At 43.0% G+C, this 144,179-nt stretch overlaps 4 protein-coding genes across 10 annotated transcripts in view; 1 reads left to right on the top strand and 3 right to left on the bottom strand.

The window, feature by feature from the left end:
* Positions 1-43,955: 43,955 nt before the first annotated feature.
* Positions 43,956-86,854, bottom strand: btbd8 (BTB domain containing 8). 4 transcript variants are annotated; one of them, XM_023998002.1, is made up of 19 exons: positions 86,784-86,854; positions 85,816-85,994; positions 83,939-84,133; positions 79,487-79,602; positions 78,619-78,739; positions 74,605-74,694; positions 73,334-73,414; positions 64,654-64,750; positions 63,530-63,618; positions 59,960-60,062; positions 57,970-58,152; positions 57,094-57,264; positions 56,092-56,221; positions 54,602-54,663; positions 52,829-53,459; positions 51,445-51,532; positions 50,933-51,069; positions 48,811-50,832; positions 43,956-45,278 (listed from the first exon to the last, which is right to left on the bottom strand). In XM_023998002.1, exons 2-19 carry the CDS (start codon positions 85,917-85,919, stop codon positions 44,737-44,739), a joined length of 4,962 nt encoding a protein of 1,653 aa, XP_023853770.1. In that variant the 5' UTR covers positions 85,920-85,994; positions 86,784-86,854; the 3' UTR covers positions 43,956-44,736. The 4 variants fall into 4 exon arrangements, with proteins under 4 accessions (XP_023853770.1, XP_070302301.1, XP_070302300.1 ...); XM_070446200.1 differs by having other exon boundaries at positions 52,829-53,456; XM_070446199.1 differs by having other exon boundaries at positions 86,333-86,837.
* A 1,767-nt stretch (positions 86,855-88,621) lies between these two features.
* LOC111971457 (epoxide hydrolase 4-like) lies at positions 88,622-104,529 on the bottom strand. The gene is made up of 7 exons (XM_023998241.3): positions 104,201-104,529; positions 98,735-98,820; positions 95,274-95,431; positions 94,285-94,413; positions 91,278-91,381; positions 90,483-90,631; positions 88,622-88,942 (listed from the first exon to the last, which is right to left on the bottom strand). The coding sequence occupies exons 1-7, from the start codon at positions 104,441-104,443 to the stop codon at positions 88,702-88,704; spliced, it is 1,110 nt and encodes a 369-aa protein (XP_023854009.1). The 5' UTR covers positions 104,444-104,529; the 3' UTR covers positions 88,622-88,701.
* A 2,960-nt stretch (positions 104,530-107,489) lies between these two features.
* LOC111972361 (bromodomain testis-specific protein-like) lies at positions 107,490-124,408 on the bottom strand. Of its 4 annotated transcripts, none has more exons than XM_023999388.2 (21): positions 123,705-124,408; positions 120,429-120,725; positions 120,062-120,199; positions 119,793-119,934; positions 119,432-119,562; positions 118,653-119,009; positions 118,363-118,491; positions 117,567-117,794; positions 117,291-117,460; positions 116,815-117,104; positions 116,568-116,687; positions 116,234-116,377; positions 114,892-114,950; positions 114,608-114,755; positions 113,806-114,177; positions 113,505-113,578; positions 113,080-113,203; positions 112,867-112,967; positions 112,556-112,740; positions 112,111-112,393; positions 107,490-111,993 (listed from the first exon to the last, which is right to left on the bottom strand). In XM_023999388.2, exons 2-21 carry the CDS (start codon positions 120,627-120,629, stop codon positions 111,925-111,927), a joined length of 3,465 nt encoding a protein of 1,154 aa, XP_023855156.1. In that variant the 5' UTR covers positions 120,630-120,725; positions 123,705-124,408; the 3' UTR covers positions 107,490-111,924. The 4 variants fall into 4 exon arrangements, with proteins under 4 accessions (XP_023855156.1, XP_023855157.1, XP_023855158.1 ...); XM_023999389.2 differs by having other exon boundaries at positions 113,080-113,200; XM_023999390.2 differs by lacking the exon at positions 113,806-114,177 and having other exon boundaries at positions 123,705-124,407.
* Positions 124,409-135,709: 11,301 nt separating this feature from the next.
* The window catches only part of LOC111972360 (transforming growth factor beta receptor type 3), a 145,441-nt gene continuing 136,971 nt past the window's right edge, over positions 135,710-144,179 (top strand). The window contains exons 1-2 of the mRNA XM_023999387.2: positions 135,710-135,958; positions 141,884-142,108. Of these exons, the coding sequence (XP_023855155.1) occupies positions 142,048-142,108 (61 nt within the window). The 5' untranslated portion in view covers positions 135,710-135,958; positions 141,884-142,047. The remainder of the gene's footprint in view (positions 135,959-141,883; positions 142,109-144,179) is intronic.

The raw sequence follows: 144,179 nt of genomic DNA, 5'->3' as shown, positions 1-144,179 counted from the left end.
AAATTGACTGACAGAAACAGCATTATGGAAAGCCAGAATTGTAATTTAAGGTGTGAATAAAACCAATGGCAAAATGGCAGCACGAGTATTATTTGAATGCATTTATTCAAATAAATAAAATTAATTCAGCTATAATTCATGTTGATTAATAATGCTAAATAGTTACCTAATATTGTACAATACGTTTTGGTATAGAAAAATCTATTTAAACAATTATGCAAGTTGAAATGCCACCGCAATTCAAGAACGACCCCCTTCTGTAAGAGTCAGTGCACTAGCTTGTTCATATTTCATAGCATAGGTAATACTGGTGCTCACACACCACTTACAATATGTCATCTACAAGGGGAAATGTCCGGGGTTGCATTTCTGACCTTAACTCACAGAATCTGATAGCACACACACATTTGTCAGAAAAGCACAAAATTGTATTTCACAATGATCCACTCACATGCCTCTTTCTCTCCATATCTGTAAAAATCTTGTCAATGCAAACAGCATGTGATTTTCAGAGAGAGAGAGAGAGAGAGAGAGAGAGAGAAAGAAAGAGAGACAGAGAGAGACAGAGAGAGAGAAAGAAAGAGAGAGCAGCAGATGTTGCTTTGTGATACAGTGTCCCACTTAACCAGGCCTGATTGCAGCTATGAAATCCGCTTCTGAAAAAATTATAAGATCCATTTCCCAGGCGTGTGTGTGTATCAAATAAGGAGGAGAGAAGAGAGAGAGGAGAGAGGAGAGAGAGAGAGAGAAGAGAGGAGAGAGAGAGAGAGAGACAGAGAGAGAGAGGAAGAGAGAGAGAGAGAGAGAGAGAAGAGAGAGAGAGAAGAGAGAGAGGAGAGAGAGAGAGAAGAGAGAGACGAGAGAGAGAGAAGAGAGAGAGAGAGAGAAGAAGGAGAGAGAGAGATGGGGAGAAGAGGAAGAGAGAAGAGAGAGAGAGAGAGAGAGAGAGAGAGAAAGACAGTGTGGGGATCTTTAAGAGAAGAGAAACAAACTGGAGGAGAAAAGAAAACAAAATGACAAAAGATTTATTCTCAGCTATTTATAAAATATTAATGCAGAGGCATTCAAGTTAAAGTTACTTTTTGTGTTCTGATTTAATGAATGATTTGAGCGTTACGGTGCATGCGGTGCGGGGAGACACAGATGCTGGATAGTCTGAAGCCTGGTCTAATGGTCGTTCAGGGGCTGTGTGGTCATGTGTCAGACTGAGGCAGGATCAAAGCAGCGTAATGCCAGGGCCCAGGCAATGTGGGGACCAGAGTGGAGCGGAGGGGATACACACGGCGTAAGTACTTCCACAGCCCTAGAGGCCTTCTCCTTCTGCGTTGCTTGTGCAAAGCAGGAGAGAGAAGAGAGCCCCAATGAGAACCAGCTGCCATGTTGGGTATAAGTCACCCACGTGCACGGATGGATACGCACTGATAAACACACACACGCAAGCATGCACGGACACGGGCAAAAATCACAAAATACAATGACCAAAATACAATGACAAAATACCATAAAGATCAATGTATCAAAAATAACTGCAAAATACTTGTATTTTGATATTTACTTATTTCAAATATTTTTTTATGTACATACACTACTGTTCAAAGTTTGGGCCAGTTAGAAATGTCCTTGTTTTGAAAATAAAAGCACATTTTTTGTCCATTAAAATAACATCAAATTGATCAAATTGGCAGCTTCATTAAATAGTACCCCCAAAACACCAGTCTCAACGTCAACAGTGAAGAGGTGAATCCGGGATGCTGGCCTTCTAGCAGAGTTGCAAAGAAAAATACACATCTCAGACTGGCCAATAAAATAAAAGATTAAGATGGGCAAAAGAACACCAGACACGGATAGAGGAACTCTGCCTAGAAGGCCAGCATCCCGGAGTCACCTCTTCACTGTTGACGTTGAGACTGGTGTTTTGCGGGTACTATTTAATGAAGCTGCCAATTGAGGACTTGTGAGGCATCTGTTTCTCAATCTAGACACTCTAATGTACTTGTCCTCTTGCTCAGTTGTGCACCGGGGCCTCCCACTACTCTTTCTATTCTGGTTAGAGCCAGTTTGCACTGTTCTGTGAAGGGAGTAGTACACAGCTTTGTACAAGATCTTCAGTTTCTTGGCAATTTCTCACATGGAATAGCCTTAATTTCTCAGAACAAGAATAGACTGACGAGTTTCAGAAGAAAGGTCTTTGTTTCTGGCCATTTTGTGCCTGTAATCGAACCCACAAATGACGATGCTCCAGATACTCAACTAGTCAAAAGAAGGCCAGTTTTATTGCTTCTTTAATCCGCACAAGTTTTCAGCTGTGCTAACATAATTGTAAAAGGGTTTTCTAATGATCAATTAGCTTTTTAAAATGACAAACTTGGATTAGCTAACACAACGTGCCATTGGAACACAGGAGTGATGGTTGCTGATAATGGGACTCTGTACGCCTATGTAGTTATTCCATAAAAAATCTGCCGTTTCCAGCTACAGTAGTCATTTACAACATTAACATTGTCTACACTGTATTTCTGATCAATTTTATGTTATTTCAATGGACAAAAAATGAGCTTTTCTTTAAAAAACAATGACATTTCTAAGTGACACCAAACTTTTGAACGGTAGTGTAAATGCATTAGCAAGGCCGAGCAGCAAAAACATTCTAAGTAATGTTTACAGAAACTTTTTACTTGCTATAACTGTGATAGACCCTCTAGTGAAAGTCTACACACCCCTTGTGAAGTCTTCACATTGTGCCGCCTCAAKATTTTATCTAAAAGGCATTACATTAGATATTATTCTTACTGTTCTTCACATCCTACTCCACATTTCCAAAGTAAAAAAAATGTGGAAAAAGTATCCAAAATAAAATATATTTTTTCAACCGAAAATGCCTTGATATGCGTCTGTTTTCAGACCCAAGAGTTAATACTTGGTGGAAGCACCTTTGGCAGCCATTACAGCTGTGAATCATTTTGAATAAGATTCTACCAAAGTCGAACAATTCTTAGAGCAACATATCCATTGTTTTTGTCAAAATCGCTCAAGCTCAGTAAATTTAGTTGGGGATCATTGTTGGACAGCAATATTCCAACCTTGTCTTTGATTTTCAAGCCGATTTAAGTCAGGACTGAGACTGTACCATTCAGGAACAGTCAACACCTGTTGGAAAGCTATTATTGTGTGTCTTTGGCATAAAAATGTGTGTAATTGTCCTGCTGAAAAATACAACTTTATCCCAGTGTTAGGTTTTCTTAAAAATGTTGCTAGGACTTTGCTCCTTTCCACCATAATACTGAATAACATATTTATTTTGATCCTGACATACTCCCCAGTCCCTGCCGGTGACAAGCATACCCATAACATGATGCTGCCACCACATCGCTTGAAAATACAGAGGATCAACAACGTTGCACTCACTCCATATTATTGGCCTGTATGAAAAAGTGAAATGAAGGAAGGCTGTGTTAAAAAAATCCACTCCAAAACATGCATTCTGTTTGCAATAAGGCCATTAACGTCTTATGGCTGCAAGGGCAGTATTGAGTAGCGTGGATGAAAGGTGCCCAGAGTAAACTGCTCCTCAGTCCCAGTTACTAATATATGCATATTATTATTAGTATTGGATAGAAAACACTCTAAAGTTCCTAAAACTGTTTGAATTATGTCTGTGAGATTAACAGAACTCATATGGCAGGCAAAAACCTGAGAAGTTCCACTTCCTGTTTGGAATTTTTCTGGGGGTGCCATATTTTCAACAAAGCTCTCATTGAAAATACAGAGAGATATTGATGGGTTTTCACTTCCTACGGATGTAGGATGTTAACAGTCAAGAGAACTTAGTCTGATGACTCTAATGTGAAGGGGGGTCGAAGGAGACAGAATTTAGTAATCGCTGCCATGAGGTGACCATGCATTCAACACGCGCGTTCACGTGAGAGGCAGCTCCGTTCCATCTCTCAATTGAAGTCGATTTAATTCGCCGGATGGAACGTTATTCAAGATGTATGTTAACAACATTCTAAAGATTGATTCAGTACATCGTTTGACATGTTTCTACTGACTGTTACGGAACGTTTGGACATTTCGTCACGTTATAGTGGTCGCGCTTTGAGACTTTGGTTAGGGTGTTTGGTAAGCAATTCGAAAGTAGCTAATTTGACATAAATAWCGGACATTAACGAACAAATCAAGCATTTATTGTGGACCTGGGATTCCTAGGACTGCATTCTGATGAATTCATTAAAGGTAAGGAAACATTTATCATGTATTTTCTGGTTTCTGTTGAGTCCAACATGGCGGCTAATTTGGCTATTCATCTGAGCTCAGATTATTGCATGGTTTATTTTTCCGTAAAGTTTTTTTGAAATCTGACACAGCGGTTGCATTAAGGAGAGGTATATCTATAATTCCATGTGTATAACTTGTATTATCATCTATATTTATGATGAGTATTTCTGTTGAAACGATGTGGCTATGCAAAGTCACTTGATGTTTTTGCAACTAGTGAATCTAACGCCTCAATGTAAACTCAGATCTTTTGATATAAATATGAACTTAATCAAACGAAACATGCATGTAATGTGTAACATGAAGTCCTATGAGTGTCATCTGATGAAAATAATCGAAGGTTAGTGATTAATTTTATCTCTATTCTGTTTTTTGTGAAAGCTATCTTTAGCTGGAAAAAATGGCTGTGGTTTTGTGGTGACCTAACATAATCGTTTGTAGTGCTTTCGCTGAAAAGCCTATTTGAAATCGGACACTTTGGTGGGATTAACAACAAGATTACCTTTCAAATGATATAAGACACATGAATGTCTGAGGAATTTTAATTATGAGATTTCTGTTTTTTGAATTTGGCGCCCTGCACTTCGACTGGCTGTTGTCATATCGATCCCGTTAACGGGACTGCAGCCATAAGAAGTTTTTAAGCAATACTGCAAAACAACACAGCAACAAAGGATTTAACTTTTTTACCAAAATAAAAAATGACAGGTTCGGGTCAAATCTAATACAACACAACCCCTCTATATTTTCAAGTATTGTGGTGGTCACATAAGTGCACTCAGGCTACCCGGAAGGCCAAAGTTAGTTACTTTAAGGAGTAGTTCTCTCTGTTTGGGTCTAACCCCAAGAAGTTCTGGAAAACGGTTAAAGACCTGGAGAATAAACCCTCCTCCTCACAGCTGCCCATGTCCCTTAATCAATCAATCAATCAATCAAATGTATTTATAAAGCCCTTTTTACATCAGCCGATGTCACAAAGTGCTGTACAGAAACCCAGCATAAAACCCCAAACAGCAAGCAATGCAGATGTAGAAGCACGGTGGCTAGGAAAAACTCCCTAGAAAGGCCAGAACCTAGGACGAAACCTAGAGAGGAACCAGGCTCTGAGGGGTAGCCAGTCCTCTTCTGGCTGTGGAGATTATAACAGAATATGGCCAAGATGATCAAACGTTCATAGATGGCCAGCAGGGTCAGATAATAATAGTCACAGTGGTTGTAGAGGGTGCAACAGGAGTAAACCTCAGGAGTAAATGTCAGTTGGCTTTTCATAGCCGATCATTCAGAGTTAGAGACAGCAGGTGCGGTAGAGAGAGAGTCCAAAACAGCAGGTCCGGGACAAGGTAGCATGTCCAATGAATCAAATCAAATTTATTTATATAGCCCTTCGTACATCAGCTGATATCTCGAAGTGCTGTACAGAAACCCAGCCTAAAACCCCAAACAGCAAGCAATGCAGATGTAGAAGCACGGTGGCTAGGAAAAACTCCCTAGAAAGGCCAAAACCTAGGAAGAAACCTAGAGAGGAACCAGGCTATGAGGGGTGGCCAGTCCTCTTCTGGCTGTGCCGGGTTGGAGATATTAACAGAACATGGCCAGAAGGATGTTCAAAGATGTTCATGAATGATAATGCATCCAGACTATATGTGTCAAAAGGTACCTAATATATTCAGTAGTTGGTCGTGAGGCGTCCAAGATGCATTACACCAGTTCAGCACCACTCAGGTAGTAATAGATGTCAGGGTTGGCTTTTTCAAGTATACTAAACCGATCATTAGGTTTTTATATCGTTTATCCCATCTCTTCGCCTCTCGGAGAGTGAAAACAGCAGGTTGGCGACATAAAGTGTATGGCATGCTCCGATGAACAGAAAGTCAGGTTCGCATTAGACTGCAGTGCAGACACTTAGTTGAAACTGGGATTGCCGATAGGTCTCTTTATGCAGAACAGCTAAATACGGCACAGGTGGAACTGAGGACAGCAAGGAGTCATCATGTCAGGTCGTCTGAGGCGATGGCTGCTCTAGGGCTCAGGTCCTCCTACGAGAGAGAGAATAGAAAGAAAAGAGAAAGAGAGAATTAGAGAGAGCATACTTAAATTCACACAGGACATCACGGATAAATACAGGAGAAGTACTCCAGATATAACAAAACTGACCCTGCCCCCGACACAAACTCTAAGTGCAGTCATAAAATACTAGTAGGCTGAGACAGGGGGTCAGGAGACACTGTGGCCCCCAGTCCGATGATACCCCCGGACAGGGCCAAACAGGAACGATATAACCCCACCCACTTTGAGCCTAAGCACAGCCTCCACATCGCACTAGTATTCATGGAGTATCTTCGATCCAACCTACGATAATACGTATACCATCTCATATTAGAATCGCTAAGGACACGAAGTAGGATACAGCACAAAAGTGAGATCTCCGCCACGGCCAACCCAAGGGCGTGGGTTGTGGTATGGTTAGGTGTCCAGGCAACCCAGAAGTTCAGTCTAGGGCTCGCAATCCATAGCCACAGGCAGAGATCGCTTGAAGAACTGTGAGCTAGCCTAGCATTGTCTCCAGGTAAGTGGCAAGACTTAGGGACACCTTAATGTTGATGATGTGGTTGTTACTGACAAGGAGCACATGGCTGAGCTCTTTAATCACCACTTCATTAAGTCATGATTCCTATTTGATTCAGCCATGCCTCATTGCCTGTCCAACATTTTCTCATCTCCCACCCCTTCAAATGCGACTAGCCGCAATGTTCCTCCCTCTTTTTCCCCTGCCCCGCTACAAAGTTTGAGGTGCAAAAGGAGCTCCTTAAACTTGACCCCCAATAAAACATCTGGGTCAGATGGTTTAGATCCTTTATTCTTTAAGGTTGCAGACCCTATCATCACCAAGCCTCTCTCTGACCTTTTTAACCTGTCTCTCCTCTCTGGGGAGGTTCCCACTGCTTGGAAGGCAGCCACAGTGCGTCCTTTATTTAAAGCGGGAGATCAAGCTGATCATAACTGTTACAGGCCAATTAATTTTTTGCCCTGCTTATCAAAAGTGTTGGAAAAACTTGTCAATAATCAACTGACTGTCTTTCTTGATGTCTATAGTATTCTCTCTGGCATGCAATCTGGTTTCCGCTCAGGTTATGGATGTGTCTCTGCAACCTTAACGGTCCTAGATGATGTCACCATTGCCCTTGATTCTAAGCAATGTTGTGCTGCTATTTTATTTGACTTGGCCAACACTTTTAATACGGTAGACCATTCCATTCTTGTGTCTCTGAGGGGTCTTTGGCCTGGTTTGCTAACTACCTCTCAGAACAACTGCTGTCTCAGCCACTGCCTGTCACCAAGGGAGTACCGCAAGGCTCGATCCTAGGCCCCACGCTCTTCTCAATTTACATCAACAACATAGCTCAGGCAGTAGGAAGCTCTCACATCCATTTACATGCAGATGATACAGTCTTATACTCAGCTTGCCCCTCCCCGGATATTGTGTTAAATGCTCTACAACAAAGCTTTCTTAGTGACTAACAAGCTTTCTCTGCCCTTAATCTTGTTCTGAACACCTCCAAAACAAAGTTCATGTAGTTTGGTAAGAAGAATGCCCCTCTCTCCACCGGTGTGATTACTACCTCTGAGGGTTTAGAGCTTGAGGTAGTCACCTCATACAAGTACTTGGGAGTATGGCTAGACGGTACATTGTCTTTCTCTCAGCACAAATCAAAGCTGCAGTCTAAGGTTAAATCTAGACTTGGTTTCCTCTATCGTAATCACTCCTCTTTCACCCAAGCTGCCAAACTAACCCTAATTCAGATGACCATCCAACCCATGCTAGATTACGTAGACGTAATTTATAGATCGACAGGTAAGGGTGCTCTTGAACGGCTAGATGTTCTTTACCATTTGAGCATCAGATTTGCCTTCAATGCTCCTTATAGGACACATCACTGCACTCCATACTCCTCTGTAAACTGGTCATCTCTGTATGCCTGTCGCAAGACCCACTGGTTGATGCTTATTTATAAAACCCTCTTAGGCCTCACTCCCCCCTATTTGAGATACCTATTGCAGCCCTCATCCTCCATATAAAACACCCGTTCTGCCAGTCACATTCTGTTAAAGGTCCCCAAAGCACACACATCCCTGGGTCGCTCCTCTTTCCGTTCGCTGCAGCTAGCAACTGGAACGAGCTGCAAAAAACACTCAAACTGGACAGTTTTATATCCATCTTCAATCAAAGACTCAGTCATGGACACTCTTACTGACAGTTGTGGCTGCTTCGCGTGATGTATTGTTGTCTCTACCTATCTGGCCTTTGTGCTGTTGTCTGTGCCAAATAATGTTTGTACCATGTTTTGTGCTCCTATCATGTTGTGCCACTGCCATGTTGTGTTGCTACCATGTTGTTGTTGATGGTTCCCAACCAAACACACACACACACACACACACACACACACACAACACACCACACACACACACACACACACACACAACCCACACACACACACACACACACACACACACACACAACACAACACACACACACACACACACACAACACACAACACATACACACAGTGTACAAAATATAAGAACACCTGCTCTTGAGACTGACCAGGTGAATCCAGGTCAAAGCTATGAACCCATTTGATGTCACTTGTCAAATCCACTTCAATCAGTGTAGATGAAGGGGAGGAAACAGGTTAAAAAGGATTTTCACCGATCTTGGAAACAATTGAAACATGGATTGTGTATGTATGCCATTCAGAGGGTGAATGGGCAAGACAAAAGATTTAAGCGCCTTTGTACGGGTAGGGCAGTAGGTGCCAGGCACAACAGTTTGTGCAACGCTGCTGGGGTTTTCACGCTCAGCAGTTTCCCGTGTGTATCAAGAACGGTTCACCACCCAAAGGACGTCCAGCCAAGTTGACACAACTGTGGGAAGCATTAGAGTCAAAATGGGCCAGCATCCCTGTAGAGTCCATGCACCGACAAATTGAGGCTGTTCTGAGGGCAAAAGTGGGGGGTGCAACATTAGGTGTTCCTAATGTTTGGTACACTCAGTTTATACTGGAACAACAAGCAATGTTGCGTAGTCATAGCAGTAACGTGTTACCCCTTACCTAACCTTGTCATTGTGACTAGGCTGAAGGTAGCTGAAGGCATGTGGGGAGCAACAGCAGTGTTGCAGGAGAGGAGGCATATCTCAGGTCACTGCTATCACATAGCCATGTATATTTAATAGGCAGAACAACAAGCAGATAATTATTGTGTAACCTGACCAGCTAATAGATTCATCATGGCTCTGCAGGGTTACACTCCAGGATMATGTTTTTGTTTATCTCTCATGAAAACAACCATACAYAAAAATARATATATATTATGARATATTAATGAATGACATTCATTAATGATATTTATATAGACAAGTACTACAGGGTTGAAATAATGTGTTTATGACAGCATTTAATTTGGATGGTCAAGTATATACAGCAGGGGTATCAAACTCATTCCATGGAGGACCTAGAGTCTGCGGGTTTGAGTTTTTTCCCTTTCAATTAAGACCTAGACAACAGGTGAGGGGAGTTTACAGAGACTGGGGAATTTGTCAGGCTTGACTAACTAGTGACCATAATTCATCAATCAAGTATAAGGGACGAGTGAAAACTCTCAGACACTCGGCCATCCGTGGCATGAGTTTGACACGTGATATACAGTATACATACAGACTGTAAATACATACATAGATACAGTACATACATAAAGTGCCTTCAGAATGTATTCACACCCCTTTTTCTGTCACACCATGATCTGTTTCACCTGCCTTGTGCTTGTCTCCACCCCCSAACAGGTGTCTCCCATTTGTTCCATTATCCCCTGTGCATTTATGCCGGTGGTTTCTGTTTGTCTGTTGCCAGTTTGTCTTGTCTCGTCAAGCCTACCAGTGTGTTTTTCTATACGCATGTTTGTCTAGTCCCTGTTTTCTAGACCTCCTGGTTCTGACCTTTTCTGCCTGCCCTGAGGCCGCCTGCCATACCATTCTGCCTACCCTGACCTTGAGCCTGCTTGCCTGCCGTCTTGTACCCATCTGACTCTGACCTGGTTTACGAACTTCTGCCTGTCCTCGACCCTGCCTCTTCCCTGCCCCTTTGTATATTTAATAAATTAGAGGCTCCCTCCTTGTGTCTGCATTTGGGTCTCGTCCTGTGTCGTTAAAGACGAACTGGCCATGACTAATCCACAGATTCGGACCAGCTTCTGCAACGCTGTCTCCCTACAATGGACCCACCATTGGAAGACATGTGGAGCTACTCCATGAACCTTATGGAAGGACTCCATAACTTGGCTGACACGCCATGACCAGGGTTTCAAATCCTTACTGAAGCAATTCATGGCTACTTCAGGCAGCATGCACAACGGAGACTTCCCGGACGCTCAGTATCTCCCTACCAGTGGTGATTTTGTACAGCCTACTCGCTTCCCGAGAAACCTGCTTTACTTCCTCGGAGCGCTATGCTGGGGATCCTGGAAACTGCCGGGCGTTTCTTTCGCCAGTGCTCCTCAATCTTTGAGCTGCAGCCGTTCTTCATTTCCTTCGGATCGTTAGAAGATAGCGTATGTCATACGCTGAATGTCTGGAACGGGTGCCACGTGGGCTACGGCGGTTTGGGCAGCAACAATCCGTCCATTTGCTTTGTCTGGAGGATTTCCGATGGCAGAGGTGATAAAGCTCTGACGAAGGCCTGTGAGGGGCCGATACGTTAACTTATTAAGAGCAAGTGATACTATCAAAGAGCAGTGTGTCAGGTTCTTATTTTTTCCAATGGCAGAGGTGAAGAAGGTGTGTTCGATTCTCCGGTGTCTGGGAGAGAGATGACCCGAAAGCTACCTCTACTGCGTCAAGACTCCCGTAATGTGGCAGACTATGCTGTAGACTTTTGCACATTGGCCGCTGAGAGTGCCTGGAACCCGGAGTCCCTGTTCGATACCTTACTTCATGGATTATTGGAGGAGATTAAAGATGAGCTCGCAGCTCGGGAGTTACCCTTGGACCTCGAATTCCTCATAGCCTTAACTATAAGGATCGAAGGGCGATGGAGAGGAGGACTGTTCTTGGCCACATTCGCATGTCCACGGCTGCTTTCACGCCTCCTAAGAACCCCGGAAATCCCRGATGCCTGCATTCCTGAGAGGATCCGAAGTCACCCGAGCCCCCTCGGGAATCATCGGGGATGGGGAACTCGTTTACTCCAGAGCCTATGCAACTGGGCAGGGCTAGATTGTCACCTAAGGAACGACTATGCAGGCTGAGCTCCAACAGTTGCCTGTATTGTGGTGCTACAGGGCATTACATATCCACCTGTCCAGTAAAATACCAGGCTCATCAGTAGGTACGAGTACACTGGTGGGCCATACTGGGAGTCGTCTAACTCCTATTACTTGTACCTCTTTCCATGTTATCCTGCTGTGGAYTGATCGGTCTAAATCTCTCCAGGTGCTCATTGACTCTGGGACTGACGAGAGCTTCGTGGACGCTACTCTAGTATCTGACCTGGGTATCTTCACACAACTCCTCTCCGTTCCCATGGATGCAAGAGCACTGGACGAACGCTCCATTGACAAGTTCACTCACAGTATGGTTCCCATTAACCTGCGAGTGTCAGGCAATCACAGTGAGTCCATACAGCTTATACTTATTGAATCRCCCCTTGTTCCTGTTGTTTTGTGATTTTCATGGCTCCAGAGGCACAACACCCTGATTGACTGGACTACTGGTTCTATCCTGGGTTGGAGCCCATTCTGCCACTCACGTTGCCTTAAAGTGGCGCAGCCTGCCCCGGGARGTCCTCCTGCGGGCTCTGGAAAAGCCTCGGATTTCTCTGCCATTCCTGCGGAGAACCAGGACCTCCTGGAGGTTTTCAGCAAGGCTCGTGCCATCTCCCTTCCTCTGCATCGTCCCCATGATTGCGCCATTGACCTCCTCCCAGGCACCACAATGCCTCGTGGGGTGCTATATTCTCTGTCTGGCCCTGAGACCAATGCCTTGGAGGAGTACACTGAGGACTCTCTGGCTGCTGGGAGCATTCATCCTTCTGCCTCCCCTGCCGGTGCAGGTTTCTTCTTTGTGGAAAAGAAGGACAAGACCCTGCGCCCATGTATCGACTACCGGGGCCTCAAGAATCGTTACCCTCAAGAATCATTACCCTCTACCACTCCTCTCCTCGGCTTTCAAACCTTTCCATGGGGCAACCATATTTTCTAAGTTGGACCTTCGGAACACCTATCACCTAGTTTGGACACGGGAAGGAGACGAGTGGAAGACAGCCTTCAACATGGCTAACAGACACTACAAATACCTGGTCATGCCGTTTGGACTCACCAACGCCCTCACAGTGTTCCAGGCCCTGGTCAACAATGTGCTTCATGACATGCTGTATCAGTTTGTGTTTGGCTACCACAACAACATCCTTGTTTTCTCCCATTCTGCTCAAGAGCATGTCTTTCATGTCCGACAAGTCCTCCAGTGCCTCCCGGAGATCCAGTTGTTTGTGAAAGCTTAGAAGTGTAAATTACATCGCTCCACTATCTCTTTTCTGGGAACGTTCAGATGGATCCTGACAAGGTGACAGCGGTGGTGGACTGGCTCCAACCCACCTCTAGAGTGCAGCTGCAACGTTTTCTGGGATTTGCTCATTTCTAACGCCTCTTCATTCGTGGCTACAGCCCCCATCTTCTCCCCTCTCTGCACTCACTTCTCCTAAGGTGCCATTCACATGGTCCCAACGTTCGGCCCAGGACCAAAAATTGCCCCTAGNNGGGGTACTGTCACACCCTGATCTGTTTCACCTGTCTTGTGCTTGTCTCCAACCTCCACCAGGTGTCTCCCATTTGTTCCCATTATCCCCTGTGTATTTATACCGGTGGTTTCTGMTTGTCTGTTGCCAGTTCGTCTAGTCACGTCAAGACTACCGGCGTGTTTTCCCYTACTCCTGTTTTTCTAGTCCTCCTGGTTCCGACCTTTTCTGCCTGWCCTGACCCTGAGCCCGCCTGCCGTCCTGTACCCATCTAACTCTGACCTGGTTTACAAACTTCTGCCTGTCCTCGACCTGCCTCTTGCATGCCGCTTGTCTATTAATAACGTCAACGATTTACACAAAATACTCTAATGTCAAAGTGGAAGATATTATTTTTATATTTGTAAAAACATTATGAAAAAGAAATATATCACTAATATATCTTGATTTAGATAAGTATTCAACCCCCTCYGTCAATACGTTAGAATCCCCTTTGTCAGCAATTACAGCTATGAGTCTTTCTGGGTAAGTCTCTATGAACTTCACACAACTGGATTGTGAAACATTTGCCCATTATTATTTTCAAAATTCTTCAAGCTTAGTCAAATTGGTTGTTGATTATTGTTAGACAACCATTTCAGGTKTTTTCGTAGATTTTCAAGCAGATTTCAAGCAGAAGTCAAAACTGTAACTCGACCACTCAGGAACTTTCACTGTCTCCTTTGTAAGCAACTCCAGTGTAGATTTGGCCTAGTATTTTAGGTTATTGTCCTGCTGAAAGTGAATTAATCTCCCAGTGTCTGGTGGATTTTGCCTGTGCTTAGCTCCATTCCGTTTCTTTTTTATCCTGAAAAACTCCCCAGTCAACTACAATGTTGTTGATCCATCCTCAGTTTTCTCCTATCACAGCCATTCAACTCTGTAAATGTTTTAAAGTCACCATTGGCCTGATGGTGAAACCCCTGAGCAGTTTCCTTCCTCTACGGCAACAGAGTTAGGAAGGACGCCTGTATCTTTGTAGTGACTGGGTGTATTGATACACCATGCAAAGTGTAATTAATAACTTCACCATGCCCAAAGGGATATTGCATGTCAGCTTTTTTTATTGTTACCCATCTACCAATACGGGCCCTTTGCGATGCTTTGGAAAACCTGCCTGGTCTTTGTGATTGAATCTGTGTTTGACATTCACTAAGTCGAGCAGTGAATGTCAAACACAGATTCAATCACAAAGACTGAGGGATCTTACATTTGTCTGTATGTGTGAGTTAGTCCACCTCCTAAGGATCCACCCCTTTTTTCAATTTTCGCCTAAAGGACATACYTAAATCTAACTGTCTGTAGCTCAGGACCTGAATCAAGGATATGCATATTCTTGATACCATTTGAAAGGAAACACTTTGAAGTTTGTGGAAGTGTGAAATMAATGTAGGAGAATATAACACAGTAGATCTGGTAAAAGATAATTGTATTTTTTTTGTACCATCATCTTTGAAATGCAAGAGAAAGGCCATAATGTATTATTCCAGCCCAGGTGCAATTTAGATGTTGGCCACTGGATGGCAGCGGTGTATGTCCAAGTTTTAGACTGATCCAATGAATCATTGCCTTTATGTTCAAAATGTTGTATCAAGAGTGCCCAAATGTGTATAATTGGTTTATTAATAACTTTTCAAGTTCATAACTGTGCACTCTCCTCAAACAATAGCATGGTATTWTTTCACTGTAATAGCTACTGTAAATTGGACAGTGCAGTTAGATTAAAAATAATTTAAGCTTTCTGCCAATATCAGATATCTATGCGAATCGCATTAGCCTATGTTAGCTCAACCGTACCACGTGGGACCCACCGATCCTGTAGAGGTTTTAAAAACAGGGGAGTTAGTCTTTAAAAAATCTTGTTAAACACTATTATTGCACACAGAGTGAGTCCATGCAACTTATTATGTGACTTCTTAATTAAGTACATTGCTACTCCTGAACTTATTTTGGCTTGCAATAACAAAGGGGTTGAATACCTATTGACTCAAGACATTTCACCTTTTCATTTTTTATTAATTTGAAAAACATAATTTCATTATGGGTTATTGTGTGGAGGTCAGCAACAACAAACATCTAAATTTAATCCATTTTAAATTCAAGCTGTAATACATCAAAATGTGGAAAAAGTAAAGTTGTGTGAATACTTTCTGAAGGCACTGTACATACAGTACCAGTTAAAAGTTTGGAGACACGCACTCATTACATTGTTTTTCTTTATTTGTACTATTTTCTACATTGGAGAATAATAGTGAAGACTTCAAAACTATGAATAACACATATGGAGTCATGTAGTAAGCAAAAAAGTGTTAAACAAATCAAAATAGATTTTATTTTTGAGATTCCTCAAAGTATCCTCCCTTTGCCTTGATGACAGCTTTGCACACTCTTGGCATTCTCTCAACCAGCTTCACCCGGAATGCTTTTCCAACAGTCTTGGAGGAGATACCACATATGCTGAGCACTTGTTGGCTGCTTTTCCTTCACTCTGCGGTCCAACTCATCCCAAACCATCTCAATTGGGTTGAGGTCGTGTGATTGTGGAGGCCAAGTCATCTGATGCAGCACTCCATCACTCTCCTTCTTGGTCAAATAGCCCTTACACAGCCTGGAGGTGTGTTTTCGGTCATTGTCCTGTTGAAAAACAACTGATAGTCCTACTAAGCGGAAACCAGATGGGATGGTGTATTGCTGCAGAATGCTGTGGTAGCTATGCTGGTTAAGTGTGCCTTGAATTCTAAATAAATCACCGACAAAGTCACCAGCAACCCCCCCACCCACACACACCATCACACTTCCTCCTCCTTCACAGTGGGAACCACACATGCGGAGATCATCCGTTCACTTACTCAGTGTCTCACAAAGACACGGCAGTTAGAACCAAAAATCTCACATTTGGACTCATCAGACCACTTTTCTAATGTCCATTGCTCGTGTTTCTTGGCCCAAGCAAGTCTCTTATTATTATTGGTGTCCTTTAGTAGTTGTTTCTTTGCAGCAATTTCGACCATGAAGGCTTGATTCACACAGTCTCCTCTGAACAGTTGATGTTGAYATGTGTCTGRTACTTGAACWCTGTGAASCATTTATTTGGGCTTGAATCTGAGGGGCAGTTAACTCTAATGAACTTATCCTCTGCAGCAGAGGTAACTCTGGGTCTTCCTTTCCTGTGGCGGTTCTCATGAGAGCCAGTTTCATCATAGCGCTTGATGGTTATTGCGACTGCACTTGAACAAACTTTKAAAGTTCTTGAAATGTTCTGTATTGACTGACTTTCATGTCTAAGTGTAATGATGGACTGTCGTTTCTCTTTACTTATTTGAGCTGTTCTTGTCATAATATGGACTTGGTATTTTACCAAATAGGGCTATCTTTTATATACCTCCCTTGCCTTGTCACAACACAACTGCTTGTCTCAAATGCATTGAGAAGGAAAGAAATTCCACAAATTAACTTTTAACAAGGCACATCTGTTAATTGTTATGCATGCCAAGTGACTATCATAAAGCTGGTTGAGAGAATGCTAAGAGTGTGCAAAGCTGTCATCAAGGCAAAGGGTGGCTACTTTAAAGAATCTCAAATATAAAATATATTTAGATTTTTTAAATACTTTTTTGGTTACTACATGATGTGTTATTTTATAGTTTTTGATGTCTTCACTATTATTCTACAAAAAATAAAGACAAACCCTTGAATGAGTAGATGTGTGCAAACTTTTGACTGGTACTGTACATATACTTCCATGAAACAACCCAAAATCCCCTCTCTCCCCCTTTTCCTTATTTTCTCCTTAGTGACCTCTTAGAGAACATACACACAGAGTGAGTGGACCATTTACCAGCCAGCCATCTATCTCAGCCCTCAGCCCAACTCAGTGTGAAGAAACAGGCCCCCAGGGGCCCCTAACAGACTGACTCTCCCTTCTGCTGCTTGTCAAGAAAAACTGGCATGTTTAGGTCCTCTCCCTCGGGTCCCCAGACCCACTTCAGCTGCTGTTTACTGTGGTTGGTCTGGACTGAATGCTGCATCTGATTTCAAACACAGATATTCTTCTGATATGCTAGCCTTGATTTGCTTCTTTCAATGGATGGTGGTTTCCATTTTATCTCAGAGTACTGTAACTTAAAGAAGAGAAGTAGTAATTGACCACAGAGTAAATGAGCAGTAATCTCACAGTTTTCTCTCTGATTTGTAGTTCCTTTTTTAAACCAAAGGTTAGCTAGTATGTGTAGAAATTGCCCACATAAGAAACATGACATTTGCTGAAATATCACAGTCTGTCACGCCCTGACCTTAGTTATCTTTGTTTWCTTTATTATTTTAGTTAGGTCAGGGTGTGACATGGGGGATGTATGTGTTTTGTATTGTCTAGGGGTTTTGTATGTTTATGGGGCAGTGTCTAGTCTAGGTGTATGTATGTCTATGGTTGCCTAGATTGGTTCTCAATTAGAGACAGCTGTCTATCGTTGTCTTTGATTGGGAACCATATTTAGGCAGCCATATTCATTGGGTAGTTCGTGGGTTATTGTCTATGTCTATGTCAGTTGCCTGTGTCTGCACTGTTTAGCTTTAGCGTCACGTTTGTTGTTTTGTTTAGTTTGTCAAGTGTTCTTCGTTTCGTGTCATTAAACGTAGTATGTATTCACTTCACGCTGCGCCTTGGTCCTCCTCTCTTCCACCATACGACGATCGTGACACAGTCTCTACCTTTTGCAAAATGTTACTGCAAAGTTGCATCACAAAAATGTGTCAAGTTCCCTAGAGTCAAGTATGAAACCATAGACCACATTTTCTTAAGAATCACCAGCTTCATATGAAGTGCTTTCTTGTACTTCCCAAATTGTGCTAAGAAGTCTACACACTCCTTGCACAGTCTTCACATTTTGCTGCAAATTACTTTTTTTCTACAGATCTACAAAGCCTAGTCCACATTTTCAAAGTGAAAGAAAATTATAAAACATTTTCCGAATTAATAAAAAAGAAAATTAACAAATACAGTTGAAGTCGGAAGTTTACATACACTTGGAGTTGGAATCTTTAAAACTCGTTTTTCAACCACCACAAATTTGTTAACAAACTATAGTTTTGGCAAGTCGATTAGGACATCTACTTTGTGCAGGACACAAGTCATTTTTCAACAATTGTTTAAAGACAGATGATCACTTATAATTCAGTGTTCATCATCACAATTCCAGTGGGTCAGAAGTTAACATACACTAAGTTGACTGTGCAATTTAAACAGCTTGGAAAATTCCAGAAAATGTCATGGATTTAGAAGCTTCTGATAGACTAATTGACATACCCGTGGATGTATTTCAAGGCCTACCTTCAAACTCAATGCCTGTTTGCATCATGGGAAAATCAAAAGAAATCAGACAAGACCTCAGAAAAAAGTTGTAGACCTCCACAAGTCTGGTTCATCCTTGGGAGCAATTTCCAAATGCCTGAAGGTACCACATTCATCTGTACAAACAATAGTACGCAAGTATTCACACCATGGGACCATGCAGCCGTCATACCACTCAGGAAGAAGACGCGTTCTGTCTCCTAGAGATGAACATACTTTGGTGCGAAAAGTGCAAATCAATCCCAGAACAACAGCAAAGGACCTTGTGAAGATGCTGGAGGAAACAGGTACAAAAGTATCGAGTCCTATATTGACATAACCTGAAAGGCCGCTCAGCAAGGAAGAAGCCACTGCTCCAAAACCGCCATAAAAAAAGCCAGACTACAGTTTGCAACTGCACATGGGGACAAAAGTTTTACTTTTTGGAGAAATGTCCTCTGGTCTGATGAAACAAAAATAGAACTGTTTGGRKATAATGACCATTGTTATGTTTGGAGGAAAAAGGGGAGGCTTGCAAGCCGAAGAACACCATCCCAACCGTGAAGCACGGGGGTGGCAGCATCATGTTGTGGGGGTGCATTCATGACAGCATCATGTTGMGGATGCTACCATGATTACTGATACTCCTGAATGAATCGTGAATAATGATGAGTGAGACAGTTACAGACGCACAAATATCATACCCACCCAAAAAATGCTAACTTCCTCTGTTATTGTAATGGTGAGAAGTTAGCATGTCTTCGGGGGATGATATTTGTGCGTCTGTAACTTTCTCACTCATCATTATTCACAATTCATTCAGGATTATCCGTAATCATGGTAGCATCCACATTAATGTAGAAGTGTTTAGAAACATATTCTATTCTTATTTACAATAAAAGTGACTCCAAAATTATGTTAAATTTTCATTCATTTCAATTGGGAACAAAATAATCTGAAACACAACCAAATCAACCAGCAAATGCATCCAACAAGTTTGTAGAGTCACAAGGTTGATATTATCATTGCATGCTAGGAATATGGGACCAAATATTAAACTTTGGACTACTTTAATACACATAAGACAATCTGTCCCAATACTTTTGGTCTCCTAAAATGGGGGGACTATATACAAAAGTGCTGTAATTTCAAAACAGCTCACCCAATATGGATGAACATTTCCTCAAGMTATAGCTGACAGTCTGCACTTTAACCTTATAGTCATTGTATCATTTCAAATCCAGTGCTGGAGATAAGAGCCAAAACAACCAAACATTTGTCACTGTCCCAATACTTTTGGAGCTCACTGTGTATCAATTGTTTTTGTCCCAATAGCTCTAGCTTGGTTGCAAATTATTGATGCGCGACTTTGCTCCTTTCATATGTATTTTGATCCTGACAAACTCCCCAGTTCCTGCCAGTGACAAGAATACCCATAACATGATGTTCTCACCGCAATACTTGAAAATATAGAGGGTTTCACTCTGTGTTGTGTTGGATTTGACCTGAACCTGTAGTTTCTAATTTAAGCCAAAAAGTTTATGTATTTGCTGTGTTTTCTTGTTGCAAACAGAATGGCCTTGTTGCAAACAGAATTGATGATTTGGAGTGGATTTCTTAACACAGGCTTCCTTTTTACTTTGTCATACTGGCCAGTAATGTGGAGTGAATGCAATGTTGTTGAGCCCCTGTATTTTCAAGTATTGTGGTGGCAGCAATAGCATCATGTTATGGATATGCTTGTCACCGGCAGGAACTGGGGAGTTTGTCAGGATCAAAATAAATATGAAAGGAGCAAGGAAGGAGGCCAGGAAAAAAGTTAGAGGAAACCTCGCGGTGGTCTTCTGAAAACCTCACCCATTGATATAGTTTTCTTTTCCAGCGGGGTAATTACAAACATTTGAATGCCAAAGACACACTAGAATTGCTTTCCAAGAGGTGATGAGTGTTCGTGAATGGTCCAGTCTCGGTCCTGACTTAAATCTGTAAATTTGTAATGTGGGTGAACTATACCTTTAACTTTGGGGRGTAAAGACATACACAATCAACACATCTTTTTCTTTTAAATTAATTTTGAAAATGTTCCATCATTTTTCTTTCACTTTGAAAATGTGAAGTAGGTTGTGTAGATCGGTAGGAAGAAATCCAATGTAGTTGCTCATTTAAAAATMTTAAAACTGTGCAAGGGGTGTGAGACTTTTACTAGCAACTATATAGGAAGAATTGTGTGTCACTGTCAGGGAAGATTTTAGGAATAGGTTTTGAAGAGCAAGACTAGTTTTGACAAGGATAATAATAACAATAATAATACTTGTATAGCGCTTTTCAATACATGTAACAAAGTGCTTCACATCATAAAATAATAAAATAAAATGACTAACAAAGACAGTAGGAAGGAGAATGAAAGAAGATAGCCAATTAAATCTTACATTGAAATCATCTTTATTACAGTGTGTCTTCAGCAGGGATTTTAAAAGAGATAAAGAGAGATGCCCTAGTGGACTGAGATAATGGAGCTCCAGACATCACAAGGGAACATCCAGTCCATACCAAAACAATTAAAGGGAGGGGCTGTGCCCCTGTGTGGGAGCAGAGGACAGCTCTAAGTGTGTCAATGCGTTTGTGGGCATTTCTGTGTACTTTGGTGAAGGCTACCGTGCCGCATGTTGTCTGGCCCTTTTTTATCTACATCTTTCAACAGGCCTTAATGCTGCTTTATCCAGCAGAGTAGAGGGAGGTGACAGCTTCCAAGGCACAGGGACAAAGGCCCAGACGATGAAGCAGGTTTCACTGTTTCCTGGACACTAGCATTTGCCTGTTGGCCTGTTGTCTGGGGCCGCTGGGGCTAACACACACCAACAGATCCATACTGACTGTCGCTGTCACTGTACCATGCTTCCTCGACCAGCCTCTGCTCTGCTTGACTGTTTGTAAATCGGCATTCTGATGACAATTACCAGTGTTGAGTTGTTCCCCAATCAATACAGACAGAGAGGGGACCTTTAATAGACAGGGAGGGAGACACTGCTGGCTGTCTGCTGTGTCTCTGAGAATGACACCCTGTCTGGCTGTGATCAATAATCTACTGTGTGTCTCGACTCACAGACATGGGCCACGGTCGTGGCCTCTCTCTCTGCTATGGTGTGCATGGCAACTCAGGCATGGTTACCCCCGGCGACGGAGCCCCGTCTCCCGAGCAACTCTCCAAGGTGGTAGCGTCGGCGATGTTACATATGAACCGGCTGTCAAAGCAATTTTGTCACCCCCCCCCCTCTCTCCCTCTTCCAGTGTATAGAGATGCTGGCACACTGAGTTTGGGGTTATACTGTCTTGTTGGAAGTGATAGAGGCTTTTAGCCTTTTAGAAAAAAATCTCTCTTCATCCGTTTAAGTGCTCGCTCAAGTGTTAGATTTTTGTATTTCACCTGTCACAGACATCTCCCAGCCACCTCCTGTCTACTCTGTTTTCCGTTTCTGGTCCACTAGTCCTCCCTTATTCCACTCTCAATAGTGCGGCAGAGTTACATTCTCTGAAATATCTTTAATTTAGCTATTGTTGAGTAATATTCAAATCTGCATTTTGAGCATGTGTGCCAATATATTGCAAAAAATAAGAATATACAGTATAACATTATAATACAGTAGAAAATGTTATTTTTCAAAACATTTCAATGACTTTGCTCATTGMCTCTCCTGCTATTTTTATGTAAATACATCAGTTGTCATTCCTAGTTTGCTAAATAAAAGTCTATCATCAACACAAAGTGCTGTATTTTCAGTACTGCTCATCCTGGCCCACAGGCTTCCTATCCACTGGCCTCCTTTTTCAAGCAGTGATGTGAAAAGAGAAGGCTGTAGCTTMGTGGGGCGGTGTTTGATGGGAGAGCTGTAAGTGGCATTGGCCAGGCAGATCACATTCTCCTGGTGATCATTAATGTTTCAGGCTGTGCCAGAGGGTGAATGGTAGAGTCACTGCACAGCCAGAGACAGAGAGACACCCTGCCTGCCTGGATCGCTTTCCTCTAACTGGCGCATTGTCATCTGGGAAGAATCCAAACTATACACAGTATATAGCTATAGCAACCAAACCTATCCACCTTTTGACTGTTTCAGGATAATCCGTTTGTCTCTTTTCAATTGACCATATTATATGATTTGACAGCCACAACAATAAAGTTTCCAATAACACAATATGAATGATATTTACAGTTTATTACACAGAACTACAAATACAATTAAACTTTTCTGCAGCTTATCTTAATTATATCTTATATCTTGTATTTGTATTTATTATGGATCCCCATTAGCTGCTGCCYAGGCAGATACAWTTTAAACACATTACAATACATTCATAACAGATTTCACAACATATTAAGTGTGTGCTCTCAGGCCTCTACTCTACTACCACATATCTATAACAAAAATCCATGTGCACATAGGTCGTATGRCATTGTGTGTTTGTATGCTTGTGTCTATGTTTGTGTTACTTCACAGTCCCTGTTGTTCCATAAGGTGCACTTTTATCTGTTTTTTAAATCTAATTTTACTGCTGGCATGAGTTACTTGATGTGTAGTAGAGTTCCATGTAGTCATGGCTCTATGTTGTACTGTGCGCCTCTCATAAGTCTGTTCTGGACTTGGGGACTGTGAAGAGACCTCTTGTGGCATGTCTTGTGGGGTATGCATGGGTGTCTGAGCTGTGTGCCAGTAGTTCAAACAGACAGCTAGGTGCATTCAACATGTCAATACCTCTCACAAATACAAGTAGTGATGAAGTCAATCTCTCCTCCACTTTGAGCCAGGAGAGATTGACATGCATATTATTAATGTTAGCTCTCTGTGTACATCCAAGGGCCAGCCATGCTGCCCTGTTCTGAGCCAATTTTCCTAAGTCCCTCTTTGTGGCACCTGTAGGACATGCCTTGTTGATAGTGCTGTTAAGAATGCAGAGCAGCGCTTTATTATAGACAGACTTCTCCCCATCCTAGCTACCGTTGTATCAAAATATTTTGACCATGACAGTTGCTCAACTTGCTCAACTTGCTCAATTTCCACATTATTCATTACAAGATTTAGTTGAGGTTTAGGGTTTAGTGAATGATTTGTGCCAAATAAAATTATTTTCGTTTAAAAAATATTTAGGACTAGTTTATTCCTTGCCACCCATTCTGAAATAACTGCATCTCTTTGTTAAGTGTTGCTGTCATTTCAGTCYCTGTGGTAGTTAACGTGTATAGTGTTGAGCCATCCGCATAAATAGAAACACTGGCTTTACTCAAGTCATGCCGTTAGTAAAGATTGATAAAAGTAAAGGGCCTAGACATCTGCCCTGGGGAATTTCTGATTCTGCTTGGATTTTGTTGGAGAGGCTTCCATTAAATAACACCCTCTGTGTTCTGTTAGACAGGTAACTCTTTATTGACAATATAGCAGGGGGTGTAAAGCCATAACACATATGCTTTTCCAGCAACAGACTATGATTGATAATGTCAAAAGCCGTATTGAAGTCTAACAAAACAGCCCCCACAATCTTATCAATTTCTCATAGCCTATCATCAGTCATTTCTGTAAGTGCTGTGCTTGTTGAATGTCCTTCCCTATAAGCGTTCTGAAAATCTGTTGTCAATTTGTTTACTGTAAAATAGCATTGTATCTGGTCAAACAGATACTAAGGGTTGGTAACAGGCTGATTGGTCGGCTATTTGAGCCAGTTCAGGGGGCTTTACTATTCTTAGGTAGTGGAATAACTTTTGAACAATGAACAATCATCGGTCACATAGCCAGAAGACTCTCATTTCCATGTGTTTTAACATATTTCATCAGGCCACTGTGCAAACTGATTTCTATTCTCAAGTCACAAACGAAATGTATCTTATACATTGTTCACCTTATTGTTCTAGGCTCGGCTCCACTTGAAACCCCACAGCTCACTTTGAGAAAACAGTGCTCTCTAGAGGTAGAGTTTGGTCATAGGTTACTACCGAGCTAAAAAGGGTTTGGCTTTTTACCGAGGCACAATTTAGTAGACCCTCGTATCCAGAGTGATTTACAGAAGTAATTAGGGTTAAGTGCCTTGCTCAAGGGTACATTGACTGATTTTCCACCTACTCTCTCTCCAGCTGCAGGACAGACTCCTCTGTGTAGCTCAGGTATTCAAACCACCAACCTTACAGTTACTGGCCCAACGCTCTTAACCACTGAGCTGCCTGCCTGCCTATGAAATATTTAAATATTGATGTGAAGTTAAGCTGATTTTCCCCTTTGGAAAAGAGAACAACTCTTCTATGTCAATCTGTACTGTGTCCAGGAGTGTGAAGACACCAAGTGATAGGCATTGCATTTCAATGCACATCAAGTGATAGGCATTGCATTTCAAAGCACATCATTTATCATTTGGCTTCACGTTATAGTATTTGGCTGTCTCAGACGGCATTATCCAAAATGCCTAGTGAAAACAAATGCCCCAACGTATCATTGTGGTTGTTTTTGATATTGAGTGAGTACAGTGCTTGAAAAATAAGTACCACTTTTTTACAAGGCGATCATCCTCTACGACTGATTATTCTCCCATTTCCCTCTTTCCCCTCTCCTTTCCAGATATTTCTTAGACCTACAGAGATCCTCTGTAGCTCAGTTAGTAGAGCATGCCATGCTTGCTACGCCAGGATAGTGGGTTTAATTCCTGGGATCACTCATACTTCAAATGTATGCATGCATGACTTTCAGTCACTTTGGTTAAAAGCATCTGCTAAACGGTATGTATTGTATATTTCTTTCATGTATTGTAGTAAGAAGCTTTGAGGTCACAACAATCATCAGCCTCCAATTAAAGATGACTAAATCAGAGTCAACACAAGGTCCCATTTCCTGTCTCTGTGTATTTGCTTTGTGGCTTTTGTTCAGAGCTTTGCTTTCATCACGACGCAATACAGAGAGCAAACCTATCCTAACCAGCAGCTGCCGGCTAAATCCTATCGTTCAAACATGCTCCTGGCTAACGCTATCTATTTATTACAAATAAGGACCAAGGAGAGCAGCCCCTCAACTAGCTACAGCCATGTGTGTGTGTGTTCCTGTCTTTCTATCTGGCTGTCTGGGGCAGCAAGCTGATATTATATTACTTGGCTAGAGCCTTCCAGACAGTTCTGTTGTCTGCCGTGACCATGTATCTCAGGCACATAGGGCTTGATAAAGGTTTAGAGGGCTCTGGACAGTCCACCTCTACCAGAAGTCATTTTTAAACTGCAACAGAAACTATCTGGTGTCCTTTTTAGGCAGTCATTTAAATATTATTAGTATTTCTTCTGTATTCTGAATAGTCAAACTCTTATTTTTTGGACCCCACACTAATTGTTAGTCAGGACAAACGCTGAGGATGGCTGATCAGCTGCAAGATGTCACCCAGAGATAGGTAAGCTAACATGCTAACAGTGGCTCATATCAATGATAACAACTCGCTACGCTTATAAAAATATAATTAATATGAACTGTTCTACAATAATATGATGTATCAGATGCATAACACTGTCAAGACTATTACTTTGAACTAGCTGTCTCTGTGAGTGGTGGCGTCAGTCGACATCTTGTATCTGTACAGCGAGAAGCCATAGTGGGAGACGGCTTGAGGCCAGAGGACCGTGAGCTGTTCCAGAACACTGGGTTGACATGTATTAATCAGGGTGACACGGCAACACTGGTGGACTTCATTCAAGATGAGAAGAACCAGGTAAATGCATCGATCACCATCACATGTCCTCCTATGAAAGGCCCTCTCAGTTTCTGCCAAATGAGTAATTCAATTCAAAGATATCCTCACACCTTACTTTTATGGAGTGAACAGATTTTTTTTTAAACATAGCTTGTGTGTTTTTACACATTGACAGTACAGTTTCGATTTATTGTTAAATCCCAGAGGTCGATAATAGTGAAGGCAGACGCAGTCACACTCCAGTCTCCTCTGTGACAACAACAGCAAGTCTACTAGTACAGGCCACTTCGCTACCTTGCCACCATGGACATATAGAGTCCATTCCAAATGGCACCCTATTCCCTACATAGTGCACTACCTTTGACCAGGGCACTATGTACAGTATAGGGTGCCCTTTGGGGATGCATACATATAATAATGATCGGGACTCTGCCACTACCCAGACAGAGCTTGTTGTTGCCTGTTGACCTGAAGGTGTGAGGACTGAACCAGCCGATATCCAGTCGGATTTCTCGCTCCACTGATGGTAACCCTGTTTGCAAAGGCTCTTCTTTAAGTGCCCTTGGTTGTCCCACCTCCCCACGCCTCCCTCTCCTCTACGGCCTACACTTACATGAGCATTTGTCAGGATGGCTTTTCTATGTCTTTCAGGAGCTAAAAGAGCCTCAGAGGGTTTCTGGCTTGAAGAAATTGAATTGACTCACAAATGAGACATTTGTGGCCTTAAACTTCGATGTCAAGGATTCTCTAACCGTAGTGAAGGGATATTCGCTTTGAAAAGAGAACATGTAATAAAAAAATTTAGTTAATTTTGATGAGTCATGAAAGGGTCTATATTCTGCAAGGACGTCAACTAAGCGTTATTGATCGATGTGAAGGGCTACGGTGCTCATTTGCAAGCCCACATGCAACCAACATTTTGTATACCCCCCATACACTTGTGCAAATGTTCTTTATCACCAGCTGGGGCTTTCTTTCCAAATTTACATAGTAGATACATCAGGTAGCCTAACGGTTAAGAGCATTGGGCCAGTAACAAAAAGGTTGCTGGTTTAAATCCCCGAGCTGACTAAGTGAAAAATCTGTCGATGTGCCCTTTAGCAAGGCATTTAACCCCAATTGCGCCGGATAATAGTGTCTGCTAAAATGTAAATGACTTCGGTTCTTTTATCTGACTCATGGCATAGTGAAGTCTATGAGCTGTAGCCTCCTGGCTTCCATGGTGGCCGAGATACTGAAGAAGAAGAAGAGCTCCTCTACCTGTCAGGCCGCTATGGCACACCTGGCCAAGGTAAGCTAAGCACTATGAATTACCTTTGACAGAAGTGGCTAGTAGGAGGCTAAACAGTGGGTAGATAAACATGGCATGGCATCAGAGTTAACAGTAATGTATACATCTGCTCTCTCAGGCATGCAGCCCGATGGAACTCATGCTGGTTTTGCTAGGCCAAGTAGATGACCTTCATCCGGACCTCATCGCAGATACCATCATACTTATGCCCCGCATCTTCAGACAGGTAATACTGAGCAGTGGTTTAGCTGCTACAGGTAACACTATGCATTGTGAAGTCAATCTGCTGACAATGGTGTCTGCTGCCCTCTACTGGACACCACAGTAATTTTCTCTTGATTACCTTTTTCTTTCCAAATATGTATTGGTAAATTCCCCCAAAACAAGTCAGAATGCAGTCAAACAACCTATGCATAACGCATTGCTTAAATAGCTTTTTGAAAAACGTATCATCACCTCCCCTAGTGCTACTCATCTTGGTGACTTTTGAACATCTTCTTTTCTCTCGTAGTGCTGCTGTGGCTTATTTTATTAGTCACATACGCCGAATACAACAGGTGCAGCCCTTACAGTGAAATGCTTACTTACGAGCCCCTAACCAACAATGCAGTTAAAAAAAAATAATCAGGATGAGAATAAGAAATAAAAGCAACAAGTAATTAAAGAGCAGCAGTAAAATAGCAATAGCGAGACTATATACAGGCGGGTACCGGTACAGAGTCAATGTTCGGGGACACCGGTTAATTGAGGTAATATGTACATGTAGATAGAGCTATTAAAGTGACGATGCATAGATGATAACAACAGAGAGTAGCAGTGGTGTAAAAGGGGAGGCAATGCAAATAGTCTGGGTAGCCATTTGATTAGGTGTTCAGGAGTCTTATGGGTTGGGGGTAGAAGCTGTTTAGAAGCCTCTTGGACCTAGACTTGACGTTCTGGTACCGCTTGCCGTGCGGTAGCAGAGAGAACAGTCTATGACTAGGGTGGCTGGAGTCGTTGACAATTTTTGGGGCCTTCCTCTGACACCGCCAGGTATAGAGGTCCTGGATGGCAGGAAACGTGGCCCCAGTGATGTACTGGGCATCGCACTACCCTCTGTAGTGCCTTGCGGTCGGAGGCCTTGCAGCTGCCACACCAGGCAGTGACGCAACCAGTCAGGATGCTCTCGATGGTGCAGCTGCAGAACCTTTTGAGGATCTGAGGACCCATGCCAAATCTCTTCAGTCTCCTGAGGGGGAATAGGTTTTGTCGTGCTCTCTTCATGACTGTCTTGGTGTGCTTGGACCTGTTAGTTTGTTGGTGATGTGGACACCAAGGAACTTGAAGCTCTCAACCTGCTCCACTGCAGCCCCGTCAATGAGAATGGGGGCGTACTCGGTCCTCTTTTTCCTGTAGTCCACAATCATCTCCTTTGTCTTGATCACGTTGAGGGAGAGGTTGTTGTCCTGGCACCACACGGCCAGGTCTCTGACCTCCTCCCTATAGGCTGTCTCATCGTTGTCGGTGATCAGGCATACCACTGTTGTGTCATCTGCTTACTTAATGATGGTGTTGGAGTCATGCCTGGCTGTGCAGTTATGAGTAAACAGGGAGTACAGGAGGGGACTGAGCATGCACCCCTGAGGGGCCCCTGTGTTGAGGATCACCTGAGGGCGGCCTGTCAGGAAGTCCAGGATCCAGTTGCAGAGGGAGGTGTTTAGTCCCAGGGTCCTTAGCTTATTGATGAGCTTTGAGGACACTATGGTGTTGAACGCTGAGCTGTAGTCAATGAATAGCATTCTCACATAGGTGTTCTTTTTGTCCAGGTGGGAAAGGGCAGTGTGGAATACAATAGAGATTGCATCATCTGTGGATCTGTAGGGGCAGTATGCAAATTAGGTGGGTCTAGGGTCTTCCAGAACAGCTGGTGCTCTCATGCATGTTTCAGTGTTATTTGTCTCGAAGCGAGCATAGAAGTAGTTTAGCTCGTCTGGTAGGCCCGTGTCACTGGGCAGCTCTCGTCTGTGCTTCCCTTTGTAGTCTGTAATGGTTTGCAAGCCCTGCCACATCCGACGAGCGTCAGAGCCGGTGTAGTACGATTCGATCTTAGTCCTGTATAGACACCTTGCCTGTTTGATGGTTCGTTGGAGGGAATAGCGGGATTTCTTATAAGCTTCCTGGTTAGAGTCCCGCTCCATGAAAGCGGCAGCTCTAGCCTTTAGCTCAGCATGTTGCCTGTAATCCATGGCTTCTGGTTGTGGTATCACTGTGGGTACGCCATCATCAATGCACTTATTGATGAAGCCAATGACTGATGTGGTGTACTCCTCAATGCCATCGGAGGAATCCCAGAACATATTCCAGTCTGTGCTAGCAAAACAGTCCTGTAGCTTAGCATCTGCTTCATCCGACCACTTTTTTATTGATCTAGTCACTGGTGCTTCCTGCTTTAATTTTTGCTTGTAAGCAGGGATCAGGAGGATATCATTTTGGTTAGATTTGCCAAATGGAGGGCGAGGGAGAGCTTTGTATGCGTCTCTGTGTGTGGAGTAAAGGTGGTCCAGAGTGTTTTTCCCTCTAGTTACACATTTAACATTCTGTTAGGAATTTGGTCAAACGGATTTAAGTTTCCCTGCATTAAAGTCCCCGGCTACTAGGAGCGCCGCCTCTGGGTGAGCGTTTTCTTGTTTGCTTATGGCGGAATACAGCTCATTCAATGCTGTCTTAGTCCCAGCCTCTGACTGTGATGGTATGTAAACAGCTACGAAAAATACAGATGAAAACTCTCTAGGTAGGTAGTGTGGTCTACAGTTTATCATGAGGTACTCAACCTCAGGTAAGCAATAGCTCGTGACTTCTTCATATATCTTGCACCAGCTGTTATTTACAAAAATACATAGTCCGCCGCCCCTTGTCTTACRAGACGCCGCTGTTCTATCCTGCCAGTGCAGCGTATAACCAGCCAGCTGTATGTTGATAGTGTCGTCGTTCAGCCACGTCTTCATGAAGCATAAGATATTACAGATTTGAATGTCCCATTGGTAGTTTACTCTTCCGTGTAGGTAATCTATTTTATTGTCCAAAGATTACACGTTTGCTAGCAGAATGGAAAGAAGTGGGGGTTTATTCGATCGCCTACGAATTCTCAGAAGGTAGCTCGTCCTCCGGATCCTTTTTCTCTGCCTCCTCTTCACTCAAATCATGGGGATCTGGGCCTGTTCCCGAGAAAGCAGTATGTTGTCTGCCATACGCGTCGGCCTCGTCAGACTCGTTAAAGGAAAAAAAGGATTCTGCCAGTCCGTGGTGAGTAATCGCAGTCCTGATGCCCAGGAGTTATTTTTGGTCATAAGAGATGGTAGCGGCAACATTATATACAAAATAAGTAAAAAATAAGTTACAAACAACGCAAATAAATGAACAAAAAAACACAATCGGTTGGGGTCACATAAAACGTCTGCCTTCTATTTCGGCTCCATCTTCACTTCCCTGGGTAGGCTCTGGCTGCTCTACAGAAGGTGGAGGATGCATACGGTCTGAGTCATTGCTGCTCAGTCCTGGCCAGGTTCATGGAGCCATTCCTGGAGCAGGTGAAGAGGAGGGACAACCGCAAGGATGGTGGCACTACTTCAGACAATCAGCTGAAGACTGAGCTGTCTAATTGTCTGTGTGTGTGCTTGGTTGGATATGAAGGTTGCTTAAAGGAACAGTGGTTTGTTCATCTGTAAGACATTATTATTTATCTCTTTTAGGGCCATGCACACTTTTGGGGGGCATACCAAAAAAAGGGCACCCCCCCAAAAAAAATCACTCAACCACGGCCACAGATTCATTGAGCGATTATTACAAGAAGATGGGAAAGCAGCACAATCTGATGAGTTAGTATTTTGCAATACTATTTTGAATTGGAATAAATGCTGCATTTACTAACAATGACCAACACAATTCCCCTTACAAAAAAAAGATTGCAGTTTTTGAAACTGCAGTAAAAGTGCAGTAACTGCAGTCAACTGTGGTATTTTGGATGCAGTAATTGCAGAATAACTGCAGTGGTCTAAGGTACCGCATCTCAGTGCTAGAGGCATCACTACAGACCCTGGTCCCAGGCTGTATCACAACCGGACGTTATTTAGGAGTCCCATTGTAAGGATCGACGCTGGTAGAGATGAGAAGCAGGTACAGGGAGCGAACATTTAATTATCAACGGACATGAAACAGGACAGGACAGCGTCTGGACAAGAACACATAACGATATTAACGCAGACACAGGGAACAAACGGGGAAGCAGACAGTTATAGAATAGGCAATCAACAAAGGGAAGGAGTCCAAGTGAGTCCAATGTGCGCTGCTGCACGTAATGATGGTGACAGGTGTGCGTAATGAAGGGCAGCCTCGAGCGCCAGAAGGGGAGGGCAGGAGCAGGTGTGATAGTACCCCCCCCTCTAGAGGCGCCACCCGGCATCCCACCTGGGGGAGCCTGACGAGGCATGGGCACAGGACAAGCCAGCTGGGGCGTAGAAGCCCGACGAACCGGCACAGGCGTGGGAGCTTGGCGAACCGGCTCAGGCGTGGGAGCCCGACGATCACGCTGAGGCGTGGGAACCCGATGAACCGGCTGAGGCGTGGGAGCCTGATGGGCCGGCTGAAGCATGACGTGGGGTAGGCGCCTGCCGAGCCCACCGAGGCAAGACGACCTCTTGAGCCAGCTTGGAAGCCCGACGAGCTAGCTGAGGCACCCCCGGTTCCCTCGGCGATAGCACCCGGGCCCGACGTCACCAACCAAAACTCCCTGATGCTTCTTTTAGTGGTGTGCATTCTATAAGTGTCGACGCTGGTAGAGACGAGAAGCAGGTACAGGGAGTGAACATTTAATTATAAACAGACATGGAATGGAACAGGACAGGACAGCGTCTGGACAAGAACACATAACGACATTAATGCAGACACAGGGAACAAACGGGGAAGCAGACCAGAAGCAAACGGGGAAGCAGACCCAAAGCAGACCGGGCAATCAACAAAGGGAAGGAGTCCAATGAGCGCTGCTGCCCATAATGATGGTGACAGTTGTGTGTAATGAAGGGCAGCCTGGAACCCTCAAGTGCCAGAGACGGAGAGCGGGAGCAGGGGTGACACCCATAGGGCGGCGCACAATTGGCCCAGCGTTGTCCGGGTTAGAGTTTGGCCGGGGTAGGCCGTCATTGTAAATAAACATTTGTTCTTAACTGACTTGCCTAGTAAAATAAAGAATAAATGTAAAAAATGCAGTTATACTGCACTCTAACTGCAGTTACGCGGCAAAATTACTGCAGTAAAATGTTTGGTTATTTTGGACGCAGTAATTGCAGCATACTGCATTTATACTGCAGTCTGCCTGCAATCTTTTTTCGTAAGGGTCCAATCAAAATAGAAAATTGTGAGAAATACTGTAGCCTACCATTACTATATCCAACCCAAATRCGTTTGTTACCACAATTATTTATCCCAGTGGTTTGCAAACTTTTTGACTCTCGACCCCCAAAAAGGAGTGGTAGACCTACGAAACTTGCTTCAGAACCAAAGAGTTGTGTGTTAATTCTCATAACCTGCAGCCTAAATTCTTCTAAATCTGCAACGAAAAGTCAATTTTGACAAAATCTGTATCACTTCTAGACAAAACCAGTTCTGCCTGGCAAAAACATAGTAGGCCTAGGCCTAGGTTTTTCATCCATACAAACTCAGCAAAAAAAGAAACGTCCCTTTTTCAGGACCCTGTCTTTCAAAGATAATTCGTAAAAATCCAAATAACTTCACAGATCTTTATTGTAAAGGGTTTAAACACTGTTTCCCATGCTTGTTCAATGATTCATAAACAATTAATGAACATGCACCTGTGGAACGGTCGTTAAGACACTAACAGCTTACAGACAGTAGGCAATTAAAGACACAGTTATGAAAACTTAGGACACTAAAGAGGCATTTTTACTGACTCTGAAAAACACCAAAAGAAAAATGCCCAGGGTCCCTGCTCATCTGCGTGAACGTGCCTTAGGCATGCTGCAAGGAGGCATGAGGACTGCAGATGTGGCCAGGGCAATAAATTGCAATGTCCGCACTGTGACGCCTAAGACAACACTACAGGGAGACAGGACGGACAGCTGATCGTCCTCGCAGTGGCAGACCACATGTAACAACACCTGCACAGGATCGGTACATCCGAACATCACACCTGCAGGACAGGTACAGGATGGCAACAACTGCCCGAGTTACACCAGGAACTCACAATCCCTCCATCAGTGCTCAGACTGTCCGCAATAGACTGAGAGAGGCTGGACTGAGGGCTTGTAGGCCTGTTGTAAGGCAGATCCTCACCAGACATCACTGGCAACAACATCGCCAATGGGCACAAACCCACCGTCACTGGACCAGACAGGACTGGCAAAAAGCGCTCTTCACTGACAATCCTCGGTTTTGTCTCACCAGGGGTGATGGTCGGATTCGCGCTTATCATCGATGGAATGAGAGTTACACCGAGGCCTGTACTCTGGAGCGGGATCGATTTGGAGGTGAAAGGTCCGTCATTTTCTGGGGCGGTGTGTCACAGCATCATCGGACGGAGCTTGTTGTCATTGCAGGCAATCTCAACGCTGTGTGTTACAGGGAAGACATCCTCCTCCCTCATGTTGTACCCATCCTGCAGGCTCATCCTGACATGACCCTCCAGCATGACAATGCCACCAGCCATTCTGCTCGTTCTGTGCCTGATTTCCTGCAAGACAGGAATGTCAGTGTTCTGCCATGGCCAGCGAAGAGCCCGGATCTCAATCCCATTGAGTACGTCTGGGACCTGTTGGATCGGAGGGTGAGGGCTAGGGCCATTCCCCCCCAGAAATGTCTGGAAACTTGCAGGTGCCTTGGTGGAAGAGTGGGGTAACATCTCACAGCAAGAACTGGCAAATCTGGTGCCGTCCATGAGGAGGAGATGCACTGCAGTACTTAATGCAGCTGGTGGCCACACCAGATACTTACTGTTACTTTTGACTCCCCCCCTTTGTTCAGGGACACATTATTCCATTTCTGTTAGTTACATGTCTGTGGAACCTGTTCAGTTTATGTCTCAGTTGTTGAATCTTGTTATGTTCATACAAATATTTACACATGTTAAGTTTGCTGAAAATAAATGCAGTTGACAGTGAGAGGACGTTTCTTTTTTTGCTGAGTTTATAATACAGTTTAGCAATCTACTACTGACTGATCTTTGCCAGAACAATAGGCTACCTGGCAATTTGATTAATAATTGTAGTACTTCAGATAGGCCTAGTTTGGGTTGCTGCTACTGACTATATGTCTAAAGATAAGCAGTTGTAACATCGCACTGCCTTCAATATTATGGGATGAAGATGTAACATATTATGGCGAATTTACTACGATATTTGTAAGGAAGAACAGGGCTACCTCCAGTGCTTGACTTGAACAGGAGCTGACCTGAGCCGAGTACAGGCACCTCAAACTTTCTACTTCTTGAGCTCCTGTTCCTCTTATAGAATATTAGCTACAAATTATTGTGGAGCTCCTACCCCTAAATATAAACAGTACCAGCCCCCACAATGAGTACCGGCATCTATTTCAGTCCAAGTCAAGCACTGGCTACACCGCTGGCAACGAGCACTCTGCAGGCAGGCTGCCCTTCAAAGTGATGTAGCGGTGCAGACAGAACAGGCTTTTCCATCCGATCCTGCAACTTTCGCTACAAGTAGGCCATGTGATTTTGCTTTCTCTGGACTCCAGAGACGTTTCCCACGGGGCCCAGAAACAGATCTGCTGAACTAAAGTCCTGGACTAAAAAAGCATTGTCAGAGGTCATTGTGCATACTTCTTCTAGGACTAGGCTTAATCAGTGTCTGGGAAACTGGCCCAAAGGGTCTGTCTAAGCAATCCAGCTACCTCTCTCCAGTCTAAAATACACGCCATGGACTGGTGAGCCTGCCCTGCCCCTCTACAAGCTATGAATGTAAGCTTACCCCGATCTGGTCATCATAAATACTGCAGTAGACAGCTGCATATTCTAGCCACATACAGTATATCTGCTGCCCAGCATAAGGCAGATGGAACATGGGTTACGGCACAGATCTAGACTTTCGAATGAAGATCAGGTTTCATTCCTTGAATCCCTTTCTTTCGAGCAATGGGGATGGTATTCATAGCCAACAATATATTATTGATTAATCAATTCTACATCCAGTTTAAAACATAGACAGTAGCAAATACACTGAGTGTACCAAACTTTAAGAACCTACTCTTTCCAAGACTGACCAGGTGAACCCGGGAATCCTTATTGATGTCACTTATTAAATCCACTTTAATCAGTGTATATGAAGGGGAGGAGACAGGGTTAAAGAAGGATTTTGTAAGCCTTGAGACAATTGAGACATGGATTGTGCATGTGTGCCTTTCAGAGGGTGAATGGGTAAGACAAAAGATTTAAGTGCCTTTGAACGGGGTATGGTAGTATGTGCCAGGTGCACCGGTTTGTGTCAGGAACTCCAACGCTGCTGGGTTTTTCACGCTCAACAGTTTCCTGTGTGTATCAAGAATGGCCCACCACCCAAAGGACATCCAGCCAACTTGACACAACTGTGGAAAGCATTGGAGTCAACATGGGCCAGCATCCCTGTGGAACGCTTTCGACACCTTGTAGAGTCCATGAACCAAAAAATGTAGGCTGTTCTGAGGGCAAAAGTGGGGGGTGCAACTCAATATTAGGAAGGTGTCCTTAATGTTTTGTATACTCAGTGTAGGTCAACATAAGCTGACTGTCAGTTTGTAGTGCTTGATTGAAAATATATACTTTACAAAAATATAAACGAAACATGCAACAATTTCAACGATTTAGTTCATATGAGGAAACATTCAATTAAAAATGAATTCATTAGACCGTAATCTATAGATTTCACATAACTGGGAATACAGATGTGCATTTGTTGATCACAGACACCTTAAAAATATGGTCCTCACAATGAGCCTCAGGATCTCGCCAGGGTATTTTTGTGCATTCAAATTGTGTTAGTTGTCCGTAGCTAATGCCTGCCCATACCATAACACCACCACCAACATGGGGCACTCAGTTCACAAAGTTGACATCAGTAAACCGCTCACCCAAATGAAGCCATACAAGTGATCTGCGGTTGTGAGACTGGTTGGACGTAACACCAAATTCTCTAAAATTATGTTGGAGGTGGCTTATGGTAGAGAATTTAATTTTGTCCCCAGCACAGGGTACAGTGGCTTGTGAAAGTATTCACACCCCTTGGAATTTTTCCTATTTTATTGCCTTTACAACCTGGAATTAAAATAGATTTTTGGGGGGTTTGTATCATTTGATTTACACAACATGCAGACCACTTTAAAGATGCAAAATATTTTTTATTGTGAAACAATCAAGAAATAAGACAAAAAAACTGAAAACTTGAGCATGCATAACTATTCACCCCCCCAAAGTCAATACTTTGTACAGCCACCTTTTGCAGCAATTGCAGCTGCAAGTCTCTTGGGGTATGTCTCTTGTTAGTTCCATTTTTCTGTGCTTCGTTTTTTTACTTAACAAATAAGGAAAACTCAAAATGTGTACTTATAAATCATAACAATTTTTATCGAAATACAGCTGTAGACAGAAGTCAAAGATCAAACATCACACATACAACTGATGTCTCTCCTGAGTTCTGCAAAATAGGAAAGGGTCCAAGTTATTTTATTAAGCCCGAAGTCAGCCCTAGTGATGTCACTGCATACGTCATTACCTTCTACTCATGGGACCAAGCACATGCATACACAGCTATACAAACAATAGTTTCAGTGTTATCTAAAGGCTCAGCAGTAAATGTCCACTCCCCAAGTTGATTTATAGTGGTATGTCTGACCCTATCATGACCCCAAGTTGACCTCATCACTCTATCAGCTTGGCACATCTAGCCACTGGGATTTTTGCCCATTCTTCAAGGCAAACTTCTTCCGCTTCTTCAAGTTGGATGGGTTCCGCTGGTATACAGCAATCTTTAAGTCATACCACAGATTCTCAATTGGATTGAGGTCTTGGCTTTGACTAGGCCATTCCAAGACATTTAAATGTTTCCCCTTAAACCACTCGAGTGTTGCTTCAGCAGTATGCTTAGGGTCATTGTCCTGCTGGAAGGTAAACCTCCGTCCCAGTCTCAAATCTCTGGAAGACTGAAACAGGTTTCCCTCAAGAATTTCCCTGTATTTAGTGCCATCCATCATTCCTTCAATTCTGACCAGTTTCCCAGTCCATGCCGATGAAAAACATCCCCACAGCATGATGCTGCCACCACCATGCTTAACTGTGGGATGGTGTTCTCGGGGTGATGAGAGGTGTTGGGTTTGCACCAGACATAGTGTTTTCCTTGATGGCCAAAAAGCTCAATTTTAGTCTCATCTGACCAGAGTACCTTCTTCCATATGTTTGGGGAGTCTCCCACATGCCTTTTGGCGAACACCAAACGTGTTTTCTTATTCTTTTCTTTAAGCAATGGCTTTTTTTCTGGACACTCTTCTATAAAGCCTAGCTCTGTGGAGTGTACGGCTTAAAGTGGTCCTATGGACAGATACTCCAATCTCGGCTGTGAAGCTTTGCAGTTCCTTCAGGGTTGTCTTTGGTCTCTTTGTTGCCTCTCTGATTAATGCCCTCCTTGCCTGGTTTGTGAGTTTTGGTGGGCGGCCCTCTCTTGGCAGGTTTGTTGTGGTGCCATATTCTTTAAATCTTTTAATAATGGATTTAATGGTGTTCCGTGGGATGTTCAAAGTTTCGGATATTTTTTTATAACCCAACCCTGATCTGTACTTCTCCACAACTTTGTCCCTGACCTGTTTGGAGAGCTCCTTGGTCTTCATGGTGCCGCTTGCTTGGTGGTGCCCCTTTCTTAGTGGTGTTGCAGACTCTGGGGCCTTTCAGAACAGGTGTATATATATTGAGATCATGTGACAGATCATGTGACACTTAGACTGCACACAGGTGGACTTTATTTAACTAATTATGTGACTCTTGAAGGTAATTGGTTGCACCAGATCTTATTTAGGGGCTTCATAGCAAAGGGCGATGAATACATATMKACACACCACTTATCCGTTTTTAATTTAAAAAATGTTTTTGAAACAAGTTATTTTTATATTTCACTTCACCAATTTGGACTACTTTGTGTATGCCCATTACATGAAATCCAAATAAAAATCAATTTAAATTACAGGTTGTAATGCAACAAAATAGGAAAAACGCCAAGGGGGATGAATACTTTGCAAGGCACTGTACACCTGTGTAATGATCATGCTGTTTAATCAGCTTCTTGATATGCCACACCTGTCAGGTGGATGAATTATCTTGGCACAAATTTGTGCACAAAATTTGAGAAATAAGCTTTTTGTGCATATGGAGCTTTTCTAGGATATTTTATTTCAGCTAATGAAACATGGGACCAACACTTTACATATTGCATTTATATTTTTGTTCAGTGTAATATAGTAGATATTCTTTGTCCATCTCTACCTTAGGGTAATGGAGTGTCTCAATCTGTTTTACGATACCTGCTTATGCGAGACAAGGACTGGTCTTTTTTACAGATTCACATAATTCAAAAGATTAAACTTTGCTACAACAGCCAGTTAAAAAAATATATATATATATAATATGTTTATTATTTTCCAATAAAAAATCATTTAAAAAAGACAGCGATACAAACATTGATATTCATTGTACTGTTGAATGGGATGGCAAATTTAGAGGACAAAACAAAACTTAACTCACACAAACACAAAAATAAAACAAAATCCTATTAGGTGGTACATGTGTAAGAAGACAGCATATAGTCATTACAAGCAGTGTAATTTAGCCAAAAATAAACATTGAGTGGAGTTCAGCACAGAGTAGCAGCAGATCATCAACCCAGTTATGAAGTGGGACTAGACCATTTATCCAGTATCGGCTGCCATATTTTGTAAAACATTGGATTTCTATTGGAGGTATTGTATCAAATCTTGTCCACATTCCCTAAATCCCGTAACCACATTTGAAAGGTAGGTACAGTCTCCAATTTCCAAAATTGCAATATGAGCCTTTTGGCTAATAGAGTACAAAGAGAGACAGCCTTCCCCTCCTGGTTATTCCCATCAACTGTACCAAACAGAGCGATCAATGGGTCTGGGGCTAGAACTCTATCGAAGGCTTGAGATAAGTAATCAGAAATGAGAGCCCAGTAAGCATGTAACTTAGGACATGTCCAAAATAAGTGGGTCAACGTCCCCTCGTCCTGCTTGCACCTCTCACACAGTGGTGAGGTGTCTGGGAATATTTTATGCAGTTTCACTTTTGAGTAATGTAACCTGTGTATCACCTTAAACTGTACAAGGTTGTGTTTGGCATTCACTGAACTGTGGTTTATATTCCTGAGAGCTTCTACCCAGTCCTCATCTGAGATTTCTGAACCAAGTTCTTGTTCCCAATGTCTGTGGATAACTCTATGTGGGCCTGTAGCACATCATAGAGACCGACCCTTTTGAATGGGGTTTGACAAGGATCAGGCTATCTAATGTAGGATTATTTGGCTTAATGCAATACTGTGGGATATGTGTCCTTAAGAAATTCAAAATTTGGAGGTATCTGAAAAAATGTGTTGTTGGCATGTTAAACTTACCCTGTAATTGTTGAAATGAAGCTAACTGACCATTAATGTATAAGTTACCAATTGTTGTGAGCCCCTTCTCCCTCCACTGTGAAAACACCATGACAAAAAGATAGAAGCATAGGGTGAGAAAGCAGATCTCTCTACACTACAGTACTTTATTTTTTAAAAATGTATTACATGTATAGTATATTCTGTATTATTCTGTGAACTGTATAAAATGTGTTATCCTGTGTACACAAATCAATATACTATTGTGACTTATCCACTCACATAAGCCAGAGAAGCTGTTCATTGACTATAGCTCAGCCTTGAACACTATAGTACCCTCCAAGCTCGGTGCCCTGGGTCTGAACCCCGCCCTGTGCAACTGGGTCCTGGACTTCCTGACGGGCCGCCCCAAGGTGGTGAAGCAAAACAACACATCCACTTTGATGATCCTCAACACAGGGGCCCCACAAGGGTGCGTGGTCAGCCCCATCCTGTACTCCCTTTTCACCCATGACTGAGTGGCCACGCACACCTTCAACTCAATCATCAAGACAACACAACAGTAGTAGGCCTGGTTCCCAACAATGACGAGACTTCAAAGGTCAGGGAAGATGTGAGGGCCGAGGGAGCACGCCCCTATCCACATTGACTGAATTGCTGCGGAGAAGGTGGAAAGCTTCAAGTTCCTCGGCGTACACAATCTGAAATGGTCCACCCACACAGACAGTGTGATGAAGAAGGCGCACCAGCGCCTCTTCAACCTCAGGAGGCTGAAGAAATTTGGCTTGGCCCCTAAGACCCTCACAAACTTTTACAGATGCACAATTGAGAGAATCCTGTCGGGCTGTATCACCGTCTGGTACGGCAACTGCACCACTCGCAACCYCAGGGCTCTCCAGTGGGTGGTGCGGTCTGCCCAACGCATCACCGGGGGCACACTGTCTGCTCTCCAGGACACCTACAGCATCCGATGTCACAGGAAGGCCAAAAATATATTCAAGGACATCAACCACCCGAGCCACGGCCTATTCACCCTGTTATCATCCAGAAGGCGAGGTCAGTACAGTTGCATCAAAGCTGGAACCGAGAGACTGAAAAACAGCTTCTATCTCAAGGCCATCATACTGTTAAATAGGCATCACTAGCCGGCTACCACCCGGCTACTCAACCCTGCACCTAGAGGCTGCTGCCCTATATACTGTACATAGACATGGAATTACTGGCCACATGAAAAAAGGAACACTAGTCACTTTAATAATGTTTACATACTGTTTTACTCATCTCATATGTATATGCTGTATTCTATTCTACTGTATTTTAGTCAATGCCACTCCGACATTGCGTGTCCTAATATTTATATATTTCTTAATTCCATTCTTTTACTTTTAGATGTGTGTATTGTTGGGAATTGTTAGATACTACTGCCCTGTTGGAGCTAGGAAAACAAGCATTTCGCTACACCCGCGATAACATTTGCTAAAATATGTGTATGTGACCAATACAATTTGATTTGATGCTAGAGGCACATTAGTCCAGACTATGACCGTGAAAAATGAGAAGGTATCAGACATGACCCCAGAGATGCAGTATCATTATTTGAATTGGCACTGATAGTAATAATTATTCATTTCGACTTAACAGGTACTGCAGTGTGCTCTGGTGACCTGATGGAGTCTTGCGGTCAGCATTGAAGAGATATCAGAGGAAAAAGTGAAAACTGGGACTGCTGTCTAACAGAAATGGCCCAGTCATTCATTTATTGTTGCTTTATTTTAATTTGAATGTTTTTTATTCTTATTCYGGCTATTTAATAAATACACAATCTACACAAAATGCTCCCTTGTCAAAAAAATCCTACAGGATTAGCAATTATTCCAATAGAATCGTATAGGATTTTCGCAGTCCTATAGGATTTTGTGTCACCTGTGTCAGAATCATATCGGACTACTTTTTTCCTATTGGGAATCAAAAGTAATCCTATTGGACCCTATATGATTCTCGCAATCCCATAGGATTGTGTATCACCATTATCAGAATCCTATTGAATTACTTTTTTCCCCTTTTTGAAATCAAAAGTAATCAGATTGGATCCTATACGTTTTTGATAAGTATTGTAGGATTGTTTCACCCCAATCAGAATCCTATTATTCCTTTTTTCTTAATTGAACCCATTAAATGATAGTTTGTTGAAATGAGTTCCAGTACAATACAACAACATTGCTTGGAGACAACACTTTTATATTCATTTCTGTTTTATTCACCTGCAATAAAAACTATAGCCCTTTTAAGAGTGACTGACGGCGTCACAGCTAGCTCAGAGGGGCGCTGTTTCGCTCGGTCGGATGCTTTATCTGAGATTGATGCTTCTTTCTGTCCGTGAGCGTTTTGGTCAAATAAATGATCACTATTTCAATATTTCATTTGGAGGTAAAGCAGGGCAGCCTGAACTTGAAGCAGCAAGAATGGTGACAGCGGACACTTTCTCTTGAGCTACGTTTTACATATAGGATATAGGGTACCTTTTAGGAAGACGTTTTGGAGGCAGAGACAAATAGATGGGTAGGCTAAACAATATTTATTGAAAATGAAAGGCGCAACGCTTACTCACAATGGTAGCCTAAGCGCGCTTTGCGCCCTTTTCCTTTTCAATGATTATGAACTTTTTTTTGGATTGCACCTCGACTCACGTTCGTTGAGCGCCCTCCACTTCTTCCCATTATCAATATTTATTTACATATGTAATATTTGTGTTGTGGAGAAATGACCAGGCAGGAGACGGGAGTACAGTTAGTTTTCGTTTAGTCAAAACCTCTCGTGCTCTACAGTTCCCGGGCACACTAGTGCGCATGTGCATTTCCTATTAGGTGTAGTAACGTAACACTGTCGTAATACATCACCGCTTAGTAACAGTATAGTAACTAATATAAACAGATGTAGATCCCAGATACTACAACAGACACTAGTAAACTATGGTGTAACTGCAAATGCCACACGATTCTCCGCCCATGCATAGCAATTTACTCTATTTCATTTGAGACCACACGTGTAGCCAGGCGCACTAGATTTCAAACGCGGACTGCGCCACAATGCTCTCTGTCGGAACCACAGAATGCAGCCCTCTAACTGGATCCAAAAGGCAGTGGTTGAAAAATTACCCAATTGTCATACTTGATTAAAAGTAAAGATTCCTTAATAGAAAATGACTTAAAGTAAAAGTGAAAGTCACCCAGTAAAATAGGCTTGAGTAAAAATCTAAAAGTATTAACTTTTAAATATACTTAAGTATCTAAAGTTAATGTTATTGCCAATATACTTAAGTATCAAAAGTAAAAGTATAAATAATTTCCAATTCCTTATATTAAGCAAACCAGAAGGCACAATGTATTTTTTAAAATTTCGAGATAGCCTGGGGCACACTCCAACAGTCAATCATACTTTACAAATGAAGCATTTGTGTTTAGTAAGTCTGCCAGATCAAGGGCAGTAGTTATGACCAGGGATCTTCTCTTGATAAGAGTGTGAATTGGACAATATTTCTGTTTTACTAAGCATTCAAAACATAACAAGTACTTTTGGGTATCAGGGAAAATGTATTGAGTAAAAAGTACATAATTTTCTAAAGTAAAAGTTGTCAAAAACATAAATAGTAAAGTACAGATACCCAAAAAAACTACTTAAGTTAAACATATTTAAAGTACTTTACACCACTGCCAAAGGGGGATTAGATTTAGTGCATTACAGTAAKAAATGCTCAAATATTCCTTTTGAAGTGTATCCCTCATTTTAACCTGACATGTGCAATAAAAATCGATATCATTTCACAAATGATCTCTTCATTTTCTAAAATAATCGAGTATTGTACTTGAATCAACTGTCACTAAAACTAAAAACAATCAATGAAACCATTGTATTTAGAAGCACACATTTTTATTTTCATATACAACAATTAATGTAAAGCCAACATGTTCTCTAGTTTCTGTGAAACTCCACTGTCTAACCATCATAAAGACTAAAGAGCATGAGAAAGAAAGCTTTTTTATTTTCTTCTAAATGTTGCAAACACCAAGTAAACATACAAAAAAATGTCTGCATGCACAACAGCTCATGAGTCTAAATTCTCAGTCCATTAAGTATTAAGGATATAACGGAAGGTGATGGACTGAATGCAAACAAGCGCAGCTTGAGAGTCTAAAATAAACTCAAGAGTTCCATGAAAAGCAGCATAAAAAGCAGTAAATAAATAGAGGAATCAAAACATAATCGAGGTATAAAACGGAAGAATTGTTGTACTGTAGTTGTCGAGAGAGACAGAAGACATGTTGTAAAAGTCCAGACAAAGTGTAACAGCTCCCTGATAGACAGTACTGTAGCAGTGTCATTCTCCTAAATGCAGTCAGAAGTGTTGTATAGTTCAGCGGTATTCAACCGGGGTACTGCAGCGGTCAGCCCAAAAAAATCTAACGTATGATGGGGGGGGTCGCCGGTTTTCCTGGGAGGGGGTCCCTGGGCAAGAAAAGGTTGGTATAGTATAGTTGATAAATGTACCAGACACCTGGTACAGTATAGTTGATTAAACCGAGTTAGAGGTTAAGAGGCTAGTGTCTCTTTTGTCCTTAAAGCCATCAGTCAGTGATGTGTTTCTAACGCCATGATGATCCATTCACTTTTAATTCTGTATAGTCTTTGTCAGTGATGTGTTTCTAGCTCCACAATGGTCCACTCCCCCTGCGGCGAGGCAGCGTCTTCGGGAGAGAAGCTGGTCACAGTTATGCTAGTTGTGGAGTCCTCCAGGGGTGATATGAGCTCCGCCCAGCGTTTAAACGTCTCCTTCTCGTGGGGCAGGAAGATCTGCTGGGCGTCAAGGCAGTCCCGGGAGAGGGACAGGGTCTGCTTGATCAGATACTGGGCTAGGTTCAGGTCCTCAGGGACTGGATTTATGACGCCCAAACTGGACTCCTGGTCTGAGAGGAGTTGCTTCAGCATGCTCCAGTCACGCTCCGCAAACTTACTGCTTTCCTCATTGTAACCTTCATCATTCCCCTCCTCCTCCTGCCCCACTGTGCTCCTCCTGCTCCTGTCCTTGATGTTGTCCGAGGAGCTGAGGTGCTCAAAGGCTTCTCCCAGGTCCAGTTCGTAGATGGGAGAGAGGGCTTTGGACGGGCGGCGGTCTTGTGTACAGGTCGGGGTTGTTGTTTGATCCAATCTGTCACAATGTCCCTCATTGTCCCCTAAAAACAATTGACAATACTGCACAGTGACTTAACGATTCAGCTTTCCATAAGTCCATAGTCATTACACAGGCATTCTTCTGGTCACTTCTTCCCATTATCATCCCAACATTAACATGACTAAAGTTTCCCCCTTAATGCAACTGTGTCCTCTTAACCATTTAATAATCAATGACTGGATCAGGCAATGGCCTGTATTCTACTAGGAGATGGGGGGAGCCCTCGTTTCACCATTGCATTGGTACTCACGTTACAGACCAATGGATTATGATATGATATTGTTGATATACTGTACATTTATATCAGATGTATAAATCACGAGTAATCACTGACCTTGACTGTGGGTGACAGGGAGGATGCACAGCTGCCTTAAAGGTGAAGCACAGAGGGATGTAGTTGTCTGGATGTGTCTCTTTTATCCAGCAGTAATTAACACAGTAAGCCATGCATTGCATTGCCAGCACTGGTTAGTTAGCCTAACTCTGCATAACTCCGTTTGCTCAGGCACCAGTGATATGTTTGAAGAAGTAAACCGTGCAGGTCTCTAACTATTGAGCAAACCTTTTGTATTGTAAAGATATGATTATTATACTGTAACAACAATCTAAATGCAGGCAGAAATGATTTCATTTGTAGCACAAAAGGAAGTACGCACATCACTTGTTTTCTCTGACATTTCCCATTTGTTTTTATATACAGTTTCTTTCTATCATAAATACTGCTTCAATATCACTAAATAAGAGGTCTATACAGTCGTGGCCAAAAGTTTTGAGAATGACACAAATATTAATTTTCACATAGTCTGCTGCCTCATGATGGCAATTTGCATATACTCCAGAATGTTATGAAGAGTGATCAGATGAATTGCAAAGTCCCTCTTTGCCATGCAAATGAACTGAATCCCCCAAAAACATTTCCACTGCATTTCAGCCCTGCCACAAAAGGACCAGTTTACATCATGTCAGTGATTCTCTTGTTAACACAGGTGTGAGTGTTGATGAGGACAAGGCTGGAGATCACTGTCATGCTGATTGAGTTCGAATAACAGATTGGAAGCTTCAAAAGGAGGGTGGTGCTTGGAATCATTGTTCTTCCTCTGTCAACCATGGTTACGTGCAAGGAAACACGTGCCGTCATCATTGCTTTGCACAAAAAGGGCTTCACAGGCAAGGATATTGCTGCCAATAAGATTGCACCTAAATCAACCATTTATCGGATCATAAAAAACTTAAAGGAGAGCGGTTCAATTGTTCTAAAGAAGGCTTCAGGGCGCCCAAGAAAGTCCAGCAAGCGCCAGGACCGTCTCCTAAAGTTGATTCAGCTGCGGGATCGGGGCACCACCAGTACAGAGCTTGCTCAGGAATGGCAGCAGGCAGGTGTGAGTGCATCTGCACGCACAGTGAGGCGAAGACTTTTGGAGGATGGCTTGGTGTCAAGAAGGGCAGCAAAGAAGCCACTTCTCTCCAGGAAAAACATCAGGGACAGATTGATATTCTGCAAAAGGTACAGGGATTGGACTGCTGAGGACTGGGGTAAAGTCATTTTCTCTGATGAATCCCCTTTCTGACAAACTCCAAGCATTGATTATGCAAGAATGGGCTGCCATCAGTCAGGATGTGGCCCAGAAGTTAATTGACAGCATGCCAGGGCGGATTGCAGAGGTCTTGAAAAAGTAGGGTCAACACTGCAAATATTGACTCTTTGCATCAACTTCATGTAATTGTCAATAAAAGCCTTATAAAAGAAACGTATGAAATGCTTGTAATAATACGTTAGATATTTTTGTCAGATGTTACTATGAAATACTGAAGACACTGAAGCAGCAGACTTTGTGAAAATTAATATTTGTGTCATTCTCAATAACATTTGGCCACGACTGTACTGGCAAAATATCACAAAAATGTCCACTTATCGCTGTTGACAGCAGAAACAAGATTGACATGTTTTGTAKTAGGATACCCCCTACCTAGTATGCGTCCCAAATGCCACCATATCCCCTATATAGTTCACAAAGTAGTGCACTATATAGGGAATAGGGTTCCATTTCAGATGTAAACCCCTAACTAAGTAATAGTGTAAGGATTTGCTGTATAACATGAGAGTGAAAAAAGAGAGACATATCAGAACCATGGAAGATAAAGATTGTTCTAGACACACCACACACAGAAGGCTACCAGGCAGCACCACACAAAGGCTATTGAACCAAACCAGTACTACAGAATAAAACTAGTAAAAAAAATACAAATACAAAAATATTGGGTGGAATAAATAAAAAGACAGACAACAAATGGCTTGTATTACTGGCATGCAGATGTCTTTACTAGATAAGCAGACTGAGGAACAGATACAAGCTAGGAGGATCTGACAAATTACAACAAAAACAAGCCGATCCTGGGTAGGTAAGGGTCCCTGTAGGTAGGTAACACGTAGATTGACAGACTAAACCTTTCTCAAAAGCAATCTGGTCATCATGACAGCTTAGTACTGTGGTCCATAGTACAATACAGATATTTTGGGATTTTCCATCTAAATCAAATGGCCATATTATTATGTAATTTGATAGTAAAAACCATAGCTTGGTTGCATGTCTTTTGCATAAAACACAAATTATAAAGACATCAATCCCAATAAATAATATCATAAGCTATTATCTTATTGGCTTGACAGAGACCAGAAGCTGCTGGAGTTCATGGCATTCAATAAAAGAAACAACGAAAAATCATTGAATAGGCCTATTTGCATTTTTATGTACATCAAAGTGCATCGGTACAACTAGGCCTACGTCAACCCGCCACACCTTGTCACAAGGCAGGTGGTTTATAACCAACACATGGCATAGTACTTGACACTAAATTATTAAGTTTTAGTCCCCAAATGGCACCCTATTCCCTACATAGTGCACTACTTTTGACCAGAGCCCCATGGGCCCTGGTCAAAAGTAGTGCACTATAAAGGGAATAGGGTGCCATTTGGGGACTAAAATGTAATAATCTAGTGTCAGTTTTCTCATTGAAATTAACATAGCTTTCCCCCCCCCCTTTTTCATATGTAATCTGAGTAGTCAGGGTCAGAATGACTCTGAAAAAGTTGAAACATTAGGTTATATGTTGATTATAGCTAAACTACTCCTGCACGTTTTTTTGATTGACCAATCTCCATGTTTTAAATTGGTGTTGCAAATTCAAATCAATGGACTGGTACACAAACAGATGTTTTGTGTAATGATAGCAAGGTTTTAGCTATATGGGCATATACAAAAATGATCCCCTCATTGAATTTGAACTAGTTAAGTAATCTGCATAATATCCTTTTTGAGAGGAATGGGATAGCTAAGTAAACGTTTCATGATGCAAATGAGTAGTCCGAGCATTACATCATATGAGACAGAGGAGATTGTATCTTGCAAAGGGAGAACTAACTAACTATGCCTTGACTGATGGAGTTTGGCTGGGTGGGGAAGGAAAATGGGTGAGGGGTTTGGTTTTAGGGTTTAAATTAGGAGGGGTCCTAAATGTAGATTAGTATACATTACCTGCTGGGGACTGTGGGATAGCTGCATGTGCAGGAGACTCCCCTGTCTGCTGAGGGTAATTTAAGTCTAGATGTAAGTCTGCTCTCTTGCTCTCTGCAGGTACAGGTGCTTGGTTAGGCTTGGTTGAGGGGTTCCTGCGTGGTGTCCCTCCGTTGCTGTACTGTTCAGCAGGCCGGAGGTCCAGGTGGCAGGGTCTCTCCCACTCCTGGGGAGGCAGGTCACTGAGGTCAGGGTCCAYGGGAGGGCAACCAGGGCTGGGCTCTACTCCCTCCACCTTGGTGGGGTTATGGTCATCTACCAGAGGATCCTGGATCTCAGTGAGGAAAACAATGGGTTTGGTGTTGGACTCCTGCTCGGTACCTAGTTCCTGCTGAGGTGTGCTTTTGGGAAGGTCAGACGCCAGGTGCTCCCCAGAGTGAGACACAGAGTTGGGGGCCGACTGAGGTGCTGGAGGAGGGTCACTCTCGAAGACTTCGCAGGGTGTGACGGGGTCGTCAGGCTGTTGCTGGGGTGGAGTCTGCGCCCCGCACTCCTCTGATCCCAGCTCCTCACACTCGTCCACAGAGATCAGAACAGAGCGGCGGAAGTTAGAGGCTGACTGGTAGTCCTGCTGCTCGTTGTCCTGGTCAGGGTCAGCTCCATCCTCAAAGGCCAAGTTGATAATGCCCTGGAACTGAGGGGATGGGTCAACGGGAGGCAGAGGGGCATGATGACAAGGAAGAACCTCCACCTCTGACTTCTCGTCCTCTTCCTCATCCTCCTCTTCCTCAGACTCCTCCGACTCCTCGGAGGAGAAGAGCTGGCTGTCGGGGACCTGCTTCACTGTAACATTGGCCTCCACTTTCTCTACCTCCTCCTCAACAGGGACCTCCTCTCTGTCCCTGCTCAGCCAGGAGCGTGGCCGTCGCCTCACCCCTTCCTCCTCACTGGTGGTCTCTACCTCACGCCCCTTCAGCCTCACCTCGACCCGCAGCCCACCGTCCAGCATCTTCAGCTCCTCGGGGGTACTCGTGTCACTACTACTGCGGCCCAGAAAGTCATGGCAACGCATGGTTCCGCCTCCCTTGGTTCCGCCGCGGTCGTTGGAGCAGCAGTCGTCCACGTCGTCCTGCGAGCCCCCGGCATCGTAGTCCTCAGAGCGGGGCTTGATGTCATCTGAGGAGGTGGTGGCGCTGCCGGACTCTGACTCAGGGCTGACCTGGTGGTGCAGGCCGCTCCACGAGTCCTCCAGAGGGTTATCTGTGCTGCTCAGGCTGCCTGGGTTCGGGGTGTCCAGGGGAAGATCTGTGGTTGAGCCAGGAGTGTGTTTACATGTGTGTGTGCCCTCTGTGTGCTTAGCAGGCTCTCCGTTTACAAGAGCATACCCTTGAGAGACGTGGTTGGTTGCTGGTGGCTGACTAGACAGAGCCCTGATTCCTCCTGTGCTGTTAGGTTTACCTGGTTGTTTGGCAGACTTCTGGGGACTCTGCTTAGGGCTGGTGTTCAGGGGTAAGGAGAGGGAGTCCCCTCCTCCACCGAGGCCCTGGGGGCCTGATGGTAGTATACTGTTATGTGTCGGGCTCTGCTCTGTTGATCCTGCTGCTGGCTCGGAGGCCGCCTCCCTGGGATTTGAATGGGAGGAGACCCTCTCTGCTTCAGCACCAGTGTCATTAGCCTGTTGAGTCTCCGTGGAGGTTTTACCATTATATCCTTCTTTCTCTTTAGCTGCAGGCGTTTTAGAAGAAACGACAGAGGAGGAAGAGTTTTTAACTGGCCCCGCTGACTTTGGGGAGGCTTTCTCTGTAGGAGATTCAGAGGTACTTTTCTGCTTAGGTCCAGATTTGGCCATTGCTTGCGGAGGCTGTTTGGAAGGAGCAGAGCTAGATTTTGTTGGTTTAGAAGCAGATTTGGCTGCGGTAGCTGGGGTTGGTTTTGTGGTCTTCCTGGCTGCTTTGTCTGCTGAGGCTTTAGAACCATCCTTATCCTCCTCTTTCCTGGGAGACGCATGCTTTCTGGCACTCAGGGAGGACCCAGGTCTAGAGACTTCATTAGAGGAGAAACAAGAAAAAGGGAAGACTATTTCAATAATTTGGCCCACAGTGAGATGATGTTAGGATTTGTATTGGCACAAACACGCACGCACCATGGTTCTCAGCGGAGCCTGTTGGTGTGCACCTTCCCTTCGTGTCTGCTCTGGCTCCTGTTCCTCTAGTTGTTGCTCTTCCTATAGAGGGAAGCTTGGCTTTATTGGCCTCTCTAGCGCTGGGCTTATTGGTTGGGCTGATAAGGGAGATTAAAAAGACAATCAAATCAAAAGCATACACAGCCCCAGAGAGTAGAAAATTAAGCCTGACACTCACAAAAATGAAAGCAATTTTTAATTGTAAAAATATATATATTGTAATTTCGGAAAATAACAACAATCAATACATTATGGACACAATATCACAGGGTTCGATAACATTAAGGGACAAAAGCTCATAAACCTCATAAGACCTTAGCATAAACAAGCACTGTGTTGTTTCATCCATCTCTGTATGGACTAGCAACTACCAATATATAACAATGGGGGGCAGCAGAGGTTTTTCTACCATTTCTCAGGGATGGTCTTCTATCTAAGTAGAAGGTTCTGATTGTGGGTGCAATGCTGCTTACCTGTTGGTCTTTGCAGTGTCTGTTTTCTGGGGGGGTTTCGTCAGTGGAGATTTGGTCAGAACTTTAGCCTGCGTTTTTGACTTAAGACCTAAAACACAGGATTGTTATAGTGTGCTTTAACCTTGAACCAAAACACTGATATTTATTGTTGGAAAATGAAAACTGCTCACTTAGAATGAGGGGTTAAGAGGAGGAATAGGATTCGTTTAGCTATACAGCTTAGTGGGGAAGAAGAGTGCAACAATAAACAGACATTGTTTTGAGGGGAAAAATGCACATTCATCTGAAGAAATTCTCAAACAAAGTACACCGATGATTACATTTTACGGAGAGCTAACGGGGATGTCAATATCTAACAAACAATGAGTGTTTTTTAATTCATATTCTGCGAGCTAGAGGCAAGGAGCTGATAATAGTACTGTACTCCAGAGCCAAAATAATGCACAAATCAAGGCCAATAAAACGGATAGAGCTGGAGCAGAGTAGGCGAATAGGGATGACTGGTTTGTTTAGAGAGAGAGAGAGGGGGAGGGAGAGCATATGGCACTACGACTCTCTCTTCTTCTCTTTTGTATGAAAAAGAGAGACAGGCCGGCTGAGGCCCAGTTCCCCAGACAGACAGAGGGTGTTGCTATCAGTCTACACACCACACAACTCCCCTCCTTCTCCAAACGAGCATACACCGTCACCACGGGAGCTAGGACCAGACTGGGTGTGGAGAAATAAATTGGTCTCACCCCTGTGTGTGAGCTTTGGTTTTGACCTTCAGCTCTGCGGCTTTTTGGGGTGTCTGTTGCCAGGCTGTGCTACCCATAGGGATATTATTTCTGTGGTTCTACCTTGAACTGATTAATATGCATGAAAGAAAGGAGTGGTTCTTGATTCATATTCATGCACACCACTACTGTATATAATGTGTTTCTACTTCAATGTATTATCTTCCGTCTCTCTAGAACCCCTCAGGGTTAAAGAATAACTCATGTAAATCAGTCTGCTACTTATTCTCCACAAAACTTGCTTCCAACTATTTCTGCGTCAAGCTAATTTTTCAGATACTCTAACTTCCTCCATAAAATAGAATTATTGTCATCATAAGAACAAGAATGAGTGAATTAACCCAGCTGGCAAAACTGGTTCGAATGACATTATTACAGCGTCATTATCACAACGTCATTAAAACGTAATTACAAAATCATCATGACGTCTTTTCAACCATATTTTCCCATCTGGGAGGTAAGTAAATAACATTGGATGTTAAACCTGGAAATTACAATTACCCAGCTGGCAAAACAAGTTGAACGTCATTACAACGTCATTATGATGTATTTTCAACCAGTTTTGCCCACTGGGGAGCAAGTTAATAACGTTGAATGTTAGACCAGACCTGGGACGGCGTGGCTGTTGCGTGGGCTTCCGGAGCTGTTGTCAGGGGAGGCGCTGCCTGATGTGGAGGGGGTGGTGGTGGCGGGGTGGGCTGTGCTGCTGTCTGCCCCCTGAAGAGAGTCACCCTTCCCTGCTGTACTCTTCTGCAGCTTCCCTGGCCTAGCCTGAGCTGTGGAGGTGGTGCCTGGAGGAGAGGTCTTGGGCCTGGCTCCGGGGTTAGGCCTCCTGTCCTGGTCCTTAGCCCCTTTACCCAACGTTGGGGAGCCCCTGGATCCGTTAGCAGTGGCTACCTCCTTCCTAGCCCCCCCTGGGCCAGCTGTACCGTTGAGCACTGTGGCGGAGGTTGTAGTCTTGGCTTTAGCCGTGGTGCTTCGGTGGTCGCCTGGCTGCTTGGTCTTGCCGTTCTTTGCCCTGGATGGGTCACTGTCTCCAGGCTTGGTAGCGTTAGTCCCTCTCTCTGCGGTGGCTGGAAGGACTGGCGTGCCCAGCCCGTCTGACTTCATGGTGGCTGATGATGCAGCCGTAGAGCAACTTCCTGTTCCTGTGTTCCTGACGACCCGATTGGTCCTGTGGACAGGAGGGCTCTCACACGGAGCTGCAAGACCTGAGGCGCATCTTACACCCCTTGGCTGCTAAAAAGAGACGAGAGAGGTTTGAATGGAAAGGTTCCGATCACACAACATCATTTAAAATAATGGCATAGTGGTCTACGGACTCGATTTAACAGCTAAATACCGAGAAGAAGGAAGTCCGACCTAAACTGGAATTAACACGCAATCTAGAAACTGATTAGCCAGATTTTGTAGATACTGGCTAAGAACGTTTTACTTGTAATGATCGTGATACGTTGTTATTTAACCTACATTAGTTGAATCAATGGACTGAATGACTAAGTTGATCGCGATAAGAGCTTCCGCTAAATTACTCAAATGAAATGTAATTGAAAATAATTTAATAATACTGTTGAGGATGCCTGCAAGCTACTGAGCTGTACTGTATACTCAGGCGTGTAAAACGAAAGCAGCCCCGGCCCTCATCACATCCTTCCAGGTACTCGCTGCCTTGTGTTACAGTTCATCAGTCTGATAAGACACAAGGTCTGTGTATTTATCACTGAGGGGCTGAAAGGTAATTGCTTTCTGTGTCAATTACGAAATGACAGCCGTCAGCAGCCCTGTGTCGGGGTCAGCAGAGCCACAGAAGTATAGCATCCCAAATGGCACCCTGTTTCCTATATAGTGCACTAATTTGGACCAAAGCCCTGGTCAAAAGTAGTGCACTATATAGCCAGGCGGAGAGAAACTTCCTTCCAGGCGCCTGCTCCTCATCACAGCACTTCCTGTCAATATCTGTCAGGTTGCTGTTGGCGGGGCCCCTCTCAGCCACTCACATCACACACACACACGTGTCGCCTCCAGTGTGTGTGTGTGTGTGTGTGTGTGTGTGTGTGTGTGTGAGGCTGGCTCTAGGTTTTCCACCATTCACATCTCTGTGATGTGTGCAGTGATTACAGGCTTTCAAAAGCCACCCTCCTAGATCATAATCACGCCATTACATCCACATTTGTGTCATTTAGCATCTAGATGCTCTTATCCAGAGTATAATTCACGCATTCAACTAAAGTAGGTATCACAACCACATATCATAATCATTACACAGGTTTCTCTGTGTTATAGATGGGTTCATATCACCTGACTAAGTGATTTAACAACGCAAAAGAGGAATAAAGCAATTGCTTTTAAATGAGACTAAATAAGCTTTTATCATACATTACCTGTGAGCTGGTAAAAACAGGCTTTTTCCCAAGTCTTCTACTGTCTCCTTTATCAAGAGCAGCTATAGGAGAGAACACACAATTAAAGCAACGTTTAAAACATGTTTAAATTACCATTACATTCAGAAACCCTCAAGGCACCATACTCATTCATAAAACAGGTCAGCACAAACATCTTTTGGAGGCACATTGACATGGTTGTGTCTTTGTATTCTCAACACAAGGAGCATGCAATTTGATGATGGATTTTTCCCATTTGAAATATACCAATGTTCCTGAAATATCAAATCCAAGACGTGTCCATTGAAGAGACTGATACTGCAATGTGGCTATTCCACCTCAGGCTTCCTGATTTTCCTTTAAATGAGATACGTACAATCCTGATGTGGTGAGATTTTCATTTAAMCAATGAAACATCAGTCAACTGTGTCTGCCGAGCAAGAAAAGACTTCACAGCTTATCTTACCATTTCCCCAGAGATGCTCCAAATCAAGACCAAACTGCTGCACCGGAATGTAGTCGAGTGTGTGTGTGTGTGTGTGTCTGGTGGGTGTGTATGATGTGACATGTGTGACTAGATTACTGTATGCAACTACCAGTATGCATATTCATTCTATGTGCCTCGCCGTGTGTATGCATGTGTAAACTAGGGTCTCTATGTGAGAGACAGAGAGGGAGATTCCATCAGTATGGAATGTCAGTGCAATTCTAAAACCAAGTTCAATGAATCATTCATGCAATGCATTTCAATGGATCGCAAAGCTAAACAGTCAAAACGAAGCAGTACTTTATTCGTTTCTCAGAGAATGCATGTAATTATGTGTGAAATCCACAAAGAGAGAAATTCAACCATCCACCCCCGCCCCTTTTTTTTTTTACAACACAGAACATGCAGAGTATGCTGCAGTTAGCATGTTAGCCTTGACTACGATTGGCTGAAAATGGAGTGAGAGACCGAGGCGGCACCCTCCTCGCCCAAACAATAGATGGACCTTCAGGTTGTGGCTGTGTGTGCTCTGTTCTGCAGCTGTGCTGAAAGCAGCCATTAATTGTGTGATGTTACCCAGAGGCAGCGGCAACAACATATGCGTCGGGGGGCTTTGGTTCCTTCCTCTCTAACGATACAGAGACAGACCCTGTGCTCCATCACTGAAGCCTGGTTCCAGGTCTGTTTGTGCTGTCCCTTACCATCTCCTATAGTCCTTGTCACTATTGCCTGGTCCCAGATCTGTTTTGTGCTGTCGCTTGTCATCTCCTATGGTCATTGTCACGCCAAACAAGATCAAACCGACAAAACAGATCTGGGACCAGGCTACCATCACTATGTGGTTGGGTTGAATAGAACAAACAAACACACCCTGCATAATATCCCATCTGAGCCGAGAGGAAGAGAGCTTTGGCTCTCCTCTGCAGTGAGGGACAGATCAGATCACCTCCCAGCTACAGCTAAAGCACCATAGATTAAAGATGGCCGTTTTCCCTTGTCTTACCTGCCAGTATCCGCTCTCGGTGCTTGGAGGGCAGGGTCTCCCATCCCCGCGTGTGGCGGACGGCGTAGAATGACTGGAGCAAGAAGGTCCACAACCTAGCGCGCAGCGCACCAATCTCTCGCCTGAACGGCTGGTTTAGAGAGGAAAGGAGAGAGGGGAGGGAGGAGGAAAGAGAGAGAGCGCGAGCGAATCAGCAGCTGCTTAAAGTACCCATCACCATGGTAACCATCACCCCACCCCCCCTTTCTCTCTCCCTCCCTCTTGCAGAATCCACTTGAGCTCCTTTGAGCTAAATGGATGATGTCATCAGCTGAGGCTGCTGCTGTGCTCCCGCCTCCTCTTCCTCCACATCGCCTTAATGTTTATAAAAAACAGAGCTGGTGGGGGAGCTTCCTCCCTCACACAAACCCTCCCTCCATTCAGTCCTCTCTCTCGCTCTCCCACCCTCACACAGACACACACCCTCCCTCCCTTCCTCTCTCGCTCACCCCCGTCTAACACGCCCACCCTTTTTCCCTTCCTCTCACTCGCTCTGGCTCTCACGCCCTCTGACTACTGGCCACAACACAGAGGCAGATTAGTGAAGGCCACTCCCATGTCTCTACATGCTTTCCCTCCCTCTTTCCAACTCTAATCCATCCTGCCATATTCTGCATAAGGACGTGTGACTTAACCCAGCCAGCCTAACCCGGGCTGCAGCTCAAACCCAGCCAGGCCTCTAGGCCCCTGGGAGTAATTACACAGGAATCATGGAGCTCTGGAACTGTGAATCTCTACCTTTCACCCAATGTGTGTGTGAAAGAGGGAAGAGAGAGGCAGAGAGCATAGCAAGGAATGTTTTAATGTTCACCCTTCACGGCTCTTTGTGTCATTTCACCATTATCCTTTGAAATGGAAGAAAACCCTTGTCATGCTTAGTCATCAAATAATAAAAAAGGCAAAATCGGAATAACTTGATTTTGGTTTGGGGGACTGTGAGTGAATGTGAGTACTTGTATTCACCTCCTCCCTCTGACCCCTCTCCTCCAGGGGTGTCTCTCCTTCAATGTCTTCCTCCCCAGCCAGGTGATCCACAGCGGTGAACAGGTCACAACAGTTATCCACCGTGACCCTGTCCCGTACGGCTGAACACAGCTTCTTCAACAGGGCCGGTTCCCGCGTCGACTCCTCTCTCTAAAACACACATGTTATTTTATTCATTAGCACACAGTAAAAGTAGAGGATTTAAATATAACTAAATGTATGTGAAAGGGAGGTCGAGAAACCCAAGGTGGATGAAGTTGAGAAACCCCTTGCTTACAACCAAACGGTTATTTCACTGTAGTACAGAACAATTGCTAGCTACACTGTAGTACACTGACCACTACACAGCTCAAACACATTAGGATGGATTATAATTACATCGCAGATTCCCATGCTAATACATGAACTGATCAGACCAATTTCAGAGGCTGATGAGGATAATCCTTCAGGAAACCCGTTGTCACCACAGCTGTATAGCTCTGTGTCTGTGATAACAGGGTGGAATGACTGGGATTGGAATGCGTATTTCTATCAGGGCAGAGTCAGACACAGTGAGTTGGCACATTGAGGACAGACACCCACAGAATGAAATAGACCATTTACATGATGCKTGCAGACACCGATGATACGAGTGCAAACCTCTTGGACTGTGACTCTGCATCTAGAACTGCCTCAGCGTCCAGCAGGATGTTTACTATGAAGTTTTTATGCATAGCATTAGCCTCATTTAATAAGTAACAATGAACCATCTACAACTGATCAAATGAATCAGTGTATAGCTGGGTGTGAGTCTCTGTGTATGTTGTGTGTATCCGTCACATGTCCTGTGTCTGTCATGCGTGCGTCTTCCCTTACCCGTCGTAGGCTGTGGAAGGCCTGCGTGTGTGTGACCTGGGCCAGGTGTGTGACAATGACAGACAGACACTGGTCCTGCAGTTCTGTAGCCAGCAACACTGTCTGTTTAGCCCACTTGACCTCCGGGAGACAGCCCAGCAACTGCTCACTGCCACACAGCAGAGTCACCGTGTTCTGTACAGTCTGGATAGAACAGGATTATTAACTGGTATGTCTTATTTGAGAGACTTTTGTATATCTCTCCTTCACATCACACCCAGCAGGAGCCCAGCGCTCTGTACAGTCTGGATGGAACAATAAAATATTACATCTCTGGGGAACTATTTTTTATCACAGAGCTCTCTTTCTCTCTCCCTCACACCCCCCCCCCCCCCCCCCCCCCCACACACACCAAGGCAGAGGTGGATACCTGTGCAGAGAGGTTAGAGTGCATGTCCCAACAGCACGTCTTCAATGTGACAGGGTGGAATCCAGTGGCAAGGGAGAAACCCAGGACGACAGGCACCCTTTCACAGTTGCAGGAGGCTACCGGAGCTCCAGTTTGCCGGAGGAGCGCCTGTCGTGCACCGCCAGCACGTTGTTGTCCTCTCAGGGTGAGCTCCCCTAGCCTTTGCCTTCCCAGACTTACCCACAGGCAGCGGGACAATGGTTAGCCGATGCCAGGGCGTGCCCATATAACGTGGGCCTGCACACCGCACCCCTGCCGAGTTAGCCTGGGACTGCAGAGACACCCAGTTACTGTGTTGTCACGAGGAAGGCCTGGCAGAAGTCTTGGGGAAGGAGAGGCTGTGTACTGGCAAGAGGAGGCTTACGCACAGAGGTGCTTCCCGGTTTACCACAAGGACTAGCCAGCGGCAGCAAGCGGGTGGGAAGTATGCATGCACATTCCCTCTTACAACCACACACACAGTCCGGTGAATAATATTTCTAATCAAATGTATTAGTCACACACGCCGAATACGAATGCTTACTTACGAACCCCTAACCAACAATGCAGTTTAAAATAAAATACGGATAAGAAAAATAAATACAAGTAACAAGTAATTAGAGCAGCAGTAAAATAACAATAGCGAGACTATATACAGGGGGGTACCGGTACAGAGTCAGTGTGTGGGGGCACTGGTTAGTGGAGGTAATATGTACATGTAGGTAGAGTTATTAAAGTGACTATGCATAGACGATAACAACAGAGAGTAGCAGCGGTTTTAAAGTGTGTGTGGGCAATGCAAATAATCTGGGTAGCCATTTGATACAGCTCTTATGATCTCTTATTTTAGAGACCTTTCTCATACTCAGTACTTCTCTTTCTCACAACACATACAACCACATACACACATACAAAGTGTTTCACCAACTATCTCATAATTGATCATTCACAGTCTGTGGAACAAGTTATTACGGCTCTTATGTGACCTGTTATCGTAGAGCCATTTCTCAACACATACAACATAGTTTGTGAAACACCACGCATCTCATCATTCATAATTCATTATATTATGGACAACAAAACACACGTTTACAGTCTTTAACAGTTGTTAAGACATTTACACCTTTGATGAACTCTACTGTGTCCACCACTGTTGTTCCTTCCGACCCTGCACTTGGCTATCGATGCAGGGGAAAACCCAAATTATGCAACASATTTTGGCAGCAGGCAGGCCCTCCTCAGCAGCAGTAGTAGTAGTAGTAGTAGGCTGAGCTCCAGAGTGGTGTACCCAGGGGAGGCAGCCGGAGAGCAGGAGAGAAAGACACTGGCTGTGTCCCAATTCTCTACTCTTTTGTGCACTTGCACACTCCCTGTCATGGACTCCCTCCAGCCCAAACTAGACCAATACAATGCTTTTAAATCTGGATGACCCTGCTACATCTGTCTGTATCCACACTGGACTCCTGAACACGCCTGCCATAAAGGACTATGGAAATTGAGGTGAAGAAGTTGGGGTGTGTGTGTGTGTGTGTGTGTGTGTGTGTGTGTGTGTGTGTAACCCACCATGGCTCCAGTCACAGCAGTTAGACAAGCTCTCTGAACATCACAAGGCAACATGGCAAAGTTTCTCTCTGACCAGCTCTTCACATAGTGTTCAGCCACCCACCTGTAACACACAGTACAAACGAGTGTTCGAGAGCCTGTCACTTCAGTACACATTCTGACATATTGCTTGTTAAACACCTTTGAATTGTGTTTTTATGGAGACGGGTATGAACGAAGGGGAGAAAATATTGAGTTGGGTGGAGCAGGGATTTGATGCCACACAGGCAGGGGGGTCGTACATATGCTGTAAGGAGCAGCCCTAAGCACAAGACCAAGCCTAGGTACTCGCTAAACCACTGATATACAGTAACTATCCACAGAGTATCCAGTATCCGGTGTGTGATGATGTTCACTGTGCGACTGTGTGCTGAAGGTCTGGGTGAGTGGGGATTAATGAGATTGTGGGACTCAGTGAGAGAGCATGTGATTTGCATCAGTAAAACGGGTCAGGTCCGTGACCCAAACCACTTATACAGCCTGACATCACACAGAGAGAGCTGCCAAACTCTATATAAGACACAGGCAGGAGTCCCAAACGGCACGTTATTCCCCATAGTGCACTACCTTTGACCAGAGCCCATAGTGCACTATATAGCGAATCGAATGCCATTTGGGACTCATTCATTAACCTCACTGGTCCTGGTGCTAGGAAGGAACTGAAGCCAGAAGTGTCCAAAAACATGGCACAGCTCCCAATTACATATCAATATCGTGCTGCCCCAAAGTTCCCAGGCAATGTGTGGCCGTGTTCCAAATGGTACCCTATTCCCTTTATAGTGCACTTCTTTTGACCAGGGTCCATTGTACTGCACTATAAGGAATAGGTTGCCATTTGAAACACATCCTAGGAATATAAAACACATTTTTGTTAAGGCAGCGGCACTGAGAGAAGTGATGAGATCCAGTGACGTTGCGAAACTGAATGATGTGCCATCTCAGTTGCTCAGCCCCATTTTCTCAGTCCCAGCCTCAGGCCCTCAGGGTAGAGTGGCCAGAGATGGTTGGCTAGCTCCAGAGGCCTGAGGGGTGTGAATCGCAGCACCACTGGGCTGTAAGCTCAGTTCAGCTCGCGTTACTATCATACACACAAGGGACGTGACAAATGTAAATAGAATCTTAATGTTTAAACTGACGTTTATTAATAGRTTAAACGTTAAAATAATCTATAAAAATAAAATGACGTGAATTCACAATCCAGATATGGTTCTGCATATGACCACTAGGAGGCAGTGCAGTTCAATCTACCACAGTCCTGGCTACGTAGCTACCAGTTGTCACTAGTTACTTCAGCCAAAAAGTCATAAAGCCTGCCTATTTCTACAATTTGTCTACTTAAAATGTGATTTTAACCCTAACCCTAACAATAACCTTAACTACACTGCTAACCTTATGCCTAACCTTAAATTAAGACAAAATATATGTTTGTTTTCATTAATTTTTACATAGCCAATTTTGACTTTGTGGCTGTGGTAACAAGTGGAAACCCTAACAGATGGCGCTCACCTTACTGCTGTCCCCCACCCACTCAGCAACAATGGTATTAATGCTGTTTTAGGTTCTCTGTTGTGTGCTTCTCCTTCATGTTCTCAATTGTCAGTACGTACTTCATGTCTGACTTCTCATCAATGTGATGGCTCGTAGCAGTGATGCAAATCTGCGTGTTTGAGAGCTTGCGCTTTGTACTTGCAGAGCAATCATTGTACAATTTCTCCATCCAGGCCGTCACGTTTCTTTTGAGATGGGATTTTGTAGTCTGGTTCTAGATATGCCATCAGGGCATTGAAGCCGACATCCTATACCTTTGACAATGGCTGCATGTCAACTGCAACCATTTCTGTAGTCAGAGCTGTGATTTTCTCACTCTGTCCCTAATCGCACTGCTGCCAGGAATGGTTTGGGTCTCACAGTGCCGCTCTTTTAGCATTGGACCTGTACTGCCACTGTAGCTCAATTCCACCTCGCAAAATTTGAATTTCATTACCTTCTCATTGAACTTCTCAAAGTATTGCCATACAGGACTTAGCTGCTATCGCCTCCAAGTCGCCCTCTGACATTTTTCCAACTTAACAACGATGTCGTGCAGACCGCTTTATACCGTGACGAGATCCTGAGGCCCATTGTCGTGCTATTTTTCCGTCACCATCCTCTCATGTTTCAGCATGATAATGCACAGCCCCATGTCGCAAGGATCTGTACACAATTCCTGGAAGCTGAAAATGTCCCAGTGCTTCCATGGCCTGTATATTCACCAGACATGACACCCATTGAGCGCGTTTGGGATGCTCTGGATCAACGTGTACGACAGCGTTTTCCAGTTCCCGCCAATACCCAGCAACTTCACACAGCCGTTGAAGAGGAGTGGAACAACATTCCACAGGACGCAATCAACATCCTGATTAACTCTATGCGAAGGTGATGTGTCGTGCTGCATGAGGCAAATAGTGGTCACACCAGATACTGACTGGTTTTCTGATCCACACCCTTACCCTTTTTTTAAGGTATCTGTGACCAACAGATGCATATCTGTATTCCCAGTCACGTGAAATCTATAGATAGGGGCCTAATGCATTTATTTAAATTGACTGATTTCCTTCTATCAACTGTAACTAAGTAAAACCTTTGAAAAAGTTTGCAATGTTACATTTCTATTTTTGTTCAGTAAAATTTGAAAGCTGCATATCTCCTCCTACTTACAGCATTGTTACATTAGGTATTTGTAAAAAAAGAAATACCGTTGCCTTTTGGTTGATGATTGGGACCTATTAATGGTAGTTTTGTGATAACTGCACTGTGATACCAAAACATTTAATAGAAAAGTGTGAGTTTCGGTTTAGTTGTATTTGTTTTTTTGCAATGTTAACGATCCCAAATTCGTTTAGAACGTCACACCCCTAACACACACAACTCATCAAAAGCTTTCCCCTCAGCGGAGCAGAAGGCAAGCAGCACAGCTCGGCCCACGCACCACGTTTTAGTTGTTTTATGTCTGTATCTTACTGCCAGATGGACTCCACACACAGATGGTGAAGTCAGAGTTAGCCCTGAATGACCAGACTTAAAAACACTATCAAGGCCATAATTATTCATACCACTGCCTGAGGGGTGACTGTTTCTGGCATTAGTGCAATTTAAGTTAAGTTTTCAGAGACTTTTGGACAGCTATTACATAGACAGTGACCTACATAACATAGGGCAACATGGTGACCTTATGTTGACCCTGTTCCTCCATCTATTGTGCTCTGGATTATGCAGATTAAGCCAAACCCTTCTTATACAACTACAGAATGTTGAAGGTGATAAACAGGCTTGGGGTAAATTTTTATTCGTTTTCCAATCAATTTACTTCCTGAAGTGACTGAATTGCAATGGAATTGACCCCAACCTCGTCGATATCAATCTGTCAAACTGACAGCACCTAACTAAAATATAATGTCCCATAGAAATACACTCAAAAAGGCTCCATACACACACACACACACACACACACAGACAACACACACACACACACACACACACACACTCACTCACCTCATACACAAACTGTGGAGGCTCTGGAGACCAAGGGTGTGGGTGAGGGAGAGGCACTCGAGGATGGTTTTCTGAACCCCATCTATAGGCTGCAGTAAGAATAAAAGAGAAAACAAACACGTCTAAGTGACGGGACTTTTACTGATATGCCGTCTTTTCAATTGGACATGGATCATAAGGTACTTGCAAGTAAAGGATCTTGAATAAAAGCCTTAATAAACTAAGATACAAAAACATATCTATACTGTTTGCAGTTGACACACAGATGACTAAAGTCATACACTGGTCACYGGAATTTTGTTTTGTAATAGGAGTGAAAATAGATCAAAAAGAGAGTTCTCTCTGTGACTGCTGTGGGGTAAAGTGAAGCTGCCTGTCGCAGGGGGCAGAACAGAACACCCCATATGAACTGTATCTGGGCACATGATGAGGTAAGAGTAATGAAACAGAGGCTGTTCAGAGAACCGGAACACAGCAGGAATGCCCGTGAGATACAAAACAGTACCAAAACAGCTAAATCTGTTCATACAGATGGCTTTCCTCCTGACGCAGACTGGTATGAGACTATAGGGATCTCTCTGGAGATGTAGCACTGATCTAGGCTGGTCCCAGATCTGTTTTAGCTGTATAGGCAACTCCTATGAAGTTGACAAGAGAGCACAAACAGATCTGGGACCAAGCTAGGGCAGATCAGAGAAGCACTACAATGGTAGGAAGAGCTAAAACACTCCACAAGAGAGCCATGTAAAAATAGATAGAAAAAACTGTTATTGTGTGTGTGTGTGTGTGAGCGGCAGGTAGCCAAGCAGTTAGAGCGTTGGGCCAGTAACTGAAAAGTTTCTGGTTCGAATACCCAAGCTGTCAAGGTGAAAAATCTGTAGATGTGTCTTAGTGTCTTGACCAAGGCACTTAACCCTAATTTGCTCCAGGGGTGTCGTATTACTATGGCTGACCCTGTAAAACAACACCTATCGCGTGTATATGACAATAACATTTGATTTTGTGTGTGTGTGTTTGRGTGCATCACACAATACTGCATTAAGACATTAAGACAGAAACAAGTCGGCCAAATTGGCCTGCCAAACAGACATGTCAGACGTTCTCCCTCACATTCAGAAACCTACCTTGGGGAAGAAGCGGCAGTAGTCTCTGGTCAGCACCATCTCCACCACGTCCTTCAGTCCCTCCAGACCCAACATGTCTGCTGCCAACACCACCTGACTGGGAGAGAGGCGAGAGGGCCGGTTGAGGTGGTGTTGTGGTTCTGACTGGGAGAGAAGGCTGGGTGAGGTTGTGGTTCTGACTGGGAGAGAGGGCTGGGTGAGGTTGGGTTGTGGTTCTGACTGGGAGAGAGGGCTGGGTGAGGTTGGGTTGTGGTTCTGACTGGAAGAGAGGGCTGGGTGAGGTTGGGTTGTGGTTCTGACTGGAAGAGAGGGCTGGGTGAGGTTGGGTTGTGGTTCTGACTGGAAGAGATATGTATACACCAACCTCAACCACTCCAGTACGACTGCATACTGAATTATTAGTCACACATTGAGGCAACTTACTTAGAGTATGTTTCTTGTGTAACTTGCTCTTTATTATATATAAATATGACTTTATTATAGCTAATAATGAGGTTAAGGATTTGCCAGTACTACAACAAATAATTTAATTAAGCCTAATATGGCTAATAACACATAAAAAAGGCCTTATAAGCTACTTATAGACATACTTATAAAACTACAAATCGGAGGCTAAAATGTTTACCTTAAAATAAAGCGTTAACTTTGATTGTATTTTCTATTAAGTATATTATCATGATAAATAATATTACTGCATTGTTGGGAAAGAGCTCAAGTAAGACATTCACTGCACTGTTTTACACCTGTTGTATCCTGTGCACGTGGAGATAAAACTTTGAAACTTGATGTGGTTCTAACTGGGAGAGAGGGACAGGTGAGGTGGTGTTGTGGTTCTAACTGGGAGAGAGGGACAGGTGAGGTGTTGTTGTGGTTCTAACTGGGAGAGAGGGACAGGTGAGGTGGTGTTGTGGTTCTAACTGGGAGAGAGGGACAGGTGAAGTGGTGTTGTGGTTCTAACTGGGAGAGAGGGACAGGTGACGGTGGTGTTGTGGTTCTAACTGGGAGAGAGGGACAGGTGAGGTGGTGTTGTGGTTCTAACTGGGAGAAAGGGACAGGTGAGGTGGTGTTGTGGTTCTAACTGGGAGAGAGGGACAGGTGAGGTGGTGTTGTGGTTCTGGTGCTATACATGTAGGTTCACCATCAAGCCCGATAGTAGGTACTGAAGAAATCCACTATTATTAAACATACTTAGACAACTGAAGCAAGCTAACACACTGACCTCAGGAAATGTACCTTTACTAGTTGGGGATATTCATTTTTGCTTCTGATGGATTAATTATTTTCTATTCTATATGTATATGGGTTATTCCACAGAGGTGGTGTAAATTGCCATCCCACCCCAAAATAATCTAAGACAAACATATTGTTAAATTAGTAAAGTACAAAGTCATTGTTTATACACCTATTTCTAATGAGAGGTGGCTGTCCCAAACCCTGACTGCTAAACGTCATGTTTAAAAATAAAGCGATTCATGATTGTCACTTTTCAAACTATTATTTCAATAGAACATAGAGTTGTTCTATTATCACATTGAAAGGCACTGATCTAAATTAGTTGATTTATTTTTAAACAACTTTCTCTGAAAATGCTGTCCCCACTTTTGATGTCACTATCAAAACAGACATTATAAAAAAAGTTGAATGTCCCTTAAGCCACAACCCAACAAATATAACCAGGTGATGGGATTGCACCCCTCTCCAATATGGCACATTGTCTGTATGTCTAAACATTATGAAGAAAATTAGTAAGCAAGTTGGTAAATCTTAATGTATTTTTAAGAAGTGTCACTACCGAACATCTGATATACAGTTGAAGTCGAAAGTTTACATACACTTAGGTTGGAGTCATTAAAACTKGTTTTTCAACCACTCCTCAAATTTCTTGTTAACAAACTATCGTTTTGGTAAGTTGGTTAGGACATCTACTTTGTGCATGGCACAAGTAATTTTTTCCKKAAWWWTTTTCCAGACAGATTATTTCACTGTATCACAATTCCAGTGGGTCAGAAGTTTACATACACTAAATTGACTGTGCCTTTAAACAGCTTGGAAAATTCCAGAAAATGATGTCATGGCTTTAGAAGCTTCTGATAGGCTAATTGACATCATTAGGTTACATGTGGATGAATTTCAAGGCCTACCTTCAAACTCAGTGCCTCTTTGCTTGACATCATGGGAAAATCAAAAGAAATCAGCCAAGACCTCAGAAAAGAATTGTAGACCTCCACAAGTCTGGTTCATCCTTGGGAGCAATTTCCAAACGCCTGAAGGTACCACGTTCATCTGTACAAACAATAGTACACAAGTATAAACACCATGGGACCACMCAGCTGTCATACCACTCAGGAAGGAGACGCGTTCTGTCTCCTAGAGATTAACGTACTTTGGTGTGAAAAGTGCAAATCAATCCCAGAACAACAGCAAAGGACCTTGTGAAGATGATGGAGGAAACAGGTACATAAGTATCTATATCCACAGTAAAACGAGTCCTATATCGACTTAACCTGAAAGGCCGCTCAGCAAGGAAGAAGCCACTGCTCCAAAACTGCCAGAAAAAAGCCAGACTATGGTTTGCAACTGCACATTGGGACAAATATCGTACTTTTTGGAGAAATGTCCTCTGGTCTGATGAAACAAAAATAGAACTGTTTGGCAATAATGACCATCATTATGTTTGGAGGAAAAGGGGCTGAAGAACACCATCCGAAGCACGGGGGTGGCAGCATCATGTTGTGGGGGTGCTTTGCTGCAGGAGGGACTGGTGCACTTCACAAAATAGATGGCATCATGAGGTAGGGAAATTATGTGGATATATTGAAGCAATATCTCAAGACATCAGTCAGGAAGCTAAACCTTGGTCGCAAATGGACAATGACCCCAAGCATACTTCCAAAGTTGTGGCAAAATGGCTTAAGGACAACAAAGTCAAGGTATTGGAGTGGCCATCACAAAGCCCTGACCTCAATCCTATAGAGGATTTGTGGGCAGAACTGAAAAGGCGTGTGCGAGCAAGGAGGCCTACAAACCTGACTCAGTTACACCAGATCTGTCAGGAGGAATGGGCCAAAATTCCCCAAACTTATTGTGGCAAGCTGGTGGAAGGCTACCCGAAACGTTAGACCCAAGTTAAACAATTTAAAGGCAAATCTACCAAATACTAATTGAGTGTATGTAAACTTCTGACCCGCTGGGAATGTGATGAAAGAAATAAAAGCTGAAATAAATCATTCTTTCTACTGTTATTCTGACATTTCACATTCTTAAAATAAAGTGGTGGTCCTAACTGACCTAAGCCAGGGAATTTTTACTAGGATTAAATATCAGGAATTGTGAAAAACTGATATTAAATGTATTTGGCTAAGGTGTATGTAAACTTCCGACTTCAACTGTACGTACTCGCCAAGGGATGGTTAGGACTGAAGTCCTTCTTCGTCTATAATGTCTATTCGTCGGCAATGTCTACGGCTACGTCCCAAATTGCAGCTTATTCCCTATATAGAAGGAATTGTCCATAGAGTTCTAAGACAGGATTGTGCCAAGGGCACAGATCTGAGGAAGGGTACCAAAAAATGTCTGCAGCTTTGAAGGTCCCCAAGAACACAGTGGCCTCCATCATTCTTAAATGGAAGAAGTTTGGAACCACCAAGACTCTTCCTAGAGCTTGACACCCGGCCAAACTGAGTAACAGGGGAGAAGGGCCTTGGTCCGGGAGGTGACCAAGAACCCGATGGTCACTCTGACAGAGCTCCAGAGTTCCTCTGTGGAGATGGGAGAACCTCCCAGAAGGACAACCATCTCTGCAGCACTCCACCAAATCAGCGTCTTAATGTTAGAGTGGCCAGACGGAAGCCACTCCTCAGTAAAAGGCAAATGACATCCCGCTTGGAGTTTGCCAAAAGGCACCTAAAGGACTCTCAGAAACAAGATTCTCTGATCTGACAAAACCAAGTTTGAAATTATTTGGCCTGAATGCAAGGTCACGTCTGGAGGAAACCTGGTACCAACCCTACGGTGAAGCATGGCGGTGGCAGCATCATGCTGTGAGGATGTTTTTCAGCAGCAGGACTAGAGACTAGTCAGGATCGAGGCAAAGATGAACGGAGCAAAGTACAGAGAGATCCTTGATGAAAAGCTTGTAGCGTCATACCCAAGAAGAATAGAGGCTGTAACCACTGCCAAAATGTGCTGAACAAAGTACTCAGTAAAGGGTCTGAATACTTATGTAAATATAATTTCCGTTTTTTTTATATATACAGTGGGAGAACAAGTATTTGATACACTGCCGATTTGCAGGTTTCCTACTTACAAAGCATGTAGAGGTCTGTAATTTTTTATCATAGTACACTTCAACTGTGAGAGACGGAATCTAAAACAAAAATCTAGAAAATCTCATTGTATGATTCTTAAGTAATTAATTTGCATTTATTGCATGACATAAGTATTTGATACATCAGAAAAGCAGAACTTAATATTTGTACAGAAACCTTTTTGCAATTACAGAGATCATACGTTTCCTGTAGTTCTTGACCAGGTTTGCACACACTGCAGCAGGGATTTTGGCCCACTCCTCCATACAGACCTTCTCCAGATCCTTCAGGTTTCGGGGCTGTCGCTGGGCAATACGGACTTTCAGCTCCCTCCAAAGATTTTCTATTGGGTTCAGGTCTGGAGACTGGCTAGGCCACTCCAGGACCTTGAGATGCTTCTTACGGAGCCACTCCTTAGTTGCCCTGGCTGTGTGTTGCGGGTCGTTGTCATGCTGGAAGACCCAGCCACGACCCATCTTCAATGGTCTTACTGGAGAAGGAGGTTGTTGGCCAAGATCTCGCGATACATGGCCCCATCCATCCTCCCCTCAATACGGTGCAGTCGTCCTGTCCCCTTTGCAGAAAAGCATCCCCCAAAAATTATGTTTTCACCTCCATGCTTCACGGTTTGGATGGTGTTCTTGGGGTTGTACTCATCCTTCTTCTTCCTCCAAACACAGCGAGTGGAGTTTAGACCAAAAAGCTCTATTTTTGTCTCATCAGACCACATGACCGTCTCCCATTCCTCCTCTGGATCATCCAGATGGTCATTGGCAAACTTCAGACGGCCTGGACATGCGCTGGTTTGAGCAGGGGACCTTCGCGTGCGCTGCAGGATTTTAATCCATGACGGCGTAGTGGTTACTAATGGTTTTCTTTGAGACTGTGGTCCCAGCTCTCTTCAGGTCATTGACCAGGTCCTGCCGTGTAGTTCTGGGCTGATCCCTCACCTCCTCATGATCATTGATGCCCCACGAAGTGAGATCTTGCATGGAGCCCAGACCCGAGGGTGATTGACCGTCATCTTGAACTTCTTCCATTTTCTAATAATTGCGCCAACAGTTGTTGCCTTCTCACCAAGCTGCTTGCCTATTGTCCTGTAGCCATCCCAGCCTTGTGCAGGTCTAAAATGTTATCCCTGATGTCCTTTCACACAGCTCTCTGGTCTTGGCCGAATTGTGGAGAGGTTGGAGTCTGTTTGATTGAGTGTGTGGACAGGTGTCTTTTATACAGGTAACGAGTTCAAACAGGTGCAGTTAATACAGGTAATGAGTGGAGAACAGGAGGGCTTCTTAAAGAAAAACTAACAGGTCTGTGGGAGCCGGAATTCTTACTAGTTGGTAGGTGATCAAATACTTATGTCATGCAATAAAATGCAAATTAATTACTTAAAAATCATACAATGTGATTTTCGTTTTAGATTCTGTCTCTCACAGTTGAATTGTACCTATGATAAAAATTACAGACCTCTACATACTTTGTAAGTAGGAAAACCTGCAAAATCGGCAGTGTATCAAACACTTTATATATTTGCAAAAATAAAAAAAAAAACTGCTTTTGCTTTCCCATTATGAGGTATTGTATGTAGATTGACGAGGGGGAAAAACAATTTAATCAATTTTAGAGTAAGGCTGTAACGCAAAAAAAAGGGGAAAAAAGCCAAGGGGTCTGAATACATTCCAAATGCACTGTACATCTGTCCAAATGAAAGATAGCAAGCCATATGTTAGCTATGGTGATAAGTAAAAAATAAGTACATAAGTCACAACCGAAACAATTGACACCATAGAGATATATAAGAGATCTCATCTTTGTATATGTGCCATTATGGAGTTTGTGACAGCCATTGAGGCTACCTCCAATTTAAAGTTGCATGCGCCATGCTCTACAAACTGACCTACAGTGCACCACCATGTGGGTAGTGGACAAGTGCGCACTTCAGGAAAAAGTGTAGAGTATTGAGATGCATAGCCAGCAGTTGGGCTGCAACCCCCCAACAACCCAAACACTGACATTTATTTGGCCAAAAATGTATGTCTATAATGTGCTCTACTGTACCCTATTCTACTGTTCTGTTATCTACTATACCCTACTCCATTATACTGTACTCTACTGTACTGTTCTCTACTGTACTCTACTGTACTCGAGTTTACTCCACTTGAGTTTCTTACAATTTAAGAAAGGGCCCTTGTCATGGTCTCAACTCACCGGGTCTGGATCTTGGTACCAATGTCCTGGTAAAAACATGGTCTTGGCTCCTGGATATTATTTTAGTCTTTGGTTTACAAACCATATGCAACCCAATTCAGGGTTAATACACATTTTGACAGATGGGAATTTCATAACTTCTCCATGACTTTTAACCAAATTTCCATGACCAACAATTGATACTTATAAAAAGTATGCGTAATGTGGTATGTTTTTGGGACATAACGAAAACATTAATACATGCTAACAATAGGTAAACAGTTAACTAGAGGGTACAAGATAAGTTTTGAATTGGCTAACTAATTATTAGTCTATTGTCAATCATATTTTATAGGCCAGGACTACCTGCTGCTGCAATGTCCGACTGTCTCTCCCTCCTTGAGCAACGGCCCACTTGTCTCACACACATGCATGTGATGCACACAAACACAGACGTGCTAGTGTCATTCCGATCCTGGCTGATTTTTATTTGATTGATAAAATATCTAAAAACTGTGCCTAAATAAATTATATTAACAGAAATTATTAAATACATTTCCATGACTTCTCCAAAAACTTTCAGGATATTATCCTTTTCCAAAACTTTTCCAGGCCAGGAAAACACCATTTTTGTATTTTCATGACCATATGAACCCTGCCAATTTGAAGAAGACAATGCTCTCTGATAATTGGCTGATCACTCCCAACCCATAGGAATCCCCACCCACTTGACTATTTTTAAATGGTGGAAACCCTTAATAGCAATGTCTATACCAAAACGAGTAATTTCCATCTACAGTCCTCTATTTATCTCTACGATTGACACTTGACACGGAAACACCTGGTATTTTGCCAAAATAAAGATAGGAAACGTGATAATTTAAACATCTAACAACATAATTAATTACATGCACAAATACTTCAAATCAATCAATGAAGTTTCAGATTCATGCAATCAACATTGAACATTTTACAGAGAACAATCAAGATCATTTGAAATATTTAACTGAATTCTTTACCACTTTAAATGTATCAGTACTGAAACATAGTGGTAAAAGTTCATATAAAAGGGAGAACCATGTACAGTGGTGATCATTTTGATTAACCTTCGATTACAGATTCATTTGAAAGAAATTGTATTTTCATACCAAATTAACAAAATAGTAAAAATATTATTTTTAACCTGATTTTCAAAACCTTTCAATTTCATTCAGAGAGATATATGCAATGCAAACAATGTGTGTAAGAAGTATACAGTGCATTCAGAAAATATTCCAACCCCTTGTCTTTTCCACATTTTGTTACGTTGCAGCCTTATCCTAAAATGTATTAAATTGTTTTTTCCCGCTCATCAATCTACACACAATACCTCCATAATGACAAACTATCACATTTACATAAGTATTCAGACCCTTTACTCAGTACTTTGTAGAAGAACCTTTGGCAGTAATTGCAGCCTCGAGTCTTCTTGGGTATGATGCTACAAGCTTGGCACACCTGTATTTGGGGAGTTTCTCCCATTCAGAGTGACCATCGGATTGTTGACCAAGGCCCTTCTCCCCCGATTGTTCAGTTTGGCCGGGCGGCCAGCTCTAAGAAGAGTTTTGGTGGTTCCAAACTTCTTCCATTTAAGAATGATGGAGGCCATTGTGTTCTTGGGGACCTTCAATTCTGCAGACATTTTTTGGTACCCTTCCCCAGATCTTCGCCTCGACACAATCCTGTCTCGGAGCTCTACAAACAATTCCTTCGATCTCATGGCTTGGTATTTCCTCTGACATGCACCGTCAACTATGGGACCTTATATAGACAGGTGTGTGCCTTTCCAAATCATGTCCAATCAATTGAATTTACCACAGGTGGACTCCAATCAAGTAGAAACATCTTAAGGATGATCAATGGAAACAGGATGCACCTAAACTCAATTTCGAGTCTCATTGCAAAGGGTCTGAATACTTATGTAAATAAGGTATTTCTGCTTTGTCATTATGGGGTATTGTGTGTAGATTGATGAGTAAAAATGTTTATTTAATCAATTTTAGAACAAGGCTGTAACGTAACAAAAAGTTGAAAAAGGGAAAGGGTCTGAATACTTTCCGAATGTACTGTATATGTCTACCTGACAGTATGTTGGAAGACGTGTGCTGAAAGTTTGGATACAACTTCACATTTTTTAAGGCACATACCTGGCACTGGCTCTGGGTGGTAGGTCTATTATGGCACCATACATGAACTGTAGGAGAATCTCCATCTCATCTGGACCCAAACTGAAAATAACACAACACTGTCGTTACCTCTCTAGGCAAAGTAGAACCATCATCCCACTTCAAATCTTTTTATTCAAGCTATAAGCTTGAAGAAATTGTACAAGTGTCTCTTGCAAAACTGATTTTATCTTACTAAACTAAAAATAATGGTTAAATAAATAATATAAACATCTATTTATTGAACCAAATTATGTTTTTATACAATCCAATTCTAAGCGAAGAGCAGCACTAAAACATTGTCACTCAGGCCTACGGGGTATTTCCCCCAGAGTCCTCCAGTACAGTGCCTCAGCACACCTATCCTGCATGGTGACAGAGTGTCATCCCCAATTACTCTCAGATTAGCCAAGCTGAGACGAGTGACATTACTCTCCCCTTAGGAGAGTGCTGCCTCGTTTGTCTCTGCTGCCACACCGCTCTGACGGCAAGGGTAGAGAGGACTCAAAAACAAGGGTAGATGACCTGGTTTGGAAATTATCTGAGTGAGTGGAATCACACTGTCTGTAGTTAGCGGTTTGTTTGCAGTCAATTCAGATAGTATACAAAAAATGTAAATTCCACTTAATGACTTCTCAATAAAGCAGAAACTATTTATTTTAAACGTTTTTACATTTCTGAATGTTAAATTCAAATAATTTCCTGAAATGACTGCCTTCAATTCAAATTGAGACTAACCCTGGTGTGTGCATGAAACCCCATAAAGAGCCAGCTTGATATATTCTCGCACCCACAGTATGAATTATTAATGCAGTATAGAATAGGCAGCAGACTTAAATTGTTGTTGGGAGACAATGAGCCTTGTTATTGATACACCAGAGTGGAGGTATAGGTTACGTCCCAAATGAAGGACTTCATTTGACCCAAGTTAAACAATTTAAAAGGACATACTACCAAATACTAATGAGTGTATGTAAACTTCTGACCCGCTGGGAATGTGATGAAAGAAATAAAAGCTGAAATAAATCATTCTTCTACTATTATTCTGACATTTCAGATTCCTAAAATAAAGTGGTGATCCTAACTGACCTAAGACGGGGACTTTTTACTCGGATTAAATGTCAGAAATTGTGAAAAACTGAGTTTAAATGTATTTGGCTAAGGTATATGTAAACTTCCGACTTCAAATGTATGTATGTATGTATGTATGTATGTATGTATGTATGTATGTACGCATGTGTGCCAGGACCTACCCCTGTAGAGTGATGCATTGTCTGGAGCTCTCCATCCAACTCCCACACAGCATAGCTCGGAAATACTGAGACCGCGCACACAGGACCGCCCTAAAAACAAACACACACGCGTCATATTTCAGCTGTGTGGCCTGTGCGTGTGTGTGTATGTGTGGTGATGGTGTAGCTGGCCCTGAAGGGACACATGGTGATGGTATGTCTGGCACACAGACCTTCAGAGAAGTGACTGATCTGGACATCAAAGAACCATTCTACAGTCTCTGAACCGAAGCCCATGTTTTTACCAAGATGATGCTCAACTGCCACTGAGATGCACATATGACCCTGCAGCACATTGCATATCTAATATGATCTTCAGATCATCTCTAGCATCATGACAGCTCAGTGAAAATCATCAGAGGGGATCCACAGTTTTACAGTCACCATTATTCACTAGCTTATCTTGTCATGGACGAAGAAGGACCCCCTCTCTCCACAGTCACAGACAAACCCCTCTGCTTTTCTCTCTCACACACCCACTGTAAATAGTATAGTCTTTATTTAACCCCCTCATTGCCATACTGTGATTCCATATACTTGGAGTGTGCTATAATTCTCTCAGAGTGATCATTTAACTACACTTCAGGAGGGGTGTCCTCTTCTGTAGCAGAGCTTATTATAGAAGCAGAAATAGACGACGTGACTGGAGAGAATTTACAGTAAAAAAGGCTGTTGAAAGAATCGTGAATGTCTCCATGCTATTGCAACACATTCATACATCAATTCTCAGTGATTACTGTCATTATTCCTTAAAACACTGGCTGCCATCTCCCTGGGGCCACCCATATGAAAATGTATGCACACATGACTAAATTGCTTTGGATAAAAGTGTCTGCTAAATTGCATACACTAAAAATACAAAAGTTTGTGGACAACCCTTCAAATGAGTGGATTCGACTATTTCAGCCACACCCGTTGCTGACAGGTGTATAATATCGAGCACTAATAGACACTAAAGTCGTTTAACAAAAGGTAGTCACGATGGTACAGCACTGTACTCCAAACAGAGGTACTTTAGTAGCACCATCAGCCTAACATATAGAACATGACAAGTCCTCCTGTATGTGAAACAAAAGAGTGACTTCATACAATGAGCTGTAGAAGTCTTGCTGCTGTAAATGAAAGGCACCAGATTGTGAATGTCAGTCAGTCTCCGTGAGGAGGGGAATAAATCTTCTCTTCCCTCAGCAGAGGTAGGTGTGTGTCTGTGTCAGTCAGTCTAGATATCGCATCTCTTCCCCCAGCCGGGGGAGGTGGGGATGGAGGGATGGATGAAAGTGATTGGTAGATCACAGCTCAGCCCCAGTGGAGTGGCATCGAGAGAAGAAGGGAGCGAGAGAGAACTGCGCAAGGCAGGCACCACTGGGCTACCATACTAATCAGATTCAGCAGTGTTGCACTGCAGTCAAGACTCACATGGCATGGAACGCTAGAAAAACACCAAAAAAGGTTTTCCCGCTTTCATCTGGAGAGGAGCTGCATTACACTGTGTGTCTGTCTGGGTAGATCCCCTGAGCACAGGCAGAGAGGGAGAAACCTGTCTCCATGTTTACTACTAGCACTACCTCTGCACCACTGAATGACCTCACCACAGCGTAACGGCTTGGTGAAACCCTCTGGCCTTGAGGACTGTGATTGTGTTGTACAGCTTACTTTTTTATCAATGAATGATAACAGAAACATGAAGATAAATCAAGCAACATTTTTGGACACAGAGACAGATGGTTGTGTTTGGTGCACATTATTGGTTTAAATGCAGGTCTGGGGGGCTTTTTCAGGTTGATGTTTGATTCAAAGGTCAATGTATAATCGTGACCATTTATTTGTGCCTGAAATCCAACTGTTCAGATTGCATGCCAAAATGGTAACCAATCTATGCAAATATCCCTTCAAAGTGACGTCTGTATGCAAATGCATAACACTGTTATAACATGATTTCATGTGACACACAAATACATTAAAACTATTATCAAACTGTTCATGTACAAGAAGCGCATCGGTATGTATCAGCAGATCATTAGCAGTATCTGTACTCATTCCACTTCCAAACAGCCTTGCATGTGTATCACTATTACATGAGGAACTGCCCAACAATCAATCAAGTTTGAGCATCAGGGAATTCTATCAAATGCCAGAGAATGTTAATGTAGTAACGAAAGTTCAATCAGTAAGGCTGGTCTGAATGGATCATCCTTTCATTTATCTAGTGAGTAAGGGGTAATAAATGAGGGGCTGTTATTTTTAGGGAGAATAATGAACGTGTGGAACTGACCTTTCACGGAGTAGCATTATTTTACATAGATCGCATAGAGCCCCGAGTTGATTATCCCTTTTATACCATGGCTATAATTGAACATTGCCGCTAGAAATGTGTTCATTTGCAGGTAGAAATGTGTTCAACATCCACTGAAGTAGCTAGCAAGTTTACTAGATAGCTACAGTAGTTGTTATGGTAACCAAATAAACAGACTTAGTAGCTTAGCTAACTATGAAAATCGAACTCAACAATCCCACTACTGTTTTCAATTCGACTTTTACTTTCAAAAGCAGCTCCAACAAAACTTGTAAAAATGAACTATAGCTATTGAATTCTACTGTGCAAATATACTGTGCGTTACAGGGAAATAATGCACMCTCTAGAATGCCATACAAGCCAATAAAAAAGGAGTATTATGCGCAACGCGGAATGCCTGTATACAGCCCTTAGCCGTGGTATATTGGCCTTACCACAAACCCTCGAGGTGCCTTGTTGCGAATATAAACTGGATACCAATGTAATTATATCAGTAAAAATAAATGTTTTGTCGTACCTGTGGTATAGTCTGATATACCATGGCTGTCAGCCAATCAGCATTCAGGGCTGGGTGCAGAAAAATATAGATGAAAACTTTCTTGGTAAATAATATAATCTACTGTATAGCTTACCATGAGGTACTCTACCTCAGGCGAGCAAAACCCTGAGACTTGCTTAATATTAGCGATCATCCATCAGCTGTTGTTGCCTAAGAACAGCCCTTAGACGAGGTATATTGGCCATATACCACACCCCTCTGGCCTTACTGCTTAAATAATTCACATTGCTTCCCATCTCACTCATCAGCAAAGCAAGTATTGATAAGGTAGTGTTGATAATGTTACCTCATCAGCATAGCAGGTATTTATAAAGGTAGTGTCTATAATGTTACCTCATCAGTATAGCTGGTATTTATAGGGTAATGTTTATAATGTTACCTCATTAGCATAGCAGGTATCCATGTTAGTGTTTATGTTACCTCATCAGCATAGCGTCACGTCCTTTACTATAAGCAAGTGTGCGGAATGTCATTCATCAATTAACTTCAGCCTATGAGCATGGTACACTAAGGCAATTCCACCACGCTCGATGATTAATCTATGGGGTTACTCGTGCAATAATCACTTTCCTTTCCTTCAACATATGAGCATGAATCTAGCGGAGTATTTATATGTCAACTCAAACCTTGTGTCTCCCGCTCGCTGGGGGGGAAGGCCTCTCCCAAACTATTCAATAAAATTCCATATTGTATTCTGTCTCTGTTGTCATGGAGTAAGCCTTTACTCGATTGAACTATATGTAGGCCTGGTGTTATGAACTATAACTGCTTTGTGAAAATAATACACCTACTAACGCCACCTACAACCTACTGAGTTGCATCAAATTATGCATAGATAGAAGAGGAATTGAGATGTACAGAGGTTTGATAACTCCCAGGCAGGGTTTTGTGTAGGAGATAAAAACAAAACAATCATAGTCATTCTCCTACACAAATATTGATTGACCTTTAGCCCTTATTGTGCTACTAGGTTTCTTCCTTCTAGGGAGTTTTTTCCTGGCCACTGTGCTTCTGTTTGGTCTGTGGTGTCTAGGCCAAGTTACACTAAATCCCTTTGTGACCACTGCTGATGCAAAAAGGACTTCATACTGACTTCATACTGGCATATTGGCTGATTGATTACCTGTGACAGGAGAAGACCTGCTCCCCTACTTGGATGCTGATGTCAGATCCTTCTCCTCTCTGGTAGAGATCCAACAGGTCTGCTCCAAGACCAGAGGCTGGCTCCACAACCACAGCATTATCTGAAAGGGATAGGAATGGAGGGCAATAATAAGACAATAGAATGTATGTGCAAAAAAKCTTTTTCTTTGGCCTGGGGAGATCTGACTAGAAGGGCCGTGCACCATCCGTTGGACCAGACGCAAAGTGTGTTTGTGTGTGAGTGACAGAGAACAAAGCTAAATTGAATAAACATGCAGAACGAGTAGCGTTAGTGTTTACCTAAAAAGGTCAATGAAGCTGTGTTGCCTTATCTGCACTGGGTTGTTATTGCCAGTAGCAACATCAAGCTACTAAATGCAATTAAGGGTTAAAGGGAAATTTCACCCTTTTTCAACTTCATATTCATCATCTCCAGCACCACCACAACATCAACATATGTGAAAATGGTGCTTTTCTATGTTTTGTTGTAAAGGAAGATAACTGTTTCCAATGCTATCATTAACCAATTAGAAGACAATTATTAGGCAATCCCTACTCATAATTGGTTAAAAATCACATAATGCACACTGATGAGGTCATTGGAAACACTTAACTTCCTCTATTTTTCCCCCCACAAAACATAGAAACGAGCCATTTTCACATACTGTATGTTGATGTTGGGGTGGTGCTGGAGATGATGAACATGAAGGAGAATTTTGTTTAAGTCAGATCATTTTGATCTCCCTAGGTCTCATGGACCTAGGGACCCATAGGGCTTTGGTCAAAAGTAGTGCATTAAATAGGGAATAGGAAGCCATTTTGGATGCACCCACGGCTGATCTGTTTACCTGAGTCAGTGTGGAGATCGGCATCGGGACCATTGAGGACAATAGTAGGCGACTCTAAGTCCTCAGGGATTCCTTCTCCAGCCAAGCCCATGCGTTGGTCTGCTGTGTACATTCGCCTAAGATTTGTAGAAACAGAAGAAAAGGAAGAAGATTACTTTATTGTCCAATGTCCAAGAGGAAATGTGTGTTATGCCTTATCCCAAGCCCACTAAAACACCTAGGATTAGAATGGTAACAAATGCCTCGGTTAGAGCCTTTGTATACATTCTATGAGGAATACTAGTCAGTCATCATTGCTCTGAGCTACAAGGAGACACTGCCGCACAGGGTGTAATGTTCCAGAACACAGAAGTGCGTGAGAGGAGCAGTGCAGAGATTCTGACTGCTGCCAGAGCCCCAGTGCCTGTAAGCTAGCACACTGCACCCTAGCCCAGTGCCTGTTAGCTAGCACACTGCACCCCAGCCCAGTGCCTGTTAGCTAGCACACTGCACCCCAGCCCAGTGCCTGTTAGCTAGCACACTGCACCCCAGCCCAGGTGCCTGTTTAGCTAGCACACTGCACCCCAGCCCAGTGCCTGTTAGCTAGCACACTGCACCCAGCCCAGTGCCTGTTAGCTAGCCACACTGCACCCAGCCCATGCCTGTTAGCTAGCACACTGCAGCCCCAGCCAGTGCCTGTTTAGCTAGCACACTGCACCCCAGCCAGTGCCTGTTAGCTAGCACACTGCACCCCAGCGGCCTGTAGCTAGCACCACTGCACCCTAGCCCAGTGCCTGTTAGCTAGCACACTGCACCCCAGCCCAGTGCTGTTAGCACGCCCGAGCCCTAGGAGTGTGAGCTAGCACACTGCAACACCCAGCCCAGTGCTGTTAGCTAGCACACTGCACCCCAGCCCAGTGCCTGTTAGCTTGCACACTGCAGCCCAGCCCAGTGCCTGTTACTTAGGCACACTGCACCCCAGCCCAGTGCCTGTGAGCTAGCACACTGCACCCCAGCCCAGTGCCTGTTAGCTAGCACACTGCAGCCCAGCCCAGTGCCTGTTAGCTAGCACACTGCAGCCCAGCCCAGGGCCCGTTTGCTAGCACACTGCAGCCCAGCCCAGTGCCTGTTCGCTCACCTCACTGCAGTTGAACTGATTCTTCTGCGTCTGATGAGACCAAAACACCGGTTCTGTTCGAATATATACACAGAGGTCATTTATTAGGTACACCCATCTAATACCGGGTCGGTCCTCTCTTTGCTTCCAGAACAGCCTGAATTATTTGGGGCATTCTACAAGGTGTCGGAAACGTTCCACATGGATGTTGTCCACGCTTATGTGATGCCTTCACACAGTTGCTACAGATTGGACGGCGGTACGAACAGCCCGTTACATCTCATCCCAAAAATGTTGTATTGGGTTTGGTCAGCAACAATGTTCAGCTACGCTGTGGCGTTCAATTGTTGCTCAATTGGACCTAACGTGTGCCAGGAAAACATTCCCCACACCAGTACACCACCGCCACCAGCCTGTACCGTTGACACCAGGCAGGACGGATCCATGGACTCATGCTGCTTTCATCAAATCCTTACTCTGCCATCAGCATGACGCAACAGGACCCGGGATTTGTCGGACCAGGCAATGTTTTTTCTACTAAACTGTCCAGTGTTGGTGATTGCGTGCCCACTGGAATAGCTTCTTATATTTAGCTGATAGGAGTGGAACCTGGTGTGGTCGTCTGCTGCAATATCCCAGCCGTGACAAGGATTGACGAGTTGTGCGTTGCAAGATGCCGTTTTGGCACACCACTGTTGTACTAAATAAATAAGTACTGCGCTGTAATTTGTGTGTTTGTGGCCCGCCTGTTAGCTTGCACGATTCTTGCCATTCTCCTTTGACCTCTTTCATCAACGAGCTGTTTTCGCCCACAGGACTGCCGTTGACTGGATGTTTTTTCCTTTGTCGCACCATTCTCGGTAAACCCTAGACACTGTTGTGCGTGAAAAGCACAGGAGGGCGGCCATTTCTGAGATACTGGATCCGGCGCGCATGGCACCGATGATCATACAGCACTCAGTCACTTAGGTCACTCGTTTTGCCCATTCTAACGCTCAATCAAACATTATCTGAATTCCTCGATGCCTGTCTGCCTGCTTTATACAGCAAGCCACGGCCACGTGACTCACTGTCTGTAGGAGTTATCCATCTTCATGAACAGGTTGGTGTACCTAATAAACTGGACCCTGAGTGTATATCTGCTGCTGAAGATACAGTTAGACTGGCACCTAGAGGTTCTCAATGAAGGATGGACAGGAATGATGATCTTTGATAAATGTAGTGGATTAATTCAGACTCGTTAATTAAGGATCCAACCCTTTAAAWWWWWTTTTGCCTAAAATMACATACCCAAATCTAACTGCCTGTAGCTCAGGACCTGAAGCAAGGATATGCATATTCTTGATGCCATTTGAAAAGAAACACTTTGAAGTTTGTGGAAATGTGAAATTAATATAGGAGAATATAACACATTAGATCTGGTAAAAGATYATACGAAGAAAAAAACATGCGTTTTTTTTGTACTATCATTGAAATGCAAAGAAAGGCCATACTGTATTTTTCCAGCCCAGGCGCAATTTAGATGTTGGCCACTAGATGGCAGCAGTGTATGTCCACGTTTTAGAATGATCCAATGAACCATTGCATCTGTTCAAAATGTTGTATCAAGATTGCCCAAATGTGCCTAATATTGGTTTATTAATACATTTTCAAGTTCATAATAGTGCACTCTCCTCAAACAATAGCATGGTATTCTTTCACTGTAATAGCTACTGTAAATTGGACAGTGCAGTTAGATTTAAAATAATTTAAGCTTTCTGTCCATATCAGATATGTCTATGTCCTGGGAATTTTTTTGTTACTTACAACCTCATGTTTACCAGTAAAAAAGACTTGCAAGCATACACATTGGTATGGTTATGAACATAACAAATATGTGGTCCATTAAGAGCAAATTGTCCCAATACAGGAGCTCTCACACATATACTGTACATCTATCAACAGACTTTGTTTGTACRCCATTTGTGTCCACATATACAGTATTGCAGAGTCATCATCATGGCACAACATGGTCTGCTCTGCTGCTGCTCTGAAGGCCTGATTAATACCCTGCTAATGAGCTAGCAGCATAATGCATAAGATCAAAGGCTGGTTGTACTCTCTCAGTAGACCATACTACTGCTGCTGGGGCCAGATCTGACTCTAGTCTACAGTATTCCTAATGGAGAGTATCACTGGATCCATACCCTGATGTTGATATTACAGATGGATGCTATTAGTACTAACATGATCAGATAATCTCACAATGCCTTCGTAATCAGATTACACCGTTCTATTAATAATCTGCTTGACAAAATACTTACAGCAGGAGTACTCTACTACTATTTGAGAAGGTCCGGTCACACATTTCCTATGTGGCAAAGTTCCGGATGGATATTGCATTTATCAGCGTAGTAACAAACCTCCACTTCACAACCCATGTTACTCCATTTCCCATTTTAACTTAATTTTCTGCAATTCTACACATTAGGGCGGCAGATAGCCTAGTGGTTAGAGCGTTGGACTTGTAACCGAAAGGTTGCAAGATTAAATCCCTGAGCTGACAAGGTAAAAATCTGTCATTCTGCCCCTGAACAAGGCAGTTAACCCACTGTTCCTTGTCCGTCATTGAAAATAAGAATTTGTTCTTAACTGACTTGCCTAGTTAAATAAAGGTAAAAAAAWATATATATATAATTAAATTACAATACCTGACAAAAACAAAGGGGGCCTCCTGAGGCCCCTGAGCACTTAATCTGGCCATGATAACTACAAGATTTAGATAGGTAAATTAGACTAACTAGCTATCTAGTTGATCAACTGGACATTTCTGACAGGTTATAAATAGCTCTCTAAAGGTCTGTCAGTGAATGACATAACAAGAGGAAAACTCCCCATGCACTACCAACTTTTGAAATTGCACCTTGTGCATTCTACGGTTACAGCTCTAAACGGCAGTAAATTGAAAGACTGAGTTCTGGCTATTTCAAAAGTCAGGACCCGCGGTCCGTATTGACCTGCATCGAGTATGGCTGATTTACAGCATCTAGGTCTGGATAGAAAAGAAAAAGACAGAGAAAAAAAAAAAAAAGAGTATGGCGCCCTCTGGCTGTAATTTAACAGTACAGAAACGACACACTAAGCACCACCTAACAATCATGTTAATTGACAGAGTTAGATTATCTACATAGAAACACTCTCTTAAATGATTAAAATATATTTTATGCATCTGTGATGTCTATTTGAGTAAGAATAGAGGGCCTACATAAATAAGGATGATTGGACCATAGAAATTGCATTAGTAATTATATTTCTATGGATTGGTGAGTGTACTGAAACTGTAAAGACAATAACATGTATTCTGACTCTGAGTGTACCTGATATACTGCTTCAGCTCCGTGCTGTCATAGTTGTTTAGCTGGATGGTCTTGGGGTCTGGATGAGCACCCCTCCTCAGTATGTGTGGGGCCCTGGCCAGGAGAACAGCTCTGTGAACCAGGAGAGGGGTAGAGCTGGTGCAGGAGCCCACCGTACACAGGCTGACGTCTGCCTCTAACTCCTCCTGCAGCAACCTGGGAAATCACAACACAGGAGTGGTTCACATCTGGCAGTACATAAACACATTGCAACACAAAATAATTTCAGTGGAGCAAGGATAGGATAGGGACAATGATACAATTCATTTCTTAATTGAAGACATTTACATTTTAGGAGGCAGAGGAGTACATTTAGGAGGTGGGTCATCAAGGGGATAGCATGGTTAGTAGTGTAGGGAGGTCATAGGCAACCGTAGAAACCCTACAACCCTGCTTCATTATATATATATATTCAAGCTGACTGGACTTGATCTGGGTAACTCAGCAGCACAGAGTCCTTGGTCCTTCCTTCTGCCCCTGTACCGCTTTCCACCAAAATGAACTTACATTGCTGTGACTGAAGTGGGTGACCCAGAAATCAGCCAGCCTCAAGCCAAATGGGCCATAAGAACTGTGGTACTACTGTAGCTACTGCCTCTGTGCCTACTGGAACTGGGCTATTTTATTGCCCCCAGGGAAGGCAGTGGCTGTCCTACTGCATGCTACTGCTGCTGTTGTACGTGTGTCCCCCAAATAGCACCATATTCCCTTTGTAGGGCACTACTTTTGACCAGAACCCAAATGGTCAAAAGTAGCAACTATAAAGGGAATAGGGTGCAGTTRGGGACACAGCCAGTAACTGGGTTGCATGTATGAGCTGTGGTGTTACTGCTGCTGTAGCCATTTCATTTTACAGCCCTCAGGCAGATAAGCAGAGTGACTGGGAAGTGGGTCACCCAGGATATGAGGAGTTAAAATGGGAAATCATGTTCCTTTGTCGTTCCATTTCCCATAACCCCTTGTTGTGTGTGAGCCCTTGTGTTGTCATGAGCAGCAGGAGCAACACTGTGTCTGACCTGCCAACAGGGGGTACTAATGTTCTTATTACTACCAGGTAGTCGGAGGAAAACGTTTGTTTTAGTCAGGGGAGTAGGGTGAAGTTGGGTCGTCACTAGTTACCTCAGCCACAAAGTCATAAACCCTGCCTATTTCTAAAATGTCTCTTCTTAAAATGTGATTTTAAACCTGACCGTGACCCTAAACTTAACCATACTGCTTACCTTATGCCTACCTAATGTTAAATTAAGACCCAAAAGTTAATTTTGTTTTCAATAATTTTTTATATAGACAATTTTGACTTTGTGGCTGTGCTATCTAGTGGAAATCGTGACGCTGATCTGGAGCATAGTCAGGGTTGGGGTCAATAAATGGAATTCGCCCCAACCCTGGTTGTAGTAAGGCAATTCCACGGTAACAGTGACACAGACTCCAGATACAAAGTTTGYTAACAGAATGGCAGTTTGTGCTGTCATTCTGCTACCAAACTTTGAATCTGCACTATTTGTCAGGTAAATGTTTTTTGTAAAATCTTCAGTGGAAATTGTTAAAAGTAATCACTGTGCATGAAGTTTAACTTTGCAATCATTGTTTTTTGTTTGACATACATTTTAATGTAAAAAAATCACTCTCAGTGTCACTTTGTTACCGTGCAATGCCCTGTCGGCTGCAATTAGTTTTTTGCTTGATAGTAAAATACTCCCACACTCATTATCCTAATAAGGGCTTTCTTGACAGTTGCCTGACAACGCCTTATGTAGAGTGAATGTGAATGGGTTTTTACTAGACTTCACTGGAAAATAGGCTACGGTTCTGTGTCCATAAACAGTGTTAATGATTACCTGTTGAGGTCTGCAGACAATGCGGAAGCTAAACATTTCTTAAGATTGCTTCTGGATTTTCTTCCTTTGGCTTCAAATTCTCGTATTGCCTCTGTGTTGATCATAGTAGTTATGTGTTCCCAGACAACAAGTTTGATGTTTCTCCTAAAAACCCACAAGACTGGGGCAGTTCATCACACCTAGGCTCAAAGTAGGGGGACAGAAGGAGAGAAGATCAAACACAAAGAAGTGTAATAAAACTCAGTTAAAATGTCATGAATAACAGACACAGGTGTTTTCCCTAGCCATATAAGAACTTATTGTATAACTCAAAGGTCGGAGGGGTATACTACAAAGCAGGTTCAATGAGTTAGCCAGCTAACTTCAATAAACAATCAGAAATAACTATCGATATTCTGGCTCATTAAAAAAGCAAAACGTAGATGTGTTTTGGTTGTTAAGTCAATTAGACCATGCCCATTTCAAGCTCATCTAAAAAAATAAAAAATAAAAATTTAAGTTCGGCAATTTACGTTACCTGGCTAACTCATTGATCCAGTTTTGTAGTAGCCACCTCAGAGATCCTAACTTCAATGTCACCTCAAGAATAGGCTAGTTAGCTGTCAGATTATTTTTTAAACTGTAATTTCGTGAAATTCCCATTTACTTTGCTACTATCAAACGCAAATCACACCCTTTTTAATTGCATAGTAATATCTACATTAATAATTAATAATAACATATCATAATAGTTGTTTTCCTCAGCTGTCAAAACAGTTAGATGTCTACCCTACGTCACTGAAATAGACGCCATCTATCTCAGAGGAACAAAAACAATGAGTAGGCAGCTCCTAAAAAAGCACAAAAAACGAGCCTATAAAATATCTGTCGATTCATACAGCCATAAGAACTCAATATGGTCCAGTCACTGAGTAAGAGTTTGCGTCAGCACTCGACAGAAACAAAGATATTTTTTAATTAATAGCCACCATTTCAATTCCATTTATTTGCAATTAGCACGCTTGCTGTGCTCTCCGACTGACTGCGCTACCCACCCCAATGACGTATGCAAAAGGAGGTATTTGACCGTAAGTACATTAATATCCGCGAATAGAAAACGGGTCCTAAATGTCATACTGTTTGTAGTAAATGCTCATATTGCATTCGAGCTCTCCTAACAAATAACTGAAATAAAACAGTTAACGTAGTATATATACCACATGAGGCTGCTAAGGGGAGGACGGCTCATAATAATGTCTGGAACAGAGCAAATGGCATTAAACACATGTAAACCACGTGTTTGAAACTATTCCACTCCAGACATTATTGTTTGGGAAAATCGATTTGAACCGTCATCCAACTCGGAATTGCAACTAGGAAACCCAGACCTCTTTCTAGAGCTCAGTCTTTCCGACCTGAGGAACTCTGACGTCATGATTTGACCTCGTATTTTTCTGAGTTCCCAGTCGTTTTGAACGTGGCATGAACCAAGCTATGCTCCATAACTATAATCATGTTCGAGTACAGGTATTCCCAATGCCGTCGTGGGTACGCCAAATAAAATTGTGATTCACAATTTTCAATGAACAAATAAAGTTGTATATGTAAGATGGTTAAATAAGAGCAAAATTATTGATTATTATTCTATTATTATTTGTGACCTGGAGCTCTTTGCCACTTTTCACGAGTGACAAAAACTCATGCTCATTCTTGTGTTTAATAAATGTATCATATAGTGTGTGTGTGGCAGTCTTACAATGATGGCAAAAAACATTTGAGAGTGCGTTGACCCTGGTGCTAGAGGGGGTACGCAGCTGGAGGTTGAATGTTTGAAGGGGTACGGGACTATAACATTTTGGGAACCACTGTTCTAGTATAATGACATAGCATGACAGCAGGCATGCAAATTAGGACAGGTTGTATCTGTCCATTTGTAAATCTGTAGGTCAGGACTGTCAGTTGAAAAGATTGACAATGGCTCCCCAGGCTTCACATGATAGTTTATTTGCTGCTTAAAAAAACAAAATGGTGCAGATGTGGCTCAGTGGATTTCAGAGATAGGAATAGATACAAAAAAAAAAGTGTACAATATTTAACCGTCACTGTTGTTCTATACAGGAATCTCATAATGAACAACAATCTCAAATAACTGAACAAACAGTATTTTTTTAACAAAAATAACAATATCTTCAGTAAGACAACACTACCTGATAGAGAGGGTCTTCGTCCCAAATGACACCCTGTTCCCTGTAAAAGTGTGCACTAAATAGGGAATAAGGTGCCATTTGGGATGAAAACAAGGTGTGGGACAAGAGGGACCCCAAAGGATTGTGAGAGGAGCAATCCAGTGACACATACAGCAGACAAACGCCACAACTCAATCTCAGAAGACATGGCACAACTTTACAATGCTGCAAAACATTATACAACATTACATTAAAAGGCACCACACAATATAAACTCACACGGAGATTTTGCCACACATTTGTAATGTTGTAACCTACAAACTTTAAGGCGGATGTCATGTGCAGAAAAGTATTTAATATACGTCAAACATACTACTCTACTACTCAGTGTCCTCTCAATAAAATGTGCTTTTTTTCCTCTTTCACTTTTGACATCTTAAAAAATATCTGAAATGTGTAAAGATTTAAAGAATGATTGCATTATCGTTATGTTGGTTGGTTTTTCACAGGCATATTCTAGGCTTCCAGTGTTAGGAGTGGCTGGTGGGGACAGAGGGTGGGAGGGAGTGACGGAGAGAGGGAGGAGACCTCGTTCTAGGATTACATCCCAAATGGCACCCTATTCCCCTATATAGTGCACTACTTTTGACCCAGGCCCTGGTCAAAAGTAGTGCACTATAAAGGCAATAGAGTGCCATTTGGGACGCATCTCTAGCTAGATTCAGTTCCTGTGCATTTTGCGCCCCTCTCCCTCTTTGAGGAAGGTCCAAATGAGTGTGTTGACGATGTCAGGCTGGTCCTGCTGTAGCCAGTGGCTGGCTCCAGAGATGATGTTGAGTCGGAAGTGGTTCCGGATGTAGACCCTGCACGCCTCAGCCATCTCCTGCTCCAGGAAGGCATCCCTCTCACCCCACAACAACAACACTGGAGACTTGACATCATTCTGGCTCAGTGGGAGGGAGCTGTGGAGAGTATTAACAAGAGACCTTATATGGGTTGAGGTCAATTCCATTTAAGTAAATTCAGGAAATAAACTYTAAATAAACTGAAAAGCATCTGAGAACCAGAAAACTGGTTCAACGCGGACCTTTAATCACGTGATGTAGGCCTAGCCCACAGTACTATATTTTCATGTTTTAAACATACACTACATACGTTCAAAAGTTTGGGGTCACTTAGAAATGTACTGTWTTTTGAAWGAAAAMCACATATTTTGTCCATTAAAATAACATCAAATTGATTAGAAATAACGTGTAGACATTGTTAATGTTGTAAATGACTCCTGTAGCTGGAAACGGCTGATGGTTGATGATAATGGGCATCTGTACCCCTATGTAGATATTCCATTAAAAATCAGCCYTTTCCAGCTACAATAGTCATTTACAACATAAAAAATGTCTACACTGTATTTCTGATCAATTTTATGTTATTTTAAAAATGGACAAAACATTTGCTTTTCTTTCAAAAACAAGGACATTTCTAAGTGACCCCAAACTTTTGAACGGTAGTGTACGTGCTTGTAACCTATGTTGTAATCTCTGGAGAGGCTAATTGATTAATTTATTTATAGAGCACATTTCTCAAACTAATTAATAATAAGTCAGTGACATCCTTATTATAAAATTTCCGAGCAGAACAAAATATTCTGTTCTGTTTTGAGAGACACTGACTGGCTGCTTTAAGGAAGGAGAGCAGATGGTGAAGTCAGTCATGCACGTTGAGTTCCCATGTCAAAAACATGCACTCTCTGATGTTGTGCGTGTTTGTATGGGTCAGTGTGGTGTGTTTGTGTTTAACTATACTTTTGTGGACAAGAAGTCCCCACAAGAATAGTAAACGAAAAAAAGTCCCCACAAGGTCAAATGCTATTTCTAGGGGGTTTACGGTTAAGGTTAGTATTAGGTATAGGGTTAGGAGTTAGGGTTAGGTTTAGGGTTAATGTTAGGTTTTGGGGTTAAGGTTAAAGTTAGGGTTAAAGTAAGGGTTAGGGAAACTAGGATTTTGAATGGGACTGAATTGTGTATCCCCATAGGGTTAGTTATACAAGACAGTGTGTGTGTTTGTGTGCGAGAGATAGAGCAAGAGAGAAATTACATTGACAAGTTGACTCTTGTAATGAGTCAAAGACAAATAGAAAACAAACAAACAAACCAAAAAACAGAATACATTATTCCAAAGACCATTTTTTTTCTCATCATGCATCTGATTCCCAGACTGCTGTACCACTGGCAAGTGAGMGGACTTATTATATAGACCACTGAGTTTCCACAAGAGGAACTCGTTGAAAGTACAATACTATTGTATCAGATAACATAATTTCCAACACAAGAGGGCAGTAATGATTTACATTTTTAGAGGGCGCTTGTGGTAAAATGAAGAGGCACAACAACAATGGTCAGCTTCGACATGTTCACTTTGTGCATGTCCTACAGAAGTATGGATGCCCACAGGAGACATCCTAATACAGAGCTCACTAATGAATCATTTCATAATCTTCCTCACCTGAAGACATTCCTGTAGTAGTTGAGGGCCCCGGTCAGGGCCCCTGGCTGGGAGAAAGCGTAGAGATAGGCCTCCATGTCCTCTGCAGTGAGCCACCGACCCTTCCTCCCAATCCCTGTACTACGGCTGGTGAACAGGCCCTTCAGCGCCTATAATACAGAGGGGACAGAAAGACACACTAGGTGGGTGAGTAACTGTGTGTGTGTGTGTGTGTGTGTGTGTGTGTGTGTTGTGTTGTGTGTTGTGTGTGTTGTGTGTGTGTGTGTGTGTGTGTGTGTGTGTGTGTGTGTGTGTGGATGCGCTCAAGGTGTGATTTGATCTGGATGGCACTCACAGACAAGGTCCCTTATTTAACCGTCACAGTAATAAGGATCAGACGATCAGAGTTACTATAAATGGGATGGTTGTTGTGTTGACTACTGCGAGATGACCTACACTCAACTGAGAAGGACTTAGGCACAACACAATGATTTACTGCTGTTACTCTACCTATAATTTGGAACAAAGTAAAAATGGGAATGCATGATTTATTTATTTTTTAGGCCTGATCAATTTGATCACCTTCTATGTTGCACAGTCAATAATTGTTAGACATGTCTATTAATGATAGCTACCAGGAAGAACAATCGTGTTTTCGCTAATAACAAAAAACAATTGTAGCAAATGTTTTTTGCTCCATTTACAATGATATCATACTTACAATTCATAAATTGTTGCCATACACAGACTCCTTGAGAAACAGCCATTACCCCTCAACGCACACACACACACACACACACACACACACAACTTCACCTTAAAATCATTGATTGAGAGCATGAGCTCTGGGAAGCGAGGCAGCTGGAAGAAGAAGAAGTAGCTGGATTTGAGCAGCTGGCTGGGATGACGTAGGGCATAATCTGGAAACATGGAGGAGAGCGGAGCGGAGCGTAGAGAAGAGAGATGGAGAGAATAGAGGTAGAAAGAGGAGAGGGAGAGAGGAGAACAGGAGAGAAGAATAGAAGAGAAGGGAAAGAATGCAACATCAAAAAAAGAGGATGAGAAGAAATCAAGAGTAAGGACTTCCAAAATAAACACTTGCATAACACTTAGAATGAAGCAATGGTTTTGGCATCTATGGCATGCAAGTATGGACGTTTGCACCTTGCAAGTGTGTAATTTAGGCAAGACACAAATGCAGCACGGTGCATTTGCAAGGGACAGAGAAGGGCTGTGGATGGGCTGTCGGTCAGTAACCTCCACTCTACAGTGCAATGCATTCGGAAAGTATTCAGATCCCTTGACTTTTTCCACATTTTGTTGCTTTACAACCTTACTCCAAAATGGATTAAATACTTTCCCCCCTCATCTACACACAATACCCCATAATGACAAAGCGAAACAGTTTTAAAATGTTTTTTTTGCTAAAAACAAAAATACATTATTTACATAAGTATTCAGACCCTTTGCTATGAGACTCAAAATTGAGTTCAGGTGCATCCTGTTTCCATTGATCATCCTTGAGATGTTTCTACAACTTGATTGGAGTCCACTTGTGGTAAATTCAATTGATTGAACATGATTTGAAAAAAACACCTGTCTATATAAGGTAACACAGTCGACAGTGCATGTCAGAGCAAAAACCAAGCCATGATGTCGAAGTAATTGTCCGTACAGTTCTGAGACAGGATTGTGTTGAGGCACAGATCTGGGGAAGGTTACCAAAACATTTCTGCAGCATTGAAGGTCCAAGAACACAGTGGCCTCCCTCATTCTTAAATGGAAGAAGTTTGGAACCACCAAGACTCTTCCTAGACCAAACTGAGCAATCGGGGGAGAAGGGCCTTGGTCAGGTCGGTGACCAAGAACCCGATGGTCACWCTGACAGAGCTCGAGTTCCTCTGTGGAGATGGGAGAACCTTTCAGAAGGACAACCATCTATGCAACACTCTACCAATCAGGTCTTTATGGTAGAGTGGCCAGACGGAAGCCACTCCTCAATAAAAGGCACATGACAGCCCGCTTGGAGTTTGCCAAGATTCCCTGGTCTGATGAAACAAAGATTAAACTCTTTGGCCTGAATGCCAAGCGTCACGTCTGGAGGAAACCTGGCGTCATACCTACGGTGAAGCATGTTGTATTGTATTGTTGTGAATTGTTAGATATAACTGCACTATTGAAGCTAGAAACACAAGCATTTCGCTACACCTGCAATAACATCAAAATATGTATATGTGACCAATAAAATTTGATTTGATTTGTTGGTGGCAGCATCATGTTGTGGGGATGTTTTTCAGCGGCAGGGACTGGGAGACTAGTCAGGATTGAGGGAAAGATGAACGGAGAAAAGTACAGAGATCCGTGACGAAAACCTGCTCCAGAGCACTCAGGACCTGACTGAGGCGAAGGCTCACCTTCCAACAGGACAACGACCCTAAGCACACAGCCAAGACAATGCAGGAGTGGCTTCGGGACAAGTCTCTGAATGTCCTTCAGTGGCCCAGCCAGTGCCCAGACTTGAACCCGATCTCTGGAAATACCTACAAATAGCTGTGCATCGACGCTCCCCATACAACCTGACAGAGCTTGAGAGCATCTGCAGAGAAGAATGGAAGAAACTCCCCCAAATACAGGTGTGCCAAGCTTGTAGTGTAATACCAAAGAAGACTCAAAGCTGTAATCMCTGCCAAAGGTGCTTCAACAAAGTACTGAGGAAAGGGTTTGAATACTTATGCAAATGTAATATTTCAATTTTTAATACATATGCAAAAATGTATACAAACCTGTTTTTGCTTTGTCATAATGGGGTATTGTGTGTAGATTGATGAGGAAAAACACTWTTTAATCAATTTTAGAGTAAAAGGCTGTAGCGTAAGAAAATGTGMAAAAGGTCAAGGCGTCTGTATACTTTCCGAATGCACTGTATCCTCTTCACCCATGTCCTRTCCTCCAGCCCAGCTGCTCCAACTACATGTTAAAGCATTACTCTATAATTACCTCCTCCATCTCCCCCTTAAGGAAGGAGACTGAGGAGCTACTAGATGAATGGAGTAAACACTTCGAGGTTATAACACCTTATAATTAAAGATGGTAATCATGGTAATAACCCCAGAGCCAAACATATTTTCTCTAATTAGCACGAGGAGGAAGAGGTTTCTCTCCATCCATATTGAACTAGTAATTGTACTAGTGACATACAGTAGGTCGTTTCATCTGTTGTTTATCTAAGGATGGTGGTTGGTGATGACGTATCAGTGAGGGATGAGGGCAGTTCAGGACAATGACGTGGTCAGGGACTAGTCATTAGTGTATTCAGTCTATTGCATTCAGTGTACCCACCTATGTATTRACCTATGTAGTCCATGTCATTTGTCAATGTATTTTGTTATGTCTTTTATGTTTGACTATTGCTGCAAAACKAATTTCCCTCTGGGGCACTAAAGTTGAAACTTCAACTTGAACACAGAGGGATGGTAGGACGTACCAGTAATTACAGAGGGATTGGGGCAGTTTAGGACGATGAGTTTGGATTGTGATGACATACTAGTGCATACAGAGGGGTGGGGGTAGTTCGGTCCCGTACCAGTGAATGCAGAGGTACCCTAACCAGGTCTTTTTTTGGGGTCGAGGGCTTCCTAGCAGCTGCGGGGCCCTAAGTGGCTGCATATGTCACTTATTGGCTGGGCCTGCACGGACAATGACCTACCAGTGAAGACAGATAGATGGGGGCAGTTTGATGACCTATCAGTGAACACAGAGGGACGGGGGGCAGTTTAGGACCTACCGGTGAACACAGAGGGACGGGGGGCAGTTTAGGACCTACCGGTGAAGACAGAGGGATGGGGGCAGTTTAGGACGATGAGCTTGGTCACCATCTCAGGGTAGTGGATGGCGAACAGCCAAGCGATGGTTCCTCCCCAATCATGGCCGACCAGGTAACATCTGTTGTAACCTGAGGAGAGATGGAGGAGAGTCTGAGTGCGCGTGTCCAGCACCATTTCACTGGCCTTCCATCAGCCGAGCCTTCTTGCCAAGATATACCTCCTGAAGAAGAACAATCGTCCTGCAGTGTACAGTGAAAACAACGTGATGCCTGATTATTCAGCGTATTAGTCATCTTCTTAGGAAGGTTATTGGAAACAACTGAGCCAGTCTGGTGTGCAAGTCCGACAGATTATTTTTTGGGCAGGAGTCTTGCATGATGAATATAATATACTGTGACCATAGCTCATCTTGTTTGTTGTAAAAATTGACATTATTTTCCATGTAAAGCAAATAATATTGTCAGTTGTACTGCTATTTGAAATATCAGCCTGACACAAGGTGAGGGACACTGGTCTTACATAGAGGCCCCCAGGTCTATGAAAGCTTCCTGTTTCACAGAGTTAGTGTGCTCCGTGCTGCCAGGTCTGTAGTGTGTATGTGTGTGTGTGCGCGCGTTCTGTATCAGCACGACTACCCATAGTCAGTCAACATGAGTCAGAGGAAGCCTGTCATGGCCTGCTGTGTTGTGGGCCCACGGGGTTTTCACAGGCTGTCCAATCCACACAGTATAGCTACAATGAGAAACTTTGACTCAGCTCAGGACACCAGGCCGTGTCACCCTCTCGCTTTGTCCCCATGGAGTGATGTTTCATAATACGGGTAGTCATGGTCCCTAAAGTGTTCATCCCTGAATCAGATTGGGCATGTTTTGTTTRATCTTCCATCATATATACAACATACACCTGTCTTCTTATGTTTTTGTGTATAAACTAATTAAACGAATGAAAAGATTTATATAAGATGTGTTCGTCCACTCTCCTCTCTTACCTAGGTATTCCACAATGTCCTTGACGTCGGTGACCAGGTAGTCAAAGCGGTAGCTCTCTGTGGATGACGGCAAGTCAGACTCCCCGTAGCCTCTCATGTCAACGGCCACCACGCGGAATTCACTCTTAAACTCACGCAGCTGGTGTCGCCAGGAAAACCTGGAGGCAGATGGACAGACATCCCGGAAGAGAGAGCGAGAGAGAGGTTGAAAGAGACAGAGAGAGACATTAAGACAAGAACCATCTTTGTCTTAATGACACGGGAAAGTCACACACAGGACAGTATTTCATAACTAAACCCTATCTTCACTACTGCAATCAAAAGACGGCATTCAGTAGAGCGCACACAGTTGAAAAACGACTCACAGATAAACCGTGTTTCTCTTTTGAATACACCTACAAAGTTGATATATCCTTAACTGCATTATTTCTACTGGCACTCAGTTTCCCTTCTTCCTTTCCAAACTGAGTGAAGGTCACCTTAGTATAATAGATGTTTTTTCCCCCCCCGATTCTAATCCTCACAGTCATCACAGCGGAGAGGAAAAGCTCTCTGGTTGAAMATCTTGTCTGAGGTGGACTGGAGGCCGAGGCTCCTCTGAACTGAAAGCCCCATAGAGGAGGACCACAAGGCCTGACTGGGGTTCTGATGAGTCAGGATAAGAGCTGGGRAGTGTCCCAAGTGACACCCTATTCCCTATATAGTGCACTACTTTTGACCAGAGTCCTATGGGCCCTGGTCAAAAGTAGTGCACTAGGTAATAGGGTGCCATTTGGGACACACATCGAGAACAGAGAAACCCAACTTCTCAGAATATAGAGGAGGTTTAAAATAAACACAGGCACTTCCAGTTCCTCCACATAACCCCATCTCGAACAGCAACCCCCCACACCCCAACCCTCTCTCTCTTCAGAGTGATATGGAAAGCTGTGGTTTAGCACTTTCTCAACACTGAAATAATTGGGAGGGGGAAGTTGTAAGTGTAAAAGAGTCTTTCTGTCCAGCTAGGAAGGCAGAGATAGAGGTCGCATCCCAAAAGGCCAGTGCCCATAGGGCTCTGGTCAAAAGTAGTGCACTATAATACGGAATAGGGTGCTATTTGGGATACACACAGAGTTCATCATGAATTCCTGTACAGTAGATGGGCAGTGAGGCAGAAGACCCAAGAAGACCCGTTCATTAATAATACACAGTGAGCTCCAAAAGTATTGGGACAGTGACAAATGTTTTGTTGTTTTGGCTCTGTACTTTGGATTGGAAATGATTCAATTTAATTTACATCCATAAATCGGGTGAACCCTTTAGAAATTACAGAACTTTTTGTACATAGTCCCCCCTGTTTCAGGAGACCAAAAGTATTGGGACAAATTCACTTGTGTATTAAAGTGGTTAAAGGTTTAGTAATGCTAAACTCCCCTGTTATGGTAATGGTGAGAGGTTATTATGTCTTGGGGGAATGATATTTAGTGAATAATGATGAGTGACAAAGTTCAACACACAAATATCATATCCCCAAGACATGCTAACCTCTCACCACTATCACTACAATAACAGGGGAGATTAGCATTTGTGGGGGCGGCTATGATATTTGTGCGTCTAACTTTCTCACTCATTATTATTCACTATTCATTCAGAACTATCCGTAATCTTGGTTGCATCCAAATTAATGTAGAAGTGTTTCGAAACAAATTCTATTGTTATTTACAATAAAAGTGACGACAAAATTACACAATACATTATTGACCATTCATTTCTATTGGGCACAAAATAATCTGAAAAACAACCAAAACAAATTTTGTAGTCACAAGCTTGATGTAATCATTGCATGCTACTGTTGGAATCTGGGACCAAATACTCAACTTTTGACTACTTTAATAAACATCAATGAAGTTGTCCCAATACTTTTGGTTTATGTACAAAAAGTGCTGTAATTTCAAAACAGTTCACCCGATATGGATGAAAACACCCTCAAATTAAAACTTCCAGTCCGCACTTTAATCTCAGTCATTGTATCAATTCAAATCCAAAGTGCTGGAGTACAGAGCCAAAACAACTAATACTTTTGGAGCTCACTGTATAACATATATGCCATTTAGCAGACACTTTTATCCAAAGCAATTTACAGTCAGTCATGTGTGCATACATTTTACGACTGGGTGGCACGGGAATCGAACCGACAACCCTGCCAGTGCAAGCACCAGGCTCTACCATCTGAGCCATACAGGCCATACTGTAGTATGAAGACTTCAACTAAGATATGTTCTTATGATGCAGTAGCAATGTACAGTAGAGAAGAGATTATCAAAGCGTTGGTTACATAATTGAGTAGGGTGTCCACTCACTCTGCCCAGATGGAATTTTACCATGACAAATATGATTCTTCATGTTCCCGAATCGTTCAGTGGGGTCTTTCTGTAACATATCATTATATCAAAAAAGTCAGATTTCGTTAAATAATACATCCGATAATAAGCGCCGAGCTCTGTTTGACAGAGCGCTAACGTTACCGCTTCTCGCAGTGACTTTCGAGGATTTGACACCTTCTGCAAAGTTCTGTCCGCGGGTCGCAAAAAAAGCAAAATTAACATCACACGAGCAAAATTAAATATAAAAGGCTTTGAAAATAAAAAGCATTGGGTACGCTCAGTGCTCCGTTGACATTTCACAAAGATATGCTTGTTTTTCTCAGAAATCTTKAAAAAAAGAACAGGAATTTCACATTAATATAAAAAGCGCATACTAAAATATGAAAATACTACATGTCATGTCTCAAAATCGATATCCATTTGACCTCTTGTTTTATGTCCTCCGGATTCAAGAAGAAAGAAGATGAGTTCAACYGTGAGCATGTCAGTTTGTCTCTCACACAGCATCCAGRCTAGCTGACGCAAAGCTATTTTCCASATTTTTGACCACTTGTTTCTCCACCTCTGGCCATTGATTTAGTCACCCTAATCTCGGCCATCCTACAAGGGTAAAAACTCCAATAACCTTTGACCGGATTATGATAGAGACATGTGGTTTGGACCATTGCTTTTCTTAGAGGAGTATCTACATAACATATTATTTCACTCATTGGTCAAAATAGGTGTTTTTGATAGGACACCCACGATAGAATACTGTTGTATGAGGTTGATAAGGCAGTGGGCTACTGTAAGGCGTCTGTGATTCATGGGGGACCTGGTTGGTTAGTTTACAACAGAGCTCCTTTCAAAAATGCTTTCTTACTATAAAAAAACACAAATAAAAAGAACAAAACTTCACTTGACAGGCAATACCAATATAATTGTTTGGTCTATATTAAGACTAGATATTCCTGGACAAAAAAACAAGAACAATTAAGAATTTCTATTGAAAGTGACTATTAGTTCAGGACTAGGCTTAATCTGTGTCCTGGTTGGGACACAGGCCCCATATGTGTATATAATGTGCAGATGCAGTGTGTAGTCTAGAAGTCTTACCAGAACTCTGGGAAGCCATGCAAAAACAGCATGAGTGGTTTCCCTCGCTCTCCAGCAGCAACATAGTGAAACCTCAGACCAGACTCCTGAGAATAAAGACAGAGGACAGATCAGTCAGTCATTCACCAGGGACACACTATAATATTGTGTCATCACTTCCCTGCCCTCTATCACATAGGCTGTTACTGTCTGCTCTCTGTCTGCGCCCCAAATTAGTCATTTAGTAGAAGCTGTTATCCAGAGCAACTTAGTTGCATTCGCCCTATTCCATATATAGTGCACTACGTAAGGAATATGGTGTCATTTAGGACGAAAATACTGTCTACTCTCTGTGACATAAAACTCTCATCCTCAAACATCGCTGTGTGCTTTATGGCGCTGTAAAACAGGGAGAGAACAGGGACAGAGCAGGGCCATCGCATAAACTCAGCCCTGGCCTGCCTTCTGGTCATTCCAGTATGAAGTATTCTGTATATTATGAAATCTGTCAATGACATTTATAGCCAATTTTATTCAAATTATTGTAAATTCATGTTTTAATGGTTTGTAGAATAGGTTGTTTTTATGGTCAAACCATTGAGTAAAGTGCGAATTCATTTGTTTGGTTCTTGTAGTTTACTGTATCTGTAAAAACAGTCATGCAGTCAGTTATGGTATGTGTCCATGCCCCCCTAGTTTGTCATTTTAGTTAGAATGCCCGACAGCCCCTTAGTCAATCACCCTTCTTTTTCTAACCAGAGACATTCTCTGTCACTTGCTCGTTGTAAGTCCCGCTTCCAGCCAGTGAGTTGCGGTGAAGACAAGTGGACACTGTGAGTTCTCCTCAGAAGACAAGTTGCACCAAGTTTTAGTGTTGAGCAGAGCATGGACCGCCAGTGACAACGCTGGCTGCGTTTACCCAGCCAGCGTGACGAGATTGATGAGCTTATTGAAGCAGTCAGGAAGATGGAAGGTTCCTACAGTAAACCCGATCCCCGTCGCCAGTACTTACCTGAACCTGATGGACACTGCCAGTTGTCACATGACCGGCTCAGCCAGTCCTTCAACAGTTCTCTCCTTTAACCATTGAAAGAAGTCTTAGAGGGGGAGAACAGGGACTTCTCCCACCAAGCTGTCCAAGAAGTCGATGACATCATCTCAGAGATTGTCATGCAACAGAAGCACTAGAACGAGGTCCAGCGGTTCTAGTCTTCTCCAGGGACAGAGGAGCTGTCCGAGCTCACCCTGGGGGAGCACCCCTTGTCCCACCAGCTCCTGTCGCAGTTTCAACTGGTACCCAGTGGTGCCATCGCCGTCTCCAATGACAGAGGTTTTGCCCGACCCCTGTTCTGGACCCAAGATAAATCCTCACATCCCTGACTGTTGTCGAGGAGGAAAACCTACAGACTTCTCAAAGTATGGAGGAGCTGCCAGAGTCACCCTGAGGGAGAAGCCTACTCCTACTCCATCTGACACCTCCGAATGAAAGTTGGTCCATAATGTGGGAGCACTGCATGCAGGTGCTGTAGGCGCCAAGTCCAGCCCTGCCACTCAGACCTTTCCAGTCCCTGCCCGGTGGGATCTGCCTAGTCTTACCTTCGACGTCCAGCCTGCTGCTGTCCAAAGATGTCTCCCTGCCCCTCCCTGGGAACCCCTCCAGTCTCTGCTGCAGTAGCTCAGTCTGTGTCTGCTGTCAAATCTACGTTTATTTGTCACGTGCGCTGAATACAACAGGTGTAGACCTTACAGTGAAATGCTTACAGTCCCTGACGGTCTTAGCCTTGGGGTTCTTGCTAGCCCCTCTGAACTGTGTTCCTCTAGCTCCTGCCTTGAGAGACCGAGGTGTTCAGTATCCTGTCGTAGGAGACACCTCACCCTCTGCCCTACTAGGTCCTCAGTCAATAGACTCAGTAGATCCAGAGCATCTTAGCCCTCAGTTCCCTGATCACCTAGGGAAATGGGATACCTATTCAGTTGCCTAACAATGCATTCAACCGAAATGGGTCTTCCACATTTTTAACCCAACCCCTCCGAATCAGAGAGGTGCAGGGGGCTGTCTTAATCAACATTTAGGTCCCCAATTTCCTATCCCAGTAGGCCCCGAGCGTTCTGTCCTGATAGATATGACATTCCATAGCTCACAGTCTGTAGCCCAGTCAGGCACCAAATCACTAGCTCTGTCAGGCCCCAAGTCAACAGCTCTGGGCAACAATCAGTCAGTTTCTTCTGGACCAGGGTTCCAGCTTCTCCCACCTTTGGGTATTTTTCTCCCTCTCTGTCCTGAGATCTCTGCCTATCGCTGCTGTGGGGATCCAGTTGATCTCAGCTCCTGACGCGCGGCCCTCCCCTGTAGCTGACGTGGGGGTCCGGCCGGCTGCTATCCTGAAATCTCCGCCCGTTGCTGCTGTGGAGATCCAGCCGACTTCAGCCCCTGTCCTGGGGGCCTCTCCTGTCGCTGACGGGCGGGATCGCCGTCTTCAGTCCGGAGGCTCTCGTTGAGCTCTGCTGCAACCCTGCGGTCTCCGGTCCTGAACCCTTCGTTGATACCTGCGACCTTGCCATCTGCAGTCCCGGGGTCTTCGTCTGGTCTTCCTGCTGCAGCCTGACCTCCTGATCCGGGGCCTTCACCTGGGCCCTCTGCCTGGGTCCGGCCTGTCCGGTGGCCACCACCCATTGCTGCTTTGTGGATCCAGTCACTAAAGTATCCAGTCCAGGGGTCCTTGCCGAGCACTGCCACTGCAGCCCTGATGTCCCCAGTCCTGGTGTCCTCAGCTGACACCATGCCGGGGGTCAAGATGACTCCTGCTCCTCTGCTGGGGGGCCTTAGAAGCCTTCACTGCATCCTGTTGGCTCCCATCTTCTAGAACAGCCTTACAGCCTAAACTGGCCCCCGCCATGTCACACACCCTGATCTGGTGACATCAAGCACCTTTGTGACGAGGCAGCCAGCTACACTAAGAGACAGGACATCTGTTGGACCAGTCGCCCGTCTGGTTTACATCTCTGCCTCGCAGGATGACCACAAGTCCTCATGTCATCCCTCTGGGTGACTGTCTGCCCTTGCTGCCCTTTGATATTGAGTGCAAATCTACACAACACATTTTGGGGCGGCTTTAAAAACGGCCATGCAGTCAGTTATGGTAAGTCTCTATACATCTCTAGTTTGTCCCTTTAGTTAGAATGCCCAACAGCTCCTCAGTCAATCACCCTTCCATTTCTAACCAATCAGAGACATTCTCTATCACTTGCTCGTTGTAAGTCCCGCCTCCAGCCAATGCATTGTGGTCAGTGTTGCAATGTTCATGGTTTTCCCGCCAAATTGGGCTACTTTGAAAACGATGTTGTGGGTGAAAATGTATTTGTCATGGGTTGCAGGTTTTTGGGCTATTTCTAAGTTGCCCCACGGCCACCATGACATGTCTCTACACCCGCAATAACATCTGCTAAATATGTGTATGTGACCCAAAAAATTTGATTTGATTTCTCTTAAAATGATATATATTTCACTGTGACTTGCTGCTGACTGTCAGGCAGTGAGGCAGGCTGTTGCTGAGTCAGTGAGTGGTGGGGAGGGTCAAAGGAGTGTGTTTGTGTGTGTTAAGAGAGCAGTACAGCTATTGGATGAGTCACTTCTCCCAACTTTTTTACCAGTTTTAGGTAGGCTGTTTATATTGTCATTATGAAGACACCTATTTCCAACCCATTTCCCATAAAACATATTGATYCGCTAGAAAGGATGCACATGAAGAAATAATGGAGACAAAGCACTAGATCACATTACATAGATACGTTTGTATGTGGTTTACACTGCATTCTAATGTTGACTACTTAAAGAAAACGGTATCAAGCTAAGTGCTTTATGCATGCTCAGTTCTTTTGTCTCGGGGGCTGCCCGTTTGGACATTTGAAATGGAAGTTTTGGAACTCCCTCACGCGGTTCTTTTTATTGGGCTAAATGTGAAGAATTATACATTTGCCTCTGTTGGCCATCAACTAGTCTATTCATTTATATGCCGTTGTAGTCTACCATTTGATACAATAAATACGTTGAAATGACAACATCACTGGAGTCATTGCAAATCAATTTGTTCCACTTCTGTATCCTACCTGGAGCTGGCAAACCAATGTAATAAATATCCTTTCACTTGTGTTATTATGCAGTTATTAATGGACATGTTAAGTAAATTAAATTGGAAATTATCAAAGCTCTATCGCAATTTCCTATCAGTTGTTGGAACGCATTAGATTGACAGTAACAGCAGTCAGATTAGGCTACAGGTTAAAAAAAAATCTATAAAATAAACACTGGCTGTTATTGACAAGCATATTCAGTTCATATACAGCATATTTAATTTAGTGATTGAAATGTTGACCCCCATCCTCAGTAGCCTATTCCAGCAGGCTATTGTGAAACACAAGCCCTCTTAATCACCTCGCTATTCATGTTGAATAAATGAGTCTGTTAATTTGAACTAAGCAAGCTGCTAAATCGTTCAGTTTACATCTTGCCTACATCTTGTCTAGTCTACTGTAGACTGAGATGTAGGCCTATCAGGGGCTATAGGCTACCTGCCTTTATCCAAGAAAACCATGGCAAAATGTAATTACATTCATAAACCCAGATTTTAATCTGTAGCCTATGCCTATTGAAATCAAGTCAATCTCACAAATGGGCCATTTGTTGTCATAACATTTGGCACATAATATCAGCACAATTGCCAGAAAATAAAAAACAGTTTAAGTTCATCCAAGTTTTCTTGCTCAGAGATTTTCGAGATCCTCGGTCCATCCTTCATCACTCTAACTCTCAAATGGTCCTTTGATTCTACAACCAAGCCATATTTTTTCATTATCTCATTTCTGATTTAACAACATCACAGTATCCTAATATCCCCAGATACACAGCTTAAATTTATTCTGGCAAAATGTAGCTAGGCTACTTACTGACAAAGTTAAATCCCACAGTTACTTTGGATTTCAAGTAATATAGATTATTCTTACAGCTGAACTGTCACATTCTTATTATGAGTATGCATTTTATGCTATGTGGATCCTACGAGGGATATTGTCTTCATAAATAAATACATAAATAAATAAAAAGGTGAATTTACAGTTTAGCCTACCTTCATTCTCCGTACTCACATGAAATCGTGATATTTGTCACGAATCACAACAGGATAATATAACTGCTGCTGCTACTATGGAGCTCTTTCCAGCACTACCTCAGAGTTGAACGCAGACAATAATAACAGTAGCCTACCTACACTGAACATCTTATACCTGCATAACGTTTCCCAGAAATGCCCCAAAAAATAAACAGATGCGCCCACGATTTGCATGTAGCCTGAAGGCCTATTTTGATTTATTTCTGATTTCAACGCTACAGGCAAGATAGGCGCATACAAAATTACCTATGCAGATCTCTCATGAACWCAAAAGGCTATTTCCTAATCCCAAATAGGCGTCCTTTCACCTGCGGTGCCTTACCTTTATTCTAACATAACAGTGCGTTCCCAAGGACGTGTCGTTCAGGCATGCAGGGGGTGTTTCGCGAATTCCCCACTGGAAGGTTGTTGACGGCCTTAAAATGATGTTCCACCAAAGTTTCAGCAGCGCTACGGCAGTGCAAAGGGCACAATAACCGTATATCAACGACCAATACCCCAAAACTCGGATCCTCAGCGTGAGTCCGATTGTAAACATGAGCAAGTTATAGAGCACTCTCGCCATCTTTACATTAATGCGGAAAACACCACGGTTCACGTTACCTACCTAGCTACCTATTTATTATTTTGTTAATTGGTTATCATGAAATATCGCTCATCGTTATCCGGTAGTCCGGTGTCGCCCTACTAACAGTGTATCTGCATGACTGTCTGTCCGCCACTCGCACCAGGGAGGATCCCTGTTCTATTCTAAACCGGCTAAATGAATCGTTCACGATTGGAGCAGCAAATCAGAATTCACGCGTGAGTTTGATGACAACAAAGGTTGTATAGCTCGAGATGGTTGACTGAAACTTCTGCTGTATAAATCTGTAAACTCCTAGAAATTAATCTGGGAAAAATATGAGACCCCGCGTCACCTACAAAACCTTTCCATGTATTTAGACTGCAAAACAGGAGATACGGAGTTTCTGACTGAAACTGATCTTTACACCTCACCCGCTCTGGGATTAAAGGTGAAAGACCGTTATTCATGCCTCAAGGGTAAAAATAATCTCTGACTCCAAGGGCTGTAATCCATTGATCAAACCAAGGGTGAGGGATGCTGACATGGGAAGTATATGGAAGTAAAAAGGGTAATGTACAGAACTGACTCCCAGTGAGTGTTTTGCTATTATTGCAACATAATGGCATGCAGTTAGGTGCATGAGTAAAAAAAACGGAAATACTATTTCATAGATATTATATACAGTTGAAGTCGGAAGTTTACATACACTTAGGTTGGAGTCATTAAAACTCGTTTTTCAACCACTCCATACATTTCTTGTTAACAAACTATAGTTTTGGCAAATCGGTTAGGACATCTATTGTGTGCATGACACAAGTAATTTTTCCAACAATTGTTTACAGACATATTATTTCACTTATAATTCCCTGTATCACAATTCCAGTGGGTCAGAAGTTTACATACACTAAATTAACTGTGCCTTTAAACAGCTCGGAAAATTCCAGAAACTGATGTCATGGCTTTAGAAGCTTCTGATAGGCTAATTGACATAATTTGAGTCAATTGGAGGTGTACATGTGGATGTATTTCAAGGCCTACCTTCAAACTCAGTGCCTCTTTGCTTGACATCGTGGGAAATTCAAAAGAAATCAGCCAAGTCCTCAGAAAAAAATTGTAGACCACAAGTCTGATTCATCCTTGGAAGCAATTTCCAAACGCCTGAAGGTACCACGTTCATCTGTACAAGCAATAGTACGCAAGTATAAACACCATGGGACCGCGTAGCCGTCATACCACTCAGGAAGGAGACGCGTTCTATCTCCTAGAGATGAAAGTACTTTGGTGCGAAAAGTGCAAATCAATCCCAGAACAACAGCAAAGGACCTTGTGAAGATGGAGGAAACGGGTACATAAGTATCTATATCCACAGTAAAACGAGTCCTATATCGACATAACCTGAAAGGCCGCTCAGCAAGGAAGAAGCCACTGCTCCAAAACCTCCATAAAAAAAGCCAGACTAAGGTTTGCAACTGCACATGGGGACAAAGATTGTACTTTTTTGAGAAATGTCTTCTGGTCTGATGAAACAAAAATAGAACTGTTTGGCAATAATGACCATCATTATGTTCGGKGGAAAAAGGGGGAGGGCGGCTTACAAGCCAAAGATCACCATCCCAACCGTGAAGCACGGGGGTGGCAGCTTCATGTTGTGGGGGTGCTTTGCTGCAGTAGGGAATGGTGCACTTCACAAAATAGATGGCATCATGAGGGAGGAAAATCATGTGGATATATTGAAGCAACATCTCAAGACATCAGTCAGGAAGTTAAAGCTTGGTTGCAAATGAGTCTTCCAAATGGTCAATGACCCTAAGCATACTTAGGCCTACAAACCTGACTCAGTTACACCAGCTCTGTCAGGAGGAATGGGTCAAAATTCACCCAACCTTTTGTGGGAAGCTTGTGGAAGGCTACCTGGAATGTTTGACCCAAGTTAAGCAATTTAAAGGCAATGCTACCAAATACTAATTGAGTGTATGTAAACTTCTGACCCACTGGGAATGTGATGAATGAATTTCAGCTTTTATTTATTGACTGAAACTGATCTTTACACCTCACCCYCTCTGGGATTAAAGGTGAAAGACCGTTATTCATGCCTCAAGGGTAAAAATAAWCTCTGACTCCAAGGGCTGTAATCCATTGATATGGCAGTAGGTTCTCTCTACTATTCTGACATTTCACATTCTTAAAATAAAGTGGTGATCTTAACTGACCTAAAACAGGGAATTTTTACTAGGATTAAATGTCAGGAATTGTGAAAAACAGAGTTTAAATGTATTTGGCTAAGGTGTATGTAAACTRCCGACATCAACTGTACACGTGTACAAAACATTAAGTGCATCTGCTGTTTTTCCATGACAGTCTGACCAGGTGAATCCAGGTTTAAACTATGACTGATCCCTTATTGATGTCAAATCCACTTCAATCAGTGTAGAATAGAGATGAAGGGGAGGAGACTAAATCTGTCTTTAAGCCTTGAGACATGGATTGTGTATGTGTGCTATTCAGAGGGTGAATGGGCAAGACAAAATATTGAATTGCCTTTGAACAGGGTATGGCAGTTTGTGTCAAGAACTGCAATGATGCTGGGTTTTTCCATTCAAGTTTCCCGTGTGGATCAAAAATGGTCCACCACCCAAAGGACATCTTGCCAACTTGACAACTGTGGGAAGCTTTGGAGTCAACATGGGCCAGCCTCCTTGTGGAACACTTGACACCTTGCAGAGTCTATGCCCTGACGAATTGAGGCAGGTCTGAGGGCAAATGGGGGGGCAACTCAACATTGTGTCCCTAATGTTTTGCATACTGTGTATATTGCTAAGAATGACACACTTAATTGGCATGTAGTGAGTCTTGCATGTCTTGTCAAGTCTCCATCACTTAACAAATTCAAGTGTGTGGGTCTGCATACAGTACCGTGAGCGCATTCTTTTTCCCCAGTATTATCACCTTTTTATTGTAATGAAGACTTTCTGGATATCCCCCTTGATGGGACTGGCTGATCACACATGAAATCACAACACTAAACACAGAAAATAAACAGTGCTTTAATTAAAAATATTTAATGATTTAGCTTTGTGTGATTTTCTCAAAATGATATTAGTTCTTTCTCTATATGGTATGACATGCACTCATACCACAAGATACAGAATAAAGTGCTGCAGTTCATGTCAAAGTGAAGAAAAAAAATACCCACTGCAGAACAGCTAGAAGCATAGGATAAAAAAACAACATTAAAGTATGTCTGCCCAAAACAATGTAGTCAGGGTTGGATCTCATTTGAAAAAACCAACACAATATAGGCACCAACAATGCCTAAAGTTTCCTAAGCACACCACTATACATGGCACCTAAACAAGGTAAAGTGTAGTTTTAAATAAGTCCAGCATTTGAAGACCGACACCCCCAGCCTCTGTGTAATAAAATTCTAAGTATATTTCTATACAGACAAATATTTTATGTACACACATATTTAAGTATAAAAAYAAATCTGTTCCCAAATAAGTCAAAAATGACATGTACAGTATAGSTCAGAGCATCATATTGAATATTTTTCCACAAAAAGGTGCAGAATTGACTATGAATGACATGAAGGAGTAAAGAACTGGAGATAAACTATACAGTACATGGTATACATAATAGTATTACTATTGGAGTGAAGCCCCCCCCCCAAAAAAAGTCAGGTTATGCATTTCAGCCAAGTCAAAAAGCGTGTAAACAGGTTGATGTGAACACCAGATGAGGCTGGTGGGGGGAGCTATAGGAGGACAGGCTCATTGTAATGGCTGGAATGGAATAAATGGAACAGTCAAACATGTGTTTTCCATATGTTTACCGTTCAATTTATTCCATTCCAGCAATTACAATGAGTCCATCCTGCTATAGCTCCTCCCATCAGCCTCCTCTGGTGTACATGGGAGGACTCACCAAGTCAACTGTCCGAAATGGCACCCTATTCCGTATATAGTGCTCTGATCAGAAGGGCAATAGGGTGCCATTTGTGACGCAAGCTAGGTGAAAAGGAAAAGAGTACTCAACATGTTGGTGGAAAAATGTTCAACAGCTCTTAATTTTTTACTCTTCTTTCTCTAAGAGTTAAGCATCACTTCAGTGCAGCTGGTATTTACAAACCAAACCATCACAAGTACAAAAAGTCAAATTCCATCTATATATGGTCCGTTAAGTGTGTGTGTATGTATGTATGACTCAGCAAAAAAAGAAAACATCCCTTTTTCAGGACCCTATCTTTCAAAGATAATTTGAAAAATCCAAATAACTTCACAGATCTTCATTGTAAAGGGTTTAAACACTGTTTCCCACACTTGTTCAGTGAACCATAAACAATTAATGAACATGCACCTGTGGAACTGTAGTTAAGACACTAACAGCTTCCAGACGGTAGGCAATTAAGGTCACAGTTATGAAAACTTAGGACACTAAAGAGGCCTTTTTACTGACTCTGAAAAACACCAAAAGAAAGCTGCCCAGGGTCCCTGCTCATCTGCGTGAACATACCTTAGGCATGCTGCAAGGAGGCATGAGGACTGCAGATGTGGCCAGGGCAATAAATTGCTATGTCCYTACTGTGAGACGCCTAAGACAGCGCTACAGGGAGACAGGACTGACAGCTGATCGTCCTCACAGTGGGAGACCATGCGTAACCCCTGCACAGAATCGGTACATCCGAACATCACACCTGCGGGACAGGTACAGGATGGCAACAACTGCCCGAATTACACCAGGAACGCACAATCCCTCCATCAGTGCTCAGACTGTCCGCAATAGGCTGAGAGAGGCTGGACTGAGGGCTTGTAGGCCTGTTGTAAAGCAGGTCCTCACCAGACATCACCGGCAACAACGTCGCCTATGGGCACATACCCACCGTCGCTGGACCAGACAGGACTGGCAAAAAGTGCTCTTCACTGACGAGTCACGGTTTTGTCTCACCAGAGGTGATGGTCGGATTCGCGCTTATCGTCGAAGAAATTAGCGTTACACAGAGGCCTGTACTCTGGAGCGGGATCGAATTGGAGGTGGAGTGTCCGTTGTGGTCTGGGGCGGTGTGTCACAGCATCATCGGACTGAAATTGTTGTCATTGCAGGCAATCAATGCTGTGCGTTACAGGGAAGACATCCTCCTCCCTCGTGTGGTACCCTTCCTGCAGGCTCATCCTGACATGACCCTCTAGCATGACAATGCCACCAGCCATACTGCTCGTTCTGTGCGTGATTTCCTGCAAGACAGGAATGTCAGTGTTCTGCCATGGCCAGCGAAGAGCCCGGATCTCAATCCCATTGAGCACATCTGGGACCTGTTGGATCGGAGGGTGAGGGCTAGGGCCATTCCCCCCAGAAATGTCCAGGAACTTGCAGGTGCCTTGGTGGAAGAGCGGGGTAACATTACACAGCAATAACTGGCAAATCTGGTGCAGTCCATGAGGAGTAGATGCACTGCAGTACTTAATGCAGCTGGTGGCCACACCATATACTGACTGTTACTTTTGACTCCCCCTTTGTTCAGGGACACATTATTCAATTTCTGTTAGTCACATGTCTGTGGAACTTATTCAGTTTATGTCTCAGTTGTTGAATCTTATGTTCATACAAATATTTACACGTTACGTTTGCTGAAAATAAACGCAGTTGACAGTGAGAGGACATTACTTTTTTTGCTGAGTATATACACACACAATCAGTCAAAAGTTTGGACACACCTACTCATTCCAGGGTTTCTTTATTTTTTACTATTTGCTACATTGTAGAAGACAAAGCTATGAAATAACACATATGGAATCATGTAGAAACCAAAGTATTTAATCAAAATATATTTTATATTTGAGATTCTTCAAAAAGTAGCCACCCTTTGCCTTGATGACAGCTTTGCACACTCTTGGCATTCTCTCAACCAGATTCATGAGGTAGTCACTTGGAATGCATTTCAATTAACAGATGTGCCTTGTTAAAAGTTAATTTGTGGAATTTCTTTCCTCCTTAATGCKTTTGAGCCAAGCAGTTGTGTTGTGACAAGGTATGGTTGGAATACAGAAGATTTACCAAATAGGGCTAAGACCAAGTCCATATTATGGAAAGAACAGCTCAAATAACAAAGTGAAACGACACTTCATCATTACTTTAAGACATGAAGGTCAGTCAATCTGGAAAATTAAGAACTTTGGAAGTGTATTCAAGTGCAGTCGCAAAGACACATCAACTGTTCAGAGGAGACTGCGTGAATCAGGCCTTCATGGTCGAATTGCTGCAAAGCAACCACTACTAAAAGGACACCAATAAGAAATAACTTGCTTGGGCCAAGAAACACGAGCAATGGACATTAGACCGGGTGAAATCTGTTATTTGGTCTGATGAGTCCAAATGTGCGATTTTTGGTTCCAACCATTGTGTCTCCGTGAGACGCAGAGTAGGTGAACGGATGATCTCCGCATGTGTGGTTCCCACCATGAAGCATGGAAAAGGAGGTGTGATGTTGTGGGGGGGTGCTTGCTGGTGACACTGATTTAGATTTCAAGGCACACTTAACCAGCATGGCTACCACAGAATTCTGCAGCGATACGCCATCCGATCTGGTTTGCACTTAGTGGGACAATCATTTGTTTTTCAACAGGACAATTACCCAACACACACCTCCAGGCAGTGTAAGGGCTATTTGACCAAGAAAGAGAGTGATGGAGTGCTTCATCAGATGACCTGGCCTCCATAATCACCCGACCTCAACCCAATTGAGATGGTTTGGGATGAGTTGAAGGAAAAGCAGCCAACAAGTGCTCAGCATATGTGGGAACTCCTTCAAGACTTCTGGAAAAGCATTCCTCGTGAAGTTGGTTGAGAGAACGCCAAGAGTGTGCAAAACTGTCATCAAGGCAAAGGGTGGCTACTTTGAAGAATCTCAAAWATATTTTGATTTGTTTAACACTTTTTTGGTTACATGATTCCATATGTGTTATTTCATAATTTTGATGTCTTCTCTATAATTCTACAATGTAGAATAATAGTAAAAATAAAGAAAAACCCTTGAATGAGTAGGTCCCCAAACTTTTTGACTGGTACTGTATATTTTTTGCAATATCAATATTTTATAGCATCTTCTTACAACAATACTAAAATGTACTGGGGTTATGTCATGTGAGGTTGCCATGCTACAGTACATGCTTCTCCTGTTAAGGATAATAATAGCCTGCATCCCAAATTGCACTCTATTCCATTTTTTTTGTGTATTACATTTGACCAGGGCCAATCAGGCACAAAAGTAGTGCACTATATAGGGGATAGGATGTCATTTGGGACACAGSCATAATGACCCGTTTCCGTCATCTAGATGCAGCGTGGTTGGTTCAGACAGCCAGTGTCGAGGGAGAGAAGGCGCCTAGGGTGTCGTTTACTAAAACAACCTCTATTATTTATTGTCCAACAACAACAGAAGACAGACGTCAGTCACCAGCTGCATGGTCTACTGCCATTTTATTTTAGTCCAGGTTCTTCTCAAATGTTGCCATGATGTCACTCTGCATTGTCATATCAATGACACCAGACATCTGAGGGAGAAAAGGTAAGACGTTTTATTACAGTCTGGATAAAACTACAACAAGGAACAGAAGAATGACCGGCACAATAAAACAAATTAAGACAAAAAGTGAAGTAAAGGAACGTACAGCCTCTCGTCTGCGTCGCTCCTGTTCTCTCCTGCGGGCCATCTCCCTCTCTCTGTCTACAGAGGTCTGGGTAGTGAAGGGCGGAGGTTGGGTTGAGGCAGCCGCTGGAGGCTCCTCTATCAGGGGCTCTGGAGCTTTAGGAGGTTGAGGCTCCACGATTGGCTCCGTCGGCATGGGGATCTCTGCTGGCTCTGGCGCCGGAGTTCTACATGGCAGGTGCTCTGGTTCCGCAGCTCTAGGTGGCACGGGTACTGCCACTGGCAACGATACTGGCATGGTCAGGCTGAAAACACAACACTTTTAGCTGGCTCATCAGGTACCACTCACATATTAATAGAAAGCTACTTTATTGGAGGAGTTTGGGTGAAGCAGCATTACCTACGAGATACACAACTGATAAGAAAAGACCAAAAAAAAAAAAAAGATTGGTTGGATGAATAAGTACCTTCTCTTCCCTGAAGCCTTCATCTGAGTCCTCTTTAGAGTGAGAGCTCTCTCTCTCTCCTCCTTCTCAATGGCTGCCCTGCGGAACTTATCAAAGCTCTCCTTTGAAGACTTCACCGTGGAGGGAGTGGAAATGGCCATCTTCCCCAAACTAGCCCAGGAGTCTGCGTTCTTCAGGACAATATCCTATACYGGATAGTTTCACAAATGAAGTGTCACATTTTTTAGACAAATACAAATACTTCCGAAGGGCATGCAGACAGTATATTTCAAGTAATTCATTGTGCTAGTGCTACGTTTCAGTTACATTACCTTTTTGGCGGGTGTGTTTTTTCCATCTGCAGTGGGTTTATTAGCTGGATGAGAGAGGCTGGTGTTTCCACCATCAAACACACCATCAGAGTGTCTGGGATCTGGGGAGGTAGAGAAAATATATTCAGTCCATTAAAAATATGTTTTCATTTGTAATTTATTTGCAGACATTTCCATACACAAAAATGTTTCCACACCCAGAGTTCTGCTTACAAGGCTGTTTCTGCAGAATCCTGGAGTGGGTCTCCCCCAGTGCTTCAGAGGGCCTCCCGTCATCCTTCACTGGCTGTAATAGGCTGTCTTGTAGAGGGGACAACAGCACTGGGCACGGCTGCTGCTACCGCAAAGTGAGATTTAGAGTATTATACCACCATTACCACTTCCAGGGCTAAGGCCAATGCTATTTCACACAATCAACCGGCTCTCTCCACCCCTGAAAGATTTGGCCAATGAAAAACACATTTCATTTGCAACACAAAGCACTCTGTAGACTTGTATCGATTCTAATTAAATTACCGTCAAAGAAAATATACCAATCAACTCTGGCAATATTTATAAATGCCAAGAACGGAGACATTTAAAGTGTTTTAATCTAACGTCACAATTCATCCATCAACAACAGGAAGATGAGAGCATACCTCATATCTGCCATCAGCAGCCTGTAGTAAAACTGCAGGAGGAGAGGTCAGAGGGGTAGGCAGCGCAGACAGACCTGATGGACGGGAGAAAAACAAAGCAGGGCCTTATTCTCCACACAGACAGACACAAACACTATGGATGTAAGCCGGCAGGCAGGCAGTTGAGGAGCAGGATGAGACACGCAGCCAGGGCTACAGCGACACAGACCTTAGCAGCTATGGGTTGAGAAGCATGCAGCATGCAGTGGAGGGGACATGCTAAAAGCTAGGGGGGATGCTAAGCTGACTGAAGAGCCCTTACCTTCCTGTTGTGCCCTATCAGGTGGCCCAGTTTTCATCTCCTGTGTCTGGGCTAGTGATTGACACCGAGGAGAGGGGAGGAGTGCTAGGGGAGAGGGAGGGGTTTGGCGGGAACAGAGCAGGCTGGAGGGAGGTTCGTGTGTGAGTGCAGCTGTTGTGTTGAGTGGGTCTGTGGGCAGACTAAGAGTGGGGTCACAGGAAGAAGGGGGAGTGAGAGAGGGAGTAGTGGGGCTCTCAGAGGGGGCAAGGGGGTCCTGCTGTTGTTGGGGCTGACTGTCAGTGAGCTGCAGGGGGGCCACCATGTTTTTGCGAGGTAGTGGTGCTGCTTTGGCACTTGGTCTTGAAGGCTGCGGAGGCAGGCGGCTGTGTAAGGCTGAGAGTGGAAGGAAGGAGGGGGAGATTCAAGAGAAATAATGAGTAAAGGTTGTAGGCTTCTGTCCCTAATCGGACCTCCTGATTAAACGCAACTAAACATCACATCCCATGAGACAGAGCAACACGGCCCAGAGAAATGACCAGGCAATCCAGCTTTTTCCATCTCTAATCCAAACAATACAAYCTTCTCATTATGTGATTTCCACAAGGGCCTCGGTCCAGTCTTAGACTTTCCATGGGCTTAAAACCTGCTGTTTTACAGGGGAAATTGTATTTCCATAGCTAGGGCTGATAGTACGGATTTGTCAACAACCTTTAAAAAAGTAATAATCAAAAGACAGTGTTACAGAACTTGGCATGGTTGTCCATTGTGTTCCTTAATAGCCAACACACTAACACAGAATGTCAAGGCAACAAACGTTTGCTACCTGGGGGAGACGTGAGTAGCTCTAGAGGAGGCAGGCCTTTTGTTACTACTGCTGGGACTAGCGAGGCAGAGGCAGGCGGGGGCTGGCTGGTCTGGAGAGAGGACTCCGACAATGGGTCTTTCTTAGCAGATTTCTTCTTTGTGGAATTCTGTTTGACGGGGGGGTAAAAAAATGGCTTACAATTTATAATGAAAACACTGTAGTTCCAAGTATATTAATCCAACTATAAGGTATAACCCATGTGAACCAGACCACTGGGTTAGAGGAAGTAGTTAGATATTTACCTTGATCTTGAACTTGTGTGGCGTGTCTTTGCATTTCTTTTTCTTCTCAGATTTCTTTACTGAAAGACATGCGCAATAGTAATTCAATTTATCCACAGTTGGATAAATGGAGAATAAATAAAAACATCTTTACTTACCTTTAAATAATACTAAAAACAATTCCACTGATCTACTCTGAAATCACTACTTTCATATACAGTTTTCAGTAAAAGCTAGTTGTGGTTGCAAGCTAATGTGTCTAGTAGGATTGAACTGTTTGACAATGCGATACAAATTCAAAGAAAAACACAATTTAACCGTAAAATGTAAAACTGTCTATCAAAATGTATTTATTTGAAACGCTAGGTGTCGACCACCAAGAGACATACGTTTAAAATTCTACCCATATTAGGTACAAATGGAACAAACAAAAACAAACTTTTTCAATGGCTACAAAATGAAGCAGTGTAAGAGAAATCCTACTCCATCAAGCTCTGCATTAGCGTTACAATCTGTCGAGTACTTCAAATACAAATCTGATGTACGTGTATTATGCTTATAGTGCTCCATACAAAATCTTGCAAAAACAAAGAAACCGAGTACAATCAATTGGTGAACAGGGATGAGTGCCGCTGTCTAAAGTGAGGACCAGCTTTGACTCTGCAACGGTTCAGAGAGTATGGAGGGTGAGATGAGAGGGGGGTTGAAGGGTATTGTAATGCTGTCTGGTACTTCTCTAACCGTATTCATCTGATTTTTGCGATGTTTATAGAAGATGTATACTGGTAGGAGTGTAAATAAGATCTTCGGCTTATAAATAGCACTTGCCCTGTGTTTTTAAGAACTTGTTCCAATTCTTAATTTACTTCAGATTTGCACGGCAGCAGTCTGGTGCCCGCTGGATAAATGACATTTGGCACAGAAATCTGGCTGGCCTCATTTCAAACTAAGCACCATTTGTTTGCATTAAAACAATAACATTAACATTAACATACAAATAAATACAGCACCGTAATAATCAAAAGATAGACTTTTGTGACAGTTCACTGCTTTCTGTAGTACAGACTAAGTGCACGAATAGATAAATAAAATTTAAAAAACACCCATTGAACGAACATACAAAAACATGAAACGATAACACACTAATATTTCTTCAAGTATTTTGGTTTTGCCAACAGGTGAAAAAGTTCTGTGCTACAGAGGCTAGAGTCCAGGTGAGTATTTAGCCGTATCGTTTTCTCTCACTCCATTTGTGTACAGCGAGTGGGGGAAGTGGGGAGGGTGTGCCCTTGCAGGAAAGCGAAGTGGGTATGTGGGGGTGGGGGGGGGGGTGTAGTGCTTAGTGCTGAGGAGAACAGCTAACCTGATTCAGAGTCACTGCTATCAGAAGTGCTAGAATCACTACTACTGCTGGAGCGGTCAGAGCCGGAGGAGGAAGAGCTGCTGCTCTCACTGAGACGGGACGGCCGGGCCAAGTCTGGGACAGGAGGAGCTATAGGGGGCTCATCTGGAGGGAAACAGAGGGACAATGGTCACGTGTAGGACAACAGAGAGAAAGACAGAGCCGAGCACTGCACAATTGCATTACTCACTATTGGACAGCAGAGAGAAAACAGAAGAACCCGTTTCCCCCAGACAACAAGGCCCCTAAGTCAGACATACTGGTCCTTACTACCACAGCTTCAGAGTTCACTTACTTGTTGCCTTTTTCTTCTTGGCCAGTGAGCTCGGCTCGTCAGTAATACTCTGGCGAGGTTTCTCTGCATCCTGCTCCTTCACAGTCTGCATCTCTCCTTTGGCTTTCACCAGCTTATTCACTGGAGGAATAGGGGAAATAATGACATTTGAGCCGAGTAAAGTCCTTGGTCAGGAGTACAGAGATACATGTGCAACAACCAACCCGCAAGGAACCAAGAAAGGAAGGTGTGTACTGCAACTACTCACGGTTGGGTTTCTTGGGCCGTTTCCTGAAGCAGGTCGTGACGAAGCGCTCCAGGGCCCTGAGGGTGGAGGGCTTGAGGGTCTCAAAGTCGATCTCTATCTCCTCAGGGTTGGCGTCTCGGAGCGAGGCCTCCCTGGCCTGGATGATGTTCACCACCTTGCCCAGCTTGTCCCCCGGCAGCTTGTTGATGTCCAGGCTCAGCTGCCTCTTCTCACCGTACAACATGGGCACCGCCAGCCCCTCGTCCTCCTCAGACTCCACAGGGAGAGCCATCTTCCTCCTCTTGCCATGCCTTTAGAGAGGTAAAAAGACATTCAGGAACACTTTGTAGGACAATGAAAGTTAGTAAAATAATAACAGAGGCCACTGGCAACACGAAAGTCAATCCTTTGGAATGGTTTGAAAAAAAAATGAGGTTCCACTGGGGAGGGAGATTATTATTATTATTTTTATCATCAACAACGACTTGGTCACTTACACAGCTGGCGTGCCCTTGTTAATGCACTTCTTCTGTACTTTGGGTTTCCTCAAGTCTTCATGCGTCGGTCTTCTACTCGTTTCCTTTTTTCTTCTCTCCTTTGATTTCTCCTTCGGTTTGAGCAGGGGCTCCTGGGTGAGTCTCTGCAGCTGATCGTGCACCGCTTTCAACTGAGGAGAAGAGCGGAGGGGGCATCAGTTAGATACACAGTAGTAGGTAACAGAACAGTGATGTCAGCATGGCCAGGTACAATGACAGAAACAGGTGACGGCATACCTGTTCCTCTAGCTTAGCCAACCGTAGAGCTCTGGCCTCTTCTTCCTCAGAGTCTGAGGAGGACTCTGATTCCGAGGAGCTCTCGCCGGTACTGCTGCCTGTGCTGGAGGAGCTCTCAGGCCCATCTCCTCTCCCTCTCTTGTCCCTGTGGTGACTGTGGTGTCCTGGACCACCCGCCCTCCTCACTGGCTCGTCTGGAAGCTTCAGCCAGCGCTCCTCAAACACATCCTGGTGGGTAGGGCCACAATTCATCTAGTCAAACATTCTCACCAACCATCCATCTTCATATTTAGGGATGCAAACTGGTGACTTTTTTTTGTTTTGCACTGTAACACATGAAGAATGCGTGTGAAGTGCAAGAAAATGTGCTCATTTTGAGAGTAGTGTTGTCCTAAAACCAACATTCGACTAATGAAGCGATACCAAGCAATATCACAATACAGAGTAGTATCGTGATACATTCATGTCTGCACACCCCAGCACGGCATAATATCATTTTAAAAACTGGAGATGTGCAGAAAGAGCAGACAGAGAGAAGCAGGAGTGAGCAATGGTTGGTAGTGGATGCAGCTGGCTGATCACATCTGTCACAAGTGACATTGGATGGAGCACATATCTAACATCGCGGTCTGAATTCTCCATGAGAAAGACACCCCACGCCACTTCAGATCTACACGATTCACGTGGCTGGCCCATTTTGAGATCAAATGCATGCCTGCATATTGTAATATCATTATTGCAATTCATTTAGACAACTTCTACAGACAAGACTGGTTGAAAACACGGGCAATCATACCTGGAGTTTTCTTGCCATAATAACAACCTCATGGGTGGGTGGGTTGTATTTGTAACAGTTGGAGAACATGAGTCTGAAATCAGCAGCAAAATCCTGGGCATCCATGTATTCCCGTTCAACCATTTTTTTCTGTGAAAAAACACGTACGTCTTCAGTATCATCACAAATACGGTCATCTTCAATATTGAGAGAGAACAAGGGACAAGATATTGATTGGCCAATGTAACCCTGGCAGATACTAAGTGGCCTCTCTCGTTCAACACAAGTTTAGTGTAACACGGCCATCTAACCCGTATGGTGCCCAGGTCCATGGGCTGCATGATGACGTCGTGGTAGTCGTGTAGACCCAGGGCCTCCGTATCCACCGGCTTGTAGAAGGGCCAGGTGTAGGCCGCGTGCCTCTTGGTGAACATCTCCTTCAGGATGCAGTTACAGAAGCGGAGCTGATCCGATAGCTTACTAGTCTGTCTCTGGTGGTAATCAGGCAGGTCTTTCCTGGGGGGTTTGATGGGCCGACTGCTGCCCCGCCTGGAGAACAGCTTACAGGGTGTCGAGCCGTCAACGACGGGGGACGACTCGCAGCTGGTGATCGGAGAAGAGGCTGTCGGCGTGGTGGCGTCTGCTTTTCTCTTCACACCCTTCTCGATCTGAAACGATGTGAACACAACAGAGAAGGGTAGAAATGCAATCACAAAATACAGACTAAACCATTTGCACAAACTTCAAAAAGGTGATGTTTATGTGGCATGTTTAAGTATTATAGAAGTTAAATCTCCGCTGTTGAAAATAAAATGTTAGTCTAAAAGAAATGTGAGATAATGTATAGATCATTTTTATAGTGGAGCTCTAGTATATAAATTGCCTGGCTGGGCTGATGAGACAGTGGATTGTGCAGTCAGATGGAACAGAGTAAAAAGGCATTTTAACGACATAGATTTAGCGGGTGGTAACTTGTGGAATAGACCGGCTGGAAAGCGGTTTTAACCAAATCGGCATTGAGGATAAGAACCACCCGTTGTATAAAATATATAAAGTACATATAGTGAATTAATTGTGAAGAGGTACTGACTTTGGCTGCTATCTTAGAGGAGAGCTGGGCAGCAGGGGGGATGGTGTGGTGGGCCTCAAGAGGGATGACCGTCACCGTCTGCTGGAACACCACCTCAGACACAGGGGACTGGGGCCTCAGCTTTATAATACCTACAAAGAGGACATTAAGAAGTCAGAATGTAGTCATTGGAATACATGAAAGACAGTACGGTTGCATCCCAAATGGCAACCTATTCCCTTTTATAGTACACTACTTTTGACTAGTGCCCAATGGCCCTGGTCAAAAGTAGTGCACTATAAAAGGGAATAGGGTGCCACCCATTTGGGACACATACAATGTTTGTGTAAGATTAAGCCGCTGGAGAGGCTGTGTAGCTTACCAGCAGAGGACTTCCTCCCACCCTTCACTGGGGTCTTGGTTGTGATGGCAGATATCTCAGTCTCCTCCTGGTGCATCTCAGCCACTCTCTGTAGGAAGATCTTCTCCAAGGCCTGGGCCATCAGAACTATGTCATCTCCAGGCTGAAAACATGTTGAATAACAATTATTGAGCATTCATTGAATGGGAGACTATGTAGGCCGACACTATGTGTGTGGTGAGTGAATACAATATGATTATGACATTTCAACGTTTTTTCTTTTTCTTTACCCGATTATATACATAGCAGTTGGTGAACAGTTTGTTGAAGTCTTCTATGCATTCCATCGCTTTCCAGTAATAATTATTCTGAAGACGCTTCTTGATGGTGCTCAAGTCCATTGGCGTCTTGATAATTGTATAGTAATCCTAAAAACAGAGAAACAACGGGAAAATCATTCATAAGAGGTCGTGATGGATGTGCATGGAGGAAATGTAAAAAATAAACAAGTACTAAAATGAAAAACATTTGATAATTACATTTCAGTAATTTAGCAGATTCATTTATCTAGAGCAACTTATAGTCAGTGCATTCAAGTTAGTTAAGTAGGGAAAACCCCCATATCAGTCATTGCAAGTAACAAAAAGTGAGACTCACTGGAATGTGCAGTCCGACAGCATCCACAGGCGTCCTGAAAGGCCAGGAGAAGTTGTGTCTCCACAGAGCCTTGACCACCACCTTCTCCAGGTACTGCAGCTGGTTTGTGATGCGGCCGGGCTTCTTGGAATTGTTGAACTCCGGGGGAGGAGGGTTCACGCCTCCCACCACGGACATCGGGGGACATACGGCGTCTGTCATCGTGGTGCAGTCCGAAGGTCGGTATACACGGGGTAGGAATTCAGAGCGGCACTTGTTTCCTGTAGCTCAGCTCTCAAACATATTCCTCCAAGACCACTGAAAGAGAGGGGTGGTTTTCAGCACGGATATGTTTTTTCTCCTCCCCGCACCAGATAACTGCACAATTGTGTGACAAAAAAATGATGTCACACCGTCATGCGAGTTGCTGAACTGACTGTTCAATTAGCACAGGAAGGCTTTTGCTCTGAAAGTCGTTCCCGTTCCATGCATTTGATCTATTCCAGAGCTAGCACACCTGATTCAATTAATTATCAAGCCCTTGAGTAGGATAATCAGGCGAGCTAGATCAGAGCTACAACAAATTTGTCTAGGGATCCCCAAGGAAAGTTGAAAACTGCTGCAATAGGTAAACTAGTCACTGCCATATCGTACACCAGTGTGTGTCCATAGACCGAAACCAATCTGCCTTTTTGGTACTATTTTGAGCAGGGGACAAAAAAAACAAGGGTTTTTGGTAAATAAAATTCAGAGCAAAACACGACTACAAAAAGCAACCAATTTAAAGCTGCAATGTGTCACCTTTTGGACAATCCAACCAAATTCATATAGAAAAGTGTGTTGTAGATTCATCGTGATCATTGAAAGCAAGTCTAAGGAGCAGTAGATCTGGTCTATGTGCGCTATTTCTATGCTTCCTTTTACTTTTGGTTTAGTACACCAGCGGTTTTGACAGTACAATGATTCTCTACACTACACTTGCTGGTTGTCACAAACTGAAATTAGGCAAACTATTAGAATTTTAGCAACCAGGAAATGGCGGAGCAATTTCTGCATCTGGCATCTTTAACCCTATGCAATTCAGAACTGCTGGTTTCTACTGCCATCTACTGGAACTATGTATTCTTGGCCACAGTCAACATTACAATTCTGGTGTCCAATGTGGCATCTAAAGCACCAAACTCGCTTACCTCATATCTGTCAAAGGAACATGGCTTGATAAACAAGACCGGAAATAGTGTGACCAATTCTTCCATCAAATCACTGCAAAGCACCTCTGAGCTGCGCTTTCCTCGCTACCATCAACTAAAACAGCTACATTAGTTTTATGAAAAGTATGGTTGTGTCAATTGACACTACAAAGCATGCAACTGATGAACTTCGAAACATCAATGTTTTCACTCAAACATTTTTTGCAATTAGTTACACTCAAGAAGCAACTTTCTAGGCATCAACCCATGAAAAAGCATTAGGCCTATTTTCTCTTCGCAGTGTCCCAAAAGTAGAAAATAGTCACTAAGTTCAAGGTTCTGCTTCACAGTACTATTCCAGGACAATCGCTACTACGTCTTTTTATGATGGGTCAACCCCTTGGTATTCCATTCAAAACATCTTCATAAAATGCATAAGAAATTACTTGCATAACATATGTACAAACTACATGGTCCATAATAAGGTAAACTATAGGCTCCATCTCACTGGGAAATGCCCAGTCAGTTAAAGACAAGGTTTCAGGCTGAGGACCTTTACTGTAACAAAGCAGTGAAATTCAAACTAGGTGACAGCTCACACACACACAAAAAAAAATTGTGCTGGCACAGATGGATGTCTTTATCACCTACTTACCCGATCAAGAATATTGCTATCTTCAAAGTGCGTATTCAATTGGCTCGGACTTTTGCCCATACCCAATCAAAGAATTTACATTACAAGTTATATTGATCTTTCTAGGCAGTTTATTTTCATTAAATACATTGGATTGTTACAGAGAAACCATAATTTGTTCTCCCAAGGACAACATACAAAACCAGTATCAACAAAGAAAATGAACATTCATAACAAAACTCAAATCAGTTTCCAATTAACGTTACGTAATATAAGCGGTAGTATCTTAATTAAAAAAGCATACACGACACTAATACTGAACAAAACATTTGAGTTGTGAAAGTCAAGAACTGAATGGAAAGAAACAAAATTGTCATAATTGTTTTATTTACTAGAACCTAACGTTACACATTAATGGGTGTATTACATGTGATTTGTGATGGATGGTAAGGGTGCGTGTCATTATTAAAAGCTGTTGTTTATTCGGGCCGTGCTATCCGGGATACTTTGAGACGTCCCTACCAACTGAAGTTGCAATGTACAATGGTTAAGGTAAGGGTTATGGTTGGAAAGTACCTGGTGCCACAAATTAATAAAATTTATTAACACCTAACACACATGAGGCATGTATTATGACTCGAAATGTTGCCTATCACTAGCAGCACAATATCACCAAGTAAAATTCGGAGTATCTCCTTCACTTAGTCAGAATTACCTTCATTCGCTATGTGTTATCAAAGGTCAGGGTATGGACGTCCCAAGGATCCCAGATAGGACCGAGAAACAATGCGTCACTTTGCCATTTCTGACTGCCAATTGCCTGCCCTCTACTGGGGGGGGGGGTAATTTAATACAAAATATAGCTAGTAACATATCTACTATATATAGCTAGCAAGTCGGCTACAACAATGATGATCAGACCAGTTAACGTTAGTAACTAGCAATTAATAATCGTTAGTTATATAGTTCGTTTGCGCCCATCGTCGGTCAACTCTACGCTTGAATGATGCGTTCAACGTGGTCGACCAAAATGTGGTGTCCAGTAGCGCGTGAACTAGAGAATGTTAGCCTAGATTAGCAAGATAGCTGACACGGAATTCGTACCAAAACACGAACGCGTCTCCCAGCCAACATCAAATTCTACATTAGGGCTCTACCGTTTATGCTTGAATCCTAAACATAGTTCAGATTATTGCACCGAATGTGACACAAGCGAACCATAGCTATAACGTTACACAGTAGTAGCTAACGTGAGTTAAAAATGTTAGCTAGCTAGTTTGACGGACCAAATGGTGACAGGAAACGATCTGTGTCTAAAGGCCACCACACAAAAAGTAGGTCAACCTCTCAAATGAAACAACCCCCCCCCACACACACAAGCCATCCGTTTCAACGTTATGAGATACAATAAAGTAACCAGCTGATTAAATGCAATGTGTTGGATATCGATCCCTGAACTCTTTACACATTTACCTTTCCGTCTCTGGCACAACAAGATTGTTTTTACTGCCGAACTGAGACAGACCCTCTTGCCGACCGTGTTCTGCTGGAAGGATGCCCAATGAGACTGTCGCAGATGATGCGGTGGATAAAAGTGCTATTTTTTTTAGCCTTTTAACGAATAAAAACACAACAGAAGGTTTGAACAATATTAAGTACGTTGAAAACTAGTCTTCAATGGCGGACGTCTCTATGGGCAACCGCCTCATTTATACGCTTCAGTTCAGAAGTCGATCGGTGATTGGTCAAACCAGTTCACGTGCTACATTCAGTTCTTGATTTATTCTATAGCGTGGGACAGGATTTAGTTTTACTTAAACACAAATATCCTAGTAACATCAAACATCGGTTCACCGTAAGCTCACCGATATTCGCGTGCTTTTTTTCGATGTAGTAACCTAGATAGTTTGACAGCTACAGAGGCATTCGTAAAAAAACAATCACGGGTAACCCAGGGTATTTTTCAAAATGCAACACAACTGGTCAATCCACATCACATGACCATTCTAGAACCTTCGGTTGATGTTTGAGTAGGACATGTCCGCTAAACAATCAATTTCTTTCGAACATTATACAAAAATGCGTTTCTAATCCCTGTTTCATCGATATGGTGCCCGTCCTAAAGAAAGCGTTCAGCTGAGAAATATGTTGGAATAGCTTTTCGAGTGGAGTTTGGGATTCCGTCAAAATACGCATGCGTACTCTTTGGCTTTGCGATTGGCTCAGCAATTGGAGCTTAACTGACGTCATGTCTAGCCATGTTGTTAGCCCAGTTGATACATAATTGATTTGAGCTCAGTAGTAAAATGCTGTCAAAGAGTTGATGATTTAGATTCCAAACTTCTCTGATACTTTTCTGTCGTCGTGGGAGGGACATGGTAAACCAGCCGCTAAACTTGAGTGGCAGTCTGTTTGTGCTATCATTCATCATATGCCAAACATTGTTACAGTAACCACGTTTCCATCCACAGCTTTATGTGAGGAAAAATCACGACAGCTGTGATGGAAACAGGAAGTTTCCGTTCAATTTTATAAATGCTGACAGATAATTTGTTCTTTCAAAGGTGGGATCTTTTTGTGTTGGTTTAAATGAATAATGGAGAACTGGTGGTGGAAACGCCATATATGCGCAAAATGTTGGTTTAAAAACCGTCATATGGATGTAAACTTGGAGTCGTGATGATATGGTGTGGTCCTCCCACTACGACTTGTGAAAACATGCAGTTTATCAGGCTACAGATTAAATAATTTGGTGAAACTGAGAAGACATTGACAGTCCTTTTGAGTTTTGAAGTAGGGTCTTTACCTGATAAATATGATATGTCAGTTAAGTTATCCAATGAGAGCCTTTGTGCAGAACCCACTAAGGTGTTTCAGATGTCAAGTGTTGAAGCAGTGTGTAGGAGGGAAATTCCCGAGATGTGATAATTGTGTGTGAGGGCATGGGACATAGGAATGTGTTGTATCGGTGGAGAAAAAAATTGTCAATATGTGGGGATGCTCATGTTGCTGGGGATCAGAACTTTCCGCTGCAAGATAGACAGGTTGAAATTGCCATGGTCAGAGTAGAACAGAAGGTGTCATGCTGAGGATGATGGCTCAAGGGTGAGTAGTGTGGAAAGTGACAAAGTGCTCTTATAGGACCAGGGCACAAATAATAATAGAATAATAATCAATAGTTTTTCTCTTTATTTAACCATCTTACATATAAAACCTGATTTGTTCATCGAAAATTGTGAATAATTCACCACAGCTTAATGAGAAGGGTATGCTTGAAAGGATGCACATAACTCTGCAATGTTGGGTTGTATTGGAGAGAGTCTCAGTTTTAAATCATTTTCCACACAGTCTATGCCTGTATTTAGTTTTCATGCTAGTAAGGGCCGAGAATCCACTCTCGCATAGGTACATGGTTGCAAAGGGCATCAATGTCTTATCAGCACAATTTTCCAAGGCAAGATACTCTGAGCACAGCCCAATCCAGAAATCTGTCAGTGGCTTCTGATTAAATTCAATTTTCACAGAACTGCTTGTTGCAATTTCGATGAGGCTCTCTTGTTCAGATATCGGTAAGTGGACTGAAGGCAGGGCATGAAAGGGATAACGAATTCAGTTGTTTTGTTTGTCATCCGTTTCAGGAAAGTACCTGCGTAAGTGCGCACCCAACTCACTCAGATGCATCGCTATATCACATTTGATGTCTGTAAGCTTGAGTTCATTTGCACACAAAAAATCATACAATGATGGAAAGACCTGTGTGTTGTCCTTGTTAATGCAGACAGAGAAGAGCTCCAACTTCTTAATCATAGCCTCAATTTTGTCCCGCATGTTGAATATAGTTGCGGAGAGTCCCTATAATCCTAGATTCAGATCATTCAGGTGAGAAAAAAACACCCAGATAGGCCAGTCGTGTGAGAAACTCGTCATCATGCAAGCGTCAGACTTTAAGCTCGTCCCTCAATTTAAAAAAACGTGTCAATACTTTGCCCCTTGATAACCAGTGCACTTCTGTATGTTGTAAAAGCGTTACATGGTCGCTGCCCATATCATTGCATAGTGCAGAAAATACACGACAGTTCAGGGGTCTTGCCTTAACAAAGTTAACCATTTTCACTGTAGTGTCCAAAACGTCTTTCAAGCTGTCGGGCATTCACTTGGTAGCAAGAGCCTCTTGTGGATGCTGCAGTGTACCCAAGTGGCATTGGGAGCAACTGCTTGCATGCGCGTTACCGCTCCACTATGTCTCCCTGTCATGGCTTTTGCGCCATCAGTGCAGATTCCAACACATCTCGACCACCAAAGTCCCTTTGATGTCATAAAGCTGTCCAGTACTTTAAAAATATCCTCTCCTGTTCAGGTTTCCAGTGGTTTGCAGAAGAGGATGTCTTCCTTAATTGACCCCCCCATAAACATAGCGGACATACACCAGAAGCTGTGCCAGGCCCGCCACGTCTGTTGACGCATCCAGCTGTAACGCATAGAATTTACTGGCTTGTATGCGAAGCAGTAATTGTTTCAAAACATCTCCTGCAATGTAACTGATGCGTCGTGAAACAGTGTTGTTTGATGAAGGCATTGCCTGTATAGTTTTTTGGGCCTTTTCTCCCAGCAATGTCCCAGCTATATCCCGCGGCAGCAGGAAGAATGAAATAATAGTATGGGGCTTGTCTGTCCTAGCCACTCGGTAGCTCACCATATAAGACGCTTCTACTACTCGAACGTCGTCGTAATTCTCACTCAAGCAACTCCCGTGGCTTACTTTTAATATTGGCATGTTTTGTTAAATGTCTAAATGTCTGCGCAAGAGTGAAGGTTTCATTGAGTTGTGAGATAGTACTTTTGCACATATAACACTGTGGCTGAGCAAAGGCACTACTCCCAATATAAGTGAACCCCAAATCAATGTAGTTCTCATCATATTTGCTCCCCTTCGATGATTCAACGTCCCTGTCTGTTGTTCGGTGCTTTCCCGGGTAAGGGGGCAGTAGCTCTTTGGCTGCATCAGATTTACAACTGTCACTGTCCATGCTAGCTGGGCTAACAACAAATGTAGAATTACTGATGCTAGCATTGGATGTGCTCGTGGAAGCAGAACAGCTTGTGTCGTCGTCAGGTGGAGGTGTAGTACTGCTGGTAGTAGCAGTACTATCAGTAGAGCTGGTATGTGTCTTGTTGGGGTAGGTTCCTTGTTCCATGTCAATCATTTGCTTATTGGTGAAATCAGCAATCAGACAATATCTTTAAGTAAATCAATCATTCATTTATTAATACAATTGCAAACAGAAGTTGACAACGGGAACATAGCACGCATGTTTCCGAGTAAGTTCTGAAAAATAGGAAAGGGTCCAAGTTGCTTTAATATGCTTGCAGTCAAGGAGGAATGGGAGAATGGGAGAAGGTCATGTGGTCTGATGAGACAAAAATAGAGCTTTTTGGTCTAAACTCCACTCGCCGTGTTTGGAGGAAGAAGAAGGATGAGTACAACCCCAAGAACACCATCCCAACCATGAAGCATGGAGGTGGAAACATCATTCTTTGGGGATGCTTTTCTGCAAAGGGGACAGGACGACTGCACCGTATTGAGGGGAGGATGGATGGGGCCATGTATCAGCGAGATCTTGCCAACAACCTCCTTCCCTCAGTAAGAGCATTGAAGATGGGTCGTGGCTGGGTTTCCAGCATGACAACGACCCGAAACACACAGCCAGGGCAACTAAGGAGTGGCTCCGTAAGAGGCATCTCAAGGTCCTGGAGTGGCCTAGCCAGTCTCCAGACCTGAACCCAATAGAAAATCTTTGGAGGGAGCTGAAAGTCCATATTGCCCAGCGACAGCCCCGAACCTGAAGGATCTGGAGAAGTGTGTATGGAGGAGTGGGCCAAAATCCCTGCTGCAGTGTGTGCAAACCTGGTCAAGAACAACAGGAAACGTATGATCTCTGTAATTGCAAACAAAAGTTTCTGTACCAAATATTAAGTTCTGCTTTTCTGATGTATCAAATACTTAAGTCATGCAATAAAATGCAAATTAATTACTTAAAAATCATACAATGTGATTTTCTGGATTTCTCTCACAGTTGAAGTGTACCTATGATAAAAATTACAGACCTCTACATGCTTTGTAAGTAGGAAAACCTGCAAAATCGGCAGTGTATCAAATACTTGTTCTCCCCACTGTATATATATATATATATATATATATACAGTTAAAGTCGGAGGTTTACATACACTTATGTTGGAGTCATTAACTCGTTTTTCAACCACTCCACAAATTTCTTGTTAACAAACTATAGTTTTGGCAAGTCGGTTAGGACATTTACTTTGTGCATGACACAAGTAATTTTTCCAACAATTGTTTACAGACAGATTATTTCACTTATAATTCACTGTATCACAATTCCAGTGGGTTATAAGTTTACATACACTAAGTTGACTGTGACTTTAAACAGCTTGGAAAATTCCAGAAAATTATGTCATTGCTTTAGAAGCTTCTGATAGCCTGATTGACATCATTTGAATCAATTGGAGGTGTACCTGTGGATGTATGTCAAGGCCTACCTTCAAACACAGTGCCTCTGCTTGACATCATGGGAAAATKAAAAGAAATCAGCCAAGACCTCAGAAAGAAAATTGTAGACCTCCACAAGTCTGGTTCATCCTTGGGAGCAATTTCCAAATGCCTGAAGGGAACACGCAGCCGTCATACCGCTCAGGAAGGAGACGCGTTCTGTCTCCTAAAGATGAACATACTTTGGTGCAAAAAGTGCAAATCAATCCCAGAACAACAGCAAAGGACCTTGTGAAGATGCTGGAGGAAACAGGTACAAAAGTATCTATATCCACAGTAAAACGAGTCCTATATCGACACAACCTGAAAGGCCGCTCAGCAAAGAAGAAGCAACTGCTCCAAAACTGCCATAAAAAAGCCAGACTATGGTTTGCAACTGCACATGGGGACAAAGATCATGCTTTTGGGGGAAAAGTTCTCTGGTCTGATGAAACAAAAATAGAGCTGTTTGGCCATAATGACCATCGTTATGTTTGGAGGAAAAAAGGGGGAGGCTTGCTTGTGAAGAACACCATCCCAACCGTGAAGCACGGGGGTGGTAGCATCATGTTGTGGGGGTGCTTTGCTGCAGGAGGGACTGGTGCACTTCACAAAATAGATGGCATCATGAGGTAGGGAAATTATGTGGATATATTGAAGCAACATCTCAAGACATCAGTCAGGAAGTTAAAGCTTGGTCACAAATGGGTCCTCCAAATGGACAACGACCCCCAAGCATACTTCCAAAGTTGTGGCAAAATAGCTTAAGGTCAACAAAGTCAAGGTATTGGAGAGGCCATCACAAAGCCCCGACCTCAATCCGATAGAAAATTTGTGGGCAGAACTGAAAAAGCTTGTGTGAGCAAGGAGGCCTACAAACCTGACTCAGTTACACCAGCTCTGTCAGGAGGAATGGGCCAAAATTCACCCAACCTTTTGTGGGAAGCTTGTGGAAGGCTACCCAAAATGTTTGACCCAAGTTAAACAATTTAAAGGCAATGCACCAAATACTAATTGAGTGTATGTAAACTTCTGACCCACTGGGAATGTGATGAAAGATATATAAAAGCTGAAATAAATAATTCTCTCTACTATTATTCTAACATTTCACATTCTTAAAGTTAAGTGGTGATCCTAACTGAGCTAAGACAGGGATTTTTTACTAGGATTAAATGTCAGGAATTGTGAAAAACTGAGTTTAAATGTATTTGGCTAAGGTGTTTGTAAACTTCCGACTTCAACTGTATATATATAAAAATATATATATCCATACATACACTACCGTTCTAAAGTTTGGGGTCACTTAGAAATGTCCTTGTTTTTGAAAGAATAGCAACATTTTTGTCCATTAAAATATCATCAAATTGATCAGAAATACATTTACAACATTGTTAATGTTGTAAATGACTATTGTAGCTGGAAACTGCAGATTTTTTATGGAATATTTACATATGAGTACAGAGGCCCATTATCAGCAACTATCACTCCTGTGTTCCAATGGCACGTTGTTAGCTAATCCAAGTTTATCATTTCAAAAGGCTAATTGATCATTAGAAGACCCTTTTGCAATTATGTTAGCACAGCTGAAAACTTGTGCTCATTAAAGAAGCAAGAAAACTGGCCTTCTTTAGACTAGTTGAGTATCTGGAGGTTCAGCATTTGTGGGTTCGATTATAGGCTTCAAATGGCCAGACACAAAACTTTATTCTAAAACTTGTCAGTCTATTCTTGTGCTGAGAAATTAAGGCTATTCCATGCGAGAAATTGCCAAGAAACTGAAGATCTCATACAATGCTGTGCAACAGCGCAAACTGGCTCTAACCAGAATATAATGAGGAGTGGGAGGCCCCGGTGCACAACTGAGCAAGATGACAAGTACATTAGAGTGTCTAGTTTTAGAAACACACACCTCACCTCACAAGTCCTCAACTAGCAGCTTCAATCAAACAGGCAAAACGTCAGTATAAAGACAAAGTGGAGTCGCAATTCAACGGCTCAGACATGAGATGTATGTGACAGGGTCTACAGACAATCACAGACTACAAAAGGAAAACCAGCCACGTCGCGGACACCGACGTCTTGCTTCCGGACAAGCTAAACACCTTCGCCCGCTTTGAGGATAACACAGTGCTACCGACGCGGCCCTCGACCAAGGACTGTGGGCTCTCCTCCGTGGCCGACGTGAGTAAGACATTTAAGCGTGTTAACCCTCGCAAGGCTGCCGGCCCAGAGGGCATCTCTAGCCGCGTTCTCAGAGCATGCGCAGACCAGCTGGCTGGTGTGTTTACGGACATAATCAATCTCCCTATCCTAGTCTGCTGTCCCCACATGCTTCAAGATGGCCACCATTGTTCCTGTACCCAAGAAAGCAAAGGTAACTGAACTAAATGACTATCGCCCCATAGCACTCACTTCTGTCATCATGAAGTGCTTTGAGAGACTAGTCAAGGATCATATCTACCTTACCTGTCAACCTAGACCCACTTCAATTTGCCTACCTCCCCAATAGATCCACAGACGATGCAATCGCCATCGCACTGCACACTGCCCTATCCCATCTGGACAAGAGGAATACTTATGTAAAAATGCTGTTAGTTGACTATAGCTCAGCATTCAACACCATAGTACCCTCCAAGCTCATCATCAAGCTTGAGGCCCTGGGTCTGAACCCTGCCCTGTGCAACTGGGTTCTGGACTTTCTGACGGGCTGCCCACAGGTGGTGAAGGTAGGAAACAACACCTCCATTTCGCTGATCCTCAAAACTCGGTCCCCACAAGGGTGTATTCTCAGCCCCCTCCTGTACTCCCTGTTCACCCATGACTGTGTGGCCATGCACACCTCCAACTCAATCATCAAGTTTGCAGACGACACAACAGTAGTAGGCTTGATTACCAACAATGACGAGAAAGCCTACCGGGAGGAGGTGAGGGCTCTGGGAGTGTGGTGCCAGGAAAATAACCTCACTCAATGTCAACAAAACAGATGATCGTGGACTTGAGGAAACTGCAGAGGGAGCACCCCCCTATCCACATCGATGGGACCGCAGTGGAGAAGGTAGAAAGCTTCAAGTCCCTCTGTGTACACATCACTGGCAAACTGAAATGGTCCATCCACAAAGACAGTGTGGTGAAGAAGGCTCAACAGCCCCTCGTCAACATCAAGAGGCTGAAAATATTTGGCTTGGCGCCTAAAACCCTCACAAGCTTTTATAGATGCACAATTGAGAGCATCCTGTTGGGCTGTATCACCGCCTGGTACGGAAACTGGACCTTCTCCACTGTATCACCGCCTGGTACGGAAACTGGACCACCCGCAACCGCAGGGCTCTCCAGTACACCTACAGCACTCGATGTCACAGGAAGGCCAAAAAGATCAAGGACAACAACCACCCGAGCCACTGCCTGCTCACCCCGCTATCATCCAGAAGGTGAGGTCAGGACAGGTGCATCAAAGCTGGGACAGAGAGACTGAAAAACAGCTTCTGTCTCAAGGCCATCAGACTGTTAAATAGCCATCACTAGCACATTAGAGTCTGCTGCCTATATACATAGACTTGAAATCACTGGCCACTTTAATAAATGGAACACTAGTCACTTTAAAAATATTTACATATTTTCTATTACTCATTTCATATGTATATACTGTATTCTATTCTACTGTATCTTAGTCTATGCCGCTCTGACATTGCTCGTTCATATATTTATATGTTCTTAATTACTTTACTTAGATTTGTGTGTGTTGTGAAATTGTTAGATATTACTTGTTATATATTACTGCACTGTCAGAGCTAGAAACACAAGCATTTAGCTACACTCGCAATAACCTCTGCTAAACACGTAAATGTGACCAATAAAATTGCATTTGATTTTGAACTGCGCTCAACATGCAGATGGCGTTTCTTAGGCTGCGTTTACACAGGCAGCCCAAATCTGATATTTTTTCACTTTTGACCAATCAGATCAGCTCTGAAAAAGATCTGATGTGATTGGTCAAAAGACCAATTAGTGGAAAAAATATCAGAATTGGGCTGCCTGTGTAAATGCAGCCATAGGAAATCGAAATATAATTAATGTTCATTTGGCAGAGTTGCTTTGTGTCTATTTTAAACACAGACAATACTTCTTCAAACTTACAAATAGTGCCATGATGAACCACAAATACATTAGCATTTGTCTGACAATACAGTGCTGACAATAGAAGGGTGAGGAAGAGGAAATATTTGTTGGCCTGCATCTTCATAGCAATCAGGAGGAGTGCTGTTTGCAAACAGCCACAGGAGGGCAGTATTATGTTTTACAAATAATTCTGACATGCTAGGACCAACTAATTCCCCAAAATAGGTTATCATGAAGACGTCATGACCATGCATTTAATATGCTGTTATTTTCCATGAATTGTTTGATTAAAATATGATATATATATATCAACAATCAAGAGTCTCATTATATTGGGATTTTCTTTCTCTGCACAAGATGAACATGCTGTGCCATTCTGTTGGCTAGTCCTTGACTTTTTCACTCTATTCAAACTATGAGCTATTGTCCAATGGGCATCTTATGATGCTTTTGCATGTTCGCTCATTCATACCTCAGGTAAAAAGCATTATCACTCTTCGTGAGACAGAGGTCAGTGGTTATACACCACATTCCACAGAGATCATTGCTCATATGTGAGAAATGGTTCCTGTGACAAACTGTGCTTAGTAAATGAACAACAAGTTAACAGAGTAGTGCCAAATATGCCAAAGGCACATCACTTGGCTGGCTCACGATAAAATAGTGTGGTTTGAAGTTATGACCTTGCATCTGCAACGGTTTTGTCAAAATCGAAGCCAAATGTATTTTTTCCTTACTCTTCGGGTTTATATTCAAATGTGAAGAATGAATTTTTCATACAAAGTACACCCCAGCTCCTTTCCTCTTTTTAGCCAATTCTCAATGTTACTTTTTTTCCTTTTCACTGACCTGACAAGTAGGCTACTAACTATAGGATAGCATACTATACTAACTATAGTACTACTTTTACTTCACAGAAATTCAAAGATATCATGTTATTTTTATTTTCTTATTCATATTTTTTTTTCTCCCTGTCTGAGATGTCGGGCCTACCCTAAACCCAAATAAACATAAAATACATGCAGGCCTTTCACCTTCATCATACATATGTATGAGATGTAAAATGATTTTAGCCCTTTGAGCGTTAGCTTGTCAACTCTCAGAAGCGGCACATCAGTGTTGCCGTGAAGGTATCAAGGTGTTCCATAACAAAGTTTCCTCCCCTCCTGTCACAGGTGCCGGCTAATTAGTGGCAAATCCACTCCACTGAAATCCACTGAAATTTGTGTTGTACCCTTCCGTATAGCATTTACCTCTCTGTGGAGAGATGTTTTGCTGTGATGTCTGTTTGTTCAGAGATGTCGAGGTAGGTACATATATGCAGGAAATAATATCAATATCCTCTCTAACACAGACACACATGTTTGTTTGACTATCCTTGTGGGGACCAAACAAATGATTCCCATTCAAAAAACTATTTTCTTTAAAACTAGCCCCTCACCCTAATTTGAACTCTAAACCTAAAATAGCGTTTTGCCTTGTGGGGCCCTGCAAAATGTCCCCACTTATCAAAATGTGCCCCGTTTTACTATCATTGTGAGGACTTTCGGTTCCCACAATGATAATAAAACCAAAAATAAACACGCAGACTTGCTTCCTTCCGTCCCTCTCCTCGCCCCAATTTGGGCTTCAACCAGGAACACCACTCCACAAAACCTGCAGCCTTTGCAGTGCATGGCAAACAACTACATTGAGGTCTCAGGCCGAGTGACGTCACTGATTGAAACGTTAACTAGCACGCACAGCGAACTAGATAGTTACATAGACATGCCAGATGATAACTCTCTGGGAGGCGGAGAGCACATGGAACATTTTACGATTCAACTTTTTTTAACGTTAAATATAGCTCCCTTGCAGAAATCTACATTTGTATTTTTTCTACATATTCAATTGTTTTCCTATTTTCTTGACCATTCGAGGCTAACAAAAGAGTCACGTAATAAACATGTAGCCGTTACGTCAATGGCATGAATAGAGAAAACCAAGGAACAAGACCTTGATGGGAGAGAGAGAGAATACTTCTGGCATATCTTTAGACAGCCTTAGATTTCTGATGCCCAGTCTGATGCTTTCCCTTGATCAGCACTCCACTACTCTAGCCAATGTTTTTTTGGCAATACAATTGTTCCCTGATTGGCTGAACGGGGTGTAGACAAGTAGTTGAGCGCAAGGAGAAACAGTTTCGTGCATGTGCTCAAATATGTTTTGTGCGCACGCAGAGTTAGCAATTCGCGTGTCCGAATAATGTATAATTTTTAATTTGTGCATGCGTTGAATTTTTTTTTGCTTGTGCAGGTGAATGCCTACAGACATGCACATATTGTTTTCCTCTCACGATTTAGAGGATACAAGTCTGCAACGTAACGTGCAATCGAATGAGTTAGAAGATTCACACGCACGAACCAGCCTTCACTCGTGTTAGATGTGTCATCAATATAACGCCATAGCTCCAACTTGATTGGTCATGGTTTTCTCAACTAAAAAAACAACAACATTGGAAAATGCTGCTTGAAGAGTACCAACATTGGCCTTTAATATGAATAATTAATGTCATATTTTAACTTCCCCTGACATCCCCTTAACTTAATTTTAAATCCCCATAATAACAATAATCTGTTATGAATTAGATAGTTATATTAGCCTATATTGTGTGTGTCTAATGCCATAATGTGCAATCTGTTTTTACCATAATTATACTTACACTTGAATGACAGCAGGGCCGCAACTGTCTGCTCGTCTCGAATGACAGCATTAATCTCTTGATTGATGTAGCTAGTCTACCTTGCACCCTCCTCCTATCACAAGACCCACCCCCAAAATGAAGTTCTTAGTGAAAAGGGGGATAGGTAGCCTGTTTCAAACTTTTAAGCGATAGTAGTGGACTCACTATCCATAAACTTGGCAAATTCTGTAACCTGACAACTAACGTTGTTTTCCAAGGACGCGGTTGTGTTTTTATGTTTTTCAAAGGAAAGGAAAAGATACATTTCGCATCCATTCGAACCGCTGGAAGGCAAGCTACAACTTCCAAGAAAGTTTACTTTGACATTTCTGGAGATTCTGCATGGTAGGCTACGTCAGAAGTTTTACACTTTTTCCAACCTGTTATGCTAGCGTATAGCAAGAAAAATAAAGAATTACGTTAAGCCTACATAGTACATTGTTTTATGAAAATCATTTTTATAATGTACACAACTCTGACTCTGAAGCAAATAAGTAGTATGTCCGCGGCTCACAGCTCCTCACTGGATACAAAATACGGCACGTTTTATGTCTGATGTTGTTTGATGGACAGTATGTTTGCAAGTTAAATTTGTTGTCGACCGTGTTACACATTCGCAAACCAAAAAGTGCTTTGGCTTTTGTTTTGATTGTTTATTTGATAACACGGCACAGTGCTGCGCAAAATGTTCTTCCGACGAATTCACACATGAAATTCAGCATTATGGGTGTTTTTCCTCGTATCTACATGTATGACTTCCCATGCTGTCATGGCTAAACAACTGTCCCAACAGCTATTTGCAAACATAACATTTTGAGAATATTGAAACATGCTCTCAAAACCAAACACACATGGCAGTTGCATGGTCTTTCCACACACCTACAGCTACCTATCCCCTCTCAATTGATGTCATCATTGTTGCTTCAAATATGCAATTAATGGTTTATAACTGTCTATAACTAAATCAAACATAGTACTGCAGGCTTTATGATATTAGGTTACATTAGTATTAGACTAGGGTATTTATTTGTGCAACCTTTGATTTAGACAACAAGGTCAGAGGATCACTGTTGGGAATTAAGTTCAAAGTTACACTACTGACCTGCCATAAACAGATAGCATCTTCGTGCTGAACATCAATCTTCTGTGTTATTTTGTTGTGTATCCCTGCCTTCAACAAGTTGTGTTCTAGTGTGACCTCACTGATGTGAAAGCAATGTATGATACAAACTTACTTCCGATAGGATGTGAATGGATTTACAGTAACGATTGGTACGTTTGCAGTATGCATGTACAGTATCTTCCTTTAGTTTGAGTTCTCACGAACTAATGCTGATTTTGTCATTTTAGGAGCCGTTTTCATTAACCCGTTTATGCATCATAATAATGTTATTGACTTGATGAAAGTGGACATACAGTAACTGTTTCCCTTGTTATGATGAAATAATATCCGAGATGTAGTACATCTGATATGGGAAAAGTCTTAATTGAGCTCTGTCAGAAAGCTGATTTAATTGCTTTCTAAAGACTTGCTTTAGGGAGTTTCGAGGAGGATTATTATTGTGCAGCTCTGAAGGGCATGGTAGGTAGAGTCTGGAGCATGATAGACTGTGTTAATCAGGTGAAGCTAAGCCCATTGTACTGTATAATGAGACATACTTATGTTTGATAGCAACTATAGTGTTGTGCCAATGTTTGAATGCTATATTTTTGATAGCTTAGCTTTTACCTGTGTTTGATAGCTATGTATGATAGCTGAGGTAAGGGCTTGTACCTATRCCATGGTGTCAGAAGTATGAAGACGGGTGAGAGACCTGTGACTCATGCCTTAGGTGAGGTGATGAAAACACACAAGGTGAGGCCATGCCTGARAACAAAGTATGCCCTCGGTCTCTATATCAGTGAATAACTGAACTGACTCAGAGAGAGAGAAAAGCAGGGCCAGGGAAAATTCCTGGAATATGTGCTTGTTGGTGCTTGTGTGTATGTTCTCAGTTGTGACTCACTCTTATAGATCACAAATACTGTCTCGTGCCGGGAATTGCCATGGACCTCGCAATATTCTATTATCATGATACTTAAGTGATGATACGATATGTATTGCGATTCTCACGATTCCATATGTATTGAGATTCGATACTATGATTTTATTGCGATTCGATGTTCCAAACATATTMCTCACCATATGTCTTCTGCGGGGGGATAAGAGAGAGCCATGAGAAAACGAGTTACGATCAGTCATGGAATAAAATAGCTGAAAACAAATTGTCTCCCTATTTAAAAAAAAAACAAACATGTAAGATGAAGAACAGGCTATGAAGGAAGAATACTGGAGTTTTGGTTCAGGTACAGCCAACTAGCACAAAAATAATATTGCGATTTTGTCAAAATGATACAATATATTGTCAAAAATAATATCCCGATTATGTAAATATCGACCCCCCCCCCTCCCCCATCACAAATACTGACGACGTTCAGTGTATGAGCGGAAGGTCCGGCTGTATGTGTGTGTATATGTGTGTTGCATGTGGGTTCACTCACTCAGGGGTCATAGGCATAGTAAATAGTACACAGATGGATGGGGAGAGTGTGCAGCTGGTCAGTCCCGGTCACACACACACTCACACATGCATCAAGACTTACGTCCCTAGTGTATCCTTGCATTGACACTTGGCATTGCACTTCCACAAGAGGGGATGTGGGGAGGGAAGATTGGTCTCTTCTGAACAACCACATTTTCTATTATAAACAAGTGGAGTTACTCTAGTCTGCATCATCGGTGTCTTACGCAAGTGAGAAACTGAACTTTGTTTAGTTTGAAGAACCAGCCAGCCTACTTCAATCAGTGAAGTAGTGAAATGACAGCAGACAAATGATTGTCATTTTTGGTTATGAAACTTCTCAGTGTCCTAGTGCAGAAACGTAGTTCATTTTCTGGAGGGGTCGTTATCCAGATGGACTAATGAACTGAGATGAGGTGGTTGGAGACGCTCATTCAGACACACTAGCCGTATTTAATAGGTGATTTATGCTTGATCCGGCATAAGAGTGGCCGAGCATGCAAGTAACTGGTCTCTGGGTGGTTTGCGACTCTCAATGGACATCCTTCATTACACAGCCTTTTCCCTCCTTTGTTAGATAGGGCTGTTAATGTAAGTCCCTCCTATCACACCGTTGATTCATGGTCTGCCTACTAAGGATGCCTAAAACTCAAACTGTTTTAGTATCATTTTTTGCATTAGGCCTAGATGTGACCAAGGGCCATATGTTTCAAGCGTCTCAGAGTAGGAGTGCTGATCTAGGATCAGTTTAGCCTTTTAGATCACAACGAATACGATTACATGGACAGGCTTGGCTGATCCTAGATCAGCACTCCTACTCCTAGACGGTTGCTACGTACGGCCATAGTAGTACGTTCGTTCGTTCATCTCAGTTTGTTTATGTAAACAACTCTGCCTGTTTCGGAAACCTTGTGGCATATATGCTGCCTCTGACGCCGCAAGAGTGTAGATTACTTCATAGCTACTTATTATGTTCAGTCTGGGGTCTGCAGTGTTTCTAATGTGTTTTCCAGAGCAGCTTGGAGTGAAATGGAAGCTCTGTTTGGACGGACGGCTGAAGTTTAAAGAGAAGTCACATGAGGTGATCCTACTGTTACGGCAACAAAAAGTCTGTCAATTTCTTGCGTCGGTTTGAATCCTGAGTCCAGACCAATGCAATCAACCAATAGAATGGTTGACTTGACTCTTTCACAATAGGCTGGGCCAGTGCTTTTTTTCCTCTGGCAACAATTAGGCATAATGAAAGTGCTGCTGAACCAACTGTCACAACCATCAATCTGATCTCTGGGAGCAAGCGAAAACCCTTCAGTCCGTTTATCTTTCTCAGCACTTTCTCTTGTTTCGCTCTTCTTGCCCTAGGCCGCTCTGTGGTGTCGCAAAACAGTTCAGCCCTGGCCTCAATGCTGTGTGAATAATATTTTGTCATCTACTTTCCCTTTGATATGGTCTTTGTCCTAGAGAGGAGAATGGAGGGACACAGTTTACCTCCACATGAAGGGGGAAGAGGGGCGTTGGGAAAGGGGCCCACAAGTCAAAAGAAGGCACTAGCCGCGCCCGGCGAGCTGGAAGTGTAATATTTGTCGTGATCCTCCAAAATGACTTCCCAGCCCACGCAGCCGCCAGGGTCTGAAAGGCCCTTTTGTCCCAGCCACTGTTTGCACTGTGGAGCACAGCGGTGCACCTTAGCCCTCCTTAGGCTTCCGTCCGTCCGTACAGCTCTCCTCCCATGCACTCTGCTGCTGTGGAAAGGTGAAGAGGTGTGTGAAGTCGGAAAAAGACAGAGATGCTCCATCTGTGACATGACCACATCTCTCTCACTCGGATCTCATCAGCGGCCGGGCGGTCACACCAGATGACCAGCATGTCTTCTTACACCAGACTTGTTAACAACCGACGGCCYCCATGGTCCATGAGCGCTGCTGGCCACTGGCCCAACTATTACATTTTCTATAGGATAGATTCTGAACTCATGTTGCTTTGAGGTGGGTTGGCAGGTAAGTCTAAGGGGAACAAACATGAACATTTTAATAAGATTCTGACGTTGACACATCAGATCATTACGTGATAAGGCAGACAGTACATACAGAGTAGAGAAATACAGAGCACAATGCATGAATTAAGTCTGTGTTGGCTCTACAGAGAGAGGAAACCACTGGGGCTGGCCTCTGGCCTGTCAGGACTCTGCACTGGGGTCCTAATCTGAAGGGCTTTACTGCAGTGTTACATTCCTGTGTGTGCTGCATTATTGCTCTATTGTTCAGAGAATCCACTGCTTTTATAAGGTAATCCTAACAAGTCAATGAGCTATGAAAAAGGTTTTTCCCTTTTTTGACTGATGTTGTGATACTGAGGCAGGCTTATTGTTCACTTATTATTTTACAAAATATTTCAACATATTACTTTTAGAAGAGAAAAAGTTCAATCTGCTCATAGTCTGTTTGAAAAAAAAAACGAACAAACAGTTTCATATAACTGAATAATAACAAGGCCTGTCACCATGTTGAAAAATAGCCAGGATAAATTACATTCAAAGCATATTTTTGATCTAGCTGGTCCCCTACCTTATATGCTGTAGCCAACTTTTCTATAGTTGTCAAGCCATACATACTGTATCTTTGGCATGCAAACAAATGGACACCGAGAGCATTTGGCTAAGACACAGACAGACTAGACCACCAGTCGAATTCCAATGCCTTTGTGTTTCTGAAAATGTTTTTTTTAAAAGACTGATTTAATGTGGATGACACATGATAGTTGTTGCATTGTTGTTACCGTTTTTGACATATCAAAGCTTTGAGTTGCAAAATGTTGAGAATCTGTGGTTTAGAACTACAATACAGAAGCATTTAATTAAATATAATGGTAAAAAMACACGTTTTTTATTAATATTATTCTGTTTTATCAGGACATATATGATCCATTGAATTATCCATTCATTAATTTGAGAGCACTTATTGTTATTGTGTTAATATGAGGAACAATAGCAATTGAATGAATTGAGACCATAAGGATGTTATGGTCCTTAGCCCTATTAGAGAGGGTGGGCTAGCAGTATGTGAGCTTAGTTAGCCCTGTCAAGTTCAGCCATGGTCATGCTGATTAGCAGCACGGTCAACCCCACCACCGCTAAGCAGTTTAGCCAAGACCCCGGTGGAGGATCCAGTCTTTCCCAACMATCTCAATTAAACTGTGTGAAATCCCCCCCATACCATGTTCAGAAAACAGGGTTTTCACACCCACCAGCCACCCAGCAATTCCTCGACCCTCAGACACCCCTCTTTGACTGACCGGGCATGGGCGATGGTGGGGTAGGTGGGTGGCCGGTATGGGTACCAAAAACAGGGACCTTAAGAACTCACATGACGTCTAAATATCCCTATGAGATTAATCCTCCTGGTCTCCGGGCCGCTGTCTTCCCTCTTTCTCCCCTCTCTCACGTCTCTTCTCATCAGTCCAACAGGGAACTAGATCCTAATGCCCCTTCTGTTACTTGCCCCTTCTGTTACTTACCACTCTGCATCCCAAATGGCACCCTATATAGTGCTTTACTTTTGATCTGGGCCAATAGGGGTATGGTCAAAAGTAGTGCACTATGCAGGGAATAGCATGCCATTTGAGACACACACTCTCTGACTCTACTCTGGCCATGCTGAACGGTTATGCACCACATTTCTGTCTAACTCTCTACTTCATCTCATTCACTTTGCAGCGGGAGCTTRTGTGAGGTTTCTCTCTACTGACGGACTGTGAGGTGAAAGAAGAGTTGTCCTTGTGAAGAACCAGGAGGAAGGGAAGGCCGGCCAGTGATCACATCCTGTCCTCTTCTGGAGAAGCTGTAGGCCAGTACTACTACAGTACGACTACAATACTCTGATGGCAGACAGACCCATTCTACCCCTGTTGCTTCTGGCATTCTCCTGCTCAGCATTTGCAGGTAAGTTATGTTTGGCTGCATATCTGTAGACATAGGGATTTGAATGATATATTACAGGCTATACTTTTTATTACAAGTTTTCTCAGAAAGATAAGAATAAAGGCTTTTGGTAATGCTGTAGCAATCATTGAAATGGAAACGGTATGTTTAGAGAGAGATATTTTTCTGTTTGAGGGAGTACACATGCATGCTTTATTCGATTGAGGCTTCACTGTGGAAGGCAGCCAAGCAGTGGAATCACTCGTAGGAACTGGAAGCACACTTTGCACTCCAGGCCTCGTCAGGACGAGCCTAGTGTTGCATGTTTTTGTCAGACAATCACAAATCGGTACACATTTGGGGAATTTCCACTGTCTCCCCCAGCAGGCAGGAAAGCCTCCCCAGAGCAGAGAGTGGTTGTCAGAGCTTTGAGACTGAGGCAGGGTTAAGGCAGGGCTCAGCCAGGGTTGAAACAGCACTGAGGAGGCAGGGCTCAGACAGGGTTGAAACAGCACTGAGGAAGCAGGGCTGGGTTGAGGAAGGCGCGGCGTTGAGGAGGCCGGGGTTGAGGAGCGGGGTTGAGGAGGCGGGTTGAGGAGGCGGCGGGTTGAGGAGGCGGGGTTGAAGAGGCGGGGTTGAAGAGGCGGGGGGCTGAGGAGGCGGGGGCTGAGGAGGGCGGGGGGGGGCTGAGGAGGCGGGGGCTGAGGAGGCGGGGCTGAGGAGGCGGGGGCTGAGGAGGCGGGGGCTGAGGCAGGGAGATTTGCATTAAGTGCTGACAGCTTCAATCTTATAGCAGGTCCAGAAGGCCTCCATGATGCCTCCACATTTATCTGCCTTCAGACAAAGCCAAAAGCACAGTGATTTATAGCCATTTGGCAAGGCAGACCAAAGAGAAAAACAACAACAAGCAAACAAATAGGATGACGTTTTCAGAAAACCTGTGGTTGGTTGTAGGAAGGGTGTCGGATGTTGAGTCCAACATTGGGTGCCACTTTAACCAAACTTCATAAACTCCTCGTAAGACCTARGTAGATTCTTTAGAAATCATTAATAAGTGAATGGAAGTAATTACCTTTTATGTAATGACTATGCTTGTTAATGATTTGTGAAGCATTTATCTTGTTTTTATTAAGAATTGATGAATTTCCTATACGGCCTGTAATGTGTGATCTAACATAAAAAAACATAGTTTTGTATTGTGAGTGCCTGAAGTGGAACATTTTGATAACAACCGTCATCGTATTAAAGAACTTACCATAACACATCAGCTTTGACTACAYCATTTGCACTATTCTCTGTAGGCAGTAGCCATTCTCTCCAGAGACTTGATGTTGACCATATAGCGAACAATAGTGGTCCAGGCAGTATCTGCTCTGAGTGGAGCAAACACTATCTCTCCCACGTTGACACAATGAGCTCACGCATTATATTTTCCACTAAATTCCTCCACATGCACTCGGCTGCCAGCATTGTTGCATTTCGTAGTGGTGGAAAACGTTCAAAATGTTCATACTTGAGTAAAAGTAAATACACCTTAAAGCTGCAATATGTAACTTCGGGCGACCTGAGAAAATTGACATTGACAGATCTGTAACTCACATTTCTTTCTCATTGAAAGCAAGTCTAAGAAGTGGTAGATCTGTTCTATGTGTGTTACTTCTGTGCTTCCCGTTCTAAAGTTAAATTTTTACGTCTTTTACTTTTGGTTTTGAACACCAGCTTCAAACAGCTGGAAATACAATATTTTGGGTTATGGAAAATATATTTTATAGCGGTTTAGATGGTACAATGATTCTCAAATCAAGTCAAACTTTATTTGTCACATGTGCCAAAATCAACAAGTGTAGACCTTACCGTGAAATGCTTACAAGCCCTTAACCAACAGTGCAGTTCAGAGTTAAGAAAATATTTACCAAATAAACTAAAGTAAAAAATAATAAAAAGTAATACAATAAAATAACAATAACGAGGCTATTTACAGGAGGACCGAAGTCAGTGTGTGGGGGTACAGGTTAGTTGAGGTAATTTGTACATGTAAGTAGGGGTAGAGTGACTATGCATAGATAATAAACAGCGAGTAGCAGCAGTGTAC

Source organism: Salvelinus sp. IW2-2015, linkage group LG13, assembly GCF_002910315.2.
Source record: "Salvelinus sp. IW2-2015 linkage group LG13, ASM291031v2, whole genome shotgun sequence".
Lineage (NCBI taxonomy): Eukaryota > Metazoa > Chordata > Actinopteri > Salmoniformes > Salmonidae > Salvelinus > Salvelinus sp. IW2-2015.
Note: the sequence above shows the minus strand (reverse complement) of the source record. Positions and strands in the feature narration are given on the sequence as shown.

What these genes read in the sequence shown, in the direction of transcription:
- LOC111971457 (XM_023998241.3), bottom strand. Translation starts at nt 104,443, where the DNA reads ATGGCGAGAGTGCTCTATAACTTGCTCATGTTTACAATCGGACTCACG. An exon ending in GGACATTGTGGAATACCTAG is followed by an intron (nt 94,414 to 95,273) that starts GTAAGAGAGGAG and finishes ATCTCTCCTCAG; the next exon opens with GTTACAACAGATGTTACCTG. An exon ending in CCATCCCTCTGTCTTCACCG is followed by an intron (nt 91,382 to 94,284) that starts GTAGGTCCTAAA and finishes CCATGTTTCCAG; the next exon opens with ATTATGCCCTACGTCATCCC.
- LOC111972361 (XM_023999388.2), bottom strand. Translation starts at nt 120,629, where the DNA reads ATGACAGACGCCGTATGTCCCCCGATGTCCGTGGTGGGAGGCGTGAAC. An exon ending in CTGTCGGACTGCACATTCCA is followed by an intron (nt 120,200 to 120,428) that starts GTGAGTCTCACT and finishes CTCTGTTTTTAG; the next exon opens with GATTACTATACAATTATCAA. An exon ending in TGGGAGGAAGTCCTCTGCTG is followed by an intron (nt 119,563 to 119,792) that starts GTAAGCTACACA and finishes TCCTCTTTGTAG; the next exon opens with GTATTATAAAGCTGAGGCCC.